Genomic DNA, 136,900 nt, shown 5'->3' with positions numbered 1-136,900 from the left:
CAGGAGCCTCACCAGCCTCTCAGTTGCCCCCGGCGGCGTCTCCGTGTCTCACCCCCTCTTTTCCCGCCCTTCCTCGCTCCGCGAGCGCGCCTCCCGCCTCGGGTTCTCACCCATACGCGCACCGTTCTTCAGCTGCTCTGGCTTCTCGCCCCTCATGCCGGTCCCCCGCATGCACCGAGCCTCTTCGTTCGTACCCTCCCCTCGGCGCACCGCCACAGCGGCTTGTCCCTTCTTTCTCGCTAGTGTCATCCGCGCGCCGCAGGCTGATGGCGTATCTGGGCCCTGTGACGTGTTCGTCGCCTTGGAAACCTCTCTGTGCATCGGGGAAGAGTGTCAAAGGAACCGCGAAGGGACCGATGGAAAAGCCGCGAGTCCAAAGACGTGTGGCGCGGCAGGAACTCGACCATTTCTTCCGTCTGCGTTCCATCCGCCTTCCTGTGGAGACGGCCGAGCAAGTTCTGCGGCATCCGAAAGAGATTCCTGGCTCCTGGGCATCGCTGGAGACGCCAGCGTCTCGTCCCTGCGGCCGCGGCGCTCTTCCCCGCGAATACGCGCTTCCCACCAGCGAGGGTTGGGAAACGAGCACCGCTCCACAAGACAGGCGGAGCGAAGAAGGCAAACGAGAGGTGAGAGGAGCGGGATGAGGACGCGAGGCCGTAAACCCCAAACTGCAGAGCGCGTGTGTCGGTGAAGGGGAGAAGCATCTGGACGACAAGAAGGAGAAACAGAGCTCTGCATGACGTAGAGAGTGTGCCGCAGCGGTACCCCTGCATGCGTTTTTTTCATAGGTTAAACGCAGGGTAGGGGGGGCAAGAGAGGGGACAGTAGTCCCAAATCTGTTTCCAAGGAATCACCGTGGGACTGCACACGAAACCCGTACATCTCGATATGGGCATGTGCGTGTCTGGACGCGAAGGATCAAAGGGATCAACACACGTAGATGCCGTCAGATAGGAGAGTTCGATTCAGAGCGTGCGGGATGTCGGGGGAAAGGTGGAGCAAACTAAGCAGCGAAACGAGGGACGTGTGCTATCGCGTCTGGGGTTCTGAGTGTCGTGGCTTCTTTTGGGACAGGAGGCTCGTAGGCTCGGCGGACGGGATGTGCCGCAAGGCGACGAACGAGGAGAAAACGCGCATGCGAAGGAGGGACTGGCCCATGCAGCAGAGCCACACGAGGGCGCCCGCGAGGCGAGAGAGGAGCACCCAGACACTGACGACAAGGAGAGGATTCGAATGGAGTCGAGCCTCAAAGCTTTCGCCCATGCTCTGCGAGAGCTGGCCGGCGACCCTGGGGCTGCAGAGATACAGGGAGACGAGCGACCGCGAGCGCTTGATGGAGTGTGTCTGTCTCGCGAGCAAGACGAAAAGGACGAAAACGCGAGAAACCATTTCCTCTCGTCACCTTCGTCAGAAAAGGAACTTCGGCGGGAAGCCCGATCCGGGGCAGAGGAAGGCATACGAGCCCTTTCGCGTCGAATTGAAAACTGGGGCCTCATTCTCACGTCGTCGACCCGAGACTCCTGGACGCCTGGAAGATGAGCGCCGCTCTTTCGAAGCGGGAGAAACGAAGATGGAGCGCGTCGATCTAAAGCGCCTCCCACTATCCAGTCTCCACACTGGCATCGGCAAGTGTACCAACAGCTGAGCGGTCGCGAACCCGTCCTCGCGCGCCGGCGCCTCCGCCCCAGAGCAGATTCTGAGTTTGTGCTAGCGTTGGCGCTCGGTTCAGCCACTTTTCTTTCCGATGGCTGTTTTCAACGCGTTTCGGTTCTCCGTTTGTAGACGAGCGCAGGCGCAGAAACTCGACAAGGAGACGCACATCACTGGATTTGACTGTAGCGCGCGAGATACGTCTGGGCCGAGAGTCTGTGTAGACAGGCATGTGGAGATGTGGAGACGAGAGCTGTAGCGTCGCGGTACAGCCCACAGACCGTGAGAGACACAGTCAGATAGGCAGACTTCCTGGATTTGCAGGCATGGTTGGATGAGTCAGCAGACCTGGATATAGGGTCGTGGAGGGGAAGCGAGAGGACGCTCGCAGGGTCAGGAGATCGGTGGAGCGCAGTGGAGGTCCGGAGCCGTGCGTGCAGCGGCCTACGGGCAGATGAACCGAGACACGGAGATATGCCTTCCAGAGAGGAGCGAAGCCGCGTAAAAGTGGAGAGCAAGAAAAGGCGCAGCCTTTCTTCCTGTGTGCACTGCGTCGCTGGAGCAACCGTGTCTTCTGATTTTCCGAGCGCTTTTGCTTTTTCTCAAGTGGCCATCACTCTGCCTCTTAACTGTCGACGGGAAATGCGCGAAACCCTAAAAGACGAACTGCTCTGAGTAGAGAGCACAAGCAAATTAAAAAATACAACAGGTGAGGTTCCCAGGGCTCAAGGACTCGCTCTAACAGTAGGCGTGCAGATACATTTGCATTTGTTCACTTATTGATCTGTACCAGGCATGCAATTCCAATCAGATAACAACTGAAGCGCCGGCTTTGTACGGAGGATATGGTAACTTCTTTGCACCAATCTAAGAATCCCAAGAAAGGCATCAACAGTGACACGACTGAAATGAATACCAACAAGTATAAATAGACTCCCTGGTACAGATTATAAAATCGGATTCCAAGGTTGATACGGACTACCTGTTTTGGGGGAGAAGTTCGTTTTCACCGCTACCAGGTGACTAGAGCCACCAGTCCAGAAGCATGATGCGTCACGTTGCAAATGGAACTTGGACTTCTGCACGTTTTTCGATGGCTGGAGAGCCGTGGCGAAAACGGCTTTTGATTGCATTTGGGTATGTGAGGACTCGTGAAGAATATCGGGTGCCTCTGTACTTTCTCCTGGGAAGCAAATGTTTCGGTGACAGTCCGGGGAAAGTAGCAATATCTGATTACGTAAACCGTTCCCTTCGGGGTGTCTCAAGGCCAGAAGCACCGGAATTGGTTTTTGTCTTCGCCTGTTGCATCGAGGTATCTTGAGCGAGCGAACAAAGGGTTTACGGGCCTTCGAGTTTCTCTCGCGTCTTTGAGATCCATTAAAAATTGTTTCGGATGAGTTCAGCAAGCGCCACTAAGAGGCACCTCAAAAAACTGAAGTTCGTTTCGGCCAACTGTGATACTCCTTCATGCACCGTATTCCAAAATGAGACACGAAAAACGGTTTTAACCAGAGCAACGCTGCGCTCTGTTTTTCGGGGAGGCTTCTTTGGCCGACATCTGCGGGGCACAAGCCGCTGCTCGACGCCAAATCGGAACAGCAACGGGAGCGTCCTTGTTTCACACGAGAGGAAAAAAGAGGGTTGCGAAGGGAGCTGTGGAAACTTCAAAATCGTCATTGCGCTGCAGAGAAAGAAAAACACAGTCTCCGGGGCGACCAAAACTGTGGTGCCAGACTGACCAGTGCAGCCACTGACTGCTCGGAAAGGGCCTTCCTTTTCAGCAGCGACATCAGAGAAAAGAGATGCGCACAGGAAGGGTCAGTGCAACTGGCAGCACAGATTGTTTCAAGAAAAATCATCCTGGTTCTTTAAAAATCCCGCACGTCTGGAGGCGACTTGGTGCACGGGGGTGAAACGCATGAGGATCTCGGCGGCATTGCGTTCCTAACTTCAAAAGGTCGATCACGAGTGATTCTCCCCTTCACGGGGGAGCCCGGCGCTTGAAAAAACCGCACAAAGATCCAAAGAAGAGAAACACGCAAACAAGGGGGTGCGAGAGTTCCTTCTTCAAAGAACCCAACCTGCATCAGTCAGGGGGGGGATACCGCCCCATCAGTAGAATCCTAATAACTGGAAATGAAGACGAGCAAAACGCGAGGACAACTTCTTTGTTCCTCTGCAGCTGACTCCCAGGCCAGTGCCCAGGTATCGAAACATGAGAACTCCTATTCGCATCTACATGGCTACCGGACACCGGAGAGGCAGCTCCAGATGCACGTTTGCTCACGGAGTGAGGCCACCGGAAGATAAAAAAACGCAGCGGAAACCGGTTAAAACTTTAAAATTGACAAAGAGCCCTTGGATGTGCAGCGGCACGACTCGCAGCTCTCTGGTTGCGTTCTTTTAATCTTTGGTAAACTCCACATGAATGCGAGAACACCCACTTTCACCAATACATTCCCTCTCGACCCACGGGAGACTCTGGCTCTTCCCACCTTCCTGCTGGCCCCACGCGTTTTCCTGTCTTTGTGAGAGAATAACGGCCCTCGAAGTCGTCCCCGAAAACAATCGAGACACCCTCCTGCGTCTCTTGGCGGTGACAAGAGCTCTGTGCGTGTGGGCGAGAACAGATGCACCAGCAAAAGAGTCTACATAAAAATATGTAGATACGCAAGCTTCTACATGTCTGGTTTAGCGTACAGCTCTTTACCAAGAAACGTGATCCGTGACTTCCGGGTGCACCTTTGTGTATACGAGAGTCTTATTTTTGACAGACAAAAGAACGACACCGGGCGAAGAACTGTACCACTGATACTCGCGCCTTGCCGTGCTTGGTTTAGGATACAGGACTCCTCAACAACACCACCGTAGACGTGAGAAAAAGAAAACGACGCTCAGCGTACAAAATCCATCTGACTCAAGTGAATGTAAAGGACAGTTCCCATGAAGCGACACCCTCACTGCACTGTTGCGGGACGCAAGGGAGAGATCGCGGCGCGCAAGAAAAAAAGCGGCCACGGCTCACTACACGGCTGTGAACTTCATGAAAGTATCCAGTAGAAGTCTTCATTATCCAAGCGAATCGCGGATATTCCTACTCTAAAACCATTTCAACGAAGAACAAAAGCTACACTGAGCAGGAAAACTGGATACCAGTGAACACGTCGAGAAAACGGGGGCACCACGCAGAACGGAAGAAGCCTGCCACACGACTTCGTCATGGAACTTGTGCAAGAATAAACGTAGTCCTCGGGGGAAACTCTCCAATAAAATCACCATCGAGGTGTCAGGACGTACTACGTCTTGACTTTTGGCGTGGACCAGGAGGTACTGTCGTCGCCTCTCCCGTGCATATATGCGGAAGATATCTGCGTGAGAGACATCTCCCGCACCTCGCCTAGGGTCTGTCTGAAATTCCCCCAGCAGATCCACTGGACCCGCTCAGGCCCTAACACCGTGAACACTTCCACTTTCTGCCCACACATCCAGATCGAACGAGAAGAGTCATCTTCCTCAGTGAACAAAAAGTCCGTGTCGGACCGGGGCCTCTTGGCCCGTTGCTGGCATCTAAGCCGTACCCGCCTTCACTCTCTTGTTCCTGGACAAAACTCACGAGAAAGGCACTCTAGTCTCTCCGCTCTTCCTTGTTTTTTCCCGCGGAGCCGTCCTTCCCTCGGGGAGGCATTCGGGCGCGCCACGCTCCCGCGGGCTGAAAGAGACTGGTGTGAACTGCCGCCTTGCCTAGCCCCAGCCCGTGAGTGGTCGGAGTAAAACACCCCGGCCGTTCGTGGCGAGCCTGCAGGCGCGGTGCGAGATTCACCGGCGGAGTTCCATTGCACGTCGTGCTTCGCGCCCCTTTCCCTGGCAACAGACGCCTCCCACCTCCGCCGCGGCTTCCGCCTCCCGCAGTCCCTGGAGTTGGTCCTCCAGGCGGGCCCTCTCGCGGCTGCTGATCTTTCTGCACAGGAGCTTGCGAAGACGCAGCAGGGAGCGCTGCGACGGCAGATGGACACGCCAGGAACTTCTCAGGCGCTGGGCCGCAATACGCCGCAAGGAGACGATTCAGCGTGAGCGACATCGGAGATGACGGGCGCTGCGGACAAGCAGGGAACGTTTCTCCGATGTCGCCAGTGCCCGTGAAGCCTGGCGAATTCGAAGGATTCGTCGTGTGCTGTTTAGCGCCCAAGTCGAGAGGATCTCGGCCGCCCTGCGTTGTCATCCCAGCGCCCAAGGTAATGCCGACGGGCACCGGCATGCCTTCCATCCCCTGGACGCGCTGTTCCGGGTTTTCTCCGTTCACAATGTTAGGTGAAGGGGGGAACGGAGAAACAAGTGACGGCGTGTCAACGCCTTGAGACGCTTGAGGTAGAGACGCACACGAAGCGCCGTGTGATGGGAATTCCGGAGGTGGAGGCTGGGGCACCGGTCGAGACGCTTTAAAATGGCGCGCTCCGAAATCCGCGGAGCCGCTCTTCAGCCCGTGTGCCACACCGTTCCCTGGTTTCCCTCGAAGCGCCTGACCGTTCTCAAAAAAGTTGGAAGCGTCATGCGGAGCGGGTTGATGTCCGCGAAGCGGCGCATTCCCGGCAAAACCGCCCGACTCGTGAACCATGCCTCGTGCCACAGTGTCCCGTCGTTCCATCCCTGAGTCGCTCTGGCGGTCAAGGCTGAAAAGGCCCGGCCTCGGAGCGCCACGCTCCTGCATGGATGCGACAACGGGGCGCCTGGGATCAGTGTGACACACTCGGGACAGCCCACCAGCAAGGCGCGGGCCGGGAGGTGGAGGGGGGAACGCAGGCCGGGCGTGGAAGCCTGCAAAGGGCCTAGCACACGAGCTGCGCGGCTCACAGTCTGGATAACTGGGAGATCGGCCTAGGGCCTGGGGTCCGGTGGGAAAGCCGGAGCATTGGCCATTCCCCGGATGAAAGGATCCTGGCGGCGTCTGCTCGGGTTTTCGACCGCTGGCTTCCCCTTCCCGCAGCTGGGGAAGCAGAACTGCATGCTCTCCATGCACATCGAGTTCCGCAACAGCGGAGGTGTAGGAACGCAGGGGATTTCGAGGGTAGGCGATCCAGCTCTGATCAGGGGTCGGGCCGACAGAGTCGGAGACTTGCGGCGCGCTCGTCATCCCGCCAAGGTCAGCATTTGGAGAAAGGACACCTTCCTGCCCCGTTGAAGCAATCTGTTTGGCTGTAGCGCGCGGGACCTCCACTGGGTAGGCCGGATGAAAAGAGTGAGGAAGCCCGCCGTCAACTGGTGACGCGTACCGCGCAGGTCGAAAGCTCGTGTCCCGATAGACAAGGCCGGATGGAAGCGGGCCCGGAGCCGCCCAACCTTGAAATGGGGAAGTCTCAGACAATCCTGGCATCCGTTGCTCGCGATTAGGCATTGCGATAATCCCGTCGCGCTCTCCACGTTTCTCTGTGTGTCCTTGACCTTCTGGATCTCGAAGCAAAGCCGAACCGCCGAGCGATAACAGCGCCGTTGAAGACGGCAAAACAAAGCAAGGCGCCGCATCTGGGGACAAGTGTCTGCTATCAGTCTCGCTATGTGGGATACAAGACCAGGGTTCCCCATATCGTGAGAAGGCATGGTGGCCTCGATCGTCTCCACACTGCCCCTGCCTCGGCATGTCTCGTTCTTCTACTAGATCGCTTCCAAACAACCGTCTAGTGTCATCAAGTGCAAAGTGTTTTCTATCGAATCCGGTGTCAGCGCATGCCGGTGACACCAATGGAGAGTTCCCTCGTGCAGCCTGGTTCCTCTCGGTCTGTACGAGCGTGGGACAGTCGTTTCCTTCTCCCGCGCAGAGGCTCTCCAGTTCCTTTCTCCCGTCCCTTTGCGCAGAACCACTGTCCGAATGGGGAAAAAACCCGCCGCTGCTTGCATTGCTTCGTCTGCTGCTCGGGCTTTGCACCTCACTGGCGTGAGTCGCCTCGGGAAGCTTCGACGGAGAAATCGGAGCAGAAGTGCAACAAGCTGTCGAAGACGAAGTCTGCGACACGTAAGAGGGGAATGACGTCGTCGGCTTCAGGGCAGGAAGAAGACACTCGCTGTCTTGTTCGTCGTCTGTTTTGGAACCAAAAGCCATCTTTCCAACGGACAGGAAGGTCGGAGATTCAGCGAATCTCGCGGCTGCCGATGCCGTGGTCGTAAGTCGAGACGAGGTCCCGCTCACCGAGCGCATGACGGGGCCGATCAGACCATGGGGAGATCCGCGCTGGTGCCCCGGGCTGGCTTCGTCACTCTTCTCCGTTTGCCTGCATCTCCAAGCGTTAGGCCAAGGAGAGAATTTTGCAGGGTGCCAGAGCACAGGCACCCTTGGCTCTTTGGGTTCAGCCTTGCCCGCGTCACTCTCATCCTCAGGAGATCCACACAAGGAAGCATATGTGAGATTCGAGGAAAGGCTTTCCAACGCTTCGTCGCTTTCTTCTTCTCGAAGACCTCCCGGCCCGAATTGCATCCACGAATCCGATTCGTTGGCCAGCGCGTTGGGTACGCCATTGGCTTCATTAGACGGGGAGAAACTCCAAGCCGCATCTGAGGGAAACGTCGCGCCATTTGGAGTATGGGAAGTGAGCGGCATGTCAAGGAAAAAGGAAGTGCCCGTGGCACCTAGTGAAGAAACGCCTTCACTGTCCGAATCAGAAGATCCCGTTTCAGCAGCAAGCTGAGACGGAGGGAAGGAGAGCGACGGGGTGGACACACTCCCTGGTGTAGTCTCATGGGGAGACGAACAGCCAGGAGCGGTGACGAGACAAACGAGCGAAGCAGAGAGGAGGGAGGAGACAGAACACGGACGAGAAGGAGACGTCTGGGGAAACGCGACGGGGGGAAAAGACCCAAAACTCTGTGCATCCGCGTCTGTGATTGAGGATGAAGGGCATGGGTGATAGAGCGAAGAATAATTCTCTTTTGAGCCCGAGAGGGTGGAAGAAGTAGTGGATGTACATCTGCCATCTGTCGCCTCTCGTCCCTTTCTTCCCCATTTCTCCTGCGCCTCCAGTCGCGTGAGCTTCTGTACACAGCAGGTTTGTTTAATGCTCGGGAGGCTCACCGCTTTGGTCTTTGAGAGGTTTAACTGAGGGAGTGGACAGCCGATATCCTGAAGCGCTGCATGCTCATGATTAACTGGTGACGGCTCCAGCAGGCCTCTTAGATTCCAACATACTGAGGCATCTTTACCTGAAACAACGCCCATGTGGCCTTTCTCAATGTTTTGCGCTGTTCCCTCAGCGGCAGACTCTGCCTGTGAATTCAAATTCATCCTTTCAGAAGCCAGATCCTCGTTGGTTCCTGCTGACCTTCCGCGGCTGCCTGCACTGCATATCCCTCTCCCGTTATGCTCGCCTTCCTCTTTCAGGAGGCTGCCGACAAAGAGTGTTCGAAATGGACTCCGAGTCTCCATCTCGGAAGTGGAAGTGGCAGTCACATCGCCGGACTGCCGACCAGGACAGGAAAAGCTTGGTTGACTGAGAGCATCAATCTTCATAGGCAAGCACAGACAGGTTCCCGGCGTGCCTGTAGTCATCCTCGATGAATGCGGAAGGCATGCACAAGCTACCGGGACTGCAGGACGGAAAACACCTCCAGAACGGATAACCGAGCCAGAAGTCACAGCCGCCTGGTATTTGAAAAAGAGTGGAGGCCTGAGAGCCGAATTCTCTACAGAAGTTCCCTCGTAGGCGCTAGCACTGTGTGTATCTGCGGAGAACTCGGTCAGCTGCAAATGAAATCTTCACGTGCCAGTGGACACCAGGCACACTATCCTCAGGGGGGTAGTACCACCGTCAACGCATATATATTGCACCTGCTCTGGTGTGCCATGCCACACATGGAAGTGTGATCTCCAGCCGTAGACGATATTGAACAGATTTCAAGCGTTGCGACGCTGTTGTGACGCTGGCGCGGAGATGTTGCACAAGGCACTGTGTCTTGCGGCGCACCCGGTTGGCTAACATCCGAAGGCATACACAGAGGAACTAACAAAGCGACAAAGGTTTAGCAAACATGGAAACGTGCGTAAACGGCGTAAAAGCTACTTCGTTTCAGCCAGGACGAGAGATAAAGCAGCAGTGGGCAAGAAATTGGCCGAGACACCGGATGTGTTCTTGCGGCTGCAGCTGGCGCAGCCCTCGACAGCTTCGCGGCGGAGGCACACGCAAGAAAAAAGGGGGGTGAAATTTAGGGAAGGACGAAATAAACGAATAGAGACAGCGAACAAAAAGTCCACCGATGTTGCAGGGAAAAAATCGGGCAAGGATGCGGCGTCTTCAGCAAACGAGGAAATCGAGTAATGAACCTTTCCTTTCAGGTGGTTGAGGTCACAGCCGCCTAGACCCAAGGAGCAAGTGTACGTACACCGTGAAGAGCGACTGCCGCCTATCGACGGCGAGTTCTTCCCTTGTGGAAAAGAAGTGGGTCTACGGTGTGGAACAGGTGAGGAGACAGGGGAAATAACATGACGGAGTAAAAATCCTACTACTGTGCTCCTCTTTACGCCCCCCAAAACCAGACCGTTTATTGCTTAGGGGAGGGGCGACTTCGCAGACACGAGACCCTCGACACTTTCGAACGCGCATGCCAATCGGCGAGCCGCCCTGGGGGTTAAGACACCTCCTGCCTATCGTCTCTTCGGGTGCCTCACGTTTTCAGGACAAGGACACGAGTGCTCGCAAATCCAGCCAAGACCCTCTGAGTGCATTGTCGAACTGCACAGAGTATGACGACTGTGTTTTCAGGTACTGCATCAATTTTAAACCTAGAATAAGGGAGTGCCAATACCGTACCGGCCCGCGGCCGTGAGCCACCCTGGAGACTTGCCTTTCTGGCGACTGAGACTCGCCTCGATATTAATAGGTGAGAGGGCGATCCCTCTCACGAATGTCAAGCGACGACGCTCACCTTTAGGATTAGTTAAAATAAAAGGCCAAATACAGCAATTTTCGATGATATGTGGCTGTCTTGCGGAGGCTGTCGTCCTCGATGTGTAGTGACACACTTCAGGAGGTAGCCCCTCTCTCAGTTTTTGTCAGCCCCCGATGAAAACTACGCTAGTGGGGAAGATACTACTAGTGCAGTCTGTTTCTTGCTAAACGATTTTTCTTCCCTCTTTCAGGTAACCTGCCAGTGTGTCGAACCAGTTGTCATTCCCGAGAGCATCGCTTAAATTGGACAAACCCCCCTCGCTTGTGGCGTATGGAGCATGAATATTTTTGAGTTCCCTTCTGATGCGCCGCACGGGAGCATCCCGCTAGTATTTCGAGAAAAGCGGTATTCAGCAAACCGCGCCCAAATCAGCGCCGCAGATAGACGCTTGATAAAGCGGGGTGAAATGGCAGCTGCGGGCGTTTTATTGAATAGCGATTTTCTGTTGCGTGAGACAAAAACTTAGGATGACACCCATCATTGGGCGTCTGGGGCGGCACTCCGCACCGTACTTTGTCAGGGAAATGAGTTATAGCTAATTGATACTCAGTGAACGTCCACAGAAACAGAGCTAAACTTCAGATTTCTCATTGGTCTAATTTGATCGTCGTTACCCCATATCTTCCACTCCGCATCACCGGCAGAGTGGAATACTTTTTTCGGGGATCCAGGCGCCCAAAAGATCAGCTACGGAGGTCCACCGACGCTTAGGCATACACCAGCTTGCCGGGCACTTTTGCAAGACTAAAGTTAGTTACTGAATGGTCTGTGGGGTATGGCGACTGAACATATGCTCCAAACATCTCCCGGCTGTTTTGGTTAACCGGCACTCAACTCCTCGAGAATGTAGTGTACCAGCGGCAAATGCATCCTCCCGATTTTGCTTGTTTAATTACGTTGCTATCCCTCGTTGCTCTATCTGTGACCAGGGGGTGCACAGAAAACAAACGATTTCATACATCGACTGCAGAAAAGTCGCCGCAGACGAGTTTTCCTACTAAAGGCATTGACGCCAAAAAACAAAGGGTCCCCTGAATTCAGTAAAAAATTTGGTCAAAGAAATGCGACCATACTACAAGCCTCACTTGCGATTCCGATTACGCTCCATCTTTCCCGTCCCCCCATCAGCATGCGTCATAGGTTCCCTTCATGTGAACCCATGTTTTTTCAAGACAGAAGTTGAGACATTGCCCGGAAAAATGAACGCCCGCCCCCCTCGTCAGTGGATCTCAGGAATACTAACGCATGAAGTCTCTTCCCTACACATACGGAAATTGGTAGGAAAAGCCAAAGGGCAGCTTCCTAACTATGACATGGCCTAGCCGTGTGCGACTAGATCCTCTGTCAAAATCCGTGAATTTAATGCAGTGAAACTCGGATAGCATTGCTGAATCACCACTTGCGTATCGGTTGGGATACATGTTTATTTTAAAATGGCGACACTTCCTCAGGGCGGTTCTCCCCTCTAGTGTTTTCGCGCACTGTCCGGTCCACTGGGGCTTCTCGCCTGTGCCGTAGGCTGGCTCGAAAGTGCCTCAGCCGAGGCGCCAGTGCGGAGCCCGTAAGCTTGCCAGATGCGAGCTTCCTGCAGAAACTGCTGCTGCTGCCGATCGATGAATGCGTGCGCTGCCCGAGTGAAGGCAATGCTTTTCGCTGTGACCAGCTTGGGCATCTCCACCGTTACCCAAACGGCTCGTGAAGCTTCCGCCCATTGTTCCAGAATTTGGACCTGAAGCTTGAGAGCCTCAATAGAAGCGCGGATTTCTGCGATTTGTGCGTCTTTGTCCTTCCGATGCACAAAGGTCTGAAGCCAACTCCCCCGAGTGCTTCTCAGAACGTGTCGAAGCGAGTTTTCCTCGCGCCCAATCTGCGCTTGCGCCTGATGTTTGAGCTGCACTAAGCGCTCGAGCCCGGAAACGGCTTCCAGCATGCACTCTGTATCGTCAAACTCCTTTGCCACGACCTGCTGCATGACGTCGTAGTTGTGTGCAGGCGATGCGACTAAGCACGCCCTCTGCAGAGAGACGAGAGAGGCAAGTTCGCAGCGCACAGCTGGAATCGGTAGATCCGGAATCTGTCTCACGAGATTTTCTTCGGCGGAGCATACGTCTCTCAGTAAAGTCTGCAAGGCAGATACACAACCAAACTGCGAACGACTGAGAGAAGCGAGTCGACTGAAATGACGATGCAGTTCTTCCAGAGTGGTTAGTTGTTTCCCCAAAAACTGCTTGAACACAATGAAACGGTCGCTTTCAGCGCGTGTGCCTCGGCCGCTGGCTCCGTCCAGTTGTGCACGGAAGATCTCTTGAAATTCCCCAAGCTGTTCCACCAAAGGGCGAGCAGCAACCTCCTTCTTAAATTGGTCCATTCCTCCCTCTGGACTCCGTGTCAACCATCCAACGAAGACGGAGCACTTTGCCAAGTGTCGACGTCGGAAAAGCCTCTGGAGAAACTCCTGGAGACCCTGACGACGGCTCTCCACAAATGAACTATCAAATCTTCCGAGCTTCTGTTTCCGGGGAATGGGGGGCACGAATACACCCGGAAAAGCCTGAACGAGCTGCATTCGAAGCCACTCAAAGTCGCTGTACCGTTTCCTGCATGCGAAAGGCGCTCCAGCGACCGTCCGACCACTAACAAGATAGAGCGTAAACCTCCCTAAAGGTCCCGTAGAGCGTGTCTCCGGATCGGAGACAGACACGGCGAAATCTCCGTGAGGGCCTTCCGAGTCCCATAAGCCATCCGCGGAAAAACAGTGACTAGGGAAACGCAGCGGAGGGGGAGAAAAAGCACACCCAGGAACCTCCTCTCGACCTTCTACAGCTTCTACAACGACAAAGGAATCCCCGAGAAGATCGTCGTCTTCCTCTTCCATTCCTTCCACCCGAGCCGTCTGTTCTGCACCACCCCCCTCCACTGGACTCTTCCCGTTTGGAAGAACGTTTAGAGGGCACGTGCCCGGCGACGGCGCTGGCAATGACAAAGTTTCCGCTTTTGGTGAGTGGAAAACGTCGTGCGAGGAAGAAGGACGGCAACTCGTCTTGTGTGAGGAAGTGAGTACGGTTCGCGTTTGGTCTGGGGGTACTGTTGCCACAGTTGAACCTACACTTGCGCAGAGATTCCGAGAGGAACTGAATCTGTCAGAGAGATCTGCGATAGAAGACTCAGTGAGGCCCGATACGGAGGCAACAGGCACCGCGAAAGACTGGTGAGCACTGGGCAGAACCGCACACTCCGCTGCATTGTACGACTTCACATCGCTCGGGCGTCCCTGACGAGGAGGTTGTGTCCCTGTTGATGTTGGGGGGAAATCAGGGGACGCGGTCGTACTGCGAGAGTCAAAGCTACCTCCCCGCCCCTGTCTACAAGAAGACGAAGATTCAGGAAGAGCCACGTGGTAAGGGGAAGGTGTTGGAGCTCCTCTGGCCCTCCCGGTTCCATGGGAGCGGACGTGAACGTTATCTTCTCGCTCCTTGTTCAGATCGGGAATCTCGAAACTTGATGACTTGTCTACCGCTTTCGGACGCGATGCTGCACAGTCAGGGTCGCCAGTTCTATTGCGTGGGGGATGAACCCCTCCAGAAGAAGACGAGAGTGGCCCACTCTGCATGTGACCCGAAGTCGAGGACAAAGGGTCATGCCGGCCAAAGGCGGCCATCGAGAAACCCGAGGTAGAGCCTTCTCTTTGTGGATAGTTTACAGAAGCGCAACTAGGTACGCAGGGCTCGCGAGCCGAAATCAGCCGCCCTCCTCGCGCATTAAGAGTTTGCGGCAGGACACCGGATCTGTCTTCCAAACCCCTAACTCTCGTCTCCGATATATCCCTCGGAAGACCTGGAATCGAGCCGACAGAGGCCCCTACAGTGTCAGGAGAGAGAGGTGTCGTAGATGGCAAAAACGAAGCTGCGCTAGTAGGAAGAGAAGCTCCACCGCGTGCAGAACCCGCCATAACAGCACAAAAAGGGAACGCGTTGTCTGTCACTATCCGTGTGCCTTCTTTTTTGAACAATCCTCGCGAGAGGCGTGAGGGTCCACAATATGCCGAACATAGAAGCGCAGCATTAGAAGAGAGGAAAACTGCCAATTCGGGGGCGAAAAAAACTTTTCAGTGACGAGGTTCTTTCTTCATACACACAGATATGCGAGACTTACACCCAGTGAAAAACCAGGGAGTTGTAAGACAAGATTCGTTTTTTCTGCGAAAAAACAGGACCAGCGATGCTTCCGTCCATTACGTACCATAAAAATCATTGATGGCAAAAAAGAACGCAAGAGGAAACGCCATTACGAAAAAAAGGTCAGGTGTCAACATAAGGTGATGGACCACAATTTTAGTGGAAGAGAACCGAATTTCGGTTGTTCATGCGAAAACGGTGACGCGCCTCAGCGCAGGAGACGAGCTTTTTGTGGTTTCCAGTAGAAGTAAGTTTTCCATCTTTGAAAAAAACTCGGTTAAGGCATCCGTACTCGGGATGTCAAATCTACACGGTTGACTCAAATGGTGCCGAAAAAAACAACGAAAAACAGGAACCAGATTTGAAAAAAATAGAAAATGCCCGCTAGCTCGGCAGCTCGAAGGCGGCACACAACAAAGTAAAAAACGAGACACTCGTCCGAAGTACTTTACATGCGTGGTTGTCGACATTGCAGCAAAGTCGATTAGCGTCACTGTGCAAGCAGAAGTGGTCACAGCGGACCGGTGGATACGTCGAGAGGGTAAACCGTCTTCGGTACTCGTTAGAAACGGAGATGGCGAGAGATCAGGCTATCACATTACCGTGGAAACTGGTCACACCCCCCGTGTTTTGACGTCTTCGTATGGTGAAACGAGTGAACGATACGTCTCTGAAGCAACGAATATATTTTGCGCGTCCTACCGGACGCCCAGGTTTGGAGAGGACCCACACTTTACGCTTCCTACTAGAGGCGACTTACACCAATGGCAAGAATACAAAGTTTTAAAAAAGGCAGTCTGAGAGAACCCTGGGATCAGCCCGGCCCCACTCTGGTGACAGTGTGTTGTCAGCCTGCCTTACCCCGCATTGCCTTACCCCGCATAGCACCGAACTGTACCGACGTTGACCGTACGCAAAAGGTTGATGCGGGTTCGGGGGGAATTGTCGTCAGTTCGTAAATGGAGAGCCTGTGCGACAGAGTGAAAACAATGCTGTAGTGTTTAATGTCGTTTTCTCGGGAAGTCTGTCTTCCTCTAACGTGCCTGACGCGGGCGCACAAAAAGTGGTTGTATGGCGTACGTTTTGTTAGTGGCACCACACTTCAAATATTTCTGGATAACTGCGTTAAGCTCTTGATGCTCCCGAAATCACATGCAGAGTTTCACCAATAAAACTGAAAGATCTTAATGTGTTTATTCCTTTACACACACGGGACACGGCAGGCTCAAAGACGCTACGGCAGAGAGGTGATCAATACCGGGACAGCAGGGGGCCAGCGGTGAATTACCGTTTTGCATGGTACAGACACGAAATACAAATCCTACCAACCTACTCTACGGCTTATTTTCAAACGTGCCAATAGAAGCATACAGCTGAGTATGTTTGGCGTCAACACCTCCAACACGTCCACACTGTCAGTCCTGTGTGTAGCTGACGGCCCTGCGTCGTCGGCAGTTTGAAACCCGCGCTCGTCCTCTGGGGCCACGACGCAGGCAAAAGGCCAACTTCCCCAGCTTGCTTTTCTGCCAGTTTCCATGGTGTGTCATATTTAGGCTCATCCGGCTCGATCCGGCTCGTCTAAAAAAACTCAGTCCGTTGGTATCCCCGCTTTTTTGTCCAGGAGCGAAAGCCAGCAGCTTCCGGACCTCTTTCGGCACTCAATGTACTCACCAAGAACGTCACATCGATGACGATCGGGGGACAGGACACTATGTAATCACTTTATGTAGCAACACATGTCAAAGGCACCCAACCACTACCAACTCGTGAGCAGCGGCGCGGTCGATGTATGTACAAGCTCGAGAGGACAGACGGAGACAGCTGCACTGTGCATGCGGGGGACGGGCGAGGCCTCGCCTCGAGACACCACGCGTATAGACGGCCTGTCTCCTTTATTTTGCGTCGGGTGGACTACTCTTTTAACGTTGCTTTATCACCAGGTGAATGACAGCTTTTTGAGCTCGAGCCCCGCGGCGGGCTGTCGACTTTGCCTTTGTTTCCGTACTCTACTTTTTCGGTGGCAATAAAGGTGAGGCGCTCTGGACGGATACAGTGTACGCTTTTTCTTACGTTGACCGGGTCCCCCCGAGACACCGGTCTTTCCGTGCCTCTTCTGTCTTCTGGGAATCCGGTACTCAACAGACGTTCTGTCCTCTTCCACTCATATAATTGGAGGTAGTGCTTTCCAGATGTGATAGCGGTCCGAGCAAACCGTTCAGTTCCCGTGGTAGACCCAATCTTTGCCCGTCTGTGGAAAATCCCAATATCCCACCCGTGCCTCTCGATCTCCCGCGAGGAAACAGCCAACAATTGGTTCCAGAGCGAGGATCGCGGACGTTAAAGAGACAACCGATGCCGTGCCTCTGATCCTGCAAAAGCGATGACAGGCTTTTCCGTTTCAGTGACGGCCCGGCTGCCGACCAGCGGCGAGCACGAACCACATAAAAGAAACGCCTGCTTAGACCTTGATTTGTGAAGGAGCAGGGTGCACTGCTTCACTGGGGAATTCGAGGAATCTCACTAACGGCTCTTCTACGGAGTCCCCTTTGTATTCTTCCGACACTCGGGAAGTTGATTTGTATTTTGCGGCGATTGCACTCACACGACTGCCACAGAGCAATCAAATCGAACTTTGCTCGGGCAAACACAGACATTCCGAGTATTTGTACCCGCCCTCGCCGGTCAAGCGGTGGTAACGTATATATATATATATATATATATATCTGTTGCGTACACAGTGTGGCTTCAAAAACAGGCGATTTCTCCGAGGGTCTTCGGTACCATTGTCTGGGCCGTCCTCCAGTTTTGCTCCTTTGAAATCCCCGAATGGTCTGTATCGTTGCCAAGTGCCCCCACACCGCGTCTGGCCTGCGTGGAGGAAATGTGTCTTCCAACATCCCGTCCCCGCCAGCTCGACGAGGAGGCACAGTCCTTGGGTCTGCAGTACGGCCAGGTTCACGGCGTTCCTATCCGCATCGTTGAAGTCGAAGGCTCTGGACCCGTAGCGTCGCTCAGTCCCTCCCAAGCGCCTCGCGATTTGCTCTGCGAAACACCGTCGTGCGGGACACCACCTCTCTGTGAACCTCGCTGTCACTCTCCGCCACGCCTCCAGCGTGCCGGCGCCGCCCAGCCCCAGCGCTGCGACGCAGAATCAACCCTTCCAGGCCACGAGGGGCTTCGCACGACTGTGTTTTTCATCCACGGTCTCGGAGGACGTGCGGGGCAATTTCGCCACCAAATTCACTTCCTCGCGCAAAGAGGATGTCGCTGTATTGCAGTCGATCTGCCTGGTCATGGAGAGAGCCCAGTGGGCGGCTTTGACCGCGGCATGGTCTCTCTGGACAGAACGAGGGAAATCGTCAAGGCGATCTTTGACGCGATGAGTGACACAAGGACCATAGAACGAAGCAGCCCTGTTAGCACGGGAAGCGCAGCTGCAGAAGTTCTCGACGCTACGCCGGAGAGGGAGCGGGGGCCGACAGGCGCGGAACTTCATCTTGAAACACCGGGAGATTGTACAAGATCCTCGTCTTTACCTGGCGGATGGCATGGGGAACCGAATGGACGACTGGCAAGCAAGAACGACGGAGAACCGCATGGAGAAGACAAATCAGGTGTACGAGAAGTCAGCAAACCCCGCCGGCGTGCTGTGCTGATAGGGCATTCTCTGGGAGCGCTCTATGCACTGACGCTGTTTGCAGACCTTGCAAAGGAGGGGAGGAGCGCTGAGGTCAGTGGCATCGTTCTGATAGGAGCTCTGGCGGCGTATCCTCACACGCGCGTTCAGCATCTCCTGCCGTGCATGCCTGCCGTGATCCTTGAATTGCTCCGAGGCCTCATCAAACGTCAAGTACAACGGCAACTTTTTCACCCCTCCACGCTGCTACAGAACGCCCGGCTGGTGCGCGCCGAAGACAGTGTTACGCGAAACAATCCCATGTCTGTTATTCTCTCCATCCTTAGAGACTTGCAAACGAGCCGACCTAGTGAATTCATCGAGGAAGGTGAGCCAGCGTCAGGGCCCGGATTTGTAGTGAAAGACTCGAAGAGAACGACAAAGCTCCAGGTTCCCCACTCCCCATTTGTCGCTCCACAACGGAAAGGGACGTAGCGTAGTGAGGATGAACCGCAAAGGCCAGAGAGGAGAGATGCGTAATGCCTAGTGCATAGCGAAAACTGTAACCGGTTCGCCGCTGATCGAAGCGGGATGAGTCAGGGGGTAGTCAGGCTTTACACTGTGACACATTTTGGGTCTTCGTCTGATGAAGGAATCCAGGCGCTCGACAAACTCTCCGCCTGTACTAAGTTCTCTCGCGTAGGAGCCTTCCATCTTTTTGGGGGCGCGGGCAATTGTCGAGCGCCCTACGCGCAGGCCCTCACTCCCGATGTCAGGTGTGTGACGGGAGCAGCGAGGCTCCTGAGCTGGTCTCAGAGATTCGGTTTGAAAAACATTTGTGAAAGGCAAATCTGGCCCCTCTCGGTCCCTCTTCGGCACTGAGTGTCTCCTTTCCTTACTCTGGCAATGCCCGTGCTTGGCTTTGTGGACACGCTGTAGGTATTCGAGCCTATCACGAAGCTACTCAACGGCCTTCGATTCTGTTGCTGACGGGAGAAGAAGATGTTGTGTGCCCAATGAAGGACAACGCGATGGTTCTGAAGAGAGAATTCCTTGGCCTCACATGCGCAAATGTGAAGCAGCGAACCCACGGCGCTGAAGAAATACGCGGGGCACAGAAACATGCGGAAACGAGCAAAGGCGCCATTCCTCACTCTGGCGCGGATCACACAATGCTATCGGAGATAACTGTTGCGCATGCGCCAGAAGAAACAAGACATGCGTCCAAAGGCGGACAGAGTTTGGGGCCCAACGACGCGACGCAGGGCAGTGCATCTCAACAGCCTCATGCAACTGAAAAGGGGAAGGCGACTCGCCCAGCGGTTGAGGTAGAAGTTGTTCCATGCACGGGGCACAACTGCATGCTCGAAGACCCGTATACGACAAATCGTATCATCTGGGATTTCGTCAAGAAAGCTACACGAAATGTGCGTGCAACTAACGTAAGCAACTTGTAAAGAACTGTAAACCAGTCTGTGTCGGACGCATATACGCGTCGACTGTATAGCGTTGGCCGCAACCCTGGGAAATGTCGAAAAGGTTTTTGAAGAAAACCAAGAAAACCTTCTGGGGCCTGTCACTTCCCTCCACAGTAGCGTCTGTATCACTGGGTCGTGTTAGGAAATGGATTCTTCGTGCACTCTCTCAGCCACGTATTTCTGCAGGCGGTATCAATGCCAGTCAAGGGACACTAGCCTTTTCGTGAAGGGACTGTCGGCCCTTGTGAATACACCGGAAGCAGCCCCTACGCTGTGCAGGAAAAACGAAAAGCGTGACAACGGCCGAACCTGGCTGTGCCCTACTTCCATGCACATTCTCGTAGGCAGTACAATCAGGGCGCTCAGTGTTCAGATCTTTTTGACGTAACGCGACATATCGGACGCCCTTTTTCAAGGCGAAATTCGTTTGAAGATCAGTGGCATCACTTTCGAGGGCGAGACGTCGCCCCTGCTTTCTGGGATAAGGGAACGAGGGGAAGAAGAAGGCCCTCTGCCGTGCCGACCACTTACCGCAGCGGTGGCGACGGTACAAGCTGGCAACAAAGGACTCCTTAACTTAAACTGAGGAGTCAAGTAGGTACGAACCGTACAAGGCGAACCGGTTGACTGGTTTGGAGTTGGATCTGGGTGTGAAAGTTCCGTCAACGCGAAAACCGCTTGTAAGAAGATTAATACAATTAAGTACGATAGACGTTTAGCATTGGGGTCTTTCTCCGAGCCTACTCTCCTGAATCGAGCAGCGCCGGACCTTATCAGGCCCGGCACGCGGCGGAAGTGACGGATTATGACAAGGACCCCGGTTCATTGCTACAAAAACTTAAGCAGATATAGGTCATGGCTTTAAAATCAAACATGCGTTGTGTAGTGGAGGCAGTCACCAATCAGCAGGACGGCGTGTGGCGAGCTTTGAACATGTGGAAGGCTACTCGCCTCCAGAGCGTTTGGTGTCTGCCGATTTTAGGGCGCGGGAGGCTTCTGGGGAAGAGGTATAAGCAATCGAGTGAAGAAATGAGTTGCTCTGTCCCGGGCTCAACTACAGGATCGTACGGCCGCACGTCCATTTAGACGTGAGAGTTACCAAGCGTCCCTGCTCCAGGTGGGATTGTGTCGCACGAACCAGTGGGCCATTTGCAACTTTCTCTGGACACGTAGATAAGGCAACACGACTATATTTTGAGAGGGAAGAAGGAGGAACGGCGCCGTCTTGTCACTCGCAGCAGTCGCTGGATTTGTCCTGGATCGCACCACACAGCCGCGGGAGGCCCTCCCTCTAAGAGTTGGCAGAAATGTGAGCAAGTGGCGTGCGTGCAGAGAATTTGATAAGGGTTCGAAAAAGCCTAGGCGAACGGAAGAAAGAGTCAGGGTCCTTCGCACGCCTCATCGCAGGTGTGCGCAGTTGTGATCAGGGAGCGCCTGCCGCTCGAAGACACCTACGCTATACAGCAGCAGCCTGGAAAACCCTGTCGAAGTGGTTTTGGAGACTTGCCTTGCACTCGCGGGCGACAGCCTTCGACTGTTCTTTCAAAATCGTCTTGAGAAATCAAATCTGCCCAGCTCATCTATGCAACACCCGGTGTTCCCCGTCCACTCATCGTGTCAACTTCGTTTGACTGTGAGTAGCTGGAGTCTCTTTCTTTGGTTTCTTTTGCTTCCCACTGCACAGACTGTCTGGCACCTTTCTGTACTTGCTGTAAATCTCCCAACCCCCACAGAGGAAAAAAAACGCAAAGTCTCGAGTGACGCGGCAGGTGTTGTCGATGCTCTCGTCACGAGCCCGGAGGTTCGGACCGCGTCTTGTCAAATCGGCGCGTCCTTTTCAGCGGTGGGAAGTCGCAGGCGGCATCTCCACGGTTTTCTGTGGTACCACGATCGTCCTTCTCGACAGCGCTGGATGCTACATCCCCATTTTTCGACTCGTCTTTCTACTTTATGAAATGGGACAAAGCTCTTTCTCGCTGGCTTTTCGGTTCTCCCCCGTTCCTTTTCCTGCGGTGTCTTTTTCCTGGCCTGGTGTCCTGTGCAACGAGGACACAGGGTAGCTTTATGCCCAGTTCGGCGCTGGGGCGTCACCGCATGCACGCGATCGCTGGGACCACGCCTTTTCCGTTGGTGACTATGTTCCACGGCGAGTCTACATCGGTCAGACGTTTTCTGGAAGGTTGACACAGTGCGAGAAAAAGGAAACCAGAAAGGTTGCGCCTACAACCATGTTGGCATTTAGCTAGGCGGGACCTCAACGTCACCGGGTGACCACGCTTGCATGACACTGCCGGAACACGCTTGATTGGAAGTTGCGGCGTTTTCGTCTTTTGATGCGCCTGTTCGACAAATCCTCTGTGCAGAGTCGCGTGCTCCTGGCGCTTTTCGGTGAAAAACCGTGTCGCCGCAACTTCCTGTAACAGGACGGTTAAGGGCCCGCGGTGCCCCGCCGCGAAGCGGGCACTTCAACTGCGTAGGGCGCTCAGTCTCGTTTAGAAATCCATCTTGCTCTCCCGCCGAGTAGGGATGAGGGCGGGCTCCTTCAACGCCATCTAGGAGGCGAGACGAGCACTGACTGAGAGAAGGAGATCTAAGGAATGACGTGTGCCTCTGGCGGGCGGACCGTGGTGGGCACCTCTTCTACACTTGCTCTCGCGGCGTTCCCCCGTAGACGATTGAAGCCGCGTAACGGGATCCATACGTTCCCGTAGGCTAGCCGAGCTAGCCTCGCTTGTCAATCAAAGGTGAATGGACGCTGGAGTCGGCGACTGGCTGTTGCAAGTCTTCTGTTAGGGCCACGGACACGATGAGAGAGGGACAGGCGCCGGATAGTCCGCTCCTCTCCCTTCGAGACGTGCCTGACACGCCCTCAGTCGCAGGCGTAAGTGGGAAATGCCCCACCTGCCGAAAGAAAGTCACCGATTGTCTCTGAAAATGCTCAGTTGCCTACAAACCGCTCTGCGCGGCAGAGCACGCGGCCCCAGTCCACTTGTTCCTCCACCTTCTCTATTCACTGCTGCCTGTCCAGAGTTGTCAGGCGTGAACCTTCTGGAAGAAGTTCCAAGTCGCGCGCGCATGCAGATCAGCCTACCTGGTTTCCTTGCCCGAAGGAGAAACGGCTCTGGCCGTCACATCTAGCCAGCCGCTCTACGCGATGCTGCTGAACCGTACCGGAATGGCGTGATTCTCTCTCTGACGCCAGAATGTGGTCTTTCTTGTCTTGCATTTCTTCCGCTCCCCGTTTTTGCAACTCTCGCGTTTGCCGACAGATGGAGGCCTTCCATCGGAACAACTCAGCCGGACCGTCTGACTGTTCCACGGTTGTCGATCCGCCCGGTGTAGCGCGAGTCGCCTCTTACTTCGGCACTATCGGCGATAATGAAGACCCGCCGGATGATTCTGGCCGGTGTAAGTCCCTCTCTGCTTCAGCACCTGGTTAGTGAATCAGTTGTTTCGCCTTTACGGAGGACTGTCGTCGTTTCCTCCGCAGAGCTCGCGTTTTTTGCTGGGGGAGGCACGCCTAGTCGGAAGCTTTCGTGAATCGCGGGGTTTCGCCAAGTCTCAAGATTTTTCTGAGCGGGGTGGCGGGTGTCCTCCTGGTGGCGCAGGGTCTTTGCCTCGCAAAAAAGTCGTTCAAGCGTTACTGTCGTCTGTCGGCGCTTGAGTCCTGCGTGGTCAGCAGCTGATTGCCGCGCAGCCAGATAGGAGACAACACGCTCTGCAGTCAGTGCATCTCGGTCCTTAGAGAGATCGCTTTGTGGAGCCGACTGCGGGAGTTGGTCTCAGCAGCAGGAAGCAATGTCACGGTCAGCGTTTTCCCTAGACGGGACGGCTGGCGAGAGAGCCCTACCTTCCGCGGGCTTCACTCTCGCACACCTGACGCCACAAAAGTTACCGTTTTGCTGGTGCGCCTCGCATAACTTTGGCGCAAAACGGCCAGACGACGTGCCTCTCATCTGCCACCCTGGCCTTTCGTTCTCCTGTGCAGCCCACGACGACTCTCACTACGATCGACAGGAGGACGTGGACATCTTTTCCGACCTTGGAAACTTCATGCCGGGCAAGTAAGTGCAAGGCGGCTGCCTCGGCCGAACAGTGGCACTGAAGTCTCAAAGGGAACGGACAAAAAGAGCAAGACATGGCAAACAGAAACGCACCAAGTGGAAGAACGGCTGACGGGACTCTCCAGGGATGCTCCGTGCTTAGGATGCGGACTCGACGACTCGGGTTCTGCCTGTCAAGAGGATGGCAGGCGAGCAAACAGTGCGGCAGCCATGAACTGCGCAAGGGCGAGCGACACAGCAGGCTGCGTCGCTGCGGCGTGGAGTGTGTTGTTTACAGCCTGTCAGGACGCGCCTCCAATCTGTGGAACTACGTCGCACGACGGTCCTCCGTTGCGATTGACAGCTTTCTCCAACAGCACCGGGTAAGAGCGAGACAGCGCACTGGGTGTGTTTGACGTGCATGCGGTCACGTTCGAGAGATACGTGGGTAGGAAGAGCGTTCCAAGCCCTAATTTTTCACTTGCAAGCTTCAGCGATCCGTTCTGTTGTTTTCAGCTTCAGCAGCCATTTGCGGGGCAGACTGCGACGTGCCAGGAGGAACTCCTTTCCGACAGAACACACTCGTTGGCTGCGGCTGAAATAAAAAATTTGAGTTGTCCCAAATACGTGTTGCTGCTTTTCATAAGCTTCTTCTCCACTGATGTCGTGAAGCAGAAGCTGTCCCGGCTCACGCTGATCGAAGCGCTCGAACACTTCGATATGGTCAACGGTAATGACATTCAAAACACGCCGTCTCAGATCCCCACAGTCCTGTTCCCCCGCGTCTTAATCTGTCAACACACACTAGTTACCAAAAAGCCGTGGACGGGTTGAGGAAGTGTGGCAGGCGTTGCCCTCTTAGTCGTGTAGTACCCCAAGCAGGCATGCGACTTGTCTGGATCATCGATTTGATCTGAAGCTCCCGTCAAAGTCTTACAAATCTGCAAGGCGTTTCCGCTGTGGCTTGCTGCGTATTGCACGTGAGGATGTGGGGATGCGCGCTGTAGAAACTTCACCATACGTCGTGTGGAAAGCCAGCGGGCTGGACCTGAATAACTCGGTGGCTGAGGGGATGTGTGTTTGCCTTTGAGGGGAAGGAGGCCGTGACTATTGCTTGCGTACTGTCTACGTCGTCTCAGATTTCTTCTTCCTTGTTCGCGTCGCCTGGGCCATCCATCGAGGCTTTCACTGGCGGGAAAACAAGAGCGCCAAATTTGTCATGGCGTGGCTCGTCACGACCTACGTAATCTCCTGCTGCGCCTACGCTCTCCGCCGTTTTCTCATCTACAACCGCATTTCTCAGAAATGTAGGTCCGGAAAAAATAGCCGGAGAGGATTGAGGTTTCTTGAACTGGTTCTGAGAAGCGACACCTGCGATAAAGAACGGATACTGCATCACCAGAACGACCGGCGGTCGACGCTGTTGCCGCGATTAACATGTGGGGCCCGCTGCAGGGCGGGTCCTCTCCCGAGTGTGGCTGAGGCCGCTCGCGTCACAGAAGAGAAACTCCGCATGGTGGAGACGGCGTTTCGTCGATTCTGACAGCCATTCAGCGGGTACACCCGAATCTATGAACGCCGTCCCTCCAGCGAGGCGTGGATCTGTTGTGAGAGACACAATTTCGGTCATGACTCGCCTGCCGCCGATTTGGTAGACACCAACCAGAGACTGCCAGAAAGTCAACTCCAGCCGACGTTCTGCCTGCCATGCGTACTTGTTGGACAGCCTCCGCTCTCTTCTTCCCACTTCTTGTCTTCAAGGAGATTCGGCGGGCCGGAGAAGAGTCTCCCGAGGTGAGCATGAGTGTGACACGAGTACACGATGCTGGGCGCGACGCGATGGACCGTTTTGGAGCGCTCACAGGGGCCATTTCATGCAGCATCCATGCACGCAAAGGGGAACGAGCGGTGTCCATCCATCCACCCTCTCAACGTAGAAGCATCGATGCGCAGGAAGAAAGCCGCGTTCACGGGCAGCGACTGGGTGGAGGCGTTTCTGTCCTTGTTGGCCACGGGATGCGACCGCTCGTTGGCCTCTCTCCGCGCAGGTCTTGTTCATGTTCGAGAGACTGTGCTGGACGTACCAGCTGCTGATGCGAGTTATCGAGGATCTTCCACAAGTCCTCCTTTCCATTCTCTTCCTCATCAACCAAGGCCGAGATACTTACGTAAGTCTACCCTGGAGCTTTCAGAGCTGTCCACAGAGATGGGGAAAACGGGACACGAGAGGATGGTCCAAAACGAGCTCGTTAACGGTTTCGCGTAGTGTCTTGGTGTCGTGTTCTTTCAAGAGGAGAAAGAAGCTGGCGCTCTCTGCATCCAGGCGGATGTGAGACAACCTGCTGTATATTTGCAGTCGTGGTAGCTTGTCCTAGATGCTGAAACGTGCTTCCGAACCGGTGATTGGAGAGGGGGTGCGAGAAAGTATCCTACAGAAACACCCCAAGATTTTTAGCTATATATATATATATATATATCTGGGACGTCGTTGCGTTTTTTGGCGGCTGCGGCTTTCGGACAACTCAGGCGTTCCTTCTGAGAGAGTGCTATGTGGTCTCAGGCTTCTGAACTGCATATGCATTATATCTGTCGGAGAGATATATATCTTGAGTTTTTCTCAGGCCATGGTAATGATATCGTACAGCAGTACAATGTTTTTCATCACGACGATCCGAATGGGCCTTCGGTACCCCTTCAAAGGCACACTGTACCTCTTGCTATCTTCGGAGCCCCCCGTGTAGGTCCCCGCCTCGAAGAGCGATAGCTGCGACGTCAGGCTGCATGCAGTTCAGCCGCTGTTCGATATAAACTCTCCTGAACTCAAACGGCGTCGGGATTCTCGCAGCGCCCGCGTCGTGGACTACATCCGTAGCAAGACATCAGCTCCGATGAATCCTAGCTTTGTTTTGCGAGTTAATTTCGTTGGACATATCCGAGGGAAGAAAGACATGACAAGCGGCTTCGTTCTATTTCGAGAATTTCTTTCAGTCATGCTTGCTGTCTTCAGCGATGATCCGGTCGCTCTCGAGGCGGCTCCTACAACTTATTACATGACCCTCTTCATGAGCGGAGGTAAGGAAAAGTTTGGATGATCAGACAGGCATTCTCGCAGTTTTGTCTCTGCTTTCAAGAAGTGACAAGCACTGCACTTCAGCCGAATACTGCAAGCGTCTCGTCCGATTGTACCTTCTTTCCACGACATCGCCTCACCTCAGAGTTTTAAGAATCGGGGGCGATTCAGATTTCTCAGGAGATCGTACTGCGGACTCTGTTGGCATGCAGTGCGAGTATCGAGAGACGCGCCGCATGTGCAATGCGGAATAACCGAATCGGGTCTCCTAGTCCCTGTCAGGGCTTGACCTTTGGTCCCGTGCTTCTGACCTCTTCTGAATTTTTCGGCTGCTCGAGGAGGGAAACGAACAACTGTGGGATGTTTCTGCGACTGTACTTGCAGTTTTCGCTCTGTGGTCTGGCACCTATCTTTTCACACTTCGATACGTCAACAAAGTCTGGCGCGTCTGTAAGTGATTTCCAGCTACGCCTCTCTAGAGCGGTCCCAGTCCCCACACACAGGGGCACTTTTGAGTCGCCGCAGCTCCTCGCACCACGTTTCACTGGTTGAACAGTCCTGAGCTTCGTCTTTGCCAGAGCGCATCCCGCGGGCTCCACAAGGGAGTCGGACTGTCGCTCAATTTAAGTAGTCGATTTGTCGGTAATTTCACCCGGTAGCCGTTCAGGATCAAACGATCTGAACGGGGTCCTGTTCGAACGGTCGGTGTGACAGCATATGTAAGGACGCCAAGAGCATGGGTGGTGCATGTCCGAAGACGTCTCTGGCGCGATGTCCATGAGTAGGGAAATATTCTGCCGCCAAATTCTCCTGTCAAAGGGAATCTGTCACAGGAGGCCTGAGATAGCGCAGCAGTTATGGATCCGGTGTACCGCAAGTTTTTTGAAAACTAAGCTCGATGCAGTGGAATAGCAAGGTTATGTCACCCTTCTGACGCCAATGATCAAATGCGTGTCAGCTTTGTGCCGAGAACTCGGGCCCAAATACTGACCCTGTCTCCCACGCAGTCATGATGCTTGTGTTTGTGTGTTTCTTCCCGCTGCTGCTTTCAGTGATGATCATGATGGCCGTTGGGTTTGCTCTTTTGAGCTTGTTTTGTCTGCTGCTTTTCGTGTACTACCGGCGGCAGAGAGAAGTAAACGTTGATGAGGCGTTTCTAGGAGGCACCGCCGGAGATGGTGAACGTCACCGCGCGGGGGGACGAGCGTCAGTGGTGTCAGACATTTAACACCCGTTCACCTGTTTTCGGCGTGAACCCTGATCGGGTCCAGCCTTGCGTACTGTCGCATGTTTTGTGCGCGCTGACTCAAGTTGGATGAAATGTCTCCAGTGTTACGACAGCTCAGGCGTCTCTCGTACTGACAGATGTTTACCATGGCTGTTCCGCTTGGCATATAATGTATTCTCAATACAGAATCTGTCGCATCATTTTCCTGATCAGCCCCCGGCATACCATTGCGTGGCTATGCCAGACTTGTATTCCAAGTCTCGGGGCACGCCTGAGACCAGTCGCGCACCGCGCGACTGCGGCTTGTGTTTTGATGCGAAGCGTCAAATACGTCATGTGGTAACGGACCATGTTTCCTTTTCACTGGCTAAAATGGCGTTTCTGAGGGGGGACAGGAGACGGGAATGGTGCTTGATGGCCATGTCTGGCATGACCACATTGGCACTAGATTCATATGGTTTTTTACTGTTTTCTGGTAAAATGGAGTTTAAACCTACTGAGATATTCGCGGGATGTCCAATGCCAAACCTTTTTCTGGCCACGTTTGTCTCCCGCTGCGACTCTCGACTGTCCCGCGACGGCGCTCAGCGACAGCAACCCCGTATAGATTTCGACCTCAGGAGTTTGCCATTATCGTCACCTGGAGGAGTATGATGAGCACTGCTGACACGGCATATTGGGCCATCTGGGAGAAGGCACTCCCTCTGAGAAGTAGCCCTTAGTTTCTTCCGCGCTCTGTCGAGGGCGACGAGATAAGGATGTGATCGAACCGTATAAGTAGATCTAAGCGTTCAGGGGTGTACGGCTTCATTCGGTCCTGAAATTTTATGGTTCTTTATGTCACCGTCTCGTCGTGCAAGACAGAGACTTGCGTTCCTCGGGGATGGTTAACAGTGGATGGCCTGTCTGTTCCGCTGAAACAACAAGGTACATCAGCGCCGCAGTGTCAAGTTAGCAAAAGTGGTCTCTCGGTGATTTCTTAGATCCAATGTGCTTGCTTCTAGCATAAGGCTTACAATCCCGATGGACAGTTTGCAGACGAGTTGCACACACGACGGTGGCCGGCATTGCATTGCACTGCTAATGTCTGTATCCCTTATTTTTTGTCCCCAGCTGTACACATCACTGAACGAATTGTACTGGAAGAAGGTTGAAAATGAAAAGCCGGTGTTTTTTTTCAGTACTCGCGTGCCACCGAGGAGCTGACGGCTTCTCTCCACAGCCTGCGAAATTCCCAAAGAGTTAGCCGCCGTTTTCTGCCATTGGCTTCAAAGACGCTCGCCGTCCCGTCAGCACCTCTATTGCTTCAAAGCGTGGCGGCCGCTTTCACGGTTGATGCAGGTGAAGCATCACACATTTATCACAATTATGGTTCCACGTTGGATAAAGCAGTCCAACAGCATTGGGAGCAGTTGGATAATATCTGTTCATGGCATCGCCTGGGAAAACATTTGCCTCTGGTGAAGCTGAAGGGGGCGAGGTCAGTCTGACTTCCGTCTGTGCTAGCATGAAGTTGGCTCATCCGATGGGCTCGCCTAACTAAGCTCATCTGTTGTGGATTGTGTCCACTGCGCCAGAACAGCGTAGCTAGATACTATCGTCTTCAGGTCGACACCGCAGCCCGGGCAGCCCACAACGACTAACTTGTGGTTTAGCCTTTCCCATTGACCTGTCGTTGGTGCGGTGTTATTTGTCCAATTGCCTTTTCGTCTATTCAAAACGAGATTTTCGGGGGCCTCTTCGGTGCAATGCAGCTCTCCCAACCATGAGAAATAGAGCGCTAGCCGAACCTGGGTCTGGTAATGAAGGTTTCAGTTCTGAGGCACGTCTTGTGAAAGCTACAGCATTCAATGAGGGCATTGTGAAATCACCAGACATGGCAAATGATCGAGCGGCTACCGGCAGCTGCACCATCCACGGATCTGGATAATCACAGGCAAGTGAGCCCTACTACAGAATGCACACCAAGCTGCAGGTAATGCATACTGTTCCTTGCTCCCTTTTTGCTGTCCTGAAAGCATTGCGTTGTATATGGGCGCAACAATGGACAGCGATGTTCCTTATCACCGGCGTGACAAACCACGCAGTTCCGCAATGTGGCTGCCGCCGTTTCGTGCAGCGCGCAACCGTTTTTGGGGTCCCCTGCTCGCTGGACGTAACACTAGTGTATCATTAGCCTCAAATGTGTCATATCGTGCAAATTTGTAGCGGGCGCCGTAGAAACGTCTAAGGACTCTTAGCAACGGTCGATGAGCGAGCATTACGCCGCCGCTAGGCCTGGACAATGGCTGTCGGCTGAAGCCGCAAGTGGGGCAAGCTTGTCGCGGCGTTATCGTCCTCTGTTTTCAAGCATGCGTGCGTAGCAGGACTGGCTTTATTTGTTGTTGCAATAAGCTGTTCATTCTTTTCGCGATAACATCACCCCTTCGGGAGACCCATAGCAACATCCGTTTATAAAGGTGACTGTTATGTATAATTGAAGTTTTATTCGTTCCATCACCCAATTGACTGATGATGTAAACCGTAGGCTTTTCCGGGAGGCGAAAGCCTCTGTTCTGGTGACTGGGCGGACTTAAGCTGCTCGAGCTTGTTTACGTAGTGTTCTTGTAAGAGGCGAATCCTCAACAGAGCACCTGTTCGCCCTCGAGCTCACACGTGAATACGTCAATACCGACATGGCTTGCCAGCTGTGACGCGACGGTGTCCATGTTGAGAAAGAAGAACCAGATCTTATGAATACATCGTGTGCAGATATATGCCAAGAAATGTCGTTGCATGCGAGGCAATCATACGGCCGGGTCTCTCTCATATCGGAAAGGTCGCTGTCACCGTGTCCGTCAACATATCCTTGGAATGCGAGGAACGGGCATGGCTGCAGTGGCGACGTCTCCAAATGTTACTTCATAATCGAAAAAGAAAAATTTGAGCTCACTTTGACATAACACACGCACTGGAGCAAGGATCTGCAAAGATCTAGCCCCTACCCACATTACTAATAGGCGTGATTTGGGACGACACACCTTTCGATATCCTCGGCCTGCCTCAGAGAGGAGTATCCGCCGGTAGGGAGGGATTCTGGTCTCAAAAATGCGAAAGAACGGTGGAGAAGGCCGTCGCTGGGCAGTCAATGGGGCACAAAGACTCGTGGCTACAAGTAGAAAGGTTCTGAGGCAAATCCTGTTAGAAACAGCGCCTTGCCAGCTGTCAGTCTGCGCGATATCGATAAGTAACGCTCTGATTCTATGGAGGGAACGAGATTCTAACTTGTGACACTCTTTTCTCCTCTCTTTGCAAGCCTCGCGAATAAATGACTTCGTGAATTAAGGCCAGAGCAAGATCTGTCCAGCATAAAACATATTTTGCCCAGTGGAAATTGCGATCCGCCGCAGCATACCGTTAGGCATTTTGTTTGCGTACCAGCAAGGCAAACCTCGTCAGTTCCGTCAAAGTACCTTGATAAACAGACACAGAGGCTTGCAATACGAGGGGCAGTTACGTCGTCTGCGATGCACATCCATTGCTCAAGAACCAAGAATAATTTCGTTGGCACGAAGCTGTTGAATTCTGTGCTTCCTGGTCTGCAAACGCTAAGCGCAAGCGTTGGTCACAATGGGAGGCTGTGCTTCGTCGGTGAAAAGGAAATGCCCGTTCCGGACCCACAGGGATCACTCATGCGAGAGAAGATCTAAACCGACGTCAGATGACACCGGCCGAGCAGCAATGCGCGACGGTGTAGCCGCTGGGGAAGCGACAGAACCGGAGCATGCAAATTCGGAGTCTGGATCGGCAGCACAGGCAGCCCTGCAGCAATTTCCCAAATGGGGTGCTCAGGTGCCCACTGCAGATGAAGCGTCACACGAGTTACTGCCTTCTTGTCGGGAGCCTGCTGAGCATGAGCAATTGAGCTTGAGACACTTGGGTGCAGGGAGTAACAGCCAGGAGACGCACAAAGACTGGCGGAGGGGCTGTGTTTCTGCCGGTAAGTGTCCTGTTCATAATGCCTCAGACGTTGCGATTGTCGTGAGAACCTCGCTCGGGGAGGAAAAATTGGGAGAAGCCGCCCCTGCTGTACAGCAGGGGAAGCTGGCGTCCAGTGAGGTTGTGACAGCTGTACCCTCTCAAGTGTCAGAGAGCTGTTCCACCAGCTTATTCATATCAAACCAGGCCTCTGAGCAGGAGGTCCACCGCGACACTCAAGAATCGTTGGAGACGGAAGGTACAGGCCAGCTTGTAACTGAAGAACCACTTTTCACAGCAGTAGGCCCTCCCCGGATAACAGTGCAGAATGGACAAGCTAGGGCGCCAACGGCAGCAGTATACGAGCCCCATGCATCCCGAACAAGCTCACTCGCTCTTACAAACAACACAAACCACGACAGGCCCATGTTCAACGCTGAAGAGAATGGACAATTTCAAACTCGGGCAGCCGGTGCACCGACGACAAACGTGCACGACCTCCTCTCCTGCGGTGTCCCCTGCCATCTGCGCACGGAAGAAAACCAGCCACCGAAAGCAGATGGAAAGGACACGGCACTGGAGACGGGGAATAGGAAAAAGGAGCATCCTCTTGAGACTTCTGGGCATCAACAAAAAACAGACGGTACCACCGCTGGCACCAGCCCAATGACCGCTCCTTCCAGTGAAGCGGAGTTATCGACAGTTAGGCAGCGCATCTACAGCTTAGCTGATACTCTGCACATCCAGGTAAGCCTTTGGAGAAAACTATTCCGTGAAGCAGACATGAACTTGAATAAGCGAGGCTGCTGTGTTCGAGGCAGCATAAGCGCCAGACAACACGCTGCCGGTGATACACACTTTCTGAGCTAGGATTTTCATTAATTACCATGTTTCAGTTGGGCGGTTGTATCTGCATATCTACCTTGGGAGCTTGCATGTCCGTCTGGCGACGGCAACTTGAGTTAGATTACAGCTTTTGTCAGAAGCAGCCTGTAGAGTGTTAGAGCAGAAAAGCACCCCCCGCAACATGGGAGTTTAGCATCAAGCACCCTTGCCACTGTCGACAACGAAACTAATCACGTGACGTGATAAGTCAACTTCCCTTCAGCTGAATTGTGCAAGCCACCACGGTGTGGCTGATTGCCAGTAGGAACAGTGCATCGGCAGTGTTTCGGATTCTGTTCGTTCGCCTGAATCCTAGGCAACACAGGGATTTCTTTCGTTCCAGTACCCTTTGTCATGCCGGGACCTGGCGTTTGGCGTGCCCTTCCCGATGTGGTATATATGAGCAGTGCTTTTCAGTAAACGACTATTTTTGATACCCAATGAACATGCACTAGCCTTGTGCTGTGGTGTTTGTGGTGGTCTCCCATCAACCGGCATGGCAAACAGGCATCGGAGCTTTTTTCACAGACAAGGATAATCGTCCAGCAAGTCATTGGAGGCTCCTCCAGTGGACACAGAGTCAGCTGTGATCCGTCGGAGGAGGATGTCGCTGGTGGGCTACTGAAATACCACGGTCTGAGCATCCGCTGAGCCGACAATACTGCAAATGTTTGAAGCAGTCATAAGACTTGTAACCACCGTTCCGTAGCCGGTTCGACGACAGAACCACAGCGGGGGTGGGAATAGCAAATCGCCTGTTGCCGCTTCTGCCAAACACTTTGTGTCACAAGTCTGAAGCATGCCGGCTTAGCAACTTTAATGTATAACTCTTTCCTCGAGCGCGTACTAGTGCGCGATTCCTCCTCTTGTTCCAGAAAGGTGATCGACAACGAAGCTGCAGCATACGGCTTGTCAGTGGAGTTTTGCACTTGCACAGCTTTCAGGCGCCGTTGTGGCTGGTTCTCTACTGCAGGGGGAGACGCGGCATTTCACTTTAGTGAACGACCAATGCGGAGAGAGACAGAGATTTTCGATGATGGCATATCCTCGCCAGCAGATCCCACAGGATATTTCGAACAGGTGGAACTCACTCGGATCGCGACGGGCAACATTCGGCAGACTGACCAGCAGGCTCCAACAGAAACGGATGTCCCGTACTTGGGGCGTTTTGATCAGCAATGTCGGGGCAAACAGAAGAGGTGGTGTGTAGACCTGAATGCAGGCATGTCACCCTGTCCTTGCACATCTTCTGAGCTTCCTGGGACGTACAACTCCAACGTGAAACTGTTGAATGCACCAGCAGCACAGGCGCAGCATTACCGGACAGCTCTGCTCCGAGCCCATCAACCGCGTGGCCCACAAGTGGAAGATACAAGCAGTTCACACAGGGCAGGGGAGGCTACATCAGTGCCGGCTCAGGCGCCGCTTCTCTCATTCACTGACAGGCAGCTCCTACATCGTCGGTTCAAGGCTTCTGACTGCTGGGGTTCAGCTCGGTCGGAGACGGCAACAAGTCCAGCAGATCCTGGATCAAAGCACACACACAAAAAACAGCCTTCGGTGACCGGTGTCCATCATTCGCTTGGCACGTACTGGCGGGAAGCAAGAGGTGATTGCGCGTTTCGGAGCCCGCACCGTCAAACGCCGAGAACTGGTGGCCCGCAAAAGAACAAAGTATATAAAGTGTCAGGAAGCAAGAGGCAGCTGCTCCAAGGGCAGGCAGGAAACAGCGTAATATCCCAACACCCCGCCCGAAAGGAAAGTCAAACTGAAAGACCGCGTTATTACCGTGAGGAATTAGCACAAACCGACCGCACTCTTTTTCCTGTCTGTTGTAGCAGTGACCCGCCTAGTCCTTCTAGAAGCTGTTCTTTACAGCTCTATAACGAAGAAGACGTGACAGCGGCTGTTTCACGAGCTAGAAAGGTACGGTGCGCTACGCCCCCGAGAGGCAATCCAAGAGAATACAGTGGCGCTCTTTGCCTTCCCAAAGCTTAGGTTTTTCTGCTGGTGCCACGTTTGGTTGCCCGTGACGTCGCCCCATGTACGACAAGGGGGGAACGGCGACGGCTGGCCCCGTGATACAACGCTGACTTCTCGAATTTAATAACTAATTCAAACCCCAAGGTGTCAGCCGTATGGAAGGTGCGGTTGGCTGAACTCTAGGAGAGGATATCAATGGGAGGCTGAGTTACCATGGAAGAGCGGCGCAGAGCGCTGAGAAGAGTTGTATAAATCACATTGTTTGCGTACGAGGCCTTGTATGTCCGCACGTTGGCGGGAGGATAAGAAGCTTCGTGGAGTACATTCGGTTGATGCGAACTCGCAACACCACACCAGAGAGCTGCATGCCACTGACCAGACCTACTGCAACTTTTACAGTTGCCACCGCAGCAACCTGAGCGGAGGTGCTCAACGATGATGTCACACTAGGCAACGAGTGAATGCCGTCACCGTTTGTGAGGCAGATGCCTTCCCCGTGCAGCACACCTGTCCTTCGACAAAGAAAGCCAAGCACCAGTAAGCGCTTGCCTTACCCCTGAGGTGTGCTTTTTGAAGCAGGATTAATTTCCCCGTTATTGAATGGTACGCAACGCGGTTCCTCACACTATGGCAGCCCATTTCATGGGTGAGTCATGTGCTGCATACAGCAAAGGAAGAAATTGGCGAAACCAGGTCCATCACAGAATGATGATTTGCTCCTGATTTAGCGTGAGTAAAGGGGCCAATGCTGGCCTAGGATTATGCACAAGCATAAGAGTGCTCTTCACTGGCTATAGATATCAAGCACATAAAGCGACCTGGCTCCGTTCTGGCCCCTCGAGGATACCGAACAACTTCTGCCTGCGACAAGCTCCACCGTTCAGCGGGCCGATAGTTCAGTTGGATAGAATGCCCGGCTACGGACCGGGTGGTCGTGGGTTCGAATCCTGCTCGGCCTACACTTTTTCCATTTGTTGCGTTTTTGTTCTCAAAAACCTGTGTCGGGCCGTGTTCCCTCCATCCTAAATGAGACAGTTCCTTGAGAGAAACCAGCAACAATCGAATCTTCTCCAGTAATACTTTCCACGATGCTGGTGACACCGCTGATGGATCGCTCGCTGTCGGCGTTTTCCCCGGACGAAGAACGCCAAACAACTCGCTCGCGGCGACGACAGTAGTTGTATTATTGGTTGACTTCGAGAGACCCTCGTCTACTACATCTTATCTTGACGCCGTTTGGTTACTTGAAGCTTCCATAGTTTGCAGCGAGGTCTTTTGTTTACAACCTTGAAGCTTCCATAGTTTGCAGCGAGGTCTTTTGTTTACAACCGCATGTGCGTGTGCAAAGGGGGGGGGGGGGTTCTTCGAGCACACGCGTGCATTATGCTTGTTGCTAGAGGGAACGTCGCCGATAGACTTGCACTGGCCTGATGCCCTCATCGTCTCGTCGGCTCTCACCGATACCACTGCTCTCATCGAACTATGTCTGAAAATGTATTTTGCAGATCCCCACACGTGCAAAACCTACCACTTGCAGAATGACCGATTAAGTCACGCCCACAGTGCGCGGCCCGTCGTCACGAGAGGCTGTCATACGGTACAGATTTAGGAGGGACACATGAGAAAGCTACTTAAATGGATCGAAAGCGTCACAGCTTGCGGGTGCTCATATGCTTTTGTCTATGGAACGCAGACGGCGGACGCATGGTGTCGCCGATTGACTCATCTACTACAGCTGCCTCGAAATGCTCACTGTCAGTGTGAGCGTGCGGTGTCGCAAGGTAGTGAGGGGAGGAAAGAAACCGTAGGGATCGCACGTCGAAGAAGATTCAGTTTATCCGAATGGGCACGTCGCGTTTTTGAGTGAAGACGAACGCACGACGAGCAACTGCAACTGTGGCACCGGAGGGGCAGGCCCGAGCCTTCCGGTGTCTCTTGTCACGACTAGCAGACAGTGAAACATGACGTTGTCGCATGCAAAAAACACACATAACGACTCAACGGCAAAAATATTCCAAAAAGCCTGTCATCTCGTTGCAAAGCTTTGCTTTGAGAGCTCGGATCAGACTTCGTACCTTATGATGGATCCACACCCTCTTTCCCTCGGTCTCGCCACGTAGGTTCAACGTCCTCCTTCTGGCACATTTAGCTAATAATCCACTGATATGTATGCCTCTATTTATCCGTACCATTTTTGTTCGGTTGTGTAAATCGTGTGCGGGCTTCTCCGACGCTTTAGTCAAGATGCACAGCGCTGGCGGAAGATCGTTAGAGGCAGATGCAGTTCTCCTGTGGCGGACAGTCCACGTTCCGTGTTCGAACTACAAAGCAACCCCGGTGTGCAGACCACTGCGAACCGATGTACTAATGATACCGCATCAACTCTAACCTTCCGATTGCAGCTGCCACATTTCGGGTGTTCCTTGCCTCCCCACAATCTTGCTCTTTTGGCAAACTGGACCCGCAAGTACTGCCGTTGCGAACGCGGCGATTCACCTTGGCCAATCGCCACGCACCTGACAGCGACGCAGAATTGCCAACAGGGAATTCCGCTGACTGTAATGTGATTTGATTCGCACTACAACGGCAGCCGCTAGAACAGAGGAAGACTGCCGCGCATCCGACACCGTCTATTTTCCTCTGCAACGTGCGATTGCTCGTGCCGAGACATGCGTAACAGACACCTCGAGACGGCTTATCGGCTGTTGCGTACGCGACGGCCGTACCGCGCCTCATCCTGGCAAATCGCACCACTGTCCTTGCCAGTCACGTGCATGTCCATTGGCTGACGCGTTGTACTTAAGCGGGCCCTGATGGAGTCACTTAGTCATCAAAGCCACCAAGAACACAGCATGACTGCCGGATTGAGACAGCAGGAACAGAAGCCCGTCACAGACAGGCATACAGTGAAAAGAGCGAAGACTACAAATGTATTATTCTTCCATCAGTTGGCTTCAGCAAGGCAAGATTACAAGCACCACCAACAGTTTGCAGGTTTTAAGCCCCTAAACATGCTTCCCTGACATAGGATTAGTGGTTAAGGACAATGCCATCGTAAGTCTGCTGGAACCATTTGATGCTGTCTTCCTTGGTGACACGGTGGGAATAGCCCACTCTGCCGCGCGCTCTCTTGCGGTGAGCAACTCTGTTGCCCGGTCGAGTCAACTGCACGTAGAAATCCATACCGTAGATACCTGCGAAACAAAAACCAGAGAGGCTCGGAGCGCACCGACATGGGTAAAGAAGACTAGCCCAGTCTGTGGCATTCCTCTCGCTAAAAAGCCGGTCGGCTTCAGGACGCCCCGTCCTCTCTCTGACCTCCGACCCTCTGAATTGGCCCCAAAACGCAGGATTTCGTGCCCCGATCCAACTGAAGTGAGCTCAGCAGACGGCGTATCGCAAGAAAGTGGCGTATTGGATGGAGATACACGCAGCATCGATGAAGCCCCTTTTCCACCCGAGAGACATGGGACACCACACGGTTATCTTGCAAATACACCTGAAAACAGCCAGGGCGACGCGATCTTTCACAGTCAACTTATGCACTCATGTGATACGGAAAACAGGTCTATTCAGGTTCTCACAGGTTACGCTGCCAGCCAACCCGTTGCGGTGTAAATTGAGCGAACACGGCCACCATCTGCAGAAGTATCAAACTAGCATCACCTCTCAAAAAGCACCCTACCGTCTCACTGAAAAGCCACGCATGCATGCCTCCTCGAGTCGGGAAGTCCACGAGTGTCCCCAGCACATCAGGGCCTCGATGAAAACCTTACCGGTGGACGGGTCGTATTTGATTCCCAAGTCGATATGCTCTTGAATGCCAAATCCAAAGTTGCCGGAATCCGCGAAGTTCTTCTTCTTCAGCTCGTACTCCTTAACTTTCAGACCCTTCTCCAGGATATCTTCGGCCTTCTTGCCACGAACGGTGACGTAGCAGGCAATCTTCTCATTGCGGCGGATACCAAAGGATCGGATGGTAAAGCGCGCCTTGGAGAACTGCGGGCGCTGTCCCGTCAACTGTTCCAACACACGCGCAGCGCGTGTCAGTCTGTCGCCGGACTGCATTCCAAGCAAACACAACGCGGAAAGCTTACATTCACAGGAGTCGAGGCCGTTTGCATGCTCTTGCAGGAGGCCTTTGAAAGGCAGCCGCACTCACAGACAGCCAATCCGACTGCTACGCGTTGTAACGCGCGGCCTGTCACCGTGTAGCAGATGATATTTCCTCCTGCCCCTGGGGTTTTTCCAGACCCGAAGGACCGAACAACACGCCCCGGTTGACCCCGTTTCGGTTTCCACGTAATGATATACTCCTTGCACCATCCTTCACAGGTAAGACAGGGGAAGTAGGTTGAGTTCGTCGTTTCCTCCCTACCAGGACCCCACAGGTGTTTTCCTTGACAGGAAACTTTGGAATACATCGAAGCGATCGCAATGTCACTACGACTCTCCCCCCCCTGGCAGCCTAACCCGTTTCCCTCGCTGCGCCCCGAAAAAACTGGAACTCGACGCAAAAAAAGGCGACCGAACAAAAAGGGGAAGAAAAAGAGCTCACTTCTCCGACACAGATGTTAAGGGTCAGCTTTTCAATGCGGATCTTCCGCATGGGATTCTCTTCTCCCTTCTTCACCATCTTGATTGTAATCGTCTACCGGGCGAACCAAAGAGCCAGTGCCACGTGCAGTACTTCGCCCCTACACCGTCAATCAGTGCAAGTGACAATGAAAAAGGTGACCGGCAAGCAGTACTGGACTTTTTCATACCACAGGCGGTTCCTCTTTTTCGTCGTCTTCGCTTGCAACGTCCCCGCTTTTCGCCACTCGAGCACTCATCAAGCACGGTGAATTCCCTGCCCGCGTTGCCCCGCACGATGGGCCAACAGTACACCACGACACGGTTTATTAGCCGAATCGCCGAAAAAGACAGCTCCGCCTGCGAAAACGTTCTCCGCGCTTGTATACACCGTTGCATGCACTGGGGGCCGTAGCCACTTTGTATACATGAGTCAGTCGGATGGAGCTTCTGTGGGGGCAGCCAAGGAGAGTGACGGCATGTGCTCGTGGGGTTTACGGCCAGCACAGAGTGCGCATGCGCTCTTCCTTGAAGTCGTCGCGGAGATTTTGCCTTTCAGCATACACTGGCGGTGAGGGGGAATCACACTTCCAAGCATTTTTCTTCAGTGGTTAAAGCGATTGAGCAGGCCTTGCGCACTGTCAGTCTCCACGCCCGATCCTGCTGCGGAAGCATTCTTGTCGGCCCCGGTCTCCCCAGAACATTTCCCGTCTCGTCACCCTTGCGTCCATTTTTCCACGTACAAAATGGCAATGAAATACGTCGCCGCTTACCTGATGGTGGTGCTGTCCGGAAACGACGCACCGACCAAGCAGCAGGTTGAGAAAACCCTTTCCTCTGTGGGTATCGATGTGGAAGAGGACATTATGGATGCGTTCTTCAATGCCGTCGAAGGAAAGACCCCGCACGAGGTAAGCTTGAGAACTAAATGGGTATTTTTGACCGGGTGTGCCGCGGACTCTATTCCCGGCAGGCAAGCGGATAGACACCCTTTTTTTTCTCGGGGACGATTGGGAGGAGTTTCGACGCAGTGGCTTACTCCCAAGTATCTCTGCGAAATGGAACTGAAATGAGCGGGCGTCGATGTGGATTTCTCCCCGTCACAAAGTCGCAGATTCGTTGCGGTTCGTCGGGAGTGGTTCCGTCCGCGGGCAGTTATCCGGATACATGATGATCAACATGGCCCTTTTGGAGGTGTCGGTGTGCAGCTCTGCTTGAGAGTCTCAAACGGTACCGTCGAATCGCGCAGAGTTGCTGAGTGCATCCACTGGTGTGCATTTGGCGCTTTTTGCGATATGTGCCTTGATTTTACAGCTGATTGCTGCGGGTATGGAGAAGCTCCAGAAGGTCCCCTCTGGCGGTGTCGCGGCTGCTGCGCCTGCGGCTGGAGCGGCGGATGCTGGCGCCGGCGCTGCTGCGAAGGAGGAGGAGAAGAAGGAGGAAGAGGAGGAGGAAGACGACATGGGCTTCTCTCTGTTCGACTAAGCGCGTGCCTCCTTCGGATGGAATGTCGGATTTCCCCTGGCGTTTCGTCTTGTAGAGGCTTCACATGTCGTGACGTGCATGGTGGCGTTTCGCCGTGCAGATGTGTGGTGTTGTAATCTCTCTTCAAACTTAAACCTCTTTTGCAGTCACTGAAGAAAAAGACCTCTCCCCGGGATTGCGTCCAGGCGGAAGCCATCTGCATATTGTCAGTAACAGCAGGGAAGTTGGCAGCTGGTGCACAACTGCATTAGGTTTGAGCGGAAATGCGCCAAACAGAGGCTGCTTTGGCATTCACCTATGCAACTCCTTAGTCACTCTCGAGAGATACCAACGAGCACTCTGTAGGAGTTCACAGTTAGAAATATTCGTTGCGGCGACAAGACCTGCCTTGTATGCCTCCTCGTGGCGCTGCTTAGGAGCTTTAGTGCCTCGGTGAGAGCCCACTCGATTCCCTCCCACAAAAGCAGGCGAGCGATGGCGACTCCTCTGCCGTAGTAACTCGGTGCGCGAGTCACGTAGTGCGCAGTGGGAGACTACGCAAACGGAGCAGCTATCTTACTAAGCACTTTCCCGGCGTGTCTAACTCGAGCGGAACATAGGGTGGTATTCTTCAGCGTAGTGACGGGGTTTCACATCAATCTTCGTCCTGGAGATGTGATAGAGGGCGCTAGACACATACGAAAATGAGCAATTCATGGAACGCAAAGCGCAAGAGTTTTTCGTTCTTTGTGGCGGCACACACACTGTGTGTGTCCTCTGGAAAAAGCACATCTGACGGACGCCATGTGACGGGGGCAAAGTCGGTAGTTTGTCGAAGCACGCCCCCTTTTGTTTGTAGACGCAGCCCATGAAGGCCTTGAGCTTCATCTTCCCATGAAAGCTATTCAGGACAATCAGCCGCCTGTGGCGTCCAGCACCGGCGTTCAGGTTTCTGGGCAAATGTTCACACTAAGTAACCGCGGCAGGTCGCTAACATCCAACTACCTTAATGTTTTCAGCTTCGTCCGCATTATCTATGTGGCAGAACGGATACTTATGCTTATTGAATTGGTGATGCAACCTAGGACTACCCTTGTTTTCTCCCTGAATCGTTTTTTCCCTATGTGAAGGAGTTAAACAGGGAACATATCAGGACTGCTGCGCAAGTTCCTTTGTGTCCAAGGTCGACCACAGCGCCCAGATGGATGGATTCTCCAGCACAACTCCCGGGCTGAGGACACCTTTTTTCAAATTCCATAGAGTCAATGTTTTTACTCTCGGGCGTGTACCTGTGAAAAACGGCATAGGCCACGTATCCTGGGACCAGCCGAATGCCGATACCTGGCCTTCAGTGCAGACTGCTCATACCAGAGGTCTCCGCTTCCCATGCAGTCTTCAGCGCGTGTACCCGTGAGAAAAACTTCGCTTGTCACAGAGTTTGATCTTGTACATGAATTACCGCTGTGGCGGCTATGATGCTATGTAGAGCCGGCGTTTCCCTAAACAGTGAAATGACGTACTGGTTTCTTTCGTTTTTTCAGTCCCGTTTAAAGGGAAAGTGTACCCTCTTCGCAAGCAAATTTTCTTCTTACAGGCCTTCCATCTTATTTCCAAGAACCAGAAGTGCCAAGATCGGTGATACACAGGAGTCACGTAACGGACACTCTCGCCTTCGAAGACACACAGTCGTCGGGGATTTCCCGCGCGCATGCAACCTCCCGGCCCATTGGTCGGACAGGATCACCTGCTTCGTCAGCAAGTTTTCTCTCTGCCTTATGAAAAACATGCACTGAAATCCCGAAAAGTGTTTTGAAAGGAATACTTGTGTTTGTTTGCTCGGCCTTGAACGCCGAGCGTTCCTACACTTTTTTTCGGTCCGGACAGCTTCGGGCGACAGCACTGCTGTACGGCAAGACTCTCTGTCAACCGCTGTTTTCGATTCCCGCTGTTCTCTGCACCTGATCCAATTTCTGCTACCCGGGTCTAGCTCTCTCTTTGGTTTTATTTCAGACACCTTTTCACCGTTAATGAAAGTTTCTCCTACGCAACGTGTGGCGCCTCTGCCTGCTTGTGATGCAAGTGTACAGGCATCTATCTGTACATCACGCGTGTCGAGTATCGCGTTTGGTATGCCGTACTAGGCATTGCATTTGTCACCAATTTCTCCCCTCTCTGGGCCTCTTTATCTTTCCAGTGCTTCACGTTCATTTTTGTACATCCTGATCCACCTTCTTTGTGTCCTGGTCTGGTAAGTTTTGTTTCGTGCTACGACAGGGTGGCGGCAGTGCATGCACAGAAACGAGCCGTTCGCGTCCTTGGCCGTTTGTCTTCCCCGCAGCACTTCCGTGCCTCTATGCCGCGGCCCCTTCTAAGTGGGGAACTCGTAGGCTGTTTCGCGCTGCCTTCTTTCGCGCTGTCTCAGAGAGTTGAGGTACACCCCAAGAAGAATGCGCCTTTGCTGCGTCTGTCTGTCGATCCAACCGTAGAGCCGTTGCCGTTGGGCTTCTCTAAACTCCCTGTACAATGCACATTCCTTTCGGCGCGGGCGCACCGCCTCCCGGGGGCCAAGCAGGGGGCCTTCCACCCTCTGCGATGCCGCCCCCAGGAGGCCCCGGCGGGGGCGCGTTCCCTCGCCAAGATTTTCTCCCGATGATGCCCGGGGCTGGAGTGCCGTCTGGAGGCCCTGGCGCGATGCCGGGGCCTCCCGGCGCGATGCCTGGTCCCCGAATCCTCCCTGGGGCGGGTGGCCCGCCGGGGGCGGGGCCCAGTTTTCCTCCGCTGATCCCGCCCGCGATGGGCCTGATGATGCCAGACGTGGGTCTGGGGCCGATGGGTCTTCCTGGCTTAGTGCGGAAGCCCAAGAACATGCAACCCCCGACCCAGGATATGACGATTCCGCCGAACCAAACGATCTACATCAACAACATCAACGACAAAGTTAAGCTCCCAGGTGAGGCCCGACGCAAAAAAAAGACGCAGAAAAACGAGACGCCTACCGTCCTTGTGCTCCTCTCCGCACTCGGGACAACACAAGGGTCTAACGCGCCGCCGGACGGGCTCTCCGAGTTGCTGACTCAAAACTGTAGAGACACATGAAACGAGGCGAAGCAATCGGATCTGGGAGCGGCCTTCAAGGCCATGAATGCATGAGTGCACGAATGGAAGGCATGCCCAGGTTTCGACGTCCACACAGGGATCGGCGTATCTACACTTTGGTAGATCCGTGCCTTCTAGGAGCCAAAGGCCTATATATATGTATATATATGTATCTAATCTGCTTGCATGGGTTCCTGTATGCGCCTTATGGGCAATGCCTGTCGGACCGTCCATGACAACTCCGAGGTTCGGGTGCGGAGTTACGAGCGGGACATGTGTGTTGTGCGCGGGCGTGCAGAGCTCAAAGAAAACCTTCGGAGCATGTTCAAGCAGTTCGGAGAGATCAGGGAGATCGTGGCAATGAGTTCTTTCTGGCGCCGGTACGTCCTGAGTTGCATCAAAACGCATACCGTCGTGTACTCAGCGGCCCGGCCGTGAATCCTGGAGTGCTGTGACTGCAGATGGCGGCTGCGTCAAGCTGGGAGAACACTATGCGTTGCTAACGAGGAATAAATATGTGCACATATTATACGCGCATGCATGCCAACACCATATATAAGTATGTAGGGTGTATGTGTCTGACCCTAGAGGAACAGCAAGACGCGGCTGTGGAGTCTTGGTTGCCCCCGTGGTGATGATTCCTCGTTGAAAAGCGAAGTGTGTGCGTTTGCCTTCAGAGGACAGGCCTGGATTGTCTTTGCAAGTGTGGAGTCAGCGACGAAGGCCATCCAAGGCATGCAGGGCTTTGTCTATCACGGGCAACCCTTGGTAAGCTGCCGCCGTCAAACCCTGTATCCTTAGCTCCCATTTTTCGACACAGCTCTCAGGGGAGTGCTGGCGGGGGGGGGGGGGGTTGGAAAAATCCTCAGTTTCTTTTCAACCTGGAAGTGGCATTGCGTTCGAAACGCGTTGCCATGTTTGCCTGGATGGAGGAAAGTCTGCACAGATGAGAAGACTGGCAAAACGGTGACGGCGCTTCCAGTAGGTCTGCAGCCACAGAGAGACGGGGCTCCCAGGGCCATCTGTCTTGCCAACACGCATTTCCCTTCTTGCTCATTGCGGCGTCGACCTTTTTTCCCTTCGTGTGCCAGTGTAAGCTCTTGTCTGCGTCCCTGTCTCGTGGTTCTTCCTTCGCAGCGTATCAATTACAGCGTCACAAAGAGCGACATCATTGCGAAGGAGGACGGCACGTTCACACCGCGGCCTCCAGGACCCAAGAAACCCCGGGCAGTCCGCGAGAGAGAAGAAAGACAACGAGAACTCTTCCTTCAAATGCAGCAGCAGTACATGCAAATGCAGGTCAGTCTTTGCATCCCACACTGGGGTTGGTGCTTTTTGTCTCAGCGCATTTTTCGCGGCTTGCATCTGCGCAGGCGTCTCTCATATCGGCAGCACAGCGGTGAAGGATCCCTCTTGCGTGGATACCTTGTAGAGATCGTGGCGTTTTCCGCTTTTCTCTGACAAACGCGAGACTTCTCTAGGCATTTGGCTGGGAGGCCCAAGCTTAGGACAACAGCCCGTGGCGCTGCCGCCGACCCGAGACGCAGGGGTCGTGAGCGCAGTTCGGCAGTCCCCAAGGCTGTGTTCATGCGGCGCGTTCGCATGCATCTGTGGAGACTCACTTTTGTCTGAACTCTCTCAGGCGGGCGCCAATGCGGCAGCTGCGGCGGGTGGCACGCCGAGCGCGGCTGGGGACCAGGCGACGGGACAGGCGACTCTCGAGACGCGTAAGTTGAGAGCCCGCACGTGCGGGAGATGGTCACTCAGACCAGGGGGCGTCTCTTCGCGAGGCTGACGCCGAGTGCCCACACCCGCTCATGCTTTACTTGAGCGCAGGCTGGTTTGTGGCCAAGTATTCTTGTCCGTGCGGAGACGACTATGTCGGCATAGAGAAACATGTGGTGGACTGCGAAGCTCCTTTTCGGGTTGCTCCACTGGATCCAGTGGAAGGATGTACATTTTCGGTGTATGCAAACGCTCGGGATCCCCTTGTGGGAGACCCGAAATGGTGACGCCGGGGACAGATGTTTCAACCAACTCGTGGCCATAAGGGACTCCTTCGTGGAGAGCAGGGTTGGGGCTGTGTGGGGGCAAGTCCGAAGTCTGAATGTGATCAGGGAACCGGAGGGCGTTCGCGTGGAGAGCGACATGCAGAGCGGGCGCTGTGGCATTCGGTGACCCAGTCTCCACCGTGCTGCAGCGTCTTCTTGCCTGGTTCTCTTTCTCAGTCAATGCCTTGAAGAGGAAGGCGGAGTCTGCTCTCCCCAACTCACAAGCCGCGAAGCACGGCGTCCCCTTCCCCCCTGCCGCACCAGTCGCCCCGCCAACAGTTGACATGGTCAGTCAGCGCTGCACACTTCACAGGAGACAGAAATTTGCCTTCGTTCGAGGTGTTCCGGTTGCAAGATGCTCACGCCGGGGCGGCGAAAGATGTTTTCTCTGGTCGACGGTTCTGTTCGCCTCCAGGGCGTTGTCGTTGTTCGTGATCTAGATGCACACCGTGTGTTTCGTGGCTGAAGCGCCAGGGGGACAATCGGTCTAGAAACCTGTCACCTCTCCGTGGCCGTTTTTTGAGTCTTCGCTTTCACTTTTAAGATGTCTGTTGAGCTGAACGCCAGCAGCTATTTCTCTCTCATTCCTCTGCCAGCTTTGATGCGCGTAAGCGTTTTCAAGACATGCGTGGGACCTTGTTTTCCTTTTGTTTCCCTTCTTGCAGAGCTTCCCAGCAATGCCCAACAAGGTTCTGTTTCTTGAGAATTTGCCTGAAGACGCGACGATGGAAGGCCTCATCAGCCTCTTCTCGAAGCACGCGGGCATGGTGGAGGTTCGTCCCGTCCTCTGGCGCCGCGTGGCGTTCGTCGAGTACGAGAACGAAATGCTTGCTGCAAATGCAATGAATGGTAAGCCGTTCAAAGCCAAACTTGTGCCGTTGCTCTGGAGCCATGTGTCTGGACTGAAAATGGTTGGAGCGTCGATATAGGCGTATTTTTTGTGTGTGTCCCCACCTCCAGAAATTTGGAAATGTGGCTTCATGCAGTTTTTTTGTGTGTTTCGCCTGCTTCCCACGCACAGCTCTCCAAGGGCACCAGATGAACGGGTCGCCGATCAAGATTACGTACGCTAGGAGGTGAACGCGCGTTGGCTAACGCTTTTCGCGGACTTCGGCCTCCGTCCAATCAGGGCAAGAAAGTGTGTGAAGGCCGCAGTGTGTGTGGAGATAAGTTGCCTTTCTCTTGCCCATTGTAAAAAAGAACGGAACGGTGTCCTCTTTTCTCAAGTTCCACTGTCTCGTATGTCCCACTTCCCGCGTTGCCTCGACTTCCAGGTGGCTCTCTCTCCAATTGCATCCGTGCGCCTCGTGTCCGTCTCCTGCCCAGCGACTCTTGACTCTTTTCTCTTCAATCCAACAAAGACGGAAGGTGCGGAGAGTGCAGAGAGGCTTTCGTCGCCGCCTCTCTGCAGGGTGTGAGGGTTCCAGGCGTCGGACCGGCCATTTCAAACTCGCACTGGGCACAGACCGAGACACACAATTGCTCTCTATCCGTTTAGGGTTGTGCTGCAGGAAACTTTAAGGTTGCGCATACGTAGTTTGGGTAGCTGGATGGTCACTCCAGATCCGTTTGTCGATCCAAATACATGCATCCAGGTTGTCGATTTCTTGACTGCACATCCGTAGAACGAGATTTGATCTCAGAGCCGTGCGAAGTCGAGCTCGAGGTGCCCCCTTTTCATTTTAGAACGAGCGAGCCGGACGCTCAAGGCAACAGGGAAAAGTCAATTCACACAACACATTGGACACCGTCGGGTGTACAGACAGTGCAGGATTTCGTACAACCGGCCTTCTTCCGTCGGGACAGCGTCTCCGTGCCCGTTTGTGAAGATGTGCCTCGGAAGGGAGCTTCACCTGTTATGCTAGCACACCTTCGGCGCGATATACGGGGCTCGATCTCAGCTGGTTTTCCGAGCGTACCCAGTTGCCGGCCGGGGGTGTCGGCATGTGCTTGATTTTGCCTGAAAAGAGCACGCAAAGTGGGTCAGTGACGCGCTCCCTGGAACGTGTGCGTTCAGCTGAAAGAGGCGACGTGGGGTGCGCTTCTGCTCAGTGGCCCCGGGTCCCCGTTAGGCCGGGCGCCGATGTAGATGTTTATTCGCAGTTGACACATGTTCCTAGCGAGAGCCAAAGCAGAAGGTATATTTTCTCTGGAGTTTTGTGGCTCACGGAACAGGAAGACTGCGGAGGGAGAAAAGCTGTTTGCCAAAGGGGCCCGTTCTGTTGCTCGTACTGCTTCGTCTTTCTGTTCGCCTGCCCTCGCCGTCCCGACGCGCGAACTTGCAATGGAGTAGCGCTCTCGAGTTAGGGGAAAACATCCTTGGCCTTCGTGCCGTTCGTTTGCTCCCTCTTGGCTCGCTCTTTCCGCTTTCTAACTCCCTGATCACCTTCAACAATTTTCCCTTTTGGTGCTCGACGAGTATGCACTCCTGTTCGAGTTCTAACTCGCCTGACGGTGTCTACTTTTTCTTCTTGGACACCAGTGCTTCGAGTGGCACAATGTGCTTCGCAAGAAGCACATTGCTCGCCGGTGCTTCCTCAGGTGCAATTTTGAATCTGGCAGCGGCCACAGTGGTCGCCTTTCCAGTTCCTTTCTTTCCACAGCCTTTCCTCGCTGCAGCCTCCAGGGCCGTGTCCAGTTCTCTCCGGTTAGTGTAGACCTGAAGCTCTTTTTCTCTGCGCGGGTTGAGGCAGCACCCGAAGAAACAGCCAGAAAACATAGATTTAGCGCTTAGCTGCTCGGACGGAAGAGGAAAGCTGCTAAAGCTCACTGTGTAGGGGCTGCCAAGTCAGCGATGACTCGAGTACTCTTAGCGTGTTCGCGCTGAACCAACCGCCTCACGCCCTATCGTTTACTTTCCGGCGATGAGACAAGAGAAAACAGACTGCGTAACAAGATTTCGGAGGAAGGACGAACTGAAACATCGCATGCGAGCACCAGGCGTTAACGTACCTGTGTTCGTCTGAATAGAACTCTGAGAATTTCTGCTGCGCAACTGGTGCAGCAGCTCTGTCTGCCTTCGCTTTCGGAGTCCCTCTACCCAGTTCTTCGTGGCGGGCGAAGTGAGAAACTGATTTCGGAGTGCAACTCTCCATTTTCTCCCCTAGAGTTGCCGTATCGTGACGCGTGTCGCTCTTTTTCAACGCCTACACCGAGTTGACGTGTGCAGCCTGCTCCACCGAAGAAAGTCATTCACATGGTCGTAGATAGCGTACAGTAACATCTATATATATATATATATATATATATATATATATATTCATTCAGGATATTTAGGCACTGGGCATGTGCCATGAAAGACCTCGCTATATTTTGTGACGCCCTTGTGCCCCAAGTCTACGTTTCCCCTAAACGTCCTAAGACAATGTGCGGACGATCTATTCCGCGCTCGCTTACATCTATATCGATCCTTTTCCCTTCAAAGTTTCTTTCGATTTCTCATTTCGCCTCTTCGATTCGAAATGTTTTGCATTGATTTGATTGGTGGGGCCCGAGTTTTCGGGGCTGTGGCCAAATTCAAAAGCACGCCATTCCCGTCTAGTAATTTTCTGCCATCAGGGCTCTCAGAAGCCACAGTAATGGAGGAGTTTTAGAACGTGGTTCCTGGCAGCAGTTTACCGACCTCAGCCACTCTCAGTTCTGCGTTCTTCGTTTGTGGGAAATCCACACAAATAACAAAGAAAGAGGAGGCAGAAACGAAACCTCCGCGCGATTAGTTGTTGCACACCTGTCTCAAAAAAGAGCACAAGATTCGGGGCTCCGACGACATACGAGTGACAGACAAGTCGAACGATTTCTTGGAGTGCTACAACGCGACTTCACAGAGGAACGTTTGGAATTCTTAAGTTCTGGGAGACTTCTTTGCTCGGAACTTAGTTTCGAAACTGGGTTCTCTTTCCATGTCGGAACCGTTAGGCTTTTGGGAGTGCTGATTGAAGCGACGGAGCTCTCTTTTGTTCAGTTGCGCTGGAGGGGCTTTCCAACATTCAGGACCACAATGCAGGCATAGTGGTCTCTGCCAAGTAAAGTCAGAGATCGTTTTGACCAAAGTTTACGGAGAACAGGAAAGTCAGCCGCTGACCTCGGCACTTTTGGAGGCGGCAGGGCATTCGTCAAGCGTTTCCTCTCGTCACAAAAGGAAGCTCCATTGAAATCCGTATATATCTGCACGTGTGTACGTTGAATGCTGTTGCGCGTGCGACGTAATGAGGCGGAGTTTTTCGATTTGTTGAATCACGTAAGCATCGTTTTTGGGACAGCGAAACGTAGCCGCGTAGATGTACTTCGAAGGGATCTGGCCTGTATTTGCTCCTGTTTTCGGCAACCTTCCGTCGTCACAAAGTCTCTCCATATTTGGGAATGACTGTGCGCTTCCTTGTTCTCGTCTTTCCATCTGTTTCGCACCGATTCCTTACACATGCAGGAGGGCGAGAGGAACCCAACATGAGTCGCACTCGGGCAGTCTAATGCGACCTCAGATTCCGAGAGCTGCCTCTGTCGAAAGGGCCAGCAAGCACCGTAGAAGAAATTCGAGATGATTTCCGGTTTCTCTCGAAAGCCACTGACGGCGTCGGAAGCAAAGACTGCGGCGTCCGTTTATAAGGAGCATCTCGGATTTATCCGAAGCGGAATTGTTTCGGGTGACAACATTCAGGCGATAAAGCAATTGAATTTGCACCTCTTGGATGCAGTGGCAGATTCCAAGTTTAAATTGAGGCACAACGAGCTGAAGACACATCTTGAGAAGACTTTGGCAGCACTCGATCGCCTGGAAGGATCTTGCTCGGAAAATTCCTCTTCTCCAGCGCTTCGCGTGAGCAGTGACTGTCGAAGCAAGCCCCCTCAGCTTCCGCGGACTCCCCGAGTAGGCCGGGCTCCGAGGCACGGCTCTCCCCTCCCTCATTTAGGATGCGAGGAACGGCGTCCATCTCGCATTTCGGCGCCTCTTCCGCCCGCATGTCCACGGGGACCACCAATATTCGCTCCGGTCCGATCACACACAACTCCCGTAGACTACAGCCTGCGTGGTTCTCCAGAAAGCTCATCGATACACCCCACTCCCCAGAAGAGCACTGCATGCCAACTACCTTTTCCTCCCTTATTTGCGCCTCACGCGTCGGGCCCCTCCCTCTCAGACGACACGCATCACTCGCGCTCCTGTTGCAGTCGTCCCTGTTCTCCTCTCTGCCGGGAAGGCGCCCGTCTCGTCCAACACCCAAACGGAAGGTGCGCCTTTTCTGCTGAGGTCGCTGCAGCGTACGAGAAATGTCAGCATTTGAAGCTGGAGCTGGATCGGGCGCAAGAGGAGCGATCGAATCTGTATCTGCAGCTCTCCGCAGCTCGGCGTGAAAACGAGCATATCCGTGCTCTCTACGAAGCCAAAATTCACGAAGTACGGAGAAATCTGGAAGCGTCTGTGCTCGGCGACTTACCGGAGATCGAACACATGCTGCTCCACGCTGAGACACTCGTGGAACATATCGATCAAGTCCGAACCCAAAGCCGGACCTGGGCCGTTTGGTCCGGGGAACTGCTTGAGTACCTCCGATCGCTCCATGCCCGACTTGGGCGTTGCGCCGAGCACTGCGATGCCCGACAGCAAAACGACCCTGACTTCGAGGCATGCAGGCTCCGTCCTCGGGGTCCATGCGCCACTTCTTCCACATTCCCAAACCTCGCGCCGCCTTGTCACCGCCCGGCCGCTCCTCTCTCGCCCCGCGGGTTCTCCGCCTCTGACTCACCGCTCAAACACTCTTCCTCTGCTCACGAGGGCGCCGCGAGAGAGGACCCAAAGCGCTACACCTCGCGTCTACGAACCACGAGCAGTCCAAGCGACTCCCACAGACGCCCCAACCGAGCGCCGTCTCCTTGCTCTGTCACCATGGACGCGGCAGAAGCCGAAGCTGTGCGAGTGCGCGCAGGCTGCTCCGGCCCAGTCGTCGTGGTGCGCGACGTGCAGCCTCAAAGGAGGGAAATCGAGTGTGAGGGACCGCGAAGGAGAGTCCTTCGCGACCCGCAGATCTTCGACTATGTTACGTGAAAACTTCCACAACATTTGTCCTAAAACCGCGCTCGCAGGCGACCCGATTGGCACGCACGCTTTTTGCGAAGCACGTCTTGACATCCACTGGAACACAGAGAAAAATCGACGGTTCCTCATCCATAGCTACTCTCTGACCGCTCATGCGGCGGAGGGATGAAACACACGGACGCCAGACACTTGTCGGCTCCACGGGAGTACCTCGTGGTTCAACGTCAGATTCGCGACGCCCGTCGGGCGCTTTTACACTCGACTGTACAGATCTGGATGTGCGCGTGAGTGCCGTGTTTGTGCCGGGAATCGGACCTCGTAATGATACACTTCCAGTCGCGTTCGCGAAGTGCCGTTGAACGCTCAACCAGGAATGCAGTGGTAGAGAGCGGACTGCTCGGCAACTCTGACTACGAGTCTAGACGGAAGAGGAAAAGACGAAACGATCGCCAGACTTTTTGGTCAACTCTTGATATGAGAGACGATCAAAAGTCGTCTCGGGTGTTGCGAAACCGCACTGAAGTGCTTGACTCTATTTGTCGAGGTCTCGCCGCTGTCCCCGCAAAATTCCAAAAGTGCAGTTCTCTCGAGCTCCGGAGCCTTACAAACAAAGATATCGCAAAGCCCATTTCGGTTCCCCGAGAAACACCAAAGACCAAATGGCTAGTTTAAACGCGCACGACGCGCACATGCACATTTGTAAATATTTGTTTCGTGTCGCTAGACTGAGAGTAGACCTCTCGTGCACCTAGTGACCTCTTCGAGCGGAAGCTTCTCGGATGTCGGATCACGCAGCCGAAAGCAGGAGGCACAAGTTTAGAAACATCAGAGACGACTCTTACGAAGTGCGAACACGACAAACTGTATAGGAGAGAGAAACAGCGCAGTTCTCCCGACTGCAGAAATGCTCTTGCTCCCCCGATATCCCTTTAAACAGTCACGTGATACCACCCAGAGACCAGCGCCACGCCCCGGCGGCGGGTGGTGATCTTCACCAAAGCCCCGCCGATACTTTTGAAGCCGGTGTGGACGACGGCAGCCTCAGCAGGGCCCTCTTTCTACGGCGGCGGCCTCGGTGGCCTCGATGCGTGTCTCTGTGGGATTCAGCTTTCTTCTCTGTAAGACTCTCGAAGCGCCTGCAGCGGGGCGTCTGCGTCTGCAACCAACTGCTGAACAATGTGGCGTTCGTGCCTGAAAGAGACAGAGGGTTGGGTACAGCAGAGAAAAAACACGACGCCAGGGAGAAAAAACGTAAGAGAAACAGCAGAAACACGCGAGACGGGAAGAACCAGAACTGCTCCCATAAGAAGACGTATTGAGTGCGCAGACTGAAAAACCACAGAGACACATGCTGCAAAAGACTCTGAGGAAAAGCACCTAGCGTGGAAGCTGCAAAAGGCAATGCCAAAAAACGTTGATGAACAGGGCCCAGGCCACCACGAGAAGAGGACCAGGTTTAGAGGCGCCCGCCTTTCGGTTCTCAAGGTACGCGTTGCGTGTGTGCGCACAACTCTGCAAATCACCACGCTTTTGTTTGCGTACCCAACGCACACGGCGCCGCCAGCGTGGTCTCTCGTGCACAGTGCCGGCTGGGACGCTAGCTGGTGGGGACACCCAGGTACCTGTGCTCCCATTAATAAGAATCATAATATAAGTCACATAAGTCACCGGGCATGCAATACCAACCAGATAACACCTGAAGCTAGGATTTCACTGCCCCCAACACGCCAACCCAACGCTGGTCCGGAAACGAGCACGACAGCGGTGGCGCCCGAGATCCAGATAAATGCACACTTGCTCACAGCGTGAATTGATTTCTGGATGACACCAGCAGAGCCGAAAACGACTCCAGGAGGTTCTCGCACGCCACGGCGTTCTGGCTAAAGCCGCTCAGCAGCCGGAACACTGTGGGGGCCTGACAGAAAGGCAGGAGCAAGCACACGCCATCCTCTTTCACTCGTGTGCACGTAGATGTATGCGCACGCGCACTCTCGGGTGATCACAGCGCTGGCCTCTGCGAAGGCACGCATCTGCGTACGCCTGGCAAATGCCTGAATACGTGACTTGTGTGACTCTGCACGGACCACTCATGCTTCTTCAGCTCTGCATTGACGCGAATCCGGAACGGCAGGTGAAAAGCGTCCCCGAAGAGGGCAGTCAGGAAACGAACTCACATCAAACGAGTCTTTAACGTCGACGGCCCGTCGAGAGAGAGCTTGGTACAACTCCGGGTTCCGATAACCCTGGCTGCCAAAGACGGCAGACGCGTCCGCGAGATCTGAAGCCCAACGCGAGAACAGTGTTTCACACGCGACAACGCAGATGGACTCGGCGCATCTGCTTCCCCTTTTTCTCCCTTTTGTGTGTCCTGAAAACAGGACGAGGCCGCGCAGTCCGACGAAAGCGAACTGTCCCGGCGCCCTCGCCTGCAAAGGTCGATCCAGAAAGAACCTAAAATGTGGGACAGGCGACAGACGCGCAGGCAGGCAGAAGACGCCATGCGTGTCTGGAACGAGGCACACTTCCTTTTGTTTCCCTTCTCGAAAGCCACTCACCTACGCAGTCTAGCTCGTCGAGCTCCGCGCAGAGCTTCCGAGCCGCCTGCCGGCACGCGAGCATGTCAGCAAGACCCGCAGCGTCCAGCGACTTCAGGATTCGGAGGACATCCTTTCCTGATGTGGGCAAGGAGAGAACATGAGACCGGCGACACGTCAAACAAGACTGCCACGCCTGTGCCTGGCCTCGCAAAACGGTGAGCGCGTCAAAACAGCAATCGGGCGTTCGCCGGCAGACGAAAAAACGCGGTTCCCCACCTTTCGCGCAAGAGGCGAAGAGGGACAACACCGTAGAGAACTCACACGACTCAAAAAGCACAAAGAAGAGTGCCTCCCTGCCTTTTTTCGGGCAGTGTGGCCATCCGTCTCCCACGCTTCGATCCCTTCTGTTCGTGTCGTCTTTTCGGTTCTCTCCGGGGTCTCCTTCCTTCTCGCGGGCCTTACCCGTCAACTGGTACAGTGCATTGGGAAGCTGGCGAGCGATGGCCTTGAACAGGGGCGGATTGCTGTCGCGTTTCAGCCGCCGAGAAAACACGTCGGAAAGCGTCAAGAGAGACGGTCCGTCCGCTCGCTTTACCGACTCTGGTAGGGCAGTGGCGAGAGCGACGTAGATGCCTGAGACGCCGCCCAGGGGAAGGAGAGAAAGATAATGCATCCAATACACACGAGAAAAAGCGTATCAAGTTGCACGCAGGCTCACGAGCTGAGCCTTTTACCCTCGTTCAGCGACAAATGGAAAGCTTCTCGCTTCGAACGACATAGCGCGGCTCCAGAACCGGTGAACTTTCTATCCCCCCCCCCTTCTCCGCATACGAGAGCCGCTTCAACAGAGAGGACGCATAGAGTTCTGGGACGGATGTGATTTGAACTTCGCCCATGTGCCTCGGCCTCGTTTCTTTTGGATCCAAGTTTCTTGTGCGGCTCGTCAGCCTCAGGTTGGGCGGATTCGTCTTGGGGTGTCTACGCACACTTTCTCCCCTCGAGGCGTCTTCTAGGATGAGGCACATGCGACGGGCTGCCGCGAACGCGAATTGCCGTGACTCAAACATGACGAAAACTCGAGAAGACGCGGACCTGTGTCTCTGTCGTGGACGTCGAAGCTCCGGGCGATAAGAGCCATCAACGACGGCGAGAGCATGTGGGCAGAGGCCTTCACCCTCTTGCTGAAGATCTCCCAGAAGGCATGGCGCTTCGTCTCCTTCTTCCGCAGCAACTCCTGCGCAGTCTCGGTGAGCTTTCGGAGGTCTGCCGAAACGAGGACGTCCTGAGGGGACGGAAGCGCGCCACAACCGAACGGATCGCAGCAGGCGAGGGTGTGAATGAGGACGAGGGACGGGGGAGGGGTCTGGGCCGGGCGCGCGCAGATGGTCCACGAGGGAGCTCAGTGCTACCTATGGCGACGAGTGTCGGACCCACTACGCAAACCTCTTCGACAGGACACCGTTCACTGTGGAGAAGCAGGCGATACACCGAGTAGGCCACATCTCATTACAGTCTGGCCACGAATCGACTGGCACCTAAAACACACGGCGTGGAAGCAAACACACACGCGGAACTCACCCGGTAGTCGTGGCGAATGGGTTTGAGAGAGAACTTGAGACGCCGGTAGGGCCCATCAGAAAGCCCATGAAAGGTCGGTGTACACAGAGCACGCCCGGGACCGCCTCCCAAACGCGGCAGTGAGAGAAACAACATGATGGAACAGTGGACCTCGGAAGAACGCACCAATTCCACATACACCTATACTTATGCACATGTGTGTGTGAATTCGCACGTACAGATAGCATACACATTTGTATATCTATGCCGGTAAATATAGTCCAGCTTTTACGGCCGCCGCATATTTGTGGATTTACAGAGGAATAGGCACGGTGAGAATTGCAGGCGGTCGCGTTGAAGGAAAGACGCCTTCGGAAAGGAAAAAGAAGCATGTGCTGGATTCATTGCCTGGGGCGCTTTGCGCGCTGGAGACCCATCGGGTTGGGCGTCGAAGCTAACTGCGGAGTGAGACGCAAAAAGAAGGCCGAGAGGACGAGATCGGAATGAAGGTGTCGGCTCAGGAAAGCGGAGGAGAAACCGGTGCGCGAAGCGACAGCACAGACAGAGCAATAAAGAGAAATGGAGGAAGAACTGGAGAGGAACAAAGAGGGCATCGGATCCGCCAACGTCAAAGCGGAAGCCCCGGGAAACGATTCACGGAAAGCAAAGGGACGACAGAAAGACAGAATTGGCGCCCAGATCGGGGCCATAACGCCGAAAAGACAATCTCCACGATCTCAGTTCTCTTTCCTCTAAAGACAGAAGCAAACAGGGGAAAATTAGGATTTTTGTCCGAACTTTTCAATACGGTTAGAGTGTGCAGGCTCTTCCCGCGAGAAAAATCGGCCCTGAGGAACAGCATGCATGCGCCGCGAGGACAGAACACGTTGCAGAAAGACCGAGTTTCAGGAAAAGCATTTGACGTTTGAAAAAGAGGAGCAAGTCTCTTGGGGGTTAACAATCTTGTAGGCCACGGAGTTAAAAGCGGAGCGATGGTCTCCACTTTTTTGCCAAGTTAGGCGGCATCGCATAGAGCGACACAGAATGCCTGGGCGGATGATTTAGATCGACAGAAATGAGAAAGGCGCTTGGGAGCGTCTGTGAATCGGGTGACGACTCTGCCTGCTGCTAGCATTCACAAACCTCAACGATTGAAGAGAATGCCTGCTTTTTGTGGACCCGACGACTCCGTTTCTCCTCGTGAAGAGGAAAAACCTCGTGAACAGAACCGGCAAACTTCAACAAAGGATTGCAGGAGCAGAATCGTCTCGCGAGTGCACTACACATTCTCATCGCTTCATTACCCAACAACCGGAACTTTTCTAGAGCTTCCGTTTTAGTCACCTCAGCCCGCGACGGATAGCCACGAAACGCTCCAATCTCTCTGTCCTGAAAAGACACTTTTCCTGCTCTGATTGAGGTAGAAACCGTGGACTAACCGACAATCGTCAAACACTCTGCGCGTTAGTGCTCTCAAGGTGCGTGGACAGGCAGCCAAAAAGGCGCCACAAGGCTGCGTACCACAGTAAACTCCAGCTGAATGTAGCCTTGCGAGACGCCGCGACATATGCGCCTAGAGAGAGTCTATCAGGAAAAAGTGTTTTTATGCGGAAAGAACCAATTCCGCAAGCGAGCGGGATGGACCGCGCGACCTACTGGCCGCTGACCTTCAGAAAGACAGGACATGTTCTGCCGCCGTCAGCGCTATTTGCGTGGAAGGTCGCGTGGGGACAGCAGCTGCTATTCGTTTCTAGGATTGAAATTTGCTTTCTGATCCAGTGCGAAAAACCTAAAGTGACGTGCCGCCCCCCGCTCAGCTTTTCCGCTTGGCACCGTTCAGCAGGAAAGCGTCAGAAACTCTAGAACGGGAGACGAGTGTGTGTCGAGTTCCTCAGCGCGTCTACCCGGCACATGTCCAGACAAAAGCGGGAGGGAGTGCCGCTTCACTTGTCGGTGGCCGAACTTCGTCTCAGCCTCCGACGCCCTCTGTTACGCCGACCCCGTCAATCTCTCTCCACGTCTATGTGAAGAGCCCAAAGGCTGATTCGCTTGATGTGGGCATTCGCCAAAGTGAACTGCGATAACGCCTTCCCGAAAATTCGCGCAGGTGCCGCGACAGTTCCACTGGTTCCCGCAAAAAGTGCCCAGGAGGTGCGCTGACAGCCACGCGAAACTCCTTTGTTTCTTGTGCGTCAAGTATACACGAAACACAGTCATTCGAGGGGACACACTCACACCGCACGGCGCCTCCAGTCAGGGAGACATCTCTGCCTTTCCCCTACGCGCCCCTCCCGTCGTTCGAGTCCACCGGCTTCCCCCGTAACCCCGCCCAGCTTTGCCGCGACTTTTGATGCCTGCGGGAAAAGCGAGTGAAGGACCGCGAAACAGTTCAAATAAAAACTTCAACGGCACCACAGGCACACTCTCGTCAGCAGAGCCTCCCAGGCGACTGGTAGAACGAAGCGTATCCAGGCCACCGACCTCGAGCCTGTGTCTCGGCATGCGCGTATACGAAGCCATGGGTGTCCAAGCACCGTGGCGCTTCTGTTCACTCCTCAGACTTGAGCATCTTCATGAAGTTCTGAGTTTTCCTCGAGTCACCTGCGCAGCACACGAAGGGAACCCGGCCGTGGAGTTTCTGTTGCTCGTTTGCCCGCTGCCGCACACGAGTGCCTTCAACCGCGACGCGACAGCCCATGGAAGCCTACCCCGGAAAAACGCATGCCCCTACCCGACGCGGCGCCTACATGTACACGAATCAACGTGGATAGGCGTCCACCCGTTTGCATCTTGACGCCCCAACTAACCTTGGTCAGACACCTGAAAGCGAGCTGGTCAGTGAATTTCAAAACCCCTCCCCGTTCATGACAGAACTGAACGTTAAGCTTTTTTCTCGCGCGCGGCTTTCAAACACGCACAAGGCTAGGCGGGGCCCTACACTGCGTCTAGGCGCCACGAGACTACCACAGACGATCCGCTTAGGATCGGGAGTGAAGCATCGCAGACAAGCGAAGAGAGCGTTTCACGAAGCGCACTAGGACGCAACGCAGGCGGGGAAAAAGCGACCGATATAGCCGTCCACCAGCGAATCCCCAAGTCGGCTCTCTTTCCCCGGAGCAATCCGCGGGTTAGGCTTCATCCCCAGCACCTCTGCGCAGGGCCAAGTAAGAAACTTGGAAATGGAGAAAAAGCGAAATGACGAACGTCTGTTTAGAATGCGCTCCGCGACGAAACAGCGCCTGACGAATTCGGTCGGAAAGGCCGTGGAGTGTCCGGAAACGTACCTTCATTCATTTTCCTCCCTTTCTGCCTCCGGGTAAAGGAATCTCGCTTCCTCTGCCGCTTCAGCTGCGTCTCGTCTCCTTCGCGCTCCGCCTGTTCACGTCGGAACTTCATCAGGACGTTGAAGAATCGGACCACTGCGAAACACACACCAGGGGCACTCGAACACTCAGTGCCGGCGGAGGAAAACCCCGGTTGCAAACCTACAGAGGCAGAATTCCTAACAGGGTTTGGGGGAAAATGTCCCACGTCTCGCTGCATGGCTACGGAGACGCTGTGCGTTCTGTTCTGGGGGCGAAACCTCGGACAAAGAGGGTTGTTTCATCGGACAGGTATTTGTGCACCGCGCGAGTGCAAAGCGCTGTGCGACAGAGCGAACGACGGCAAAAAGGGACGGGACCGCGCGACTGCCTGCTGCGAGAAGGAGCGTGAACAGAGACTCTACTTCGCGTTCGTCCTTCTCTGCGTCTTCTCTCCTTTCCAGCGCCCTGCCCGACGCCGTTCCGCGCTTACCGCCTTTGCTCGCGATTTTCCGAAGAGACTTCTCGTACTCTCGGTCGCCTGCTGAGGGCTTTACGTGAGATGCTTCGCGTTGTTTCCGGCGCGCCTGTTGAGTATCGAGTCACAGGAAAGGCAAGAGGCACAGTTCGATATCTTCGGTCGCTGCTCGGCAAACATGCAAACCCGCGGGAAGCGCGGAAACGTCCGGCACCGCCGTGCGCGTGTCGGAAGAAACAGGCTTTTTTGACCGGTAAACAGGAAAAACGCCTCCTGTCCCATCTAAAGGCCAGTTTTCCTGGGTGGGACACGTTCGGCAACGCTCCAGCGGCGCGAGCACAGCCCGAGGAGCGTGTGTCTCGGCACATCGCGAGCTTCCTGTGTCCATACAGGGGAGCGGGCTCTCTCTATAGATCGTAACGCAGGACGGCCGGAAAGTCCGGTTTGCACAAAAACTACACTGGGCGACTTGGTTTGCACGCACCGCAAGAAGACGCCGCTTCACGCGCTCCTCCTCCTTCTGTTTCTTCAACTCCTCAAAAATCCCTGGCCTCTCGACGAGGACTGGGGCGGTCTCGGGCGTCCCTGCATCCGACGCGCGACAGGTGTCTGATTGTGTCCTTTTGAGGCCCGAGGGACGCTCGCTCCGGCCGGGAGAAGACTGTGGAAGAGGCCGACTCATAATGTCCTGAAATGCTGTCAAACAGACAGACAAAAAGGAGCAAACCGCCGAAGCGAGTTGGTCGTGCACTGGGACGCTGCGTGAAAGATACATCGACGGACTTGAATCTGCACAACAACTATTCGTACGAATACGTGGATACGCGTTACGTTTCTCAACAACACGTCGGTATACGGACTCGGACACAGGCACTGCCACATACATGAAGCGCAGCATTTGACGGGTACGTGTAAAAGGTGGAAATACAAACCCCTTCACATGCCTGTCGAGGGGGGTGTACGTGCGCAGTCCAATCGGTTGGTTCAAAATACCCAACCTTACAGTCATTGACTGAGTTGTACACTACAGGGTTGCACTGTGTTAATCGCGCGTTATGATTCTCTCGCAAACCAGGATTCCACACTGCAACTTTACCTTTGGACATGTCGGTCGCCTCGCCAGGAGCGGCGCGCGGCTCTCGCTTTCTTGTGGTGCGGCCCTTTGTTTCCATTTCTTCTCCGTCCAAAGTGGAGACCGCTACAGATCGTGACAACTCTTGCTCCCGGCCGATCTGTGCCGCGTCGCTGGGCGCCCGTTTGCTGCGCTTCTGCGTCTCTGGAGACGCCGCGCCGGCCTCTGATCCGCTGTCACTCTCCAGCGCGCTGCTCTCCGCATCTCGGTCTGACTCCGAGGAGTGCGACAGGGGTCTTTTCCTTTTCGACGCCATTTTGAATCCACGGGCAATCCCTTTTAGCGGCGTCGGATATTTGCGGCGTGAGCGCTGAGGAGGGCGCGCCGCGCAGCTTCTGCGTTTGGGGGAAGAAGGAAGAAGACAGGCGGTTTCCGTTCGGCGGCGCAGCTGAAGAGACATAGGCCGGGCACATGCCACAGAGACACCACGACTTTAGATCGGTGGGTACAGAAAATCAGAAACGAAGTTCCCCCGACTCGGAGTTCGGACAAGCAATTGAATTTTAGGGCAGCCTCGATGCAACGCCACGATGAAAAAGAGAGGTAGGCCGACAGTCAAGCAGCGACGAGGGAGGAACGAGGGGCGCATCGTCAGACGGGCGGCTCTCGCCAAGGCAGAGAGGCAAAACGAGGGAACAAAAGAATCGCCACGAAAAGGCAACTAGAGGAACAGAAGCAAGGACGGCTGAGAAGGAGTTGCAGGAGTAAGGAGGAACAAGAACATGCGGAGGGACTGCGCAGCCTTGCCCGGGAAAGAAATGGAGGAGAGGGACACATATGGAAAGACTCGCACAGAATGATAGGCAGATACAAATCCTCACGCCCCCCTATCCCTTTCTGTTTCCGCAGCCTCTCAAAGGGCGAGCATTCATCTGGTGTCTCAAGGAAAGAGACTTGTCGACGTCTACGACTAAAACACCTACCGGCGAAAAGAAGGCCCGGCGACTCAACAGAAGGAACACCCAAGCAGGCACCGGAAGAGCGCAGAAGCGCCTGTTTTGCTTTCTCCTCGATCCACTGTGTGGAGGCCGACAGAGGGAAAAACTTTGAGTCGCGGTCGAAACTGTATTTGACGGGCTGAAACAGATTTTCAGCGTCTCCGATCGCTGCATCGACACAAAACCGCAGCACGCATGCATATACCTGCAAAAAAAAACCAGTAACCACAGATGCTTAGCCGGTCAGCGGCGTTTTTGCTTGCAAGAAAAAGCAGAGAAAGGCGCTTTTCGGCAGGAGAGCGTTTTGTGCAACCAGCATTCATGCGCTTCGATGGGGCACGTGTAATTTCTTGACTGCTGACCACGACCGCGAACACCGCTCTCGCGGGAGGCATGCGTTTGTTCTCACATGCATTGCCTTAGCGCCAGGCTACTGAGACGCGGTGAAAACGCTGGTGAGTTGTTTGTGCGTTGAACCAGAAACACTCTTCACGGCATGCGCTGTTTTCATGATCAGCTGGACACGTTTGATCCCGGCCAAGCCTATCTCTGAGGAAACGCTCAGTGCAAATTCACACGGCCGGTGCGCGTGTTTCACAAAAACTTGGCAGGTGGAGAGGCTCTGGTGCGTTGTCTGCTGGTGCCGCGCATTGCAAGAGCCCGCCAGAAACCAGCAAGTCCAAATATTCTTCCAGAGACAGTCTCTGGAGCACCCTTCCGCACGCAATAAATTGACCTTGTCTTAAATGACTAGCCACGTTTCGAAATCTTCAGGAGAACTTGACCCCGTTCTCCCCCCGAGTCAGCGCCGTAAAAAGTGAGGGGCCCGACGATACACAAACGCGTGGCAAGTCGAGTCGGCGCTTCTGCCGATCTTCGCACTTGAAGCGTGTACGGAAGAGAAGTTGCTACGGAGCTCTGAAAACTTAAAGGACCAACAGGGAAACAGAAAGAATGGGATGGCGTTGGGGGGAACCCCTTCCTATTCTCGAAGGATTGGAAAATCTCCAGTTCGTGCCCGCTTTTCGCCACACCAGCCCCAGCAAAATGGAAAAGTCTGACAGGCCGCTCTGGCGCCAGTACTGGTAGCTGTTTTGGGCCGGATATAGCAACAAGCTCCTGTTCTCTGGAGTCAGAAGAAGGCTTTTCTCTCTTCATTTTTTCCGGCTAGAGACTTCAAACAGGGAACCATCGTTTGCTACGCAGTTGCTATTCGCTTACCAAAGACAACACACTCGACAAACACGGAACTGTGTGTCGCGTGTTGCCGGGAGTTGCCCGCTGCCTGCCGAGTCTCGGGGAAATGCGGCCGCTCCGCTCTTTTACGGCCCCATATCGCGGCGTTTTCTTCCACCATTCGCCTTACCATCTTCGTCACATCGTCACTTTTCGATTTAGCGGCTAGTCTTCTTCTGTTTCCGGTTAGAATACCGCGTATTTGCGTGTGCTGCTGCCCGAGCCACACGCGCGCACTCCTTCCGCCGCAGTTCGTGTAGCCAACCGATCGGCAGCCCACGCGCATTTTTGACAGCTTTCTCGCGTCTTTCGTTTTATCCACATTCATGGTGTTTTCACTAGCCCATGAGGAATCTTCCTCGTCCTGTATCGTAGCAAAAAAGACAGTCATCGCTCTCCGTTCTGTCGTTTTCTCGGTAGAGGAGGTACACCGCATACCGCACTGGCAAACAAGGCCGTTTTCGATTAGGCTCTTGCCCCGCGCGGCGAGACTCCCTTGAGTGCTTTTCAAGCTTTTCTCTGCATGTCGGGTATGTGTTTGTTCAAGCTAATCCGCGACCTTGTTCGTTCGGTATTTTGCGTCAGTTGCTGCTAGCTGGAACGTCCGTCCGACGCGACAGTGTCCGCCAGGTTGTGCAACTGCGGTTCGTGTTTTCCGCGCCGTTTTGACTCGTGCATATTTCCACTTCCTCGTCCTTTCAGAGGCTCACGCGGTTGCCAGACGAAAAATTGGAACCCTCTTCCACTCAAACCCGCAGTTCCCTCCCCTTTTATCCTCCGGGGGTTTCAGCCGCTCCGCGCCGGCGGGTGACCTCGCGGCACAATTGAGCCGTGCCACCGCTTCGCCGACGCACCCCTGCTTTTCTTTCTGATTCAGCGGAATGCAGCTCGTGGGTGTAGTCCTCGAATGGGTTTGGTGTACTGCTAGTCATCTTGAGTCTTTCATAGACATCCATTATCTGTGAAAAGGATCAACCTTGGGAGGACCGACCCTCCACCAAAGTCTTCTTTCTCAACGTCAGATATTCCCAAAGACCGATTTGGGCGGAAGCCCTTTCCCAGGCTGTTTCCTCCGGAGGTTCGGTGGCAACTCTCTACTCCGTGAGATGTTTCCTGTTTTCTGGCGAACACGGCGGCCGCCTGCTGCTCCGAGGCCCGCGTCAGCGCTTCTGCCTTCGTCCGACCCCCCGACCGGTCTCGACTCTCATTCCGCCCCGGTCATCCCCGTCCCAGACACATCTGCGAACTCGCCAGTCTGTCCAGCTTTCGGAGGCGTGTCTGTGCCTTCGGGCCCTCACGGAGGGAGCTCGAGCGTCCAGAGACGGGATTCGCGAAGTTCTTCTCTCATCGGAGAGGGCGAAGGCGGAGTTGGAGCCAGCGCGGAAGACAGCCGGGGCGTGTGCTGGCTGAGTTCGGTAGGGAGCGTTCCTTCGATCAGCGGGCTCGATTCGAACGCGAGTTCTCCGCCTGTCTCTCATGGTCACTCGGAGCCCGACGCAGATAGCAACGAGAGCCCAAGCGATGTAGACGAGGCGATCGATCAACTGCATTCCGCGTCTTCTTCGAGACCAGCTGGGGCAGAGCACTCGGGACAAACACATGCACGCGAGACTCCTTTCCGTTCGAGCCCAACCAGGCACGACGGCGTCGACAACCTCTTAAAGACTCCCGGGCCGGAACCCGAAGGCGCGCCACCCTCAGCGGAAAGCGTCGCCGCTGTGTCGAGTCCCCGTGCCGCTGGAAGGCCAGCACGTTTCGCCACGCCTTCCCTCTCTCTGTCGCATTCCTGTCCTTCATCCGATGCAGGCGGCCGAGGACCAGAAGCAAGCCGCTCTGTTCACGCTTCGTCCACAGCATCTCGACTGTCCTTGGAGGCGACCTCTTCGGGTTCCGGAGGCGACTTCTGCGTTGTTGAACGGAATGTGGGCGGCACGGGAAGCGCTGCCTGGGTAGCCAGTGGGGAGGGCGCGGGAGCCTCGCCCAGCGCTTCGAGGCTACAGCCCTCTCTGCTCCGCTCCGTGACTCCGCCGCGAGAACCGCACGGCGCCTCGCGTCCTGCTCGGCCCACTTCCAAAGGGGAGGCGGATGAGAGAAAACTCTACATAAATTCGGCCCGGGAAGAATCCCGCGTGTCCAGTGGAATGGGGGACTCCGACTACGTCGTTGAGCCCCCGCTGACGTACGTCCAGATGCTTCCGGAGTCACGCAGCAGGAGAGAAGACACGCTTCGTTTCTTTCCTCTGCCGAAGCAGTGTTTCTCGCAAGTCGCCGTTCCCGAGGTGGACGCCCAATCGCTGGTCAACCGTGACGACACCCATCTGAATCGAAGCGTCGCAGGGACCACGCACGCGACTTGGTTGGTCAGGAACGCGGAATATCTCGCTCCTGACCCAGCGAGAAGCATGGGGGAGACCGGCGAGGGAACCACGCTCGGTTCGTGGCGGGCCATGTCTCCTAGTGGAGCCCGCGACGAAGCGGGCATATCTGACCCGCGACTCAGAGAAGCTTTGAGTCGGCCCCAGCAGCGCGGACGACCTGGCGAGCCGGAGGGCGCAACTCCACCAGAGCCGGCTGTTACAGCTTTGCATTCCGTGCATTCCGGGGCCGCGCGAACCGACACAGGTTCTCGGAGGCCCAGAGTGCAGCCTCTAGAGCGCGACGCGAAGGAGGAAGGCGGACGAACGGAGCGTGGAGCGGCGAGGACGGTGGCGCACCACGCGGAGGGGAATCCGGAATCCCCGGCGGCAGCCTTGTCCGGAAGTTGGTATTCGTTTCACCGAGAGGCCTCAGCGGGAGATGGCCTCAGCCATGGGCGCCGCTTTTCGCGTTTGTCGCCTCCCGAGGGCGGCGAAGACGACGCGGCCGCGTGGGGAGGAGACTCTCTCCCTTCTGTTCGAAGGCACACGAGCAGTCCTGCGGCAAGCGCGGAGGGCGGCGCCACCGGTCTTGTGCAGGCTGCTGTACTTCTCTGGGAAGGACGGTTGCAGCAACAGGTGGAGAATTCGCCACGTCGGGAGGGAACCCCGAGAGACGCATCTCATCTTGGTAGTCTTTCACCAGTGCGTGGAGGAGGATCCCAGAGGGGTCGGAGTGTGAAATCTATCGGTTCGCCCTCTCCTCGCTGCAGTGTGCGAGACGCCGCCATCGGCACCAGCGACGGGGTGGGCGCGAGCAGTGGCTATACACCTCACGCCGAACTGGCGTCCGTCGACCCCCGGGGGAATCGACACCTTCAGTCTTCACCGCCCGCCGTTCCAGGTCCAGCCCCCAGCCCCAATTTCCCTGTCTTTTCTCGGTGGGGAGGCGACCAGAGTTTGTTTTACCGACGGCGGCTCTTGGTCGGCACTGACTGCGGGCCGTCCAGCGTTCTCCAGTTGCTTCTTCCCCCCGACAGCAGTTCGGTGTCTCACGTGAATCACCTGGTTCGATCGACCGCCGAGGAAGACGCAGGCTCGAGCGGGCGTAGCGGCGCAGCCGCGGAGGCGCGCTCTGGCGACAAGAGCGAGTTTTATTCCGCTGTGCAGCCGGGCGTGAAATGCGTTGCGGTCGGAGGGGTCGGCGACAGCCTTCCGGGGCAGATGGCCCCTGCCCCGTTCGGGTGTCGTTACACCGCCGGCTTGGCGGGGCCGACGCGGGGACTTTCCTTCAGCGAGCCGGTGAGTGGGAAGCTTCGACTTGAGGCGGAGACGAGGTGGTCGCCCAGTCGCGACAGAGAGAAGAGGGGGAAAAGGAAGGCGGTTGTTTGGTCCCTCGTGCAGTGGCGTGGATATACGTGGCAAACGCAGTGTGTGTCTCTCTCGCGGAAGAGTCGGTCGCCACAACGCCCAGGAGGGGACATCTCGCGCGCAAGGGACGTGAGCTGCGAGCAAGCATCCGGTGCGGGACGGCGTATGGACGGCACGATCGCCTACCTGCTGATTCGCCGCGGATCAGTTACAGGCTTCTCCGCACTGCAGAGCAGCAAAGGTTTTTATGTTGCCCGGGGCAGCGCGTTCGTCTGTTCACCAAGAAGAGCGGAGATAAACGTGGAGTCGTCTCTTGACGTGCTCACGCACACTGAAAGCTGATGTTTCCACTCTGGGTGTTCAGTTCTGATGGGAAACGGTTCTCCGTCGGCGTCAACCTGGTTCCAGAGCCGCAGGACGGCGGACACCGGAAGCCGTGCCGCGCCGCTCGACGGAGCGCCATTCTGGCCCGTAATTCCCCTGCGTGAAGGTGTGATTTTTTTGCGGAATGCATGGCGTGCAGGCCCGCAACATTGCACTCAACGACTTCTCGAGCGTCAGCACCATTCTCAGCGAAGTTCAGGAATGCGAGAGTACCCGGGATGACGGGAATGGCGCGAGGCAGGCATTCCGGACTGCCCTCCTCCGACAGGTAACAGCGGCGTAGCCATGCGGAAATGGGCAACAGGCAGTCAAAGTCAGACGCGAAATGGTTCCCCCTTGTGGTTTGCACCGATGCAAGGTGTCCGGGTGGCTGGTGATCCCTCTCAGACCTCTCGGCTCTTTCACACGTGAAATGATCAGCCGTGCGTGTCAGTTTTTGTGTGCATGTGGAAAGACACCTTGTCCAACCCGTGCTGGAGCCTGTGTAACCACTGGATGCGTAACGCCGCAGTAGCGATGCGCCGTCGAGTGTGATGGAGTCGAGCTCGGTATTGGTGTGTCGAAACACAGTGGGGAAAGACGGCTGTGCTCTGTGAGAGACCTGGCCGACGTTCCTCCCTTTTCGCCTGCCCGTCCCGCCCGGAGGCTTGGAGGCACGTGGCGCCTCTGCGGAAATGTCGCGCCCTTGCGTCTCGCAGGTCCAGAGCAAGCTGGAGAAACAGTGCAAGAGACGCTTCCTGGGCAAAACGCACCGCTTCAATATTCTGCTGACTGGTGAAGGGCAATCCGGGAAGACAACGCTTCTTAACGAGATGTTCTCCCATGTAAGCACATTCCACATGTCTTCAAAACGACGCGTAGATCGGTCGGCCGCGCATCCCCGTGCAATCAGTCCCCCCAAGAGCGTTGCCCCGCTTTTTCCGATACAAAGGCCTTTTTCTCTGCCTGCTTCCTGCCACATTTAGCTTCTCAAGAGTCGTGCCGGTCAAGCCTGAGTTGGAAAACGATCTTTCGTCGGTTTCCGACTCGTCTTTGACTCGCCTGCGATCCCCGGTTTCCCTGTCGTGTGTGTGTCTCGTCCGGTCCCTTACGTAGATCGACGGCACAACGTGGCTTTCTTGCGCGAGAGTTTGTACTCCAAGTGGTAACACGATTTTCCGCTTGATGCCCGGTTGGCTGTGCGTCCCGCAGTGGCAACGCGTGTCGTCTCGGTCGGTTTGTTGCGGCGAGGAAGTTGTCTTTCAACTCGGAGAAGGCCGCCCTCTGTTTGAAGGTGAAAACTACGCCGAAAGCCCCTCGTCTTCAACATGCTTGCTTTGCGGCCAGGCAAAAATGGCGGGCTCTGTGCAGCGAGGCGTTCGCGTTCAGAGAGAAACTTTGGGAGCATCGACCTGCCGATTTCACATTGCCCTGGCATGAAGCCGTATCCGGAAACACACGGGAAAAGAAACCGAGAGCTAACTGTCACCAGGGCGGGGGTGTCGGTCCTGCGCGCGGACGTGGCGCGTGTTCAGTTCGTCCGCGTTTAGGGACCGCTCACTTGCGCGTTTTGATATAGGGCTGGGCTTGGAAGGGTGTCCCGCAGCGAGTTGGTGTCCGTGTGTCTCCTTTCCCTTTTTCAGTGGCTGTGACCGAGGCATCGCACGAATTGTTGGCCATCCCGTACTGCGAGTTGAAGCTCCTGGACTACCTGGACAGGAAAAAGCAGTTCGGGCAATGCATAGATGATCGGGTGTGTGTGCATTCGGACTCTGCCGAGAAGCAGTCGAGCCTGCGAAACGTCTGCGCCACAGAGAGAGAGTCAGCTCCTGCACTGTCTTGGCATCCGAAGGCGTTTAGGACACGCAGGCGGGCGGGCAGGCACTGAACGCGTGTTCGCGTCGTCGCCCTCCACTTTTTGTGCGCGTCTGAATTGTCTTTTTTCAGATCCACGTCGTTCTATGGCTCTTGAAACCTGCCGAGGGAACCTTGTGTCCGAAGACAGTTCTGATGCTCCGCCGTCTGAGAATGCTTTGCTGCGTCTTCCCGGTCCTCTCGATGAGCGACACCGTTGATGTTTCGCGCCTCGGACGCTAGTAGGTTCCCTTTCCTAACTGAGAGGGGGAGGCGGGGAGGAAAGGAAACATACTGCAGTGGACGTGTAGGTTGCCTGCGCAATGTGGCGGGTAGTCGTTCAGAAGCACTTTCGTTCGTGTTTGAACCCCCAGTGAAACACGGCGGCAAGAAGGGGGAACAGACTCGCAATCGTTTGACAGAGGCAAACGCGCTCGGCCGGGGAAGAGTCGCCCACGTCGACGCGTATTTCCCTTCGCTCCAGCAGAAACGTGGCGGGATATCCGGGCATGCCGGGTTATATTTCCTCTGTAGAACGGATGCAGGATTTGCACACACAGGGTTCGGTGCTCGCTCGACACGGTGCCCTGCCGCCGCTGCAGCGTTCCTGAGGCGTTCAACGCCCAAAGGGAGTATCCCTGTCCGGCGGGTTTGGCTCGCGTGTGTCTGGGAACTCGGGCGTCTTCGCAGCGTCCACAGAGCCAATGTGCAGCTACCGCAGGTCTCATCCACTGCAGGGTAGCTGGCGTGCAAGACTGGAGCTGCGTTCCGGCTCGAGTGGCAAGGATGTGTTCCACATCGAATGGGGATGCATGCATGCCGTGGCGGCTTTGCGCTACATGCGTCGGGTTTCCTGTGCCGTGTCTCTCCATCCTTTTGTCTCCATCCTTTTGTCTCCATCCTTTTGTCTCCATCCTTTTGTCTCCAGCCGGGCGCGTCTCCACGTGGAGCTGACTGGTGCAGGCATCAGTCCCCCGCATGAGTGGCTTTTCGGCGAAGGCGCGGCTGCTCCGAGCTTTGCAGTGGAAGTTCCTGGTCCAACATCCGCCCACGGGTGTTCTCCGTCTCCGGGAAGTCTGTGCCGCCCAGGTTCCCAGGCGTCTCAAAACTCGCGAGTCCGCTCCGATGCCGACCAAGTTCTTCCGGATCCCCGCCGCCATCCAACACGTGACATGAACTCCACGTGGGTCGGCCCGATTCTTCAGCTGCCGTGGGTCGGACCAAACGCGGGGACGGCGGGGCGAGCAGGAGCTCTGCCCCGTCCGCTCACTGAAACTGGGTGTCTGCCGCAGGCCGCCGGCGTCGCGAAGCCGAGCCGCGCGCATGTTCCTGGCCTCCAGCGCAACGCCTCCCGTGTTGAAGATGGATGTGAGGCGTCCAGCTGTCAGTTCTCTCAAGGTCCGCATCGGGGCAGACGCGATGGGCAGAACAGCGGAGAAAACAGTCAGGGACACGACAGAAGCCAGCAGAGTAGCGATGGCGGCAGCGGCGGATCTGACGACTCTAACGAAAAGAATCCCTCAGATTCGTCGCCGACTCCCAGCGCGCTGGGCTTGGACGCGGGAAGTAGTCCCATCGGTTTCCGGAGCAGCGGGGTTGCCCGTGACGAAAAGGAAAGATCTCGCGACGGAAGGGAAAGTCTAGGCGAAACAAAGATAGGGTGCGGCGGTTGCACGTGTGCGGAACGAGAAGACAGACTGGGTTTCAGAGGACGCGGCGTGCTTGAGCAAGCAGGGAAGGCTTCGTCGACCAAGGACTCGGATTCGCTTCCGTCGAGATTCGCTTCAGGCAACAGTCCAGCAGAGAGCCCGTGTTCCCAAGGCAGTGCGTCGCCGGTGCGTCCCGTGGCGGTGTTAGATCCATCCGGCGGCCGGCCGTTGGTACAGGACGCCTCCGCAGTGTCGTCGCTCGAGTCTCTCGGCGCGTCATCAGGCTGGATGGCCTCTGTCCATCGTTCTGCCTTGGCGTTTCCGCTACTGCTGGACTGTAGCTCGAGTTTCCTACAGCACGACACCCGGTACGGCTACCCGCGGTTCGAAGGCGTCCCGCCTTCCTCTCCGGCCTTCCTGCGCTTGTTGCTGGTGGAGGGCAGTGCTTTGTTGCTGCTTGATGCGGCCAAGGAGAAATGCTTTTCGCCTTTTTACAAGCTTTTCTGGTCCCGCGAGGAAGCGCAGCAACTCAACAAAAAGAATGCCTTAACCACGTGGCAACAGCACCAGGCGCCCGCCCTTCGTCGGCTCGATCACCTCCGACTTCTCTTGACGGAGTTGCGCGGCCAGTCGTTCAGGCAAGGCGTGGCGACCCAAGCTGGCGTGGGGGAACTGCCAGGTTTCAGGCACCAAGACAAGCCCAGCGAACTGGACAGGAGCAAAACGGGAGGACGAGGCGGGAAGGACGTTCGAGTGGGACCGGGCACGGAGCGAGAAGAGACACGAGAAAAGGACGACAGCGTTGCTCCAGGGTATGAACGGTGCACAATCCAGACTGCACGAGAGAAGACTCTACCCCACGGGAGAGACGATTCCGAACGGAAGCGGGTGCTCCAAGAGGCGCGTCAACTGGAAATCCAGATCAGACGACTTCAACAGCAAATCGAGGTCGTGCAACGGGAACAACGCGAGAAGCAAGCGAGGGTACTTGAGCGGCAGTTGGAGAAGCAGCATGAGGACACGGGATTAACTTGGCCGGATGAGGAAGAAACACGGACTGCGAAAAAAGACTCAAGCAATCGACGCGGCGAAGGAGAGCTGGGCGGCGTTGTGCTCCAGGTGACACAAATGGGCCTCGTCAGCGCCGTCATGGTTGGTGTGGGAGCTCTGATTTTCACGTCGATAAAAAAGGGAGGGTGATACGGGGTCGTCCTGATAACGTGACGAGCATCCGAGGCGCGACATCGAGGCGTAGAGACTTTTTTGAGTCACGCGCCACAAAGTTTGCAATTCCACGGGCGGAGAACATACTCGAGACGTCTTTGCTGCGTCAGGATACCGAAGCAGAGTCCGCTAGATGCGCCAGAGAATGGGGCGCGTGGACGCTTAAACACGAGCCCTCAGTCACTCTCTTCTGTTTTCTCCCTTTGCGTACTCGCTGGCGTGAACGGCGCGCAACGGAGTAGAAAATGGGATAGGGACGCGCTTTCGGAGCAGCGTTCGTGACTGGGATTTTTGCCTCCCCTCGTAGAATATACTCCTCAGCAAAAGCTTTCAGATATTCCCGTCTCAACTGTTCGTCTAGTTGTATGACTAGCCATATAGGTACCCAACCAGTATCAGGAATCAACGACAGCCACAGCCGGCTTACGTGTTTCTCCTGGCCTGGCAAATTGGTTTTCTATGGCGTGTGTCCCTGAAAGGTCGAAGCTGACCGATGTAGCTACATCCGAAAAAGACCCGTTCTCAGTAGGTGGGGCTGCATAGTTCCAGGGTGCACGAGTATCCCCTGTGGGGCTGTCATTCGAATGTGCCCTACCGTGCCGGCGTGTATCTTTTTGAGGCGTGGTCCAGAAAAACGTTTCCCCCAAGCGACGCGGTCGGGACACCGTCTTAGCGTTTCCTCCGCGTTGTCGTCCTCCACACGAATTGTTTCGTTCGCCTGAAGACGAAGTGCCCGGTTTGCATCGCACAAAATCCTTTCCCGTTGAAGTCAACATGATCCAGCGACTCCCAGACTGCCCTATTTTGGTTCCGATATATATAAATATAAGTATGCATATCTACTATAAAATGCGCATATAAAAAGTGCCTTATGTAGCCCCTCGTGTTTATTTACAAGCGTAAGCTATTCTTCACCGATGACTATATATATATATATAAATATATATGCGTCTCCGTGAGGCGGCTCGGTGAAATCGTTCGCTCAGGGTTCCTCTGCCCGATGAAGGATTCTGCGGTGGCCGAATCCCTGAATAACCTTCCGCAGCCTGAGCGTTGTGGCAACACCTTTTAAGGCGTCACAAAAGGATATCCTCCTATTCCGTGACTTCGCTTCGAAAAGCAGGCAGGAGTCACGTTTCTAGTGGCGCGCGCCCTTCTCGCCGCGTTCTGCGGTGGTGCGTGGGAAATTCCACTAACGAAACTCGCCAGAGGATCTTGCGGCATCTGACGGTGTTAGGTTCGCACGACGGACGCAGTACGAGCGAAACTTACTCCGTGACACTTTGTGTCAATGCACTACCTGGCGACGCTACGTCTGTGCCGACGCCGGCCTACGGCAAGAGCGCCTGTAGCTCGACAGTCGCCATGACCCAACAAAAACAGATGTGGGTTGGTTGCCTGTAAGAATGTGTTACGCCGCTGCAGCCACCCGTCTTACCCATACGCGGGCGAACGGGCCGAAACGCTGTAAGTATTCTCCACCGAGGAAGGAATCGCCGAGGTGGCGCTGATGGAGTAAAGCCTGTTCGGTTCCACTTCGCGAGTGAGTCACCAGATTCTCTCGTCGACATACACTCGAAAATCAGCCGTTGCCCACAGCGTCTCTCTCACTAAACATATTCTCTACAAATGCGAGAAATCCGACATGACAAAGGCAAAACGATACGCCGTGCAAGAGTTGCCAGTGAGTCCTGATGTCTCTGATTCGGCCAGTCCTCAGCGCTCGGGCGGTAGCTCCTGGCCCCTTTGGCGGTTGGAACTTGTCGCCTCTCGTCGTCAGGCAAATGCACACGGTGTCTACCACGACTCGGGATCGCCGTTACCAGCGGCGCTCGACCGAGCAGTGTGCGGTACGGAGGGCAGGCATCTCGCTATTGTCAACCGTCCTGCTACCAAACAAAAACGTACAATGAGAGCGCCTGAAAAGTCGTCTGTGCCGTAGCATGCTCTGAGGGGTTTCGCCAGTGTTGCATCAATCTGGCAAGTTAGGAAGACGGGCATTCACATGGAGGGCGGCGAAGGTAAAGAGCAGTAAAGTTGGTCCACAACTGCAAACGCGTGAATGGGTCAAGGACGAGCGACGGGTACACGTAATAAAGGCTCTGCTGCGGTCCTCGTATATAGAGACGCACGTGGTAGCGCGTCGCCATGCCGCATTAATACGCAGTCATTCAAGTCCTCGCAGACATCTCTAGAGACGGCCCAATCTGTCTGATACATTGTCGTGAAAGCTGCACTTCTGGCCCCTTTTTTTCAATTTGCACGCTGATATTTGGGGACAAGGGAGAGCCGGTACGTTTGACTCGGAGGGTCTTCCTCCACCGACGTGAAGTCCCGATACGTGGAGAACTCCGGTACCGGCAAAGATCGAGACATTTTAAGAGTTTGTGTTCGTGCTCGTTTCACGATGGAGGTAGGAATTTTACGTTATGTAGGGCGCCTGACGGTCTTACTGGGCCTTGTCGCTTGTCTGATCGGTACCGTTCCTCAACGCGGCTCCTGCGATGTTTTTGGTGCCTCATTGCGAGGCCGCAACGCGCTGGCTTCTTTGTTTTGGAGAGTCCGAAATGCGCCGTTTGCAGAAAGTGTCGTCGCAAAGTATAGCGTCTTCACGTCAGACGACACAGAGGCGCTCACCTCGTTAGTCGAGAAGGTAAACATGCTGGGTATTGGGATTCAGTTTTTTTGCGAGTATATATCGTCCCTCAACAAATCTCAACGCGCCTATGTGTGGGGAGTCGCCGAGAGCACCGACGCAGCACAAAGCTTTGTCAACAAATACTACAAGGCTCAAGACTTGGTTGGCAAAGGCATGGCTTCTGGAGATATTCTCTACCGCATTCAGTATGTGCTGAACGGGTATACAGCTCTGCCCGTTTTGGAGGGCTACTCCAGGTTTATGGCCGACCAGTTCAGCAACTTTAGAAAGGGCTTTCTTATTTTTTGTAGTGATGTGTCCGATGCTCTGCTGAAGCATGAAACGCGGCGTTTATATCGGATTTTTAGAGACGGCCTTCCACTCCTGACAACATGCCTCAAGACACTCCTTACACTGTCAACTCGGACGACGGACCGGGAGGTTCGCGAAGCCAGAGTGATAGTGGCTAGAGGGATTGATAAGCTCTTCCAGCTTGATAGTACGCTGCTTGCTCTTTCCCCTAATGCGCCACGAGAACTTACTGAAGCACGCCGTACTCTCATGGCGCATGGACTGCGATATGCCACGGACGCGCGACAGGGGAGTGGGACTGTGAGCGGTGTACCGTCGTCAGGACGTGTGAATGACAGCGAAGGTACCGCGGACGCAGTAGTTGGTGACATGGCGAGCTAAAGGGGCCTCTCGTGCAGTAGGATCACCCATCAATTCTACATTATCACCTTGCCCCCCCGTTCGCCGACAAAGATCAAAGGTGCCACACACTGAGGGAGCAGGACGATGTTCGGCCCCCCCCCCCCCCCCCCTTGGGGGGTGCGGCGATGTTGTCGCCAACCGTGTCGGCGATGGTGTGATGACACGATGCGACTGGAGAGGACTCTAAGCTGTTCTTGCTTGCAACGAAACGCTCAAGTGCCATGGTGATTGTGAGAATCGACAGCAATGTGTAGGGAGGTCTTATGCCAAACCTCCAATGTCTACGCGTAACCTGAGGTTTAAATTTTGTGCCAGGGACGGGCTACACATTTCTCAACGCGAAGAGGGTATGCCCTTCACGCAGGTGCCGTAGAACTGCACGTTGTGTTGTAAGTTACGGTGCACACAAACAACACACCGTTTCATGTCATCCAGCCGAATCAACTGCAGTTATGTATGTCTTGCCACCCAAGTGACACACGCGGTGTCGCCAGCCGCGCGAAGTCGCTGTCGTTCAGCCTCTTGTTGTTCGCCGGGAGGGAGCCTCTCGCATGTCCCCCCCGGTCATGTAGTAGGCAATTGCTGTCCTGGAAAAAGCAGTTTTTCCCAATGGTCATGCGCGGCCATGGGAAACGGCGTACGTTTCGAATGCATTCCATTCGATTGTGCAAATGAGGAAGTCAAACTTTTGAACAAGGTATCACTGGATGTATATATATAGCAACTGTAACAGGCGAGGAGGCAGTGCTGAAGCGCACGGGCGCCAGTATGACGGCTCACTTGTGTCGCCGGGGTGCCAGCGTTATTCACTTAAATTGATTGCGATCCCCGGCCTCCCATGGGCACAGTTTGCAGTCTCTGCGGCCACATACCGAGCTGCCTACACTAGGCAGTCGCGTTTTCAAAAGTGAGAAGTACACGTTTAACAGTCCTCTCTCTTGCCTCACTGGTTCCTAAAGTGGAAGACCTGCAAATGCTGCGGGTTTACTTTCGGCCAGCGTTCTGTTCGCGTGGGGGATATAGACAGTCTCGTGGAATCCCGTTTCGTGTGTATCAGACAGAGAATACGCTCGCAACTATACGACTCCGGGTTCACTGCGAAGTGCTGCTTGCCTATATATATGCGTCTTTTTTACCGGAGTGCCTTGCAGAGCAGAGCCCAAACCAAACGCGTGGGCTTTTTGTGCTCTCTACTGGCGCTGGCACGTTCTCTCTTGCGAGGGCATAATCTGACCTCAGGTAGGCGGCTACACCATTCCTTTGTCTCCCTTTTAATGAATTAGTACGACCTGCCAGGGCATTTTAAAGTGGGGAGGCGCAGGCTCGTCGCCTGGCAACTTCATCTGTCGCAAGACAAAGCCCGTTTAAAACCTGGCGATGTACCCAGCGTATACACACGACACAGGGGATTCGCACGCACGCTTTCGACGTGAACGCCTTGGCTGCGGCTTCAACAAAGTAAAGAGGACACAGAGTGAACTTGACGCACTGATGGTACATGAGGAACTCGGTCGAATATGTGCAGCGACACGTCTTTTCTGGGAAAAACTTGGCGCCAAAAAAGGGTTAGATTTTCTCTTGGCCGCGCCGCCAAAATCCGGACGTATACGAAACACACAACTTCTCTAGATCTTCTGTGAAATTTCCCAGCTCAGATCCACTTGCCAAAATGCTTGAACAGGCACAGGACATCCAGGACAACTGCCTGATTCGGCAAAGTCCACGGGCACTCCACGAGCATCGTCAGTTTCCGATCCAGTCGGCGTGCGGGGCTCGAGGCAGGCGATGATCTATGTAGAAATCGCATGTTTTACGGGGCCGAAATGTGAACCTTGAGGTTCGCCTTTGCTGCCGCGTCAACAACACTTGCCACTTTCACCGCGAGTTGCGCCGCTTTATCGAAGTCGTCCTCCTGCAGGAGCTGGAGCGAGGCATACGCGGGGTCCGTGCGAACCTCTCTCAAAACTTCTTTCGCTGCTTCCTTGTTTGTGCCTTCGAGTCGAAGCTGCAAACGAATCGTAAAGTAGAACCAAGCATGCACGGGCCGAATACTTGAGCGAGTCTCCGGGACCACACGAGACACTGTTTTAGAGCGCAGCTCGCCGTGATAGACACTTTGACTTCCGAGGGAGTGCTTCAGGGATCACGTGTAACGAAAACTTGTGTCAAGACCATCCGACATGCAGCGGCGCTCGGCCGTGCTGTAAATTTGGGTAACACCGCGAGACGAAAGTACGCGAACCCTGCGTATTTACGACGTCACAGAGTGATGCGCAAGCAGCTTGGCTAGCCCGCCTGACAACAACTCGCGCTGTCTTCGTCAAAGACGTTCGTGCAAATCACAGTTCTGCCTACCGCCCACACTCCTGCTCGACTGGTTAGCAACAGTCCAGCGGTGGGCACCACAAAATGCAGCTACCCACTACGACTCGCGCAGTCTCTCTCGTTTCCTCGCGACAGCCTTCGTAGTCTTGACCATCCCATATTTGGCTCTTGTTCCTGCCGGCATCAATCGGATTTCACAACTGTGCGCGGAGTGTTGCGTCGTGGAACTTACCACAACTGGTTTATCGAACCCGACTTCTCTGGCAGCGGCGACAAGGCCCTTCGCAATGACGTCGCACCTCATGATGCCGCCAAAGATGTTGACGAGAACGCAGTTTGCTCTCTTGTCCTGCTGGATGATCTTCAAAGCCTCGATGATCTGTAGTTGGTCCGCGCCTCCGCCAACGTCCAGGAAGTTCGCTGGAGAGCCTCCGTGGAGATGGATGATGTCCATGGTAGCCATCGCCAGGCCAGCTCCATTGACCATGCACCCGATGCTCCCGTCAAGTCCAATGTAGTTCAGGTCTGCCGCATCCGCCGCAACTTCACGGGGATCCTCTTGGGAGTAATCGCGCTGGGCGAAAACGTCTTTCTGACGGAAAGCTGCGTTGTCGTCGAAGTTGAGTTTGGCGTCACACACCAGGACACGACCATCGTGTGTCTCGACGAGAGGGTTCACTTCGATTTGTGTGCAGTCTTTGCTCGTAAACAGTTCATACAGCCCACGGATACACTGGCAGGCCGCCTCCAATCGGTCTCCAGAAAAGCCCAGCAATTCAGCGAATTCCCTCAAACGAGGTTCCGAGATTCCTGAAGCACAGGCAACAGACAAAGACGCCGAAAGCGACCCTGGCACGTACGGGTTTTTTCTTTTTTGCTGCCTCGGGTGTACACGCCAACGAGAGAGTGAAAGCGGGCACCGCTCGGGACAACACACGTCACGACCACTGCTCTTTTCCAAGACAATCTTCTTGCCACCGGAGGACTCTCATGCGGAGTCCGCGTCTCCACTGTTTTCTTCTCTCACATTCCCCTTGTGTAGCTACTGCTCGTGGACCATGGCTCAAAAACGCTAAATGCAGATATATGTTTATATGCATGATATATAGACACACTATTTATATACATACATGCATGCGCAAAGGAACCTCCGCATGGGCAAGACAAGACGGCCTATGGCGAATGACGCGAGGTGTCGTGGGATCGTCGGCGCGCGTCGGTGAATGACAGTTAATGCGGGAAGGAAAAAGGCTCCGTCATGGGTTGTTTAAAAAGATCGAAATAGGCGTGTCAAGATTGCCCGGGTCTGGGGATAACCAGGAGCAAAAACTGAGGAACTCTCCCTTCCAGAGAACAGCGCGGGAGGGGGTTCGTGTCTCTGGTCTACCTTGGTTGATGTCGATGGGCATTTTGTGGATGGACTCGGGGTAGTTGTGGGCGATATCCTCGATGCTCGTGCCTCCGCGAGCGCTGAAGACAAGTCAGCACGAACGGTCAGAAGGTCCACACGTGTGTCACCCACCACTCCGGGTAATACTCAGTTTCCTACGGATGGCCGAGATCCGTGTTTCCTGTGCCTTTTTCTGACCCTCTTGCGGAAACGGACATATCTGGATAACAAGGATTTCAGTCTGTGCGGTCTATTTACCTGCACACCACGGAGACTGATATCCGAGCGGCCAAGGAGACACTCGGCAACATTTCCATAGGTGCACTGCCGCAACGCCCGGGCGGCGTATCCCTTGACCGTTTTCCCAGTGTGTGGAGACCGCGTGTGCGAGACGCCTTCCCCGTCGTCGATTCGTAGCGTACCTTCCGATGAGAATGGGTCCGCCAGCGCTTCGGTCCATGAGGATGGCGACGTATTTCTCTTTCCTGATGAAGAATCTCTCGGTCACGAGGACTTTGTTGCATGTTTTGCCTTCCTTTCCAGTCTGCTTGGTCACGAGCGTTTTCCCGAGCATCTTGTCTGCCACGATTCCAACTTCCCGGGGGCTCTCACAGACTTGGACGCCTCCCTGGTAGCCGTTCTCTCTGAAGAATCCGAGCCCTCGGCCGCCAGCTAAGACTTGCGCTTTCACGACGAAGTCAACGGGCTCGCCGTCGCCGCTCTGCGTTTCGGAGAGGAAAGTCGCGGCCTCTTGCTCGGCCTCCTTGGCAGTCGAGGCAACGGCGAATTTCGGCGTGGTGATGTGGAACTCCTTCATGATTTTCATGCTCTGGTACTCGTGCAAGTTCAAGAAGCGGCGCTGGTCTCGCTGGAAGGACAGGGACTTGGACTGTCCTCCAGCGCCCGGCTGACGCGCTGGAGACACCGCACACAACACGGGCGACGGGCTGAGAGACGGCTGCGAAGAAAGAAGGGTGCACGCAGAAGAACTGGAACAAGACAGTCGCGCGGCGGCGAGGAGCTGCCGGCCCACGCCCGAGGCTGCAAGCGCCATTCTGTACAGGGGACCGGGGTGCGACGGGCTGAAAAAGGGGCGAAAGAAGAGGCGGGGGGACGGACAGAGACAAAATGTGGCGGGGATCAAGGGGGAAGGGCGAAAGAAATCGAAAGCGAGACACGGAGCGTTCGGCGCGACGCAAAACACAGGGAGAGAGGCACCGCTGCGTAGAGTCGCCCCTCGAAAAAAGAGAGACGGAGGAGCGGACCCGCTTCTCACACGCTGGTCCCTCGTTAGCGGTCTGTGTTTTTACGCGGTTTGTAGCGGTTGAGAGGAACCAGGTAGCTAGAAACAACCGGGAGCGTTTGTGCCCCAATCTTTGCAGCGGTTTCCTCCAGAATGGAACTCGGAAGCGAGAAATGTGAACGACGCGCAAAGAGAAGCGCGAGAACGCAGTGAAGAGTTCGGTTCAGCTCCACAGCGACAACGGACTCCATATACAAAGCGCCGCACAACACCCCGGGCGGATCGAGAGAGAGCCCTGGACGCACGCACGCCTGTGCTCGCCACAAAGCACGTGGCGCTGTAGGGGGACTTCCACGCCCAGTGGCGGGATTCGTCGAGGAAATCGTCCTCTTTTACGTCGTCTCATTAAAAAGCGCCGCTCTTTTCTGCCGTATCCAAGTGGCTCAAGGCCAGGCGCCGTGTAATAAGGCTACACACACACACACACACACGCAAGCTGAGGGCGCCGAGCGCCGCGTGCCTTGTCTCAGGGGATCGAAAGGACAAGCTGCAGGAAAAAGAACTTCGTCATTACAACGAGATCGAGAATGATCCTTGCGAGACAGAGATAACCCGCCACCGTGTCACTCCAAAGACACTCGGAACTCTGCCCGGTCCGTTGAGAGAGACTGTGCGCAGAATCCTTGACGGCCGTCGGTTTTTATTGGGGTGCCGGAATGCATGCAAGCCCGCGGACCTTTTCTCTCCGACAGACGGCAGAAGCCAACGCGCAAGTGGGGGGGCATTTGAATCACGGCGTTCCGGAGGAAAGCCGGACTCGTGAACGCGTGGTTTTTTGGAAAACTGTGAGAAAATTCTTTGCCCGTTCTCATTGTCTGCCGATTCAGGTCTGGGGCTTTCACAGTCTCTGGTGAATCACCTGTCCTTCGTCTTCAGCTGCCGCCACCTCTTCCCCTATTCAGTGGTGTCTGTGTTCTCCGCCTTTTCTCAGGCTCTGGACGAAGCAGAACAAGTGTCAATAGCGCTTGCTTGTTAACTGAAAAATACACGCAAACCTCGGGATTCTGCGATTCTGTGCGCGTATGATTCCCATCGTGCTTTGCCTTTCCTTCTTGCTTGTTCTCTTCCAAAAGGACCAGAGCCTTCCCTTCGTTGTGCCCCTGTGACGGGCCGAAGCGTCTGAACGCTTCGACTGTCTTTTTTGCACGTTTCGCTTGGAGACGTTCAGTTCTCGAACTCTGAGATTTCTGCAGCCTTCAGATAGTGTGCACTTCCCTCTTCCAATGCGCCGGACTTAACAAGATGGCAACTGTCGGTACACCCGTGAAGCTTCTCTACGAAGGCCTCGGTCACACGGTGACTGTTGAAATCAAATCAGGTGCGAACGCGGTCTTTTCCGCCCGACAAGTTTGTTCTCGCCTTGAAACAGACGTTGGAGAACAGATATCCGCCGAGAACGCAGCGCTGCCACTGTTCCATTTTCCGCTGTCGAACGTTTTCAGCCGGTGTTTAGCCTAGCACTGCATTCCGCCCTGCGCAGTTTTCGGAGCTGCCTCTGGTGTCAGACGGCGACAGTGACTCCGCGAATGCGAGCTCAGCGACTCGTCAGCGTTTTCTGTGTGATAAAAGGTTTCTGGCGCCAAAAAACGTAGCAGCGCGCAAACAATACGAGCTGAGGACGTCAGTGTGTCGGAAATAAGGTTGGCCATGGGCCGTGCCGTCCGTCTTCAGCCCGAAGAAAAAGAGGATGGTTCTTCGTCGGAGGTAGTCGCCTTGCGAGAGCGAAAGCAAAAAGTAATTTTCTTTGCGTGTCTGCACGACGGCGGCGACCGCATACGAAATATTCGGATGTGTGTTGTTTGAAAAACCTCTGTGTACGTCCACGCAAAAGAACCCCGTGATTTTTCTGCAGTGGAATTAAAAGATAGCCATCGATTCCTGTAGCTCTGATATGCATTCTCTCCGCAGGCGAGGTATACCGTGGAGTTCTGGAAAATGCGGAAGACAACATGAACTGCTTGCTTCAGACCGTCACCGTCACGCACAGAGATGGCCGCGTCGTCTCCCTCGAGCAAGTATACATTCGAGGCAGCCAGGTAATCCTTGGTTAGTGCTTTGCTCGGTTTTTTTTGTTCGCGAAACTCTCTTCTCTGATCGTTTCTGCGAAGCTCGGTGGGAGACGATCGGGGCGCTTTCCGGGCATATCCCAGAGGTCTACAGATCGAACGTAGGAAGTGTTTGTGTATGATGGCAGTCCGTAGCATTTTTGGGTGATATGCGCAGCGTGACACACGGAAGGCAATCTTTTTTCGGTAAACCCGTGCTTTGAATTCTGTCCTGTCGATACTCATCGCCCTGCACGGGTCGGATGAGTGAAGCAGGGACGTTCGCTCGTCCTCGGCCAGGTTCTCGCTCTCGGATATCCCGTTGTCGGCTACGCCCGCCTTTCGGTGTCTGTTCAGGTCAAATTCATTGTTTTCCCCGACATGCTCCGCCACGCGCCGTTCTTCCGAATGATGGACAAGGCCGGAAAGTACAAGAGAGCCCTGGGTCTCGTTGGAATGCGTCGTGCGATGAACATGCGAGCGCGGGGTGCGCGTGTTGCGCGCGCGAGGGGTGGCGGCAGAGGCGGTGGACGAGGAGGCGGAGGAATGTAAACGAGGGAAACTCCGTGTACTAGGGAAGAAGGCAAACTGCTGAATTTCGTGTCAAAGTTAATTTGAAGAGTCGGCGCGCTTTTTTCGAGGGCGACGTTGAGGGGTGGGGTTGGGAGGGCGTACTTCGTAGTTGTGGAACTGGCGGTAAAAAATTCGCGGTAGGACGGGAGCGTTTCCACGTTCTGGCGACCACGCAGAGGGAAGAAGTTAAACCGCGAAGGAGGATTAGACCTGACATCGTATCGCTCTCTGAAGGCGGCGACGGGGTGTACATACAGCGCGGGACCAGGAATCCACTCTCCTTGGGGACTGGGAGAGCAAGTCGCTGTGTGGCTTCACGCGAATCAGTGGGTCGAGTTTTTGCCCGCTGGTGGCGAAGATTATGTCAGATGTAGGGTTTTCGATCGTCCACTCTGATTCGAAAAGAGTAGACGATTCGTTTTACGAGGAAACCCTGCGAAGTCGAGCCGCATCGGGGCGAGTGGCGGCAGTCGGCTCCACAGAACGAGCTCTTGCAGGAAGGAGCAGCGTGGTTTTAGTGAAACAGACTGAAAAGAAAAGAGGCGCGCCAGGTGCTAGGGTCTCTTCCATGTTCCTGGAGCACTGGTAGAGAGGCCGCTCTTGTCAATGGGGAAAAGCGCCGAGCCTGCATCGCTGTCGCAGTGTCTCAACGGGAAGCGCTGTTGGGGAAGTCTAAAAAAACAGGAAAAGGAGGTGTCTGTGCAGTTCAGCATTCTGGCGGTCGAGTCAGGAGAACCTGATGGCCATCAGATTCCCATTCAAAGCGTGCTTTGCGCGGGAGCCCTCCCCTCTCGAATAAATATCTTTCTTCACCTGTTTCCCTTCCCTTCACCCACTTTACGATGCTCGTGGCTGCGAGGAGTATCTCCTTTCTCTACTGTCTATCAGCTGGCGCGCTTCCATGACAGGCAAGCGAAAGCACCGTTGGGAGCTAGCATAGAAGGACGCTTCGCTGTGCTAAAAGAGTAACTTGGATCCGGTAAAACAAAGACATTCAAGATCTAAACCAGTAGTCCACCTCGTAAAACACGCGGCGGAACGGAGTTTTTGTTTCCGTCGGTGTGCTGCATGTCCCAGGCACCACTCTCCATGAATTCAAGTGCTCAGTTTCAGTTCCTTTCGAAAGTCACATTTTAGTGTGCGGCCAGGTCGCGTCGAAAGGTCTCCCGGGAGACTTCACGTTGCATTTTAACTCGCCGTGAGAGATATGCCTCGCGCCACTTGCCTTTCACCCGATTCAGAGGTAGCATGATTCCCGCCGCACTGCCGGGCACACAATTTTTCAAACGCAAGCCCAGTTGCTGCTTCACGATTTTGCCCAGACCGACGCCGCGACGACCCCGGAATTCCTTTCTATAGCTGAAGACACGTGCGGGTGACACTACCACCAATGCAGCAGCATGTGTGTATGTACTGGGGGAACACAGACTCGGGTACGCCTCCTTCGAAAAGGCCAGCGAAACGGGTCAATACATGGTGCGAATTACTGAATGCCAGCAGGCGAGAAGTAAGGACTGAGCACCTTTACCATGTCTTGTGATTGAATGGTTCCTACGTTGACTGAGCACCTTTACCATGTCTTGTGATCGAATGGTTCCTACGTTGACTGAGCACCTTTACCATGTCTTGTGATCGAATGGTTCCTACGTTGACTGAGCACCTTTACCATGTCTTATGCTCGAATGGTTCCTACGTTGACTGAGCACCTTTACCATGTCTTGTGCTCGAAGGGTTCCCATGTTCGTTGGGCACCGCTGGGCCGACGGCGGTACATTCGTCCTAGGCAATGCCTCCGCCAAGAATGTTCGCGTTGTGAGTAGCGCAACACAAATCCGACGTAGAATACTTCAAAGCCCATCCCGGGGACAGGAACCCACGCCACACTGGCGGTTGTGTGTCAAGCGGGAGGCATCCCCATGGTTGCGCTCCAGTCTGACTCGGTAAAAACACGAAGCCCCGCCCGCCGTCGAACGGTTCCAAGTCTACCTGGAGGACATCTGGTGCAGCGGTTAAAGTAATACCGTCCAAAAAGCCAGTGATTTCCTAGTTATGTCAAGAAGACAATGGCAGATCAATAACGATGAAACTTATTTGATTAACATGGAGGTGAGGTTTATGCCCTAACGCGTGTCGGGCCGAGCTTCACACTCCTGGCCTGGATTAGAAGAAGCTGGACGCGCAGAACTACACGAGTGTGACGTGAAATACTGCATGAAATACTACTTGCTTGGCACCTGGGCTTCTAAATCCGAGTTCCCAAGAATTGGGGAACACACACATTGGTTCTGAGCGCCAGCTCATAGTAGCAATCTTCCGACTGGCTCTGTAGCCACCCGTCGTGGGGAGTAAAAACAGTCTGTGCTGTCTTGCTCCAGTCACGGGCAGAGACTTCGAGGAGCCCCAGAACAGCGCAGCCACGAACCTTTGATTGCCCCGTGGGACCGCTTCTGATCCTTCTCAGTTGCCTCTACACGTCCTGTCTTTGAGTTCCTGGCCGATGAAACAAAAACGGAAGTGTTTCAGGTGTCGCGATGACCGAGAGTTTCAGCACCTCTCTCGTGGCAGTCCAGTCCCGTAGGCCGTGATGGAGAAACAAGTTTCCCTCGTTTCATCTCTTGCTGTTCAGCGCAAGTCCCTAGCTGCACACGCCGCGTTCAAAGCACTGAAGAGGGTCATTTGCACGATAACCACATCACGTGTGGACTCTCTGCATTCGCCATCAACGACGGCGAGGTGTGCACGGACACCCATCTCGGCGGCCGGAACCCCCTCGTAGCCGGGGGTTTGTCCACGAACGAGAACGCGAGTGTTTCGGCTACTTCCGCTGCAGGTATTCTTTTTTCACGAAGGACCGACGCGTTTCCTGACGGAACTTCCCCCGCTCAGCAGTGCTCCTCCTCTTTTTGCTGGCACCTTCGCTGGTTGACAAGCCGCCCCTGGAACCGTTCGAAAGATCGCGCGGTCTGAGCGACGCTCTTGAAAAGGGGGGTTGATCCGATGCGACGAGTCGTTCTTGCAAATGCGAAAAGCAGTCCTCGCCTGTCAAAAAGAGGACAAAACGAGGTTGTTCCTTAGAAATCTCTCGTGCAGTTTGGGATTGCCATGATACAGATCAGACACTTGCCGCTCTCTCGTGTTTCAGTGCATCCGCCTCCTCTGTTCCGCGTTCCTTTTTGCCTTCCCTATGTGTTGCTTCTTCCTTTCTGCGGCGAGGGCGTACGCTGTTGCCACCAAGCCGTGTGTCGTCTTGTCTTCCTCGCTTCCACATGCGTTGTCGCAGCGTCTCTCACGGTCCTCCCCTCTTGGAGAAAACTCTGTCGTGCGGTACACATGTTCCGTTCACCTTTTTTCCCCGTTGCCGGTCGGTCCCCGAAACGCACTCTCCTTTCCCAGTTCCTCTTTTGTCTTCCCCGACGCGCGTCGCCATCCCGCCCCCCCTTTGGTGGCAGTCCCTGTCGCTATATCTCAACTCGGCAAATCTCCTCTCGGTTCTTCCCCTCCACTTTCTGTTTTTAGCGCTCGACTGAACGCTTGGCAGTCATCTGCGCAGCGACAGCAGGAACGTGCGTTCGGATCCGAACGGAGAATTTCCGGCGTCCTTCCAATACCGGGCTGCGAGATGGCACCCTCCAACGCGTCCACCTCTGGTGAAGGTTCTGCCGGTGCGGGTTGCATCGAGAGAGAATTCGACTATGACCTCGCAGGTAAGCAAACGGTGGGGCTCGAGTCACGCACACGGTCCCGCGCACGCGCACACTGACGGCCAGTCGCCGCCGATCCTTCTTTTCAGACAACACCCACCAGGGACTCGAACAGTTCTTCAGGTTGACAGGCGGCAAATCCCAGGCGCTTCCAGGAGCGCACACGTCCCTTTTCCGCTTGCCGGCAAAACCTCCCGCCCCTGCGGACACGGCCTGCGGGGCTCTTTTTTTTAGCGCGCCGCACGGGATTCTTTTTCCCCCCCTTCCCCGTTCGCCGAGACGTGAACTGTGTCCCGTCGCGGGAGGTGTATGTACACCAAGTGTACGGTCACCGTCGTCGCGTGCGCTCTGTTGCACTGCCGCTGCGGCCTCGGGTTGCGCCTTCCCTAGTGCCCTCTCGGACCGAATTCTGAACGATATACTTTAGACGCACGTACCTAATGCAGTGGTGCGAAACCAAGATCCCGGCCCGCCTATTTTCAGAGGCGGTTCTCTTCTAAAACGTTTTAGATAGACGCCATGTGAAGAGCGCTCCTTGCCGTTCCTGTGTGCACGCCTTCGCGCGTCTTGTCCCCGCAGTGATTGGCGGCGGAAGCGGCGGCCTGGCCTGCGCGAAAATGGCCGCTGCGCACGGCGCCAAGACGGTCGTCTTCGACTTTGTTCAGCCCTCGACTCAAGGCTCGACGTGGGGTCTCGGAGGCACCTGCGTCAACGTGGGGTGCGTCCCCAAGTACCTGTTCCATCACACCGCGCTCGTCGGCAAGGGCGCTCACTGCGATGGGCCGCACATGGGCTGGCAAGGCAAGTTCGAGGAGCAGATCGACTGGAGCGTCTGCGTGGAGGTCCGTGGCGAAGAGACAAAACGCGCATGCAGCCAGAACAAACGCCTCTCTTCTCTGGGTGTGCGCACCTGTCTGCTGTACCGCGGGGCGGCTTCCAGCAGAGATAGAGACAGGATCCCCGCCGAGACTCTCTGCCCAGAAAAGTCAACACGGGGCGCTTTTGGGGGAAAAGGTGGAGGAGCGTTGGCCAGAAAAAGGCCCACTTCATTGGGAAGGAGACAGAAGCAGAGAACGCCACTTGAGGCGAGGGAAGACCGTCGACGCAGCGTGGGTCTTTGAGGCTCCGCTTCACATCGGCGTTCTTCTCTGCGATACACCCTTCTCTTTGTCTGTAGAAAGTCCAGAATTACGTCAAATCGCTGAACTTCGGATACCGCACTGGGCTCCGCAAGGCGGGCGTCACGTACATCAACGCGTACGCGAAGTTCGCCTCGCCCCACGAACTCGCATACACTTTCCGTGGAGAGGTAACCACGACACTAGCACCGAAAGGGCTTTGTCTGTCAAAGGGGGGGAGGAATCTGGACCCGAGCAGGAGGCGTCGGTTCCTCGTGGTCCGTGCGCTGGTCCCTGTCGCGTGTGTGCGCCGCACTGTCCTCTCTCTGCGTCGCGAATGCCTCCACCTCTCCCGGCTCGCTATTTCCCCGTGTCTGTACCTGTAGCTGACCTCATCACTGTCACCGACCTTGTGCGTCGCGAACGCCTCGGAGTACCCAGATGTATGGCAGTCCACGCTTAGATCTGTAGGTATGCACATATATGTATATATATATATATATATATGCATGTGGGTGTGTGTATGTGCGTGCACATGTGGTTGTGTGTATAAGGGTCTGTTTCTGTGGCTCTTTTTGTCGCGAGTAGGAAAAAATTTGCAAGGCGAGAAACATCGTGGTGGCGGCTGGAGGCAGGCCGCATATCCCGGAGGAGGTTGAGGGCGCGAAGGAACTCGCAATCACAAGCGATGACATCTTTTCTCTCAAGCAGGCGCCGAACAAAACGTAAGTCTCCGGCGGCGATGCCGCAACATAAGAGGACGCGCTGCCAGTTCCCGCCTCGGTCGAGGAATCGTTCCCGTTTCCCTCCCGGTCGAAGTTGCCTTCCCGTTCTTCGGCCACGCGGGACACTCCCGTGCGCGTCTGTGCATGTGCGTGAACGACCTAGGGAGGGTCGCGCCCCTCTCGAGCCTGTGCGTCCACGCGTTTCTGCTTCCGACGAATATTCCTCCTCGCGAAACTCGCTTCGCGTTTTCCCTGTCCACCCGGCGTGGTTTTGTCCACGGAGCGAACTGGGCGTGTGAGGCCCCGACCATCTTTCCTGTCTCAGCTGGAAGGAATCCACGAGAGACAACGCCTCTGCAGAAAGGGTGCGCGGACTCCCGTTTTCTTTTCTGCAGGCTCTGCGTGGGGGCGAGTTACATATCTTTGGAGTGCGCCGGCTTCCTCCGCGAACTGGGATTCGACGTAAGCACACCATCTTTCGCTCGGCGGCGCCGAACCAGCCGAAGGAGAAGGCCGTCGCATGCCTGCGCTGCCTCTCGCGCGTCTCCGCGATCCTCCGCTGTCCTCGTCTGAGCCGCCTGGAGGGACACTCAGCGGCCCTGGAAAGGGGACGGCGCCGTGTGCAAGTCGGCAGAGTTCGCGTCACTAGAGATTGCAAACGCACAGAAAACGCCAGCTTCAGTGTGTTTGTGTCCCGGTCCGGAACTGAACACGGTCCAACCGGAGAGAAGGTTTTTTTCTATCGCCGCGACTGCCTCTTCGTCGCGTTCTTCCCAGGTGTCTTTTATCCTTTCCAACCTGCTGTCCCTCTCGCGTCACCGTCTGTCGCTTCCGTTTGTCGGCGCGTCGTGGGCGAATTCCTGCAGGTTACAGTGGCGGTGCGTTCCATTCTTCTCCGCGGCTTCGATCGGCAGTGTGCCGAGCAAGTGGGACTGTGCCTCGAGGAGGCAGGCGTTCGTTTTCTGCGCGAAGCTGTCCCTGTCAAGATGGTGAAGCAGCCTAGCGGGAAGATTCAAGTCACCTTTCGCGTGGGGACTGCTGAGCCGAAGGAGCTCGTGGAAGAATTCGACACCGTCCTCTACGCCACGGGGAGGAAGGCGGATACGTCCAAACTCAGTGAGGAGATGGGAGACAAAGCGAAGCGAGAGATGCAGACTGGCGGCAGCGCGTCAGCTGAACTTAAAACACATAAAGGGAGAGCGTTTCAGTTGTCTTTTTTGTCAGACCGCGACACAGAGGCGTTCTTATTCGACAGCACCGGGGTGACTTGCGGGACCAGCAGGCCGGTACATTCGAGGGAAGAAGGCTCTCCGCGCGGGTGTATCTCCCGTTCGAGTCAACTCTCTCACCCCGTGGCGGCGCAGCCTTCGAGTGTCGTTTTTCCAACTTCCGTTCTGTTTTCGTGTGTACGTGGTCTCAGATCTCCAGGCAGCCGGCGTAGAGACCACGGAGACGGGAAAAATCATCTGCGACGATGACAGCCACACCAGTTCGCCGTCTGTATACGCGATCGGTAAGAATCGGCGAATAAAAACAAGAGTAAATATGCTGGACCGCAGGTGTATTTATATTTATATGTAGAGGTATAGTTACCTCCACAAGGGATCTTATGAAGACGCATGCACCAAACGAGGCAGTGAACTAAGGGTACGTTTTCGGCTGGTCCCGAAACCAAGATCAATTACCCGAGTAGGAGCATCATGATTTGGAACCCTGGAAAGGGAGTACTGGCTGGCGCGGTAAGGCGCGAAGGGAAGCGGTGGACGCTAAAAACCCGCAAACGGAACGGGGGCGAGAAAGATGGGAAACCGAGGCAGTGGAGACGAAACGGCGAAGGAGACGTGAAGACGCACACACACGAAGGTGACGCGAACGGGAAGGGAACAGCAGAGAGGGGCCGAGATGAGCACCGAAAATAGGAAAGGTGGGAGCGGCGTTTTCCACAGGACAAAACGTCAACAGGGAGACAGGTGTCTCCCGATGTTTCACCTGGCCTCTGCTCCCCCTGGATTCAACTCCGCCGGGATAGCGACAGGGCGGGAGGAAGAGACAGAGAGGGCGAACAAGGAAGGGAGAAAGGCGAGAACACGTGAGAGCAGAACTTCAAGCCTCGCTGGTGTCTCTGGCGTGTATCTCCCTTTCGCTTGCCTTCTTCCGCGTCATGTGCGCGTTCCCTCTCTCGCGCCTCGCGTTCTCTGCTTCTTTTATTCCGGCGCCGTCTATCTTGCTTTCCCCTGTTTTTTCGTGTTCCCGCGTTCTGTCTCTCAGGCGACGCCGTTCAGAACTTCCCAGAGCTGACCCCCGTGGCCATCAAGGCGGGCGAGATCCTCGCGCGCCGCCTCTTTGCGAATAGCACGGAACACGTAGGTCTGCTTTTTGAAGCTGAGTGGACACACAGCGCGCAAGTGCCGAGAGGAGGGTCACGCGAGATCACAAACTCCGAGAGAAGGCGGTTGTTTCCAACGCTCCTCAGCGACCGTAAAGCGAGAAGGGGAGGGGCGAAGGCATGCGCCTGGATGCGGAACACACGCAGGAAAAACCGCGAAAAACTTCCGAGGAAACACCGTTGCTTTTTCGTAATGGTTCCCGTTGTGTTGTCTACAGATGGACTTCACCAACATCCCGACGACGGTCTTTACCCCGATCGAGTACGCCCACACCGGGTACTCCGAGGAGACGGCAGAGGTATGGCGCACAAATTGTAGAACACCAGTTTGATGGGCGCGCTGAACCCTCGAGTTGTGCGAGTGCAATTCCTCGTTTGTGTTTGTCTCGTTTTGGCGGAAGGAGCGAAAGGCGCTTCCCCGTACTTTTTGCCGCTCCGCGTCGCGACTCATATAAGGCCTCGCCCCGACCCTCTCTGCACGTGTTTTGCGCAGGCCAAGTTCGGGCGCGACGACCTCGAGATTTATCTGTTCCAGTTTTCGCCGCTCTTCTTTTCCTGCGTTCACCGCGAGAAGGCCGAGATCGCGCGAAAGAGTCCCGAGGATGTGGACATCACCCCGCCGTGTCTCGCAAAGTTGATTTGCGTCAAGAGCGAGGACGAGAAGGTCGTCGGCATCCACTTTGTGGGCCCGAACGCGGGCGAACTGATGCAGGGATTTGCGTTGGCTGTTCGCCTCGGCGCGAAAAAGGTAGGCTCTCACAGCTCTCGGGCGCGGCCGGTCTCCGCCGCGCGACTCCCTCAGGGAACGCAGAGAGCGCACCAAAGACAGTATTTTTTTAGGGAAATAAAGGCACTCTTCGCTCGAGGTCCGACTGATGTGCGATGTTTTCCGTCCGGGTGGCCAGGCAGCCACGAGATGCTGTGCAGAGGACCGATTCTTTCAGGCTCCTCTCGGGGGCACCACTCTCTGTATGTGCATGCACGAGGGTGCATGCGTGTGGGATTGCAGGAGACGTGGAAGTTTGTGCGTGATGTGCCTTTCGCGTGCTGCGAAGGAGTGTGATCTCTCTAGAGCCGCATTCCGAACCTGTTCTTTGCGAGTGTCCCTGTCTCTCGGTTGCGTCGCGCGTGTGTGAAGCGGCCGTGTTCCCCTTCGGCTCTTCTCCGTTTTTGTTTCCGGTAGACCGCGGTTGGCTGCTGAGAATTCGACTGCGTCTTGCCAGGGGCAGTTTTGGACACAGAGTGAACACGATGGGAGACCGAATTTATTTTTCTTTCCAAGAAAAGGGGGATTCACAAACAGAGAAGAGGGCGAGTCGCAGATCCAGGCGCACACTTCTAAACGGCTTGGTCCCAAAAGAGGTTTTGTCTTTGTCGAACTGGCGGAAACGCGCCCCCGTTAGTAGAGGACTGCCAGGAAACAGTCGCGTTTTTCCGTGCTGGATTTTCCCTTTTGAGTTCTTCGGCCACGTGTCAACGTATCTCGTGTTCCCAGAGAGACTTCGACAAGTGCATCGGCATTCACCCCACAAACGCTGAAGCCTTCATGGCCTTGACGATCACCAAAGCAAGCGGCGAGTCGTTTGTCGCCTCAGGCGGCTGTGGCGGAGGAAAATGTGGCTAGAGTTTGTCTCTTCGCGTCTCTGGTCCTACGGTGCCCCCGGCGTTTCAAAGGCGGCGGTATCGCGAAGTGCGTGCCCAATCGCGGACACAGGAAAGGTCGGAGACGAATACTGGCATCGCTTCAAGAAGGAGCAGAGTCTCGACGGATGCAAAGAACCGTGGTGCCGCACCAGCCGCTTCCGGTGGCTCTATTTTTAGTGGGAGGGGCAAAGTGATGAAAATCTCACAAATCTGGGATCTTGGCAAAAAGACAAAACGAACAGGGTGACACGAACAGGCACGGATTGGACGGACTTGCGAGGATCGGCGGCTCAATTCCTGCGCCACATACCCTTCAGGGGGAAGACTAGCCACGGGAGGCTTCGGCGGCGTTGCGTTCGAGTGTAGTTTCACTCAAGACGCGCGTTCACGGGGGGCGGGTTCAAGGCGGGAGAGAGGAGGCAGGAGAGCCGCGGTCTTTTACTGCCGGTAGATCAAGGACGAAGGGTTTTGTTTACTTTGCTGTCGCTGTGTTGTTCGGGGAACAGGCGGGAGCGTGCAGGGGGGGAGGCGAGAGAGCTCTCGTGCTTCTTCGTCGGACGATGCGTTGGCCGGCAGACAGATTGGTTGAGGGCTACAGTTCTGTGGACAGTCGGTCGGAAGTCCATATATTTGCGCGTCAAAAGAGACTCCCGTCTTTCAGGCTTGTTCTTTGTCTCGCTTTGCCGTTGCTTTCCGTTCTAGGAGCCATGGAGAAGCCCAGCGCAGGGGCGAGCGTGGCCACAGACACGGAGATAGACTGAGGTTCCGACCAGATTCTGCCGGGAAAATACACGCGCATCTGGGGGAAGTCTCTGGTCCTCGCTCACTACAGGAAGCTCTTTTTCCTCGCCACACGTGACAGCCCACAGTTGAACAGCCCACAACACAGAACTTCACTTCTGCACTCACATACAGGTGAACTGGAGTATGTACAAATCCGCATGCATATATGCCGGCGTATGCGTAGAGGACGTTTTTCACTGAAAGGGAAACGGCCAAGTGCGTTGCGATTTGCTAGAGGATGCAGCAGCTGAAGTTAAGCGAGCGGGAGAAAGCGGATTTTTGCCAGCGTGCGGTCTCGAAAAAGATGTGCGGACGACAGGAAGTGTCGGATTTGCTGTCACTACAGCGCTGGCCGTGGAGACTCCATGGAACTCTCGTTCTTCTGCGGAACAGCGATCGCGTCAGAAACGCGTGTCCATTCTGACAAAACGCGACGCTCGAGCGCACTGGTTTCTCACTACAGACGTATTATTCGTTCGCGACGTGCCTCTCATGCGTGCGGGGAGTGAAAGCGCCGAGTTCCGGATTCGAGGAGTCTAGTTACATGTACCCGTTCTCGAGTTTATGCGACTCCGAGCCTCAACTGTCCGTGAAGGTTCCTCTCGAACGCGCTTGGGACTGAAGAGCGCCGGACCCGAAGGCGGCGAAGGCGCGATTTCTTCCGCCCATTGCGCAGGTGAGCTCGCCTCTCGAAGCCAGAAGCGAGGCCCGAGGCGGTAGCAGAGACCACGGCGTGTGGTTAAGATACAATTTCGTATTCTACGAAAGAAAGGCGAACGGAGTGCCGAGATGCACAGCGGACAGGAAAACAACTTGAAAAGGAAAAAGCGCCTCGGCACACCCTTGCCACAACGGCTTGTTTGACGTTTGAGTGTCGTTGCAGCTCGTACCTCAGGCTGTCCCTTGACTAGAAGCCCCTAAACGGAGAGAAAAGCGCACGCAAAGGTAACTCTGTGTCTCCTTTTCCGGCGCATCTTCCCAATCCACAGCCGAATCTCTCTTTTGGACCGGGAAACGCCGCCGAAAAGGTGTGCACACGTCTGTTACGCGACCTATGTGATCATGAAGTGGGTGACGAGTTTTGCACTCTTCAGAACGTGGAGGAGCTTGTCGGACTCGAGTGGCAGTGCCTGGGCCCCCGTCAAGAGCTTCAGAGCGTTGTCGCAGTAAAAGTGTTTTTTTCCTTTCTTTGTGCAATTTTCACTCATGTAGTTCCGGAGCACGCGAAGGATTTCCTTCTCCGTGAAGATCCGTTTGTCGGTCTCTTGCTCGCCAGGACCTGGAGCCGCTCTCTCCTCGCCGTCTTCGAAGAGCACGTCGGGCGGCGCTGTTTGCGCTGCGCGCGCAGCCTCGGTCGGTTTCGAGACAAGGAAGGCCGCGTGTCGGCGAGCAAAGGCGAGGAGCGGGTCGGAGAAGAACGCGTTTCGAAAGCGACTTCCGACGAGGAAACGCCCGCCCGACAAGTTCTCCTTCCTGGAGACGTCCACTCCCTCCATCCCGGCAAAGTCGAGAGACACGTCCTCAGGCGTCTCGCGTTCTCCCCGCACTCGCTTCTGCGCGTCTGTCTGGCCGGGCGATCGCCGCCGAGAAGGCCCGCAGGAGGACGCAGTCGCGGAAGACGAAGTGGGAGTACACCGTGAAGAAGGAAACGAAGTCGAGGCAGAAGACGCGACACAAGCCGCAGTCGATCTCTTCCTTCTTTCCCCTTTATCGGGGGACTCGGGCGGGCACCTCTTTCCTTCATTCTCGGCGTCAGCTTCCGCCTCGGTGCTCCTTTCATTCCCCTCAGATCCGTCTGCTCTGTCCTCTCCACAGGACTGTTCCTGGTCTCCAGAAGCTTCGTCTGGACCTGCCAAAGTCCGCCTGTCTCCGCGGTGTCTGTCGAGCTCCGTTCGCTCGTCGCGCCACTTGAAGATTCCCCCCAGCCAGGCTGTTTCTCGCGCGTCCCAACCCTTTGGTTCAGCTGCGACGATCTTTTCGCTGAGCGAATCTGACAGGGGCTCGACGTTTTTGGCTCCTGGAGCGTTTTCCTTCTCGGCAGAGCAAGGAGGCACGTTTGCTTCTGTCTCCGTTCCCCGCCCACGGCGACGCTTGCTCCCGACAGATCGCGAAGCAGAGGCGCGGGAGGAGGTGGAATCAGTGGAAAGCCGTTTTCGGCACGTTTTCCTGAGAGAGGAAGACAAAGCAAGCATTGCTCTTCTCTCTTCCTCTTCGTCTCCCTCCTCAAGGATCACCTCCGGTTCCTCGTCCCCAACCAGAGACAGTTGACCGCTTCGCGGATGTCTCCGGGGCGAGCCGGCCTGCAGGCCCCCGTCGCTCTTCGAAGCCTGCGAAGTCGAGCAGGAAGAGGCAGAGCGAAGAGCGACTTCGGAAAAAAGAGACGGTCGCCTCTTTTCTTCCGAGCCACCAACCGCGTCTTCATTTCTCTTTGGGCGAGACACTGTGTCCATCTCTTCTCTCTTAGGTTCCTCGCTTTCTTCTTCCCGCCTTCTCCGCGCGGAACGGTTTTGCAGTCTGTCTCCTTCAGCCGAGAGCTGCAAGGAAGGCAGCCCTTTGTCAGGGCCCGTCTCCAGTAACCGCACCAGTCGATCGACAAGATTCCGGTCCAGAGGAGACAGAGAATGCGGGGCCGACATTGCAATCGACGGGGAGCATTCTTCCTCACTCCTTCCCACCCCGCACAAGGAGAGATAGAACAGCGCTTCTTCCCTCGCCGTGTTGATGGCAGTCAAGCTCGGCAGTCGCCGCTTCCGTGCGTTGCCGCCGTTCTCGGGGTGCGGGACGGAATTGGAGTGTACGTACACCTCGCGGACTGGTAGTGAGTCACGCGTGACTAACCACCGGCAAAGTTTCGCGTCATACAAGAGCCAGAAGGAGTGAGGAGAAGTCAACGAAGTCTCAGGGAAAAACTGACACAAAGACGACTCTAAATGGTGGAGGGGAGGAAGAGAAAGAGGAGTGGAAGAGCAAGCAGGCAGAGATGAGCGCGCAGCTGCAGACGACAAAAGGCATGAAGAGGAGGAAGACGAGGAAGAGGAGGGAGACGACGAAGAAGAAAGAGATAAAAGTTGTTGGTTGACGGTGTCCTCGATTTCGTTTTGAACCGGACGTGGCGGGCGGACTTTCTCCAGACAGAAATGGAGGTGTTGGTACCGGCGTGTCCACGTCTCGCTGGTCAGGTGTACATACATCCCGCCGCGCTGTTGAAGGCGTTGCATCTGCTGGATGACAAAGAGGAGAAATGAAGCAAGTTCCTCAAAAAAGAAAAAGAGCCAAGAGGGCAGAGAATGAACTGAAGACACCGCACGAGAAGGGGTTTCTCGTTCGGCTTCTGGTGCTGAGCAGAAGGAGGGAAAAGTCGGGGAAACCGAGAAAGAAGTTTTGCCTTGGTCTTGGAGAAACCAGAGCCTTCGAGAGAAGCGACGCATAAGAGGGAGAACAGGAGGCGGGCGCAGCAGTGTCGCTCCCGCTCCGCGCGTCTTCCCTCCTTGGCCGTCTGAATCTCCTGTGTGTCTCGCTGCTGCTCCAAGGTCTTTTTTCTCCCTCCACCCCTCCCGGTCGCCGTCTCGCAAGAGAAAACCCTTAGCCACGCCACATGGATGCCCCGCCAGACTCCCCGTGTCCTCGTTCTCCGGTGTCTTTTTCTCGCGTTCCTCCTCGTCTTGTTGCTGCCTCTCCTTCAAATAACAGTCGACGAAAAACGCAAGAGCTTCTTCCCACGCGACTGCTTCTAGCCAGTCCAGAGGAACCTCTGAAGCCAGCAGCTGCTCCAGGACGAAGGCGAAGGAAAAGCCTCGCAAAGCGCGCTGATTTTCCCACCTGTCTTCTGTACCGACCGCAGACCCGCCAGTTCTTGCATGACCAGCAGACGCACCCAAAGAAACGGAAGAAGACTTCGCGAGACCAGTCAACCGCGCTCGGGCTGCGAGAGCTTTGCATCGATCGACTTCATAGACTTCTTGGTCGACTTGAGACAGTGGGCCAACGCCTCCCCAGGAGGTGTACATACACTCCAGCAGGGGCGTTGAGGAGAGAACGGCAGACACCGCGGGAGACGCGGAAGGACCGGAGGCGAGCGAACACGAGAGGGGAGCGGCAGCTGTGAACAAACCACGTGAAGGGACAGCTGCCTCTTCCCTGAGGCCCTCTAGGGGCCTCCAACGGGAGTGTGTCTCGCTCATTTCTTCCTGGAGTGAGTCAAATCTCCACGCAGGCAAGCCTCCTCCTCGGTGTTTGCCCTCCACTGACAGGTCTCGCCTGCGCCGGCAACTCCTTCACGCGACGAAAAGGGGAAGGAAAACTCGGATCGCGCTCTCTGGGAGTTTCAAGACGACGCAGCACACCGCCATGGCAGACGAGGAGAGCACTGGGAAGACGAGAAGCGTCTCGGAGTGTGCGTACTTTGCTGTCTCGTCGACGCCCGCTGGCATGATCCGAGACTAGACGGAGAGGGAAAATCTCCGATTCCTTGCCCGAGGCAATACACCCGTGAACGGGACGGGAAGACGAAAGGAAACGAGCAGAAACGGTCAGAAACGGCGGGGGAGGAACGCTGAACTCCTTCAGTTTCTGTCTTCGTGGTGTACACGCAGCTGAAGTGACTCGGGGAGCGGGAGAAAAGAACCACGAGGCAGAAGGAAGCAAGTAGCGTGTGCAGAACGCAAAGACGTCAGGAAAGCGCACCCACCATTCTCCAGCAATCTCCTAGAAGAAGTATTTTCCGTCCGGGCAGAAATGTTCGGCAGCAAAGTGTAGACGGCGAGAGGAATCCACTCGACTGGTGTGTCGTCGTAGGTGTCTTGGCTGCAGCGGCGCTTGAAGAGAGAAAGAATTGGGGTTTTCCCTTGCTGAAAAAGAGAGGAGCCTCTCTCGTGGTTGGCTATGCGCTGCCTCGAAATCCCTCTTCTTGGCGGGGCGAACGACGATGTGACCTTCCCTCTCTTTTCTGAGAAAAGCGCGCAATTCGCACTGGATCGTTTTCTTCCGGCGTGCCGTCTCGCCGTTTTCCCAGCCGTTCTCGTCGAACGAAACGCGTTTGTCTTGCGGGGAAGTGGAAGACAACACCCGGTTCTCTTGCAAGGGACGACAAGCACAACCCGACTTGGGCGGGAAACAGCGAGAGAAAAGAGGGAAACGGCAGGGGGGGGAGGGTCGGGAGGGTGGGCCGATCGCGGAGGTGGTGATTTGCGATTGTGCTTTGGGCGGGAGAGGGGGCAAGGTGATCTAAGGAGAAGAAAAAAGAAAAAAGCAGCAAAGAAAAGAGGAACGCGAAGGGAAGACGGGGCTCCTCGGAGACGCAAAAAAGTCGAGAGAAAAGGATGACACATTCGCACGCCACAGACCACCAAAGAGAGACGGCTCCGCTGAGCAGCTGTCTTGAACGGCAGGGCAGCTGTGCGTCGGGTTTTCCCCCCTCTAAGCGGGGGTGTGCGTTTGGAGTCAGAGCTATTGACGCTGCCATTGTCATCCGTCGCGCGTCTTTCCTCTTTTCTTTCTGTGCCCGACTGTCCCTTCCCTGGTTGGCTCGTGAACTCTGTGTGGCGACGAAACCGGTAGGTCGCCTGGGAGTCCGCCCTATATCAGCTGGGACACAGACGATCGATTTCTCAGATATCTTTTCCCGGGGCTCCAGGCCGTGTGTCTCGCACTCGTGTCTCCTGTTGTGGCAAACTACGCTTTCTCGTCCGGATTCTCTCGTTTCTCGCCTCCCCCGTGACCATTCCTTTCCTGGCGTCTCGCCTGCCGCCTAACTTTTGCCTCGGTTCGTCCTCTCCTTTCCCGTCGTCCTCTCCTTTCCCGTTGTCCTCTCCTTTCCCGTTGTCTCGTCCTTCACCCCTGGGGTACGTTCTTCTCTCGTATCTCTGCCTTTCCCGTTTTCCGCCCTCCCGTCTCGCGCGTAGTGAGGAGAACGCCGTGGATCGTGCATACAGCTGTCACGCAGCGGTCGTGCTTCCGAAACGCATCTCATGGCGACGAATCGGTTTTGACAAACGGGAGGGAACGCACCTCTTTATAGCCGCGAGGCTGGTTCTCCCTTCAAGCGGTATTGTTCTTAGCCACAAGGCGACGCCTCGTGCCCGCGAAAACACCCAGGCCTTCGAAGAGTAGAACCTGAGAAGAAATCCCGTGGCTGTTCCACCATGCAGAGAAGAGATCACGGTAGAGTCAATCCTAACATGAGATCAGCAAAGACGATACACCAAACGCATAAGATATAGCTTTTTTATGCCACAGCGGCGTCGCTCACTTCGATACCTTTTTCTTCATGTGTAGATCCATTCTCTCGGAACTCCTCCGCCAAATATCGACGCGTGGGGGGTGTTGAGTACTCTACTCACTGGTGTCTGTGTCTGAGTCAAGCGAGGAGGAAAGCGATTTGGGCTCTCTCACCTTCTGCATTCGCCCGTCTTGGACTGCTGAATCACCCCGCTACCAGCTGTGCCAACGCTCCTGGCGGTCTCTTGGGCTATTGGATCTTGCGGTCTTCAGACGTTGAGAGCGTTTTTTTGCATAGGTCTTCTCGTCTCTGAAGCTCCACGTTACCCCCAATCTCCCAGACCTTTGAGAACCAGTGTAGAATGACCCTCGTGTCAAGCACAGTCGAAAAAGGTGGTGTTAATGAACCGCGATGGGCTGTCCTGGGTTGTGGCGCCACAGGGAGATCACGAGCCGCTTAACTGTCAATTTCTTTCGTGTGGTCATCGGGTCTGTGCTTGCCGTGCATACGCGTTCACAAGCTGCAACACACGGCCGCACCTTTTTGCACACCGTTTCGGAAAGCCCCGCTACGAAGGACGAAAGATCGTGCTGTGCACACGTCAATACGCCTTTGGCCGTTCCATCACCCTCGAAACCCTCGAAAGCATGACCTTGTGTTTCGGACACTCTAGCTATACAGCCCGCGTGTCCACAAACGTCCTCCAATAGAGTCGCTGTACCACAGCAACCGGAAGCTCCGCGTGAAAAAACAGCGTCTTTTTGTGGATATTACATCAGGACACTGCACCCGAATCCGCGTGGAGTCAAGGCACTTCCACACCGATCCACACGCCTCGTCTGAAGGAGGGTCCGTCAGGCAGAAACAGGGGCCGTGCTCGCCAAGATTGCTGCCTCAGGTCGTACATGCAACTCTCGCCCATCGAATCCTTTCGGACACCACTACTGCTCCCTAACTCTCTCCCATCGAATCCTTTCGGACAACACTACTGCTACCTAGTGTAGCTGTGAGGCATTGAAAGAATTGTCGTACAACCCCGCATAGTCCAGAGCGGGAACCTCCATACTGCCGCAGCCCCGTGTCGGCGCCGGCGTCTGTTGATTAAGGTCCGGTCATTAAGCAAAAAGAGAACGTAGACAGCGGAAGGGTGACTGGGAACAAAGTTGGATGTGCGATATGGGTGCTACGCTGGCAAGGGAAACTGTACTCTTGAGAACACCGAGAGAAGGAGCATCGTCACTACGTGGTCAGTTGTCCTGACGTCCGAGAGAGCGGGGACGAGTGTTTTCTTCCATCGTGAGGCTGGCGCGGAAGGGCAAATTGATCCACGACTTCCCACGACTCACTTGCTTCAATCTCTCTCCTCGGAAGCGGCTTCGTCCCAATAGTGCGCGTTCGAACTGATGAACATGTGAACCGGTGAAGGCCCACACGGCGTAACCTGCCGCCGTGAAAAGCGGTTTAATCAATCCCATTTAGGGACACCGGACCCGGAAATGAAGACTGCCACAAGTGGCAGATTATGCCATGAGAGGTTCGTAGTCTTGAGAAGGGCAATGCGCGTATCCCATCACAACGCCCATTGCAATGATGGGATCGCGGTGATGAGTATATCCAAGGCAGGTCACTCACCTGGATCCTGTCATGACCATAAGCAGTCTTCTGTGTCTACATGCTGCCAATTCCTTTCAGTGGAACGCTTCCAGAATACCTCACTAAACCCATCGGGCTTCGTCCGATAAGACCACGTTTGCAAGAAAGAAGAAATTGCTCATCGGCACATGCCACATCATGGATCCTGTGGCGCAGCGCTTCGCTCTACCAGCTCATCCAAAACAGTAGTTCCCGACGCGCTTGGGTTGCGGAGACAACCCCGCTGCGTCTCCGTGTTCAGATTGTCAGATCTCACTGCTGCACCACGATCGATGCTCTCATACATGGAAGAGCTCTAACGATTAGGCAATCTCCTGATTGCAGACCTGATGTTACTAAGTTACATGCATCCTGGAAGTAACGTATAACAGGAGCCCGTTAAGTATTGCGCTTTCATCTTCGAACCGAATTGAGGAAAAAGTCTGGTTGTAACCGGTTAAAGTGACACAAGTGAAACATTCTACCTCAAATCCTTCGTCACACAGGCCCATAACCCATATCACTCAGCAGGCAGCTCCCGGGTCCAGTTTAAGTTTCGCAAGTCAGAAAAAAGTCGCCAACACAGAGCGCCAGAAGCCCCGCCAGCAAAAGAACATGCGTTACGTCGTCGATTCGCTTCTGTAGACATTCTTAGAGTTCAAGAAAATACATTTGGCACACTTCACTGTCCATTGGCCTCGAGACACTCAAAGAACAAGGGGAAGTGTTACGCAAAGACTCTGAGAACCGTTAACCAGTGCGTCCCATAAATTGCCGCAGTCACTCAACTTCGGAGGACTCGGCTGACTGGGTTACAAGGGAACTTTCAGGAATCGCCTGTTGCGCTGGGTTACTGGGGCTGCGTCCTACTTGAAAATTCAGTGTCCTCGACAGCCTCTCGTCGGCCCCTGCGGAACGGGTTTCGTGTGAATCTTCTCTTGACCCAGCCGACACCAGACATCAACCCTCTTCCGACGCGACGCGCACCACGTTTGGCTTTCCCCCAGAGTCCTTTCAAACCTCTTCCGAGCGCTCTAGCTCGTGTTTTTGCGGTTCCTGCCGCCCGTCTCAAAAGGTTCGGACGAGGTGGCGGAAGTGGAGACCCTTGGTTTGCTTGGGACTTGAAGATGATGGGTTCTTGTTCTCCAAGAGGTTGGTCTTGGGTGCCGATGGGTTCTTGTTCTCCAGGAGGTTGGTCTTCGGTGCCGATGGGTTCTTGTTCTTCAAGACGGTCTTGGGTGTCGCTGAGTTGTTCTTGATCAGGTTGCGAGTAGGCGCCGGTGCCTGTTCCGACCTTCAGCAGGGGATGCTGGATGCCCGGCGCATGGTTAGAAACGTTAGAAGGCCATATATCATCGCTCAATGTATTCTCATGCCTGCGCCGCGCAAAAATCGCCGGCCGCACAAAAAGTTGGTGCCGCGGATATCCGTAGTCATCCGTTTCCGCTTGGTGTTTCGTGACAGGTTCCCCTTCACCGCCGTAATTCTCAAGCGTAACAGGCTCAGATTGTTTCTCACCCGAGTCCTCGTTCAGGCCGCTGGACGCTGATGCATAAACGGAGTCACCGTCTTTGCCTTCCTCTGTCAAAATCTGCTGGTCTTCTACCGGACTGCCACTCACATCTCCTGGCGAACGGACAGCGGCACCTTCCCGCCTGTCGTCAGCCTCAGCAAAGCTCAGCGGCCCATCATAACGGTCGTTGGAACCGATGTCGTCGGAGTTCAAGAACGGTTCTATCGGCTCCAGAAAGCTGCCGCTTCTGGCTCTGAGTTGCGGCTGCCTCTTTCCAGAACGAGCGAATCGCGCATAAGATAGGGATGCAGTAGGGCCTCCATGCTCGTTGGATACAGCGACAGTCGGGTCCGAACTGCAGATAAATGAGAGAACAGTTAGAATCAACGGGGAACTGAGCTTCATCGTGCCGAAATCAGTGCACTAGCAGGCTACGCAGAAAAAGAATATAACTGGTGTGCACTGAATCAACTGCAGAACGGGCCGGCGACCGCTGCCGTAAGTAACGATGTCTGCGCTTGTTGTCGCGGTGTCTTCTTTTAAAGGGTGCAAATGGCTAGCTGACCGTCTTTTGTTGGGCGTCGCTGCGAGTTCAAAGACACAGATCGCGTTTCGCGTTGGGTCTAAGCTAGATTATGGCTATCAGCTGCGTGGGTGGTTGGGTGCCTCTCTGGAATGAGCCTGAATCTACGAGACGCGCGACCGCTGCCAGCTAGCACACACTAGCGTCTAAGCTTGCGGCCTTTAGAGATGGCTCCAGACTTGGCACGCACAGGAGTTGGCTGCTACGGATGGATATTCGTTTTTTTCAGTTGCTGAAAATGTCAACTGCAATGTGAGCTCCGGAGAGAAGCACTGATCGTTCTGTCTACTCTCGTGTGCCTGGCTTTATTTAACGAGTCAGGCGTCTCGGCGGCCCCCATCCAGCGAATTTGAGTTGTTCGCCGTCGCTAGCAAGACAGGAGGGGGAACAAGAGTGATGCTTCTTTGATGTTGCAGGACTATGATTCAGTGTACCACGCTCTAGGCACTGAATCGTTATTCGTGCTGGTGCCTCTGGAACTCTGAAATGCAGTAAGAAGTGTCGGAATACCTCAGATTATCGTGAACAAGAGCTAATGACGGAGCAAATGGACTTCCACGTGGAAGGGGATGCGCTTGGCTGTTGTTCTGTGGAGGAAGGGGCGCGATGTCTCGAGCGAGTCGGAAGCTCAAAAACAGGAAATTGTGCAGATCTCAGTGGAACGGTGTGGTGGTGTTATCATCCGACCCTCACTCAATAGCTATCGAGAGAGACTTGTTTGCGCAAAACTTAACTTTTGCATGAAAACTTTTTAATGTCGGGGATGAGTTGCAATAGATCGACGACGTGGAGCGAGCAGGCGACCCGCCGCTTAAATCTGCTGGGTAATGGAACGGGGAGGAGAAAGCGCTTGTGCTCGTTTTGCGAACGCATACAGGAAAACGCGAGATACATTCGGATGCAGACGGGTAAAGGTGAGAACAAATTTGGTACGATTGGAGCTTGTGAGTATACACTGAGGAGCACGAATGCAGTGGCCTAGGAACCAGGAATCGAGACAGACAAGGAATCTTTGCGGCAAGACGTGGAGTGTCAGAATTTCCTAACAAAAGCAAAAAGCAGGAACACATTTTTCGTAGTGCGTTGAGTCTCGACACGGAACAGTTGGACCGCGGGTTGACATTACCGCTACTCACCGGTTTCGCCAGCTTGTCTCACTCGTGAAAAGCGAGCTAGAACTCCGTGAAAAAAGAAAAAGTGTCTCGAGACACGTTGCTGTGTTACGTCCTTTGCCGTGCTTTTTCGCAGAGCACATCAATACTTGAGCTCGCAAACTGTTAAAGTAATATATTCATTCCGACGGTCGGTACACGGGCTCCACAACGTGATCCGATGGACGCGCGTCAACAGTTCGTTTTCATTGCTTTCTGTCTGTATGCTGGAGATGTCTGACAATTACAGGGGTACAGCGCATCTGTCAGCCCAGTATTTCCAGTTCTTCCAGATGTGCACAACACCGCCCGCAGCGCCTTATCTAGAATCGAAGCTTATCGTGTTCTCTAGAGGCACGCTAGACTTTCTCTGAATCTCAGCTAACACAGACGCTCCTGAAACGCGAGGCAGCCCCCTGCTTATTTGCGACTCCGTACAGGGCCGACAAAGCCGCGTCGGATGGGACGCAGGCAACCTGTTTCACTGGCGACTGTTTCTCGGACTACACATGTCGAAGCATGACTCACGAAATCCTTCATCCATTTCATACTTTATGCAACATCGGCGGGGATAAGCAGTTCCAAGAAGTATGTATGCGAAGACAAACCGCTTTGCTTGACTGCAGAGTTGCAATGGCGGGCACGCGCCCGTTTCACCGCTATTTCGTCCCGCTTTCGTCTTTCCCGACGCTTTCTAGTACATCTTTCCACTAGAATCCTTCTAACTTCTTCTGCCGGGTGTTGACCTCTCTCTTCCGACTGCTGATTTCCTTCCTTTTTCCTTCCCCCTACTAGCACTCTCCACATCGCCTGCACATTTTTCTTTCTCTGTCGAAACCGAATCCCAAAGAGCAAGACTGCCCCTCCGGCCGTGTCGCAGACCCTACGCCCAGCCTTGGTCGTCTCCGGCCAGTTGGATCCCCATCTGCTTGCTTCTGCACTGCATGGCACCTCAAGCTACACTTTCTCTCTCTTCTCGCGAACTCGGCCGCTCCTCTCTCTTCACGCTCTGCCTCTTGCGGACCCTTTAGACACGCGGACGGGAACCAGCGTCCAGAAAGAACCTATGCGGGGCAGCGCGCCTCTCCATCGGACGCGTCGCCTTGGCGATTCTCGTCTAGCGGTGCCTCTGCCTCCTTCCCTTTGCTCTTGGGTCGAGGAGGCTTCCTCGCCGAGTCGAGATGGGCCGGGACTAGCCACAGCAGCGGGAGGTAAATGAGCTCTGCAAGGATGTAGACGCACCCTAAGGAAAAACAGCGGACCCAGGACACACACGGAAACTCGGTGAGCGCACAGAAAAGACGAAAATCGACATGCCGCGTGACAACAGGACCGGAGAGAGGCACTGAAAAAAACCTACCACGTTCACAGACCCCAGCTCGGAGTCGGTCCGTCGCGAACGGTGTGTATCAGACTCAACCCTGGTCGGAAATAAAGTCAAGGCGAAGAATTCGGGCTTTCCGACAGAGAGGACAGCAATAGACACGTTTGCTTGAAGCTCTTCCTCCCATGTTCCGGCGGAACTGTCCGCATTTCTTCGTCTCAGCCGCTGGTCCCGTGTGTCTCTTTCCAAGTAACGCGAAAAAAGGAACCGCACGCCACAAATTGACCAATTGAACGGCATGTGCTCGTGCACAAAAAGGTAATCAAACCATCTGTGATTGGCGTAACATGAAATTCCAAACAGCCCACGCTGACGAAGCGAGACTGTGGATCTGGTTTCGGTTGTTCAGCGCATTTTGCACCGGTTTGTTCCCCTCCATTCTCCTCCCTCTTGCTGCCGCCCCGCCGCGCCCTCGTCCCCGCGTCACCGGCGTCTGCTACGCCGTGCCACATAATAAGCCAGCTTCGCCACCCGCTACACTCTCCAGGCACTCAGATCCTGTTTTCGAGGCACTCCAGTTGGGGCTTCTTGCCCCAGGCAATTTTCGCGGGACTCGGGAGCTTCCACAGGCAAAAACGCGGCATTCCCAAAGTGCGAACTGTCGCGTTCGGCCTCTGAAAAAAAGACTCTGGTCCGGGGCGGCGCTCTGCCCCCAACCCCTTCTCCGCCTGCAGTTGGCTTAAGGTTTTGCGACTTCCTCTCGTCACTTGCCTGTAATCACGAACGTCTGCCTGTAAGAAACGCTGTCAGCAATGAATCCGCCGACGAGCGCGGATAGGGACCAGGTCATCGTCGCCACGGACTGCATAGCACTCCATTTCCCGACGTTTTTGGAATCAATGAAGTCCATCAACAGAGACCGGTCAATCGGCGTCGACGCGTTCTGCAACGCGCCTCTGCACCGCAGGCGAGAAACGCGCACAGCAACAGGAAAAACAGCCGAGACACCCTGAAGGCCCATCCTGCCCCGATACCAGGCCTTCGCAACCCCAGACGTGGAACCTCCCCGCATCTCCACACCTACATTTACGGACACATAGGCATGGTGGGCACGACGGAACATGGGAAGAAGACAGGTAACAGGAAGGAGAAACCGAGAGAGGGAGAAAATACTGTGAAGAGAAGAGGGCGAAAGAAGCACGAAGATGTGCAGCTCTATCTCGCAGAGATGCTTAATGCTTACGCAGGAGACCCGAGGTCTCACCTTTCCGCCGCCCCTTCGGCTACCCAGGGAGAAGACGATGCAGATGCACTCCGCTTGCCACTGAAGCGGCCGACGGAGCAAAAGGACAGAAATACGGGACGGATACACCCGCAGCAATCGCGGGTTTGATACACATTCGCGGGGTACACCAGAACGCACGACAGCCCAGTTCGATGAAATTACCTGAAGAGGTAGAAGACGATGACGAGTGGCAGGTAGTGAAAGGAGGCAAGGAGAAAGAGGCAACTGCAGAAGAGACACGCCGGAGAAACAACACACAGCTCAGCGTAGGTCGCCACCTTTCTCAGGTACACCTTTCGCGTTGGAGACAGCACATGTCAGAGAGTCGGCAAAGCTCTACAAAGACAACCAGTCGCTGGTGCCCAGACCCCCCTGCGAAAAACATATTTCTCCCCGCTCCGGCTCGCGGCGCCTTTTCAAAGAAAAGAAGAGCAAATCCGGGAACGCCACATCAGTTCACATCAGCATAGCCACAGCAACAACAGAGGTCAGGACACAAGCAGATACACCCAAATATATATATATATATATATATAGGCGTATTGAGTATGCATATACACAAATCTATATGCGTATACGTGTGTGCAATATTTCGGGGCGTCCACTGATCGTGTGTGTTGGGTACCGCTTCCTGGGGACGAAAAATAAACGTGACTGAGTTTTCTTGCTTCCATGTACTCTCCCCAAAGACACGGCTCACCAAATTCCCAATCCAGTGAAGAGAAGCGACGCCTGCGGGCGTCCGAGACAAGCGGCAAAGTGCTGAATAACTGCGGGTCGACAACAAACCGAGGTCACACACGTCGCCAGAAAGACATGACAGCAAAGAAAGGAAAGAGTAGCCGGTTAAGCATGGACGCTCGAGTTTCCCACGATGTGCGCAGATTACCGCCGGTGCTTCTGATCTGCTTGATAGTCGTCTCTTGACCGGCCTGCTGGCTGCCCGTACACGACGCGATGACCGGGAGAAATGTAAACACCATCAAAGAGCGACTCCGTGACAATGAAGCACTCGAGAGCCTCGAACTCAAGAAAGGGAAGAAGATAGGCGTCAGGCCTTTTGTGGGAATGAAGAGGAGCAAAAAAACAAGAAACGGGCCGTGGGCACCTACCGTAAGTGAAGAAGGCGATGAACAGTGTATAGACAGAGGAAAGCAGACACGTCTGCGTGGGTTGGAACTGGTACTCCGACTTGAAAAACAAAGGGAAATACTTCACTGTCATTCCTGAGGGACACAGGCACAAGTTGGCACATGCAAAAGAACTGGACAAGAGGCGTGAAAAGAATGACGCCACAGCGGCCAGGGGCCCAGTGAGAAACAGAGAGGCTGCCGCGGTGTGACGCCTGCTGGCGGGGTCAGGCAACCCACGCTGCGCCCCTCTCTGGGGAACAAAGGAGACACAAAAGAATTCGAAGGAAAGGCGAAGCACATCGAAGAAAAAGAGCGGAGACGGCAGCAGAACCGTGGGAAGAAGGGAAGAAGACAGAGAGGCGGGGAACAAGCGAACCAAGGCGACGAGAGAGACGGAGGGTGGAGGGAGGGGGTGTTGGAAGAGAGAAGAGCACATGGAAGAACGGCAGGAAAGAAGGGGAAAACCGGGGGAATACACCAGAAAAAAGAGAAAAGCAAGAAAGGAAGAGAGAAGGACACGGTCCCGTAGGAATGGATCTTCAGGAGACGCTCTGGGGTGTACACGGCCTACGACTGTCCTTGGTCTCTGGACGCTGTTCGTCACACCCCGCGTCATGCCGGAGATTCTGGTCTCTCGCTACGTTCCCAATGTCTCTCGCCAGAGGCTAGCTGTCTCTCCCGCCAGGCATGTCTCGAAAACATACTTTGCAGCGCCTCTTCACGAGTTTTGCCTGTGTGCGCAACTACTACAACAAGGACGAAAATCCGACACTCAAAGGCGTTGGACTGTCGCTTCGCGATTAAATGTTCCTCTCGGGAGACAACAGGCTGTGTTTTTTTACGATCTCTACCGTTTGGTTTTCTGTGTTTTTTCTCCCATTCTTGGCGCTCACCTGCTCCACAGAACGTCACAAAGTGAGAAACAAAGACGAGCCATGGAACGGCTGCCCGACGGGAGTCTTCGCGCTTCTTTTGATCTTCCAAGAGCTCTGTTTGGTTGGTTGCCCCCACCAGACTGGCCTCTTCCTCCGCATCCCGAGAGCCCCCCTGGCTCGCCTCCCCAGCTCTGTGTACTCCGCGTCCACTCGCCGCTTCACCTTGGGCGAAATCTTTTGCGTTCTCTCCCTCATCGCGAAGACGCGCGGAATCAGAAAGAGACACTGGCACGTCCCGCCACACCCAGAGAAGCAGCATCTGAAGGAGACCCGCGTGGACGGAGGCGAGCGAAGAACACAATGGAAACACAGACAGAAGACACGTAGGCCGAGAGAGAGATGGGAGTGCACATGCATGCATCTGTACACAGGATACTTAGTGGTGCCTGATAAAGGAACAGGAGAAGCACAGTAGTCATAAACTCGTGTCTAGCGCGTACCTAACGGTGCATATGCATAGATGCAGCACATCGGCGAAAGACATGGGGCACAAGGAAGAGAGTTCCTGAGGGAAAAAACCTTCACGACTCCGAAGAAACGAGAGAAAGACCGTCAGTGACGACGCGCAAGCAAGAACGCTGGACAGGCGGAGGCCGAACGCAAAGAGTACTCACAGGCGGGTTAAACGACACGGGCGGGGAAGAGACGAACCTGAGGCACGGTGAGAATGAGGCCGACGTGGAGAACACTGTGAAGCACAGGCAGACTCCACGCGTTGCCTTCGAGGAGGAAGACTGCCAAAGAGAAGAGAGGGCCGACGCCGTTGGCGAGAGTCGCAGCGATTCTTCGATACACATACAACTCGCTTCTTCGTCCTGGAAGCAAATTCGCGAAACGAAACGAGAAGCGAAACACTGAACAGGGATGGCGGGGAGAGAAAACACAAAACAGAAGACCCAACACATCAGACTTCCTTTCTCGTCTTCCTTTTCGTCTTCTTCCTTTTCGACTTCTTCGTTTTCCGCTTCTTGACTTCCGCGGCTTCCCACTCTTGAGCGTCTTCCGTTTGTTTTGCGCAGTCGCCTCCTTCCCCCCGCCTGCGCTTCTTCTCTCTGCAGGACTCGCGCACCTGGCGGAATGCAGTCATTGAAGAGTGCCTCCGTGCAGACTGTGACGAATTCCCACCACGCCTTCCACATGAACGTGTTGAGGACGAAGAGAGAGAAACTGTCCGCGCTCACGGCCAGCCAGTTCACGTCTGAGAGGCAACCGCAGACAGGGGAACGAGAAACAGACCCGGGAAAGCGTTTCTGCACGCTTTAACAGATCTCCGAGCAGCCGCAAAAACCGGAAACACGGCAGGGCGCCCACGCGAACGTGACCAAGACGCCGGTCGAAGGGCAAAACGAAAAAAACGCGCTGGAACGCAGGAACACACAGGGCGATTCTGCCGTATGACATCAAAGCTCGATCTTGAAGACCCACAAAACCCTGGGCTCCTCTCTGTGGAAGGCCAAAATGCTCGCGAAACCATCGTTCGCCAACCATACATTACACCTCTATCTATCTGTATCTATCTACATATCTATATCTATCTACATATCTATCTATATCTATATCTATCTATGTACATCTACATCTAAATCTATCTATCTCTCTATATCTCTCTATATCTATCTATCTATATCTACATCTACATCTATCTATATCTATCTACATCTATCTATCTATATCTATCTATATCTACATCTATCTACATCTATCTATATCTATATATATGAGTAGATACGTGACTGGACGACACTGTATCGCTTTTACCCTCCTCGCATTCTCCTCCGTCTCGGTCTCGACTTTTTTCAGAGGAACTGCCACAGGAGCAACAGAGAGAACGGCGAGGTTGCTGGAGCCTCAATCGTTTTTTCTTCCTCCGAAAAGAGAGGCCCGACACGCCCTAGGTTAACGGTAAGACCTGTGGAGCGTTTTTCGTCTTCTGGAACAACACAGAATCAAAGCGACCTGTCTGAGGGACGGCGGACATTCGCCGTCTTTAGCACTTGGGTTTTCCTTACAAATGCAGGCGAAGCCAAAGAGAGCAGAAACGCGGAGAAAGGTGCTTCGATGCGACTTGAAACGATCAGCGACAACGCCAGCTAGCGGAGCCACGACGATCGTCACGAGGCCGCTGAAAGAGACGAGGGTTCCAATCTGAATGAACGAAAAAAAACAACGGGAAAACTTAATGGACCTGGGCCAAACCCTCAGGCTACAGCAATACTGACGCAGCACCATCTATATCTGTCGGTTTATCTATCTATACGTATATACATTTTTAGTATATAGCTATCTCTGCATGTACAGCCGTAGACCATATATGTGAAGTCCGCAGATATGCATATGTGTGAATGTGCTTGTGTCAAGATGTCGACCTTGGATGCCCTTACAGCCCGGTTGCCTCCGAACCGCATGTGAAGGTAAGTGTCGAAGATTGCTGCCGCTCGCGCGGCGTACGAAACGGAGTTCACTACGCGGAAGTAGAGCCTGAAGGAGAAACACACGAAGTTTGGAAGACAGAAGGCAGAATGGACACCGAAAATCGTATACCTGCGAGGACAGGGAGAGATATGCGTACAGATACTTTACACACATGTGGATTCATACCTCCACTTCTCTATCCATTCATGACTGTAAATATGTACATGTGGAAATATGAAAGCCATCTGCCCTATGACTGTCGACTACGCCCCTAAAGATACAACCTTTTTTGCGGGGCACCATAGGAGGGAGAAACGTTCGGAAATGAGACCAGCAGACCCTGTACGGTCGCGGCGCGCATTCTCAAAAGAGCGGTCCCTTCCACTGGCGACTGTGTAGTCCACATCGCCTCCTGTTCTCCGGCTCTCGGCGTGTGCATATACATACATCCAGTGGTAGCTAGTTATGCATGCACTTCCATGCATATATATATATATATATATATATATATATACATATATACAGATACATATACATATATATATGCGTGGATGCAAAGTAGTATGAACGCGCACAGGAACCGAGCCGTTAGCAAGGAGGGGTCGGTGTGAAGGGGGATCGAGGTGTCTTCATGCGCTGGACGGGAGAGAAGACGTGGAAGATGTGCTCCAGTGCTGTGCATAGCGAAGGCAACGTACATGAGGTAGACGTTGATATGGAGAGGTTCTTCGCCTTCTCGATCGAGGAAACGGAAAAAGAAGTTCCGTTTCTTCGCCACCTTTTCACCTTTTTCTGCGTGTTTTGCGCCTGTAGGTGTCTTGAGACGTCTCTCCTGTGTCCGGCTTTGCTGCGTTCTGCTGGACGCAGGCGACCAGGGAAAAGAACGTCGATCCGTTGTCCAGGAATTCGCGTCTTCTCCACCAGGACACGTGTGTGTGGAGTCAGCCCTGTTGTCTCTCGGACCGTCTGTGTTTGCGTCACGCGGTCGTCTCGCGTGAAGTCGGTTCCCGACCTTCTCTCCCCGCTGCGCAGCTGAGGTCGCAGACTGCGAGAAGCCAGCTTGTGGCAGAGCGGAAAACGCGGCAGTTGAGGCAGGCAGATAAGCTTCAGAGAGAGGCGAGTCTGGAGCTCCTGGCGAGGGGGCCATGGGCTCAGCAGCCGCGAAGGCCCCAGAGTCCGTGCGCAGATCCATATCGGGAGAGGAGACTGGGGGGACGGTTTGCGACAGGCGACAGCGGGAGGAGTCGTGGGAAGGGAATTGAGAAGAGCGAGAAGAGGGTGAAGGAAAGGTGCGCTCGTTGCGAGAGGAAGAGACACACACAAGAGGAGATGTTGGTAATCGCCGTGGCCTCGCGAGGTCGTGAGGGGCCGAAAGGGGAGAGACAAAGCCCCAGAGAGACGCCGGCAGTTTAGGCGAGGAGAAAGAGCAGCTTGTCGCTTTTGTGGCGAGAAAGGAGCGCGAGAAAGCCACGTTTGGGCAAGGACACGAGGGGCATGCAAAACGCAGGTTTTGACCTACCCCATTGTCGAGAGGAGCGTGGAGTGCACGTTGCAACTGGACGGAGGGCGAGAACCAAGGGGGATTCCCTCGACGTCCCCCAAAAGACCGAAGAGCTTTTGTCTTTCCTCTGTTTCCCTCGCCACGCACATTCAGCCTCCCAGCTTTCGCGAGAAAAAAAACAGGATTGCCGTGTCTTAAAGACAAGCTGGTGGGAAGCCCCGTTTTCTCCGCTGCCGAAGATCAGCTGCCATCTCGCAACGCTGGGTCCCTCTGTGCTGTCTCGTTCCTGCGGAGCCCCGCGACACATGCACACCATTTCAAGATCGGCTGGAGACCTGTGGACGAAAACGCACTGTCCCGCGAAGAAGACGTTTCACTCTGTTTCCTCCACGAAACGCAGAGAGGACGCCGAAAAACCAGCGTGTGTTCCGGCCCCGGTAGCTTTGCCGAGGCGCGTTGGCGAGAGACGAGCTCCCCGTGCTCGTGTGCCCAATTTTGCATGCGCGATCCGCAAAGAGCGACAGCAGCGAAGTCGCTGACTGATTTGCCGCGCCTCGATGCGCCAGAAACATGAAAACGAGGGCCGTACGAGGGCGCGGAGGCTTGAAACTGGACTTGAAAGAGCTGGAACTGCAACTCTGCTTTTTGTGCGGTTCTTTCGTGGGTCTCTTGCTTCCCTCTTTCGTTTCTTCCTGAGGAGGCCGGCCGCTCCCATGTGCCGTGTCGCCGAGTTGCCCCACACAGCTGGCGACCTCGATTTGCGATGCGGGGTCCGCTAAAGAATTAGAGGAATGTGCATATCTTCAGCCTCTTACCTACCGCATTTTCTGTCTGTGACCTGACTATTCAACTCTCTGCGTGGAGGCCTCGTGTGGCGTCAGGTTTGGGAGGGACGTCTGCCTTTGTGCTGGCAGCCGCGAACGGCCTTGAAATTTCCTGGGCGAAACCCGCGGCCGCGTACTAAGACTATACATTTCAGGCAGTTCTCCGTTTCCTGCGCCTCTCTGAGGAGTCCCTTCTTCTCTCCCCCGCACTCCGCAGAAATTCTGTTCTGCCTGGAAGAAACGTGCGCGGCGTGACCCGGTGCGCCTTCCGCATCGTTGCTGGCCGTGAACCCACGTGTACGTACACCTGACATTTGGGGACCAACCCAGCTCCGTTTCCCCCCCCATCTGTGTGGCTGAGTCTGCAGAGCCAGCGTGGAAGCTGCGTTGTCGGCGCGTTAGTCACTGACGCGAAATACAGACGAGAAAAGTGGGGATGGCGCCCGAAGCGGACCGGCGCATGTCTTCCCGCGAGGGAACCGACGCCCGTTCATCCGCAAAGAGAAAGAAGCGCATCGGTGAAGAAGGCGACGCGTGCACAACGGAAGCATCTCGTCCGCCTCGCAAAGAGGCGAGCGCCGTCGAGGAGAAGCCTCTCAAAAAGCGAAGGCACGCGAATGAGACTGCTGAGGAGGCGAGTCCCGATGCGGCCTCTGTTGCCGCGTCTGCGTCATCTTCCGCGGCTGCGGCCAAGAAGCGTTCGAGAGGCGAGTCTTCGGACGCGTCCTCTTCGCCGTCGCACAAAGGTGCAAAGGACGAAAAGAAGGCCAAGCAGCTTGGCAGCGCGTCCACAGACGACGCTCTCCCGGCGTCTGAAGCAGGTCTGCTGTCGAACTACAACTTGTCGAAGCAGTCGCTGAAGTCGCTGCAGAGACGGAACATCACCCACCTTCTTCCTGTGCAGCAGGCTGCGTACAAAGACGTTTTTGCGGGGCACGACTTCATCGGGCGAGCCCGCACCGGGACGGGGAAAACCATTGCGTTTGCGCTGCCCCTCGTCGAGCGCGTGTGCGCGTCAGTCGGCGACGCCGGCCTGAAGAGGCGGGAGAAGCCGCGGATCGTCGCACTCCTCCCGACTCGCGAACTGGCGCAGCAGGTCCACGAGGAGTTCGACACCCTCCTGGGCGGGCGCCTCGCGTCAGTCTGCCTGTACGGCGGAGCCGCGGAGTATCCGCAGCTGCAGAAGCTGCGCAGCGGCGTCTCCGTCGTGGTCGCGTGTCCAGGCCGCTTCAAAGATTTCATGGATCGCGGCGAGATCGGCGGGAAGCAGCTTGAGGCCGTCGTGCTCGACGAGGCGGACCGGATGCTCGAGATGGGGTTCCGCGAAGACGTCGAGGAGATCCTGCAGTGGACGAAGAAGGAAAGAGAAGCGGACTCGGACGACGTGCCTCCGCTCCAGATGCTCCTCTTCACTGCGACGCTGCCCCAGTGGGCGCTGACGCTCGCGGACCGTTTCATGCGGAAAGACCGCGTGGTAGTGGATGTTGTGAAGCTGCAGGAGAAAGCCAGTGCGGCGTCTTCGTCGTCTCCGGCCGACGCGAAGAAAGGCACGATTGAGCACCTGGTCCTCTTCTGCGCCTGGCAGTCTCGCGCGCACGTCCTCGGTGACTTGCTGTCGCTGTACACGCCCCCAGGGCGGGCTTCCTCGGTCATCATCTTTGCGGAGACGAAGCAGGAAGTGAACTCGATCGCCGTGGCTTCCAACATCCGCCACTTGTGTGCTCCTCTGCACGGCGACATTCCGCAGAACCAGCGGGAAGCGACGCTGAACGCCTTCAAAAAAGGAAAGTTCGCGTGTCTCGTGGCCACGGACGTCGCGGCGCGCGGTTTGCACGTGGACGACTTGTCCCTGGTGATTCAGATCTCGCCACCGAGGGACGTCGACACGTACATCCACCGGGCGGGCCGAACCGGCCGCGCAGGCCGAACAGGCGTTTGCATCACTCTCGCGAAGCTTTCGGACGTCCAGTTCCTTAGGCGGATCGAACGCGACGGCGGCTTTCTCTTTCGGCGGGTCGGAACGCCTCAGCCGCGCGCTGTCCGGCGGCAACTGCTGCTCCAGCACATCGACAAGTTGCAGGGTGACAGCGAGGAGGTGACGACACGTGGAGACAAAGAGACGGAGCGCGAACTCAAGAAGGCCGTCAGGAAACTGCTCGAGACCGTGCCGCCCGAGAGGGCTCTTCTGCGCTGCCTCGGGGAATTGATGCGCGTCACCGAGCAGAACAAAGGCAACACAGGCAGCGAGACGCGCGGCGAGAAGGACGAGGAGAGCGCGAACAAGAAAAGCGCCTCGCAAGGCCCGATTCTCTCCTGTCTCAACGGCCGCGACGGGTTCAAGACGTTCCACATGCAAATGAAGCGCATGCACGAGCCGCTGCGAGGCTGCGGCTACCTGTGGAGGGCGCTGAAGGACGCGTTCCACGGACGCGAGGAGCACGAACTTATTGAAAAGATCCAGTGCATGACGCTCTGCGAGGACGCGAAGGGCGCCGTCTTCGACATCCAAGAAGACGATCTGCCTGGCTTCGCTGCGAAGATCTTAAAGCCGCTCCAGGCTGCCAAGGGGACGAAGAAGGAGGCCAGCGACGAAGAGGAGGCGCCTGGCAACAGGAGGCGGGCTCCGTCCAGCTTCGCCTTCACCATTGAAGAAGTCGAAGAGCTACCGCCTTTGCAAGACGCCCTAGCGGCCCTCAGAGCCGGCGGAGACGAGAAAGGAAACGGAAGCCTCGACAGCAGCCGGAATCCAAATCATGTCTCGGGAAGACGAGGCAGAGACGGAGACCGGGGACGAGGCGGAGACAGGGGACGAGGCGGAGACAGGGGACGAGGCGGAGACAGGGGACGAGGAGTCGCGAGAGGACGGGGCGGGGTGGGAGACAGCGGAAGAGGAAGAGGAGGGTTTTCCAGTGGCCGAGGCGGGGGAGGCGACAGAGGCGGAAGAGGCGGCGTCAGTCGAGGAGGCGCGGGCGGGTTCGCAGGCCGAGGGCGATTGTGAGCTGGAAGCAACTGGGGGGCGTCACAGTTGTGGGCATATGTTCACAAGCGCAGGGAGAGACCAGGGATCCCCCCCCCCACCCCCCCGTTGGGTCCTCTCCCTCTTGTTTGCTCTGTCTTATCTCGCGCGTCGAGATCTGTGGAGTCATCCATTCTTGTGGCTGTTTTCGCCTGTGCTTCAACTGGCTACCTTGCTTATATTTCGCGTTTTCTTTTGAAGAGAAGCGGGTTGCCTTCCGCTGTTAGAGACGAAAGCTCCGACGCAGCCGAGGTGTAAGCATGTGAGGACTACGCGTGAACGGGGAGACCCTCGCTCGGCCCCAAACGGGTTTCTCCATTGTTTGCGTTTCGGATACACTGTTCCTTGGCGAAAAAGAAACCACACAGCTTCATCTGAAACGAGGCCGCGGCATCTTTCGTATCACTGCTTCTTCACATGGCCCAGTGGCGAGTTTCATGGTCTTTTTCATAGAGGTCGGGCCCCAGAGGCAAGCGGCAGGCGGCCAGAATGGCGCCTGGGTACCACATTGTCTTTGTAGAACACCACCCCTGCGTTTTTCGACGGCCCCGCGCCCAACGGGTTCCGATCGTTTTAGCTTTGTCAGCGGGGCTCCAAGCAAAAAAAAACTCCCCCCCCCCTCGCTTCTACAGAAGAGTTACGGATCAGCAGCGCTCTTGCCTTTTCCTTACCTTTCACTGTCCTGAACCTGCCCTGGCGCCACGCCAAGTCAGTCGCAAGCATATTTTGCCGAGGAGTCGGGGCCGATCTTGAGTCGTTTTAGGGTCTATGAACCTCACAGCAGTGGTCAGAACCTGTGTATACATGGTCCAGGCTGGTGCAGTCAAATATTCGTCTCAGGCGCTTGTTGAGGTATGTGTTCCTGCTGACTCGGTTTCCTTGGTTTCCACGCTTGCCTGCGGAAGTTCGGCCGGTGTCTCCCTTTCTGGTGTTCGCCACCCTCTTCGGGTCCCGAAGACACTCTGAGGTCGGACAGCTCCTTTGTGGTCTAGCTGTTCCCACACAACTGTGTGCTTTGGTTTAACACCCGTAATGTGCCTTAGTTTAACACCGTAATTTAACCGGTGACCCGCTGGGAAAGATGCTGCACATGGCACTGGGTTCTCTTCCTGTTTGAAGCACGGTCCTTTGTTCGCGATTCGTGTTTTTTCAGTGTCAGGCACGACAAGCAGTCTCATGCAGCACTCTCATCAGCTAAAGTGCGTTCATCTCCGCGTACATGCCAAGTCGTCACCAGTGGTGCTCCTTTGAGTTACTCAAGACGCACGGAGACGTTTGAAACCAAGACACCAATCTTTATCAAGTTCAGATCACATCTAAGGCTTCGGCCCCACGCTGCACACATTCGAGAAAACGCCACGCTTAACTTGGAAGCGAACAGAGAACACCAACGCATGGGGTATATCCTAGACACGCGAGCACAACCATCAGATCCATAGCCCACGTCTCCCGGGAGAGCAGTCGGAAACTCAAAGACCCAGAACAAGCACATCTTAAGCGCTTCCAGATTATCTGCGATTCTATCTCATACGCTGCCCCGTGTTGTTCTGTGGCTTCAAACAACCTGGACGACCCACACGGGCATCTCAATTTCGTCTCTTCCGATGTTCTGTTCTGGATATCGGAAGAGAAAGCATTATACACAACGTCGGCTTTCGGTTGAGCTTTCTTCCATTAGCGGCCCCTTGCAAAAGCAATTATTGAAAGGACTCTCCACACGGGAATTGATGAGGTGACTCGATACAAATCGACACTCGTTCCCCAGAGATTGCCATGCCGTTCAGGAGACCCTCGTCGCAGCTACATGAGGGCAGGCTGCATTTACAAGTGAGGAAAGGCGATCACTTGGTAGCTTTTCGTCTTCCTCGCGATCACCGAAGGTACTAGCCTTCCTCTCAGGTCCGGGGCAAAACGTGACAAGATGACGGGCTGACTTCTCACATCTTCCTTTGTGCTGAAACCCGCGGGAACCCGACCATGCAGAGGCAGAAGACAAACGAGAATATCGTCGCTATACCGTTTTTCCACTCCTGTGAAGATTCCTGTTTTTCCGGGCACGCGGCCCGATCTCTATCGCGAGCGTCTCCCTATTCTTCGCAAGTCCATTCTGCCCCATCGAACGAGCGCCCCCGCCCCACCATCATTTAAAGATTTCAACAATTCCTCGTTATACACCCGAAAAACCTGCACGTCACCTGCATACGCAACTTTTCTGCTGTCCTGTGTGGCCAAAGCACTGACCGTTCCAAATTCATGAACCCTCCCGCAGGGTACCAACATCCCCATACATGCGACGGCTGGTGTAGAAACTAATGTAGCTGCGCTGCCCTTTGACGGCCATTCCGATGTTTCCTCCTATCCTCTGTGTGCTTCCGTACACTCGTGGCGCGAGTCCCCATGCTCCTGCGTCCTCCTGTGAGCGTCTCACGAAACTTCAAAAACAACGGAGCCGCTGTTGCAGGCAACGGTTATCTCATGTCTAAAGTCTCCCCTCGACCCCTTTCCATGCTGTCTCCTTTCTGCGCTGCGTGAGATGGCCCTCGCCTAGTTATTGTCAGTGGCCGAGGCGACGAGCCGCAAAAGATGGAGGAAGATGGTGATGATGTCGACGTAGATCATGAGAGCGGCGACAATGTAGTCATCTTCGCTCAGACGTAGTTTCCCTCTGCCCACAATGAGCTGGGTATCGACAACAAGGTAGATGGAGAAGAGCAACAGGGCGAGGCTGGAGTAGAGAACTTGAGCCCACTTGGGCAAGAAGATGCAGAAGAGGCCAAAGATCATCAGGTTCAGCGCGAAGATGAACAGGACCCCGACCCAGGACGTGAAGTCGTACTTCACTTGGCAGGCGAAAAGGGACAACCCTACTGTGATCACTGCTGTCCCTGCCACTGCTATCAATACTGTCTTCTCGCTGTAGTGCGCGGTCACCGCCGCCACGAGAACGGACTCCGCTAGCGTGAACACACATAGCAGCAGGTAGTTGAAGGGAAACCGGCGGGAGGCGCCTTCGCAGCAAACTAGGGGGATCGACGTCACCAGCAGGACAACTGAAAGACAGTGGAAAGAGACAAAAAACAACGTCGCCTTCACGCCATACGACTTACCAGTTGTTTAGCACCACGTATTCGCGTACGATTACGATTCATATGTCGTCGGATCAAACGACTGACCGGTTTTCCCGCGGTGGGGCACACACAAAGACATGAAGCACATATAGATCTCAGAGATCGGTATGGCGCCGACGGCAAGACTTCAGAATGACGTGTACCCGTAGAGACTCATGGACGACGTTTCGGGATACTGAGGGTAATTGTAGAAATAAAACGGCGCGAATACCAAGTAGCGCGAGACACACGAGCAAACAAAAATGGAGACCCATTTAAGTGTTCGGTGAGGAGAGAGCAGAGACGATGGGACGCGGATCATGAGCACACTACCGCGCTGTTCCGTGAGGACAGAGTACCTGAGTACTCCAGTGGTGTCAAAGGAAACAGGGCTGGGACCGGCTGAAACGCAGGAAGAGCAAAACGACGGCTACGAGTGAAGATAGGGACACAAACAAGAGACTCACCTCCAGCGGCGATTATGACGGGCTGTCCGTGGGTTAAAAACCATGCTCGAACAGGATCTACGAAAAGAAACAGCGCAGTAACCGCCGCCGTAGTGATCAGCTGCAGCGCGATGATTGTATAGACCTTCCTGAGGGAAAAAAACAACCACAGAAAGGGCTGAGCAAGGTTTCGAGATGTGACAGGATTCACAGATAGCGATACATGACGCTACCGTTTCTGTCCGGCTCCATGGATTTTCCGTTTTTTGAGCAAGACAGCCGCTTGATGGAGTTTGCAGTGGAGGGACAAGATCCTCGGAAACGCCTTCCCCTTCGTCAGCAAGCTGACACCGGAGTGCGCTCTGCATGAAAAAATCTCTTCTCCCCATTAGGTACCCATCCCGCGAACAAGGGAATACAGACGCAATAGAGCTACATGGACGGTTACATATATCTATATATAGCCACGAAGGAGAATTGAGGAATTGCTGCTGGCATTACTACGGGTCTCAAGAAGACATATTCCCGGACGACGGAAAATCCACCTGGCAATACAGTTTCGACGATATGAAACACGATGCATCGACTTGAAGAGAGGCAAAAAAGAAGAGGGCAGGTATCCGAGGACTGAATTGTGGACCGTACAGCGATATAACGCTATTTTCCGCGTCCAGCGTCACATACTGGCGCACAAACGAACCGAATAAACACCCCAAGCTCTTTCCTCGACCCACTCTTTCTGAGAGAGACAAGCGCTATAGGTTAAGGGACCTTACCGAATGAAACCCTGTCTGATCTCTTTGGTGAAGATTCTCTCGTCGATTTCTTCTTGGGCTGTCCGCGCGGCTCCGCCGATCTCCGGGTCGTAGTACGAGGGCATCCGCCCGGCTGGGGCGGGGCCGACCCCCGTTGCTACTGAATTCTCGGATTTTGTATCCATTGCGTCAAGAAACAAACAAGGAGAAAAGCGATCGAAAGGAGACACGGAGGGAGGATGACGTCCAGACGGCAGTAAAAAACGGAGGAGGATACGGAGCGGCGTCCACGCGAAAACAGACCAGAAACTCTGGACGCAGGAGAAGATGTCACAGAAGAAAAACTACAAAGGAATTTAAAAATTTGTAGAGACAAACACACGGGACAAGGTCTCGTTTCTCTCCAGCCGGGTGGACGCTGGCTCGATTTTGCCCTGTCGTTCTGCCTAGTGCTCACTCTGGATCTTCAAAAGCCACGGCCAGATACGATCCACTTATTCATATACGAAACGCGGAAAGTCATGTCACCCTTTTCACCGAACAACTAGAAAATGCAACCGGCAACGTTGGTGTACATTTCTTTTTGTCGAGGCTCCCGGCACGCAGTGAACTCGCGAACGCGTAAAGACTGCGTGGAGATCCTCATGCAGAGGGCCTTCCAGCGAATTGATCTCGAGAGGCTAACCAGGTCAAAAAAGTGTAACGGCTTAAAAAAGCTGCTTCTGACTCGTGATTGTCTGTGTATCGCGAAAGAGACAAGAACGAATGTTGAGCTCACCTACAGCGTACTCCAGACACCCCCAGTGGCGAGCGCGCTCACAGTTGGACAGCGCAGCCCTGCAAGCGCTACCGCTGGTGACGTCCAGTGACGGATGTCACAGACGGAAACCTGCACACTGCTTGTGGTTCTAGATTTTTCCTGGGGCTATATGACCCATGAATTGACCGTGATTTGGTGTTTTAGGGTTTTCTATTACGGCCGCGCATCCCAAAGTGTGCACCACCTTTCCGCCAGCTGTCAAGCTGCTCGCAGCTGGATTGTCGGTACCACCGAACGAAAATGCCAGCACTGCCTTGGCATTTCTGGGCGATGACTCTCCTGACTTCAGTGGAATCGTCTCTGTTGGAGAGGCTTTTGACAGGCTGTGAGATAGGGAATTTCATGTCGAACTAGACCAAGGTGGCAAGAAAACTGAAAAGTGAGAGAAAGCAAGGTGCTTCGTCATGGAGGGCACCGGAGCTTTTTCGTGTGCCGAGATGCCTCACCAGTGTGTTCGTCGTGTCTAGACTTGCTCCGTTCAAAAGGGTTGGCTTCACGGGTGCTACGTAGCTGAACTCAGGCTGCGTCTGGTTCCAAGAAACACCAGCACTAGGAGTAAATATTCCACAATATTGTCAAGTTCGAAAAAAGATCCGACCGCAACAACCGATGAAGGTCACTTCAAACGCCGGTAGTCGGAACTGGGTGTATGCAGTTTCTCTTGTTTTATTAGTCCCTGCCTTCTTTAAACTCGTCTCATTTGAGCAACGCGTCGACTCCGAGTCGTGGGAGCATTCCACACTTGACATAGCTGCTTCGCTCGGCATTATCCAGACACGTGATACAGTATCAAATTCTGTTACAATACAGCCCGAACGCCTTAGCCGGCAAATAGAGGGCCGTACGATATTCTAGGGGGGAGGGGTGGAGAGGCTGTGGGGCACTTACATAATACTGAAGGTCTCCAACAATCGCCGGCACTTCACTACAAATTAAGGGACGCCATGTCGCCTCATTCTGTCTGAATGTGGCAACGATGTTACCGCCACGTCCGTCTCACATCTCTCGAGAGCTGCAAGCGGTCCGTACAACTGACGAGGCTGCTTTCGGCTGATTAGCCTTCTCTGATATCTCCAGTAGAGTCCTCGTCAGGGCAGAATGCACATGGAGAAGCTATGGGTTCGACTGCAGCGTTCCCGTATGTTTCTAAGTAGGCATCTGTTGTTCTTGTGCTCAGCCCTTCATGTTTTTCATCTTGATCAACTCACGAAGGATACCCCAAGAAGAAAGATATACATTGCTTTCTTTTCCGAAACTCCACTAGTTTTTCACAATCCACATGACCACATTGCAACGGGACACACAAAAGGAGGTGCAAATCGACTGTTGTTGGCAACCTTAGCAAGTATAACTGCTGTACCAGCAAGCATTCTTGCAACAGTTTGGATGGCACTTCACCGGATCATTAAATCACTTGCAAACTTTGCCTCGCTTCGTTTGGAGAGCCCAGGAATTTAATATTTCTGAAGTGGGACTGAAATCCATAATCGTCGAGTGTCTTGGGCCCCATCTAGGCAACAAGCTTTCATCGCTTCTCTGGCTCCGCGGTAGGAAACAATTTGTGGTAACAGTAGCTTCTGCGAGCCAGTGGCTCAAAAACAACAGCAACTGGCTCGTCGCAGCCACAAGTGTCTGCTAGTGCTGACATAAACATGGGCCCTGAGTAGTACTCTACGAGTGCCTGCAACTCAACGAAAGCCCGGGAATTGAGTCTTCGCTTGATGCCCGACGTGGGTGGTTGACCCAATGGACTGCCAGGCACTCATGCGAAAGACCTCAGCTGAAGAATGTGTTGTTTGACCTCCAGTTTGGCTTCATTGAAATCCTGTCTGTCACCCCATGTTACGTTCCAGAGATTCCCATCTTGAGATTAATGTTTCTGAAGCGGTTTTCCTGTGTGGTCGGGAAGCATCGACTCGGCGCACGACAGCATTCCGGGTTCAAAGCGCATACCTGAAGCAATCCATAAGCGATGTTTCCCGCGCTGGGAATGGTGGCTACAAACTGTCGTGCAGCTTGTGCTGTTGTTGTTGCCGGTTGAATGGCTGCATCAATCCTAGTAAACAGCAACTTCTTGAAATACTCGATATGCTGCGAGTCAACACACGGTCAAAGTGTATTCATTATGAGGACATAGCGAAGCAGACGAAGAGGAGTGATGACCATCCACTATTGACACGAAATCTGGGTATGTGTAATTCTACAGCCGTTGATGCGTTAACCGGAGCCGCACTCGCAGCGCACCAGGGACGGCTTGGTGCGCTAATAACGGAAACAATACTCATTTCTTGGGTGCTATCTTGTAACGTTAGCCCAGTGCTAAAACGCTTGCTCACAAGTAGCGTGCCCGATCGTGGCCGACCCAGTCTGTCCTCACTCCTTGGTCACATTGTGTTAGGTTACCTACCTGCATGACACTCATTGAACTGTAAAAAATCGGGGCATAAAAAAGAGCTTGTTTCTCCATGTCGCGGGCCAACACCTCGTCCCGACGTGCGATTGCATCTCCTCGAGCTGCCAAAATGGGAAACGAATATAAAATTGTAGTGTTGAACAGGAGGTCGTACACGGAGAATGGCGCGTCGTATGCCCAAGAAGCAAACTCGTTGTAAACTTTCTGAATTCCTTCTGATTCCTCTCGTTTCCAACCCCATCCTTGGGGTGGGGTCTCTTTGAGGTCCCTCCAGGAGTCCACCCAGGACCTCCAAACTCGCACAGCCGTTCCCCAGAATAGTTCTTCCAGCCTGCCGAAGACTTTAGGCGGAGTTGCAGCGACAATCCGATTCCGCATGTCCTCGTCCAAGATAGACTGAAGAAAATTAGTAACGGTATCGACACCTATGGTCTCATCGATAGGGGGAGTCGCATTGTGAATCAACGGGTACAGTGTCGTAATATTGCCGAGCTGGGCGTAGTAGCGAGTGAGGGCGGGCAAAAGAGGCTCTTCCGTCGGTAGCAATTGACTGGTGTTCATGTAAGGAGTTTCAGGCGAGAAAGTGGAATTATAGAGGGGCACGGCAAATGGAAGGAAGCTGGGATATGCATTCTCTTCGCGGATGCTCATGGTTCCCGGAGTTTTGGGGGCCACAGGAGTATTTTGGACTCGGGTACCACCTGGCGTCACATTGGTGTCGAGAGATTCGCCGTTTCCAAAAAAATGTTGGTAGGCATCAAACTGGGGGGCGCCGCTTCCGTGTGTTCCTCGGGACGGTCCCGAACGCAGCGACGGCGGGGCACGCTCCTTCTGATCCGTCGGTAAAGCTTCCATCTGCTTCAGCACATTGTGCATCTGCTTCAAATGATACGCTCTTGTATCGTGCTTTTGCGTTGCTTCTGCCAGAAAGCCGATTGTTCCGGACTCATCAGTAGTGCGACTTGCATCAGCCGACTCAAGCTGCCGATTCCGAAGCTGCCGATTAGGAAATAGTCCAGTCAGCTTTTCGTCTGTCTCTTCTGGCTCTCCGGAGGAGCGAGGCGGTCCCTCGTTATGTCCTCCGTCATTTGATCTGTCGGAAAAGTGGGCTATAAGGGATAGAGTGACATTGGCCCCACCCGTTGTGCTTTTACCTGGTCTGGTGTGTTGAAGAACATGTGGTGAGAATCCATTCCGTTTGTTGTTATCTGCCACGGCTGACAGTGCCCGGGTCATGGGGCGTATCGGAAACAAATCCCCAATAAAGCCAGCCCGCAATAGCAGGTGCGCCTGCTGGATTGGCAGATCATCGACTACTGCTGGAATGGCATCTACAATCGATCTTTGAACAAGCGGTGTCAGGATCGTCCCGTGCGTGTAAAGCACGTTGCTGCTTATTGAAGGCGCACCAGCGATGGACAATAACAACCCACAAATAGCGGTGAGAACTGGAATGCCATTTGAGGCGAAGAGGCAATCCGGCAGGTGTTGAGTGGCGCTTGCAATCCTAAATGTGCACATTTCTCTGGGAGCCAAGTTAAAGGAACGGAGCCCCCGCGGCTTGCGATATTCTGGGTTGACTGTGAGAGCGTTGGACACATGAAATGCCACCAGCAATCACTACGCACTGCAAGGAATCTCCAGGACACCCAGAGGCGTATCCACGTTAATGGTGTACGAGCACAAACAACGTGCATATGAAAGAGAGAAAACGAAGAAAGAACTTCAGTGAAGAGCAGTAGTGCGTCGCGGTGCAATTCAGAAAAACACGGATCATGCAACTTTCTTCACATTCTGTTCTGTGGCAACACAAAATGTCATGTATGTACGACTTGAACGATGAGCGACATGCACCACAAAAATGCCTGAGAGGTACGAGCAGAATGATACGCAGCATGTGCCTCCTACGCGGACCGCAGGTTCAGAGGGATGTATGTATGTCCACATTTGCTTGCCGGAACTGCCCCGGCCGACACTGCCCGAACCCTTGTGTCATGCATTACAGCTGGTGAGCCAACAACAGTGCACGGCGTCTGCGGCGGCGTGTCGGGGAGATCGATTTGAAAGAGGTGAATAGCGGAGGCCTCCTGCGCCCTCTGGAGTTTTTTTCTAAAGTGTCTCTATAATTCCACGTCTTCGGCTTTGGCACACAGCTCAGTGCCACATTATGCCACATTTTGGTTTTCGGCCGTGGAGAAGTCAAACAGTCTCCTAATCGGCGAGTTCATCGCATGAAATGCTTCGTCTTTCTCGTCTTGCTGGAGGCAGACATACTTGGTCTAGGCTTTCGTCCTTCGCTGCGTAACGCACATCTGTAACATTACATCAAGGAGAGGGGCCAGCGGCACGAGCACGGGCAACGCCGCAACCCGAGCATCGCACGCCACATTTTACTTTCAACGATTCCCAGTATGCTCGGCTCTCATCTCAAATCAGGAAATCCGTCAGCGAGTGGTGCGGTAGCTTGTCCATATTTGCTCTGTCTGTGAACATGGCGGCGGCTGCCCGCTCCTGTGTTTTGGTGCAGATTGCAGGGGTCTAACAGAATAACGATGGCTGTTCACTCACGTGTTCCCGATCTGACGCATATTGCGTTTCAACTCATGTCATTTTCTTTAGCGATTCGCGAGGGTATTGATTCAACAGGGTTAGCTAACCACTAGATAGACATATGCATCGTCTTTATATAATCACACTATATTCATGCCATTCAGGCTCTTCTGGTGTAAGGCCAGCTAATGGATGAACTTTCCGCCCGCTTATTATTCGTTCCCCTGCCAGGACACTTCAACAAGCAATGGACGGCCATTCAAAACCTCTTGCCAGAGTACTGGCGCCTTTTCTCGCCAGTCTCCTCTTTTTTACCATAGCAGCGCTAGCGCGGACGTCCATCGCCGCCGCAGGCATCGTTGAAGCTGTCACAGAGAGAGGACTACCAAGCGAGGAGACAGTTAGCCCTGTCATATCTCCAAGGGAGGGAACCTCCATACCACCCTCAGCAGTAGCTGCTGCTCCAGGTATTTGTTAGGGGTTTCCTTGACCTAGAGTGACAACAATTGCTACACCGTGTACGATCTATCATGTCAGAGGGTGATGTGCTATATGTCCCATTCCAACCATGGACTTCCCTTCAACCTCACGTTTTCGTCGCAAATGCCGAACCGTTGGAGACCTTTTCAAAACGTTATAGAGTCGTGGTCACAGCCGGACTTCATGGTCAAGGTGCATATTCCTTGAATCGAAGCATCCAAATAGCGAAGGTGTAGGCGAGACCCGCCAGTCTACAACCGAAAGTGCGCCGAACTGGTGTTCGTATGTTTGTCAGAGCCAGCACTACTGCGCCTCTCACCAACACGCTTACAGAAGAACATCATTGTTGGAGAGTACACCTCAGGTAAGCGCATACCGCACCCATCTGTTGCACAGCCGGCACTGAATACGCCGGTCCAGTGTACGTCAGTGCTGTCCCGCTTAGGATTATCGGCGCCTGAAGTGGAGCTCGATTTCGGACTGCTGTTTATGAAACTCCTTTCGGTCCCGCACGCTGGGCTGACGTCTGGCATCATGCGCTCTGTCTCATCATTGGACATCACCAACAACCAACTACGGCATTTTTGTGGTACGCAGGATATAACGGGCGACGAATATTGATTTGTTGGCCGTTCGTCAGCTCGCTTTCTGATGGTGAGTATGCGGAAGACGTGCTACAGTTGCCGGCTGCATTTACCAAGTGTTCCGTTTGATAAAGCTGGTTAAAGTGATCCCAGTCTCTCTTACTGGCAACCTGTTCCATGAATTCGACCAGATACGGAAGTCCACCTCTCTCGCCACAACATTCACAGGAAACGGTCGTATGGGATTGTCACGCCTGATTTCATGCGCTGCCAGAAGCCGGCGTCGCCGCACTTCATGTATTCCAGCAGTCTTTCCTGCAATGTTTGTGCTCGCCAGACGCAAGCGGGAAGATCACAATCGCCGGTATGCTTCCCGAGAGCCACCTGCAGCCGTAGATTCAGGCACCTCTCTGACGGACGAAAACCACCAGAGCAAGTTCCTGAAGTTAGCTGCAGCCTTCTTGTAGAGTTCCTTGTACTTTTGCGGAAGATGTTTAAGTAGTATCGTCCATCGGAAAGACACTACGATGTCCCTCACAAACGAAAGATAAGGGAAGTTCCGACAGCCGATTGGAACATCTTTACGGAGATGATTTTAATAGCATCCGATCTCTCATACGTGCTTTTGCCCGCTGCAGCATCTGAAATGATGACTGCACTCACAAACGGCGCAGAATTGACCTCTGAGAGCACACTATTTGAGGAGAAGCCACTATGGCTGTTGTACGCTTTGAAGGACAGCCTTGTTACGGAGCGGATTTTACAGACAAGGCTGACAGCACTGTGTAAGTCTGGATCAATTACAGGCACGCCTTTTCGGGTTTTGTCATGCCAGTCTGTAATTCACGGACTACTTGCGAAGAAACATGGATCAGACAGCAGGAGGTTTGTGACTATTTCTCTCTGTTTTTGGCATCCTTCATGCAGACGACCAAATGGCAGCGGCCGCTAAGCAGGAACAGACGGGTAAGATCGGATGCCCCTCACTCACAGAATCGTCCGTCTGCAATCAAATAATACGACAAGCGTTTGAAAGCTACACTCTTACGTGGGAGTGTCTATTCAGTTCAACTTCCGTTGCAGCTCATACCGTGGGGCTGGCGCGGCCAGGAACAAGACTTCGATAAACGACGAGGACGTAACGATTTTAGATCGACTGGCACAGATATCAAACATAACACTAATTTACTGAGTTAACTAGAACAAGGCTGAACTACGTTTCACACAACGGTACATCTGCCTGTGCGTCTCACATGCGGATTTCCAGCTGCTTTGGAGGCGTCCGGCACATACGCTAGCTGCCTTCATCCGGATTCGGCAGGTAACGACAATCCCCAAAGTTGGTGGCATACGCTCTGTTGCTCAGTTTTGAAACCCAACAATCATACTACGTGGTACTGGTAGCCTAGAAAGTATATCCTAACATCATGCTAATATGATGAGACAGTCCTTGCTGACAGCTTCACGACCTCAAGCGCTACCCAAGGAGGGATACAGGACGCTGCAGAAGCGCAAGGACCCCGGTAGTGTCGGGTCAGAGAGGAGTCAACTTCTCCGAAGTCAGTTGCATCCGTCGATGGCTCTCGTATCTTTGCTGTCTTTGCTTGCCGCAGATAAAATATCACTCTCTGAGAGAGGGAAGAACGAAGCGGCCGAGGACCTTTGGCATACATGTGAGTATACAATCTATCATGAATCATCGCAATCGTCAGGCGGGGTTCAGAGGAAAAAAGTCAATCCCTCTGGTGGATCGCGAAGGTAATTACATACTGGGCCACCAGGAAGTTGGTGCTGGGCAAGTCTGCGTAATAAGTGCTGTTCAGCGCTCTTGCGTGCACGTTAGCGTGTGTGCTAGAGGAAACACCAATGAGAACCGATCAATCTTGTATTTGGGCAACAGTTCCGCCAAGTGGCAGCTCAAAAGACGAGGCCAGCGCCGCGCCCTTTAGGATCACTGGGCCTCACAAAATTACACAGGGACGTGGCTGATTATGCGCTATTACTAGCAATACGGAATATATCAATAGAGCTGATCAATTGTTAGCGTCTGTGGTCCGGTGACAACGGTTTACGCGTATCGTTGAGTTCTGCTCGAGACCGAGCATGCGTCACCGGCAACCGGCTGCATAACCTTAGGCGTTGAAACCGTTAAAATGTTACCGGCTGATACGATTTTCTTGCATTGTTTCCATGCAGTCGACCATTTTCTTAAAAAAGAACGCGATGACGGAGACCTCCCTGGATATTTTGCCACTGTCTCCGGTCTGGCGTGCCGGGCCGCAGTCGAAAGCTTTCTTCGTGCTTACAAAGAAACGCGATTCGCTGAGGAGTCTCTAGCACCTAACGGAGGCGTGGAACAGCACAGGGCGACATGGATAAGTGACCTCCTCCCTTCTACTAGGGTCAAAAGAAAATTTTCGCTCATGAAGCAGCAAGGTGAGAGGGGAAGTGAAAGAGTACAATATTGTGCTCGGAAATGAATCGCAGCAGCAGTGCCCCACTGCCAAAACGAAAACGCTGCTGAATTTACGTCCCTGCGGGGACCATACGTAGCACTAGTACGTTGAAGCTGCTTTCGATCTTTTATCTTTGAGTTTGTCGTTCCTACCAATCATTTTGTTTTTCCGAAATGCGTTCGATCATCCAAAGGCATATCCCTCTGAATCTGCAGCCGCAGTCGTTCCCGCGGGTCGTCTGGTCGGGTTCCTCGTCAGTCTGAGTGGGTATCAGCGACGGGCAAAGCCCCAGTTCGGTGGACCTCAAACCCCCTGTGTCGGTGACCTTGGCCTGTTGGCTCTTCCTTACGGGAATGTAGAACGGCGAGAGTTAAGCCTTCCCTGTTGATATACTGACTGCATGGACGCACGTCGTACAAGGTGTCTCCCTGGGTCATTGCCTTCAGGCCGTATATTCCTGACTGATGTCAGATTGATGAACATAATCTTCCACATCAAGGCAGTCACCGCCCGGCTTCTGAGGGGTAGGTCTTGCAGAAACGGTCTCCCATAATAGGTATCTTGAAAGTTTCCTGGTGGGTTGGTCTGTGTACTATGACCCACAAAACAATGATTCGAGGCCAGGAGTCCCAACGCTGGCCAGTTGACTTCACAGGTTGCTCTCGTGGCCGATGAAGGTGGAAACACGTGTGTGGCTTCGTTACCACCATCCGGTTCAACACAGAGTTCTATATTCCCAAAAAGTGTTGCACACTCGAAGCGGCAGCGGTGCGTTCCACTGAGAGAGAATAGCACATTTCCATTTCATTGTCGGTAGTCCAAAAGTTGACTGCACATTCAATTCCCGGACTCAGGTTGAGGGGGTCTCATAGATTGTTGTCAAGAAATGTTATGCTCTATGATGGACCGTCAGGCTGGTCGGGACAGCGACTGTTCAAGAATCAGGCAGCGAGCTTTGGATACTCAGTGACGTGCCGAAACGATTGTGCGAACGAGATTACAAAGCACCTCAGCGAATCACATGTCGCCCCAACAACAACCAGGAAAGCTCTCAAAACAGACCGTGAGTCAGTACCTATTCAGTTTGTATTGGACTGGTTGGAGTGTCACAAGGAAAATCTCCAAAAATTACCCATCAGCTTAGGCAGCTTGGATTGCAAGGAAGCTTTTCCCTTGGGGAAAAGGCAACCGCGGGTGCTGTCTTGCAGCAACTCCCATGACCTTTCATGCAGCATCTGACAGGATAAATCACTTTCTGCCGCCCCGATCTGTTCTGGTTTGCGGACTCCCTACAGTGTTGATCCTCTTTCTATCTCACTGGTCAAGGATTATCGAGGCCACTGAAGCTTCACTCGAACGAATTTTGGGCGCAGTTTTGCTACAACTGTATCATGTGTGCAAAACGACTGGCGGCATACTATCTTGTGGAATACCGGATGCTGATCGACTAGGCATGGATCCGCACATCTTGACTCCAACGCCAGAATCTCTTCAGAGCCTAATAAAAACTGAGGTACCCGCGATTTATTTTAGCTTGCTGTAGACCACCGTTGACAAGAAAGCAGCATTTCTGGCGCCCGTAGAAAGCGTTCCTAGAACTCGGCAGACTTGTGAGTGACGTTCACATGCTGCTGGAGTGAAAATAATGAGGACGCCGTACCAGACAGAACCAATTGAACACCATGTATTAATATAACAAAGATAAGCAGGATAATATGGGATCCTTCTTGCGGTTGGACTGTCTAACAGGACGTGTCAAACGATGACACCGGTGGAGCGACTACGCGAAGGGGGGGCTCGGAATTTTGGCGGAACCTTTATTCCCCAAAACAGGGACCATCTCCAGCAATAGATGCCTTACAGTTTGTGGACCTCGCCACAAGCCTTGCTAAATCCCTTACGGATCCAGCTCTGCCAGGAAGAAATGCGTACCTCCTAGCACAAACACTATGGATAGAAGCCCGCGCGATGCAGAGCGGTCTAGCGGGTTTCGCTCCAAAGGGAACGTCGAGTTCCGTCGAACGAATGGTACCATTACTGTTTTGGCTGACGGGAGCGAAGGCACAAGTGGCGGTGAAGGATCAGTACGCGCCGCTGACATCAGTGGCTCTTCAGGCTGGTATGCAAGTTGCTTTTGGTGGACTGATGGGAACAAGGAGTACCAACTTCTCCTGTGCCGTTGAGCATGAAACTGCGCGCTGTTTCCTTCATGACATCGAACTGTACGGAATACGTGCACCGCCTGCTACGAAATACTAGTCAAGAGGTAGATTTCCTTCTAGCTGCTATCAGGTACTTGCTGTCTGCTACAACCAAGTTGCCGAGATAGGGGCTCTCGTCAACCACGGAGAGACTGAACTTGACTCTTACGGCATTTGAGATGAACACTTTTCCTTCCCGCCAGTAGTAGCAGTTGAGGTGCACGGGGCGCCATACAAGTTCTAGATTATGAGAGCCTCACCGAATGCTAGTGAATACCTCGTTACCCCAGTTTCGTTCGGTGATTTGTTTTGCGTTCGCAGTTGCTTTCCTTCACAGTCGTGTGGAGGGTTTCAAAGCCTGGGGTCTTAAACGTTTCGGCAGTACCCTAAGGAGGGGAGTCGCCAATCTCTCCCGCCGGCTCACAGGTCGACGTCAGCAAGTCCAGGAATCCATGAACTCGTGGGGCGATATCGAGATGGCGACACAAGAGCGAGTGCGTTTGGATTTGCCAAAATATCGTGGATCCTTGGACAGAATTTCTCGCTTCTCCAATGAGTTTCGTCGAAAATTCCTCGGCCACCTCCCGGTCAGCGTTAGTGCCACGTTGATGGTTCTAATGGCTCTATGGGTTCAGGATTCTCGAGCCGCAGTTAAATTCACCTTCGCCAGCGAGACAGTATCTCGAGCAAGAGCGATTCTCTGGATCATGACCTTCGTTCACCGTAAGTCTGCTCTCTTCCCTCGATCGGAGATTCAGCGAGCCTGTGGTAACGAAATAGACATGCCCCGGGTCCGCTGACGGCGGGTCTCCGCATTTGCCGTTGTGAACGGTGAGTGACCAGACTGACGATACTTCGTATCTTTTATACTTTGAACTGGGGCGACCGATCATTTAAAGATTCGTCACTATTTGCCGAGGTCAAAGTATGCGACACTCGTAGAATATCGTTGCGAGAAACAGAAGTAACTTTCGGCCGTTCAAGTAAACAGATTGACACTGTTTGATGAGTCACTGCAACACGCTTCCATTCTTCTTCATTTCTACACACGAGAGCCTCGACTGCTGCACCGTCATAAAAACGAGAACCGTCGGCCGTTCTGACGTGTTGGTGTTTGCTGCAATCAGCCCGCGGGCACATCGGTGTCGCGACTGATGCCGTTCTCTCAGTGCTGAAGAGGCACAGGGTATCAATCAGTAAGCGCATGAAACGTTATGCAGTCGCTGTCAGCTTGTGCTTTGTTGCTTCGGAAAGGAACATGTTCATGTAGCTATGATGGGCAAGACCTCCTTTATCTGAACGCTGTCTACAGCTGTGCCTGGTTGCGAGTGTGAACGATCCATGCTGGTGGGAAGAATTTGACGTTCAAGAAAATCAGGGACAGTGAGCGGCAGACTGACAGGTAGTACTTGTGGTTTACCCATGCAAGGCAGCCGTATCATTCTGACTATCACTAAACCCTCCCCTACCCCATCACTGTGCAGATTCGATGGATATCGGAGGCGCCGTTTTTGTTGGAAACGAGCGTAGGAACATTCTGCGCCTAAACAGCTCACCTGCAGCCGGGAAAATCAGGCTGACCCAGAGGAGCCTGGACAACTTTTTCACTGTATTGAGCGCGTCTACGACAAATCCCCTTGATGTTATTCGGATGGGAGCGGATCTCGCAAACACAGTGGATGCGCAACTTCAGGTATTTCTCAGGGCGTGGGCCTTTGTTTATGCGTTGTAACTTGCTGAGTCGCGTGGAAGCTACAGCCAATGTGAGACTAACTCAGCAGGCAACTGAGGTGGCCGGCGGGCAATGAGCAGGTGACTGATACGCAGTGCGCGTTTCTTCGGTGGATGCATACCTGCATCCATGCAAGGGGGCACAAAGCCAATAGCTAAGCGACTCATCTGGAGTTTCATCCTGTAGGACCCGTCGACGCACCTCTCGTTGGCACTATCGAGTTCTGGATTTCGTTGAATGTAAAAGAAGTGACCATGACAGCATACAGAATGATTTCCCTAATTGGATAATCCTACGTAGCGCCATTTTGTGTGCTTGCTCCCTTTTCGCGCTTTAGCGCAAGTCAAGCCGCCTGAAACAACACCTGAGCGAATCAGAAGCACGGCGACTCATCATGGCAAGACCGTCGATGCTGTGTGATTTGTTGGCTCTTTGCAGCCACTTTGGGTAGCAGGCAAAGGAAGAAGAAGGCCCACCGTAAATCTCGATCCCCTGACGATGATGCAAACCGAAGCCGCCGTTCGATACCACTGCGCTCACATCCGGGGTATGTGTCAACGTGAACTGCAGCGCTATGACGAAGCCAATCTAAATAACTTGTATAACTCTATACACCAACTGGCATCAGTGCCCAACTGATGACTCACTGAACGCAGTCGAACGGGCAGCTTGTGGTTCGGAGAGCACTTGTGGTGCCGATATTGAGGTAGATCGACCTGGATAAATTGCTTGTCCAGATGCACACTTTTCCTGTCCCTCTTTTCGTATATTCGGCAGCCGTTATCGGATTTTCGTCACTGCCTCACACGCGCACGAGGTACTGTGTCTCGAGCTTTGTGCATTTCCAGATCGAGTAGCGCAACATCTCGTTGCCCAGCTGCAAAAGCTCGGAGACCCAGAGAAGTACCAGGCCACCCTCGAAGAGTATCTTGGTGCGGTGCGGATGGCGCGGATCGCTGTGCCTACCGGCAAGACGTTCGTGGATCTGACAATAGTTTGTCCCTTCATGCCTACCTATCTGAAAGAGGATGTTGTCTCCAGGGAGCAACGTGCTCTCGCTATCCATGCAATATGTACGTCTCCAAAGACGCTTGATGGCGCAGCATGGCCACCCACAATATTAGCAACGAGCATGAATCTCGCGTAGCACCCGTTTTTGTCTGGGCGCAGACTGTGACTACAACCGTGACTTCTAATTGGAGCGTGAACCATCCGCAGAATAGCCAGAAATGCATGCCCACCACAGTGTAAGCGCAAACGGTGTTCCGCTAAACAGTAGCGAACAACAGATCCAGATGAATAAAAAAAATTGCGTGAGGGAGGTTCCAGGTTGATGTAATGTATAATCAATCCGTTATCGTCGGTCGTGTACCGTCATGCAATGGGACAGCGAAGATCGGGCTGCCGTTTACTGAGAATGCCGAAGGTCAACAAAGGACAATACACTATCCTTTTTCTAACAATATATTTTCTTGCAGCGAAGCTGACGCTAGGAAAAGATCTCCTGCGCCGCATTATGCGAACGACGCTCGCTTTCGTACCAATTTTTGCTCCAGTTGCTGGAGTGGCCTGGATTGGAACTGGCATTCGCAATGCAACACGCAAGTTGGCTTCCTTCTTCCGGAGCAGAACAATTGAAAAACTGCGTCTTCGCCAACCGCCTTCATGTGAGTTGAAGTGGGAGATACAGAACAAGGGCTCAATTTGAAGGGCTAACGGTTCTAGAGGGGAGAGTGACGTATCTGGAGAACCCTGTGGAGGGTACGCTACCGCTGTGCTACTGTCAGGTAGCCTCCACATGAGAGTAGACAGAGCTACTTTTCGGCAACCTGGCTTACCTGGCGGGCGTGGCATTCGATACATCACATCCCATCGCCAATGAGAGAATGAAGAGAGGAAACACGAATGCTTCGAGTCTTCCCTTCACTCTGACAACGCCTGTTGCTGCATGTCTGCCGCTGTCTTCGTTGTGTTTCAGCTCCACCAGGACAAACGATCTCCTTTGTCCTCCGCGTTATATTCTCCGAATGTAGGGTATATGTTCCCTGAGCACTGGCTACACAGAGGATCGTGCTGGTTCCTGATAACGGGAACGTGACAGACTTGCTGATGTGAACCCATACGTATGGCGATTCTGACAAGGGGCACTTAGAACAGTTGTAATGCATTTATTCTTCGGGACATAGTTGGTGGCTAGGGCCATAAGTTGACTTGTTTCCGAACAGATCTTATTTTTCACTGTTCATATCAGCGGAATAAG

At 54.5% G+C, this 136,900-nt stretch overlaps 24 protein-coding genes and 1 non-coding gene across 25 annotated transcripts in view; 14 read left to right on the top strand and 11 right to left on the bottom strand.

Annotated features, from left to right (window-relative positions):
* The window catches only part of NCLIV_054010 (hypothetical protein), a gene marked incomplete at both ends in the record, with an annotated part of 5,798 nt that extends 4,259 nt beyond the window's left edge, over positions 1-1,539 (top strand). The window contains 2 exons of the mRNA XM_003884953.1: positions 1-626; positions 1,075-1,539. The exon at positions 1-626 is cut by the window's left edge and continues 13 nt beyond it. Of these exons, the coding sequence (XP_003885002.1) occupies positions 1-626; positions 1,075-1,539 (1,091 nt within the window). The remainder of the gene's footprint in view (positions 627-1,074) is intronic.
* A 3,736-nt stretch (positions 1,540-5,275) lies between these two features.
* On the bottom strand, positions 5,276-9,181 carry NCLIV_054000 (conserved hypothetical protein; the record flags this gene model as incomplete). Its single annotated transcript, XM_003884952.1, has 1 exon — positions 5,276-9,181. One exon carries the CDS (start codon positions 9,179-9,181, stop codon positions 5,276-5,278), a length of 3,906 nt encoding a protein of 1,301 aa, XP_003885001.1.
* Positions 9,182-12,043: 2,862 nt separating this feature from the next.
* Positions 12,044-14,527, bottom strand: NCLIV_053990 (putative PX domain-containing protein; the record flags this gene model as incomplete). Its single annotated transcript, XM_003884951.1, has 1 exon — positions 12,044-14,527. The coding sequence occupies one exon, from the start codon at positions 14,525-14,527 to the stop codon at positions 12,044-12,046; it is 2,484 nt and encodes an 827-aa protein (XP_003885000.1).
* A 3,107-nt stretch (positions 14,528-17,634) lies between these two features.
* On the top strand, positions 17,635-19,826 carry NCLIV_053980 (conserved hypothetical protein; the record flags this gene model as incomplete). The annotated part of the gene is made up of 2 exons (XM_003884950.1): positions 17,635-18,757; positions 19,309-19,826. 2 exons carry the CDS (start codon positions 17,635-17,637, stop codon positions 19,824-19,826), a joined length of 1,641 nt encoding a protein of 546 aa, XP_003884999.1.
* Positions 19,827-23,116: 3,290 nt separating this feature from the next.
* Positions 23,117-28,188, top strand: NCLIV_053970 (conserved hypothetical protein; the record flags this gene model as incomplete). Its single annotated transcript, XM_003884949.1, has 11 exons — positions 23,117-23,255; positions 23,836-23,911; positions 24,189-24,273; positions 24,407-24,620; positions 25,030-25,197; positions 25,617-25,684; positions 25,939-26,058; positions 26,512-26,627; positions 26,898-26,962; positions 27,345-27,410; positions 28,013-28,188. 11 exons carry the CDS (start codon positions 23,117-23,119, stop codon positions 28,186-28,188), a joined length of 1,293 nt encoding a protein of 430 aa, XP_003884998.1.
* Positions 28,189-31,797: 3,609 nt separating this feature from the next.
* Positions 31,798-33,015, top strand: NCLIV_053960 (conserved hypothetical protein; the record flags this gene model as incomplete). Its single annotated transcript, XM_003884948.1, has 1 exon — positions 31,798-33,015. The coding sequence occupies one exon, from the start codon at positions 31,798-31,800 to the stop codon at positions 33,013-33,015; it is 1,218 nt and encodes a 405-aa protein (XP_003884997.1).
* Positions 33,016-35,898: 2,883 nt separating this feature from the next.
* On the top strand, positions 35,899-35,972 carry NCLIV_t130004. Its single transcript has one exon. It is a non-coding gene; the product is annotated as a tRNA-Arg (tRNA).
* Positions 35,973-38,043: 2,071 nt separating this feature from the next.
* NCLIV_053950 (hypothetical protein) lies at positions 38,044-39,649 on the bottom strand (the record flags this gene model as incomplete). The annotated part of the gene is made up of 3 exons (XM_003884947.1): positions 38,044-38,207; positions 38,790-39,075; positions 39,572-39,649. The coding sequence occupies 3 exons, from the start codon at positions 39,647-39,649 to the stop codon at positions 38,044-38,046; spliced, it is 528 nt and encodes a 175-aa protein (XP_003884996.1).
* Positions 39,650-40,334: 685 nt separating this feature from the next.
* On the top strand, positions 40,335-41,073 carry NCLIV_053940 (60S acidic ribosomal protein P2, related; the record flags this gene model as incomplete). The annotated part of the gene is made up of 2 exons (XM_003884946.1): positions 40,335-40,499; positions 40,903-41,073. 2 exons carry the CDS (start codon positions 40,335-40,337, stop codon positions 41,071-41,073), a joined length of 336 nt encoding a protein of 111 aa, XP_003884995.1.
* Positions 41,074-43,575: 2,502 nt separating this feature from the next.
* Positions 43,576-47,279, top strand: NCLIV_053930 (putative small nuclear ribonucleoprotein U1A; the record flags this gene model as incomplete). Its single annotated transcript, XM_003884945.1, has 8 exons — positions 43,576-44,002; positions 44,447-44,528; positions 44,826-44,916; positions 45,286-45,447; positions 45,791-45,875; positions 46,377-46,486; positions 46,865-47,048; positions 47,221-47,279. The coding sequence occupies 8 exons, from the start codon at positions 43,576-43,578 to the stop codon at positions 47,277-47,279; spliced, it is 1,200 nt and encodes a 399-aa protein (XP_003884994.1).
* A 6,749-nt stretch (positions 47,280-54,028) lies between these two features.
* Positions 54,029-56,480, bottom strand: NCLIV_053920 (hypothetical protein; the record flags this gene model as incomplete). The annotated part of the gene is made up of 6 exons (XM_003884944.1): positions 54,029-54,145; positions 54,405-54,508; positions 54,786-54,902; positions 55,230-55,400; positions 55,860-56,049; positions 56,346-56,480. 6 exons carry the CDS (start codon positions 56,478-56,480, stop codon positions 54,029-54,031), a joined length of 834 nt encoding a protein of 277 aa, XP_003884993.1.
* Positions 56,481-58,872: 2,392 nt separating this feature from the next.
* Positions 58,873-61,492, bottom strand: NCLIV_053910 (conserved hypothetical protein; the record flags this gene model as incomplete). Its single annotated transcript, XM_003884943.1, has 5 exons — positions 58,873-58,925; positions 59,609-59,743; positions 60,120-60,213; positions 60,589-60,800; positions 61,201-61,492. The coding sequence occupies 5 exons, from the start codon at positions 61,490-61,492 to the stop codon at positions 58,873-58,875; spliced, it is 786 nt and encodes a 261-aa protein (XP_003884992.1).
* A 3,024-nt stretch (positions 61,493-64,516) lies between these two features.
* Positions 64,517-72,201, top strand: NCLIV_053900 (conserved hypothetical protein; the record flags this gene model as incomplete). Its single annotated transcript, XM_003884942.1, has 5 exons — positions 64,517-67,066; positions 67,659-67,787; positions 68,218-68,343; positions 69,446-69,594; positions 70,281-72,201. 5 exons carry the CDS (start codon positions 64,517-64,519, stop codon positions 72,199-72,201), a joined length of 4,875 nt encoding a protein of 1,624 aa, XP_003884991.1.
* Positions 72,202-74,632: 2,431 nt separating this feature from the next.
* Positions 74,633-75,556, top strand: NCLIV_053890 (conserved hypothetical protein; the record flags this gene model as incomplete). Its single annotated transcript, XM_003884941.1, has 1 exon — positions 74,633-75,556. The coding sequence occupies one exon, from the start codon at positions 74,633-74,635 to the stop codon at positions 75,554-75,556; it is 924 nt and encodes a 307-aa protein (XP_003884990.1).
* Positions 75,557-77,387: 1,831 nt separating this feature from the next.
* NCLIV_053880 (cDNA FLJ54097, highly similar to Succinyl-CoA ligase (ADP-forming) beta-chain, mitochondrial, related) lies at positions 77,388-80,346 on the bottom strand (the record flags this gene model as incomplete). Its single annotated transcript, XM_003884940.1, has 4 exons — positions 77,388-77,582; positions 78,135-78,712; positions 79,290-79,372; positions 79,715-80,346. 4 exons carry the CDS (start codon positions 80,344-80,346, stop codon positions 77,388-77,390), a joined length of 1,488 nt encoding a protein of 495 aa, XP_003884989.1.
* Positions 80,347-81,837: 1,491 nt separating this feature from the next.
* NCLIV_053870 (hypothetical protein) lies at positions 81,838-83,192 on the top strand (the record flags this gene model as incomplete). Its single annotated transcript, XM_003884939.1, has 3 exons — positions 81,838-81,913; positions 82,504-82,631; positions 82,998-83,192. 3 exons carry the CDS (start codon positions 81,838-81,840, stop codon positions 83,190-83,192), a joined length of 399 nt encoding a protein of 132 aa, XP_003884988.1.
* A 3,640-nt stretch (positions 83,193-86,832) lies between these two features.
* On the top strand, positions 86,833-92,767 carry NCLIV_053860 (MGC84926 protein, related; the record flags this gene model as incomplete). Its single annotated transcript, XM_003884938.1, has 11 exons — positions 86,833-86,917; positions 87,494-87,756; positions 88,092-88,223; positions 88,621-88,757; positions 89,153-89,219; positions 89,624-89,873; positions 90,178-90,270; positions 91,026-91,120; positions 91,362-91,442; positions 91,637-91,891; positions 92,639-92,767. The coding sequence occupies 11 exons, from the start codon at positions 86,833-86,835 to the stop codon at positions 92,765-92,767; spliced, it is 1,587 nt and encodes a 528-aa protein (XP_003884987.1).
* A 1,855-nt stretch (positions 92,768-94,622) lies between these two features.
* NCLIV_053850 (conserved hypothetical protein) lies at positions 94,623-97,577 on the bottom strand (the record flags this gene model as incomplete). The annotated part of the gene is made up of 1 exon (XM_003884937.1): positions 94,623-97,577. The coding sequence occupies one exon, from the start codon at positions 97,575-97,577 to the stop codon at positions 94,623-94,625; it is 2,955 nt and encodes a 984-aa protein (XP_003884986.1).
* A 4,692-nt stretch (positions 97,578-102,269) lies between these two features.
* Positions 102,270-103,337, bottom strand: NCLIV_053840 (uncharacterized protein; the record flags this gene model as incomplete). The annotated part of the gene is made up of 1 exon (XM_003884936.1): positions 102,270-103,337. One exon carries the CDS (start codon positions 103,335-103,337, stop codon positions 102,270-102,272), a length of 1,068 nt encoding a protein of 355 aa, XP_003884985.1.
* A 3,416-nt stretch (positions 103,338-106,753) lies between these two features.
* NCLIV_053830 (conserved hypothetical protein) lies at positions 106,754-113,279 on the bottom strand (the record flags this gene model as incomplete). The annotated part of the gene is made up of 11 exons (XM_003884935.1): positions 106,754-106,946; positions 107,438-107,500; positions 107,976-108,045; positions 108,388-108,501; positions 109,302-109,602; positions 109,995-110,158; positions 110,413-110,541; positions 111,353-111,488; positions 111,725-111,821; positions 112,454-112,612; positions 113,275-113,279. The coding sequence occupies 11 exons, from the start codon at positions 113,277-113,279 to the stop codon at positions 106,754-106,756; spliced, it is 1,431 nt and encodes a 476-aa protein (XP_003884984.1).
* A 1,237-nt stretch (positions 113,280-114,516) lies between these two features.
* NCLIV_053820 (DEAD box RNA helicase, related) lies at positions 114,517-117,078 on the top strand (the record flags this gene model as incomplete). Its single annotated transcript, XM_003884934.1, has 1 exon — positions 114,517-117,078. One exon carries the CDS (start codon positions 114,517-114,519, stop codon positions 117,076-117,078), a length of 2,562 nt encoding a protein of 853 aa, XP_003884983.1.
* A 2,562-nt stretch (positions 117,079-119,640) lies between these two features.
* NCLIV_053810 (Os03g0795800 protein, related) lies at positions 119,641-121,589 on the bottom strand (the record flags this gene model as incomplete). The annotated part of the gene is made up of 3 exons (XM_003884933.1): positions 119,641-120,146; positions 120,671-120,798; positions 121,426-121,589. 3 exons carry the CDS (start codon positions 121,587-121,589, stop codon positions 119,641-119,643), a joined length of 798 nt encoding a protein of 265 aa, XP_003884982.1.
* Positions 121,590-124,066: 2,477 nt separating this feature from the next.
* On the bottom strand, positions 124,067-125,288 carry NCLIV_053800 (conserved hypothetical protein; the record flags this gene model as incomplete). The annotated part of the gene is made up of 2 exons (XM_003884932.1): positions 124,067-124,315; positions 124,632-125,288. The coding sequence occupies 2 exons, from the start codon at positions 125,286-125,288 to the stop codon at positions 124,067-124,069; spliced, it is 906 nt and encodes a 301-aa protein (XP_003884981.1).
* Positions 125,289-127,434: 2,146 nt separating this feature from the next.
* NCLIV_053790 (conserved hypothetical protein) lies at positions 127,435-132,150 on the top strand (the record flags this gene model as incomplete). The annotated part of the gene is made up of 6 exons (XM_003884931.1): positions 127,435-127,654; positions 127,963-128,031; positions 130,448-130,687; positions 131,154-131,231; positions 131,621-131,774; positions 132,081-132,150. The coding sequence occupies 6 exons, from the start codon at positions 127,435-127,437 to the stop codon at positions 132,148-132,150; spliced, it is 831 nt and encodes a 276-aa protein (XP_003884980.1).
* A 2,991-nt stretch (positions 132,151-135,141) lies between these two features.
* NCLIV_053780 (conserved hypothetical protein) lies at positions 135,142-136,348 on the top strand (the record flags this gene model as incomplete). The annotated part of the gene is made up of 3 exons (XM_003884930.1): positions 135,142-135,187; positions 135,489-135,737; positions 136,119-136,348. 3 exons carry the CDS (start codon positions 135,142-135,144, stop codon positions 136,346-136,348), a joined length of 525 nt encoding a protein of 174 aa, XP_003884979.1.
* Positions 136,349-136,900: the final 552 nt, after the last annotated feature.

The sequence above is a fragment of the Neospora caninum genome, chromosome XI (assembly GCF_000208865.1).
Source record: "Neospora caninum Liverpool complete genome, chromosome XI".
Lineage (NCBI taxonomy): Eukaryota > Apicomplexa > Conoidasida > Eucoccidiorida > Sarcocystidae > Neospora > Neospora caninum.
Note: the sequence above shows the minus strand (reverse complement) of the source record. Positions and strands in the feature narration are given on the sequence as shown.